Raw genomic sequence first — 144179 nt, forward strand, 5'->3', positions numbered from 1 at the left:
GATTTTCAATTTTGAGAAAAAAGTACAAAGGCGAAAATAACGGAATAGTTGGGGGGGGGGGATGTTTAGAAAATTGGGTAAAATCAAAAAAGAAAAAAAAGGACAAAGTTAGAGTAATAATAGAAAAAAAATTTAGGGAAAATTAGGGTGTGTTGGAGAGAGAGAAAACAAAAATTAGGGACAAGATAGGGAGATATTTAGGGAAATTTTTTAAAAAGAAAATTAGAGAAAAAAATATGAAAATTTAAAAATAAATTGGAAAACTTCAAAAAGAAAGGGGAAAACGAGGAGGGGGTAGGAAAAAGTGGGAAAATTTTAGGGAAAATAAGGGTAACCAAGGAGAAATGGGGAAATTTGTTTTCGAAGGATTAAAAGGTAATTTGTAAGGTCAAAAAGGAAAAAAGGGGGTAGTATGTGTGTGTGAAGTTAGGAGATTAGAAAAAATTAGGAGAAAACTATGAAAATTAAAAAAGGTGCTAGAGTGGGATAAATTGAGAGGTTTAAGGGGAATTTAGAAGAAAGAGAAGGGAGAGAAGGGTAGAGAGAGAGAGTGAGGGAGCAATTCTAGAGAGAGAGAGAAAGAGAGAGAGAGAGAGAGAGAGAGAGGAGGAAGGGGGACAGGTATTTTAAAAGGGTTTTTAAAGGATTATAAAGGAAAGAAAAGTAATTAGTATGGTCAAAAGGGAAAAAGGGATAGTATGTGTGTGTGTGTGTGTGTGTGTTTCCCACTAAACGAATTCCTACAAGTCTGACACACAATCCAAGTCAGGGGAGCAGTCCGCCCATCACAATGGATTGGGTCGGACTGCTGCTCTAGATAGAATCAACTCAGTCTTAGAAAAGACTAACTTACAAGACAAGCCCAAATCCTATTAGCATTGGGATGAATATAAATGGGCCTTGGAAGTAATCTTCTAGTTATTTGTGAATTCTCACAGGTCACGATTGGCAATACCCATTCTACACGATAGTGGATCAGATTTAGTATTAGGAAAGTAAGTAAAAGTACTACTCGTTTCCAAGCAGTCAGTGGCGGCGGACAACAAAATTTCATAATCATGGAAGGTCCCCCTGATCAATTGGTTGGGCAACTCTATAGAAAAATGAAGTGGAAGTACTTCGACCAGTTGGTCATTAAAGAGTAACAATCGAAAATCCTTAGTTATACCTTTAAAAATTAAATTAAATTTAAGACTTTGAGCATATAGACAATTATCTCTGGTACTTGGAGAATTTACATGAAAACTAAGAAGAATTGTAATATTATCCATTATCAATTGGTCTCATGACCATGAGACTTACACATCAACCATCTTACAAGAATACGGATACTCACATACCTTCAGTAGATCTCGGGCATTGTTTACATCCAATAACTTTATGTTGATCGAAGCTAACAAACCAAGCAACCAAGGGGAGGAACTGATCCTATAATCTTGGTGCCAAAATGAGGCCTATAACATATTAAGTATATCCATTAGTCGCAAGGTTTTTGTTATCTTACAATGGGTACAGAAGTGTGTGTTTTGCCTACCAAACTCTAGCCTACTTCCTTATGGACAAACGTCATTTTAGACAAAATGCTTAAGTAAACTAGATGCAACCATGTGCTATTACACATTCACATGCTACTTCGGCAAACAAAAGCGAACCAATTTTGGTAGAAGCACCTCTCGAGCACGAGGTATTCTTGATTTGATACATACCAATGTATGGGATTATGCCCATACCCGTAGCATCAATGGTTCACTTTACTACTTGACTTTCATCGACGAGTACAATAGATATTGTTGGGTCTACTTTCTGAAAGAGAAATCTTAAGTGTTTTCCATATTTCAAGAATTCAAAGCCATGGTAGAAAACCAAACAGGCAGAAAGATCAAAGTCATGAGATCAGACAGAGGAGATGAATACATGTCTTCAGCATTCATGATCTTTTGCAAAAGTCACGACATTCGAAGACAATTCACTTGTGCAGATAATCCTTAGCAGAATGCAAGAGCTGAAAGGAAGAATGGTACTTTAGCAGACAATGCAATGCTTAGTGAGAAGCATCTTTCGAATAGCCACTGCAAACTACTCGCTTAATCGGCTTCCAACCGAACCAATTCAGGGTATGACACCTTATGAAGCATTCATTGGACACAAGTGACACATTGGGCATCTCCACATATTTGGTTGCATAGCATATGCCCATATACATCATGACCATCGCAGAAAATTGGATGCGAAGTCATGCAAATGCATCATGGTTGGCTATAGTGAAGAAACCAAAGCATACAAGTTGTATGATCCCATCAACCGAAAGGTCATTATCTCCAGAGATGTAATCTTTGATGAGAAATCATAATGGAAAACCTCAAATGCACAGGAGATAGAAGCACCGATTTCACAGTCATCTACAGAAAAGGTTGATGAAGAAGAGCAAGAATTGCTAGAAGCATCCCAAGCAAAGCCACAACAACTCAGACGGTCTACTAGGGAAAGAGACCTCCAGCCAAATTGACATATGCTCAGAAAGACAAAGCAATTCAGGTTGAAACCACCAACTATGATCTTATGACTACCATCATGGCTACAGAAGAGCCAGTGTACTTCGAAGATGCAGTAGACAAGCCAGAATGGCAAACTGCTATGAATGATTGTACAAGAATAACACTTGGGAATTATGCGACCTTCCACTAGAAAGAAGGCCATAGCAAACAAATGGGTATACAAAGTGAAGTACAATCCAGATGGAAGCATTCAAAGATACAAAGCCAGACTAGTTTGCAAAAGGATTTGCACAGTAGTACGGTCAAGATTATGAAGAGACTTATGCTCCAGGAGCAAAGATAGATTCCACATGGTTCTTGATATCACTAGCGACACTCAACAGATGGAATGTGTACCAGCTAAATGTTAAGAATGCATTTCTCAATGGTTACCTAGATGAGGAAGTCTACATGCAACAACCAGTAGGTTATGTTGAACTAGGAAAGGAGAATCAAGTTTTCCATCTCAAGAAAAGTCTCTACGGCTTAAAGCAAGCACCTAGAAGTTGGTACAGTAGAATCGACAAGTCTTTTGTTGATCTAGGATACATGAAATCCAATGCAGATCGTACTCTCTACTACAAAGTTCAAGGGGAAGGCATTACTATTGCACTTTTGTACGTAGAGGAACTGATTGTGACCGGAAGCAAGGATAGCTTCATCAAGAAATTGAAACAAGACTTATCTACAGAGTTTGACATGAAAGATCTTGGACTTATGCACTATTGTCTTGGATTTGAGTTATGGAGAGATTCAGATGACACCTTTATGAGTCAGCTCAAATATTTTGACAGTCTCTTGAAGAAGTTTCATATGGCAGAGTGCAAGATTGCAGCCACTTCCATGGAACAGAGTTACAGTCAATGACTAGTACTACAGGCAACTCATCGGATCTCTTATATATCTGACTATCACACGGCCAGATATTTGCTATGCAGTAAGTTCACTTGCACAGTTTATGGCAAATCCAAAACAGTCTCACTGGAATGCAACCAAAAGAGTCTTGAGATATATCAAAAGTACAAGACACTTTGGAATAGAATGCAGAGGAAGTCATCCAAGGTTGCATGGATACTATGAGAGTGACTATGTCGTAGATCATGAGACCAGGAGATCCATACAGGGATATGCATTTTTTCGTGGCCAAGGTGCTATTTCATGGTTGTCAAACAAAAAGCCAACTGTTTCTTTATCTTTGACTGATGCAAAATATAGAGCACTCACTAGAAGTGCATGTGAGGCTATATGGCTCAGAAGACTATTGCTAGAAACTGATTACTTTGATGAATCAAAGCCAACAACAATATACTGTGCTAATCAATCGGCTCAAGCATTGGCCAAGAATCCAGTATATCACTCAAGGACAAAGCACATTAATGTCGAAGAGCACTTCATCATAGAAAGAGTGTTACTTGGTGACATCACACTGCATCATTGTGATAGCAAAGAGAATGTTGTAGACATCTTTACCAAACCACTCAGTAAAGAGCTTTTCGAGAAACATCGACAAGCTCTTGGTTTGATGCAGAGGAAGGACATTCCCATTAAAGGGGTGTGATGGAATGTAATGTTTAGTTCTTCTTCGATTCCCCATAATCATCATCTTGAGGGAAGGCCTACTTCATGATGTTGATCTTGAGGGAAGGTGTTGAGAGACCATGCTCAACATCATGTGATTACATGTGCATAGCACTAACTCATATAGAGTGCTATAAAGGAAAGAGTTAGATGCCCTAAATGGGTTTGTATATATTCTACATTTTCAACTAAATCTAGTGTACAGTTAGTCATTTGTGGTAAGCTCTCTAGCTGTGCTCTCTCTCCTCATCTCCACTCTTCTCCTCTCCCCTCTTCGTATTTTGTCAAAGAAAGTAAGGACAATAAGATATACATAGGTCAACAATTAGATATTGTGATGTGAATGCAATACAAGTGTAAATGAAACCAATGATAGTCTTGATGGATGCAAGACACCATTTTTGCTTGATGCTTGAGCACATGGCAATAAGAATGCCATAAGATGTCTAGTTCTTTGTAAACATTTTGAACATATGGGTTTTTTGTTTCAAATCAAGTCCTCTATGCCATGATCCCCATGATGGCACAAATTGTGAGCACAAACTAGGTGCATGTCTCTCTATGTTAACTAACATTCTCTAAATAATTACCCAAAATCTTTGATTTTTTTGGTGCAACTTAAAGCTTTCTAGGTAGCCATTAAAATTTATCATATCATACATCATGGTACTTATCATGGATGGTTGAAGTAGATGCATGTTTGAAACCAAAACTATGCTAGAAGGATTAGTTGGAAGTAGATTGCTAGCATCACTATCCATCAAAGGTGGAACCTTGGCATCCAGGGAGAGTGGAATTTGAAGTGTACATTGCACAGGAGGGTGGCTTAAAACAAGATGAGACATCCACTTTTTTTAAGGTGTGGCCACATTTTAAAAACTAGTTGGTAGATGCACAAGTGCCCATTGCAACATGTTTTCAAGTGAGATCAACCCATTGACGGATTGGGATGGGTAGATCAAGTAGAAACCATAGTGTGTTAGCTAGAAAGGTGCAAGTGAGATTGATTGGGTGTCCCTTAGTGGTACAACTGTCAAGTACAAAATCAACATGTTGAAAGGCAAGTCAAATCACACTTTCAAGGTTGTACATACATATTTTCTTGTTATTTTGGGGTGAGAAGCCACTTGACGAAGGGGGAATTGAATGAAGGATGTATACATTTTATAAATTGGGCATTGAACATTGAATTCATCACTCATCCATGATATGTTCAATTTGACTGTAATATCTTAATAGATTTTTATCATTAAAACTTTCTGACTATAATATCTTAATAGATTTTGATCATTAAAACTTTCTTAACAATTTTTTAATTTTCTATGATCATTTTCTTTAATGCCAGTGCACAACACATATCTTACTTGACAAAGAACAAGCAACATTTGATTCTAGAAGGTGCTAAAACAAGAAATTTATTTGATCAATAACATTTACATGCCAAAGTGCAGTCTTTCTACAAGATGCTTAAAAGGATAGTCATTCTAATCGAAAAGCATACAGATTGCTATGAAAGTTACATGACCGTGTGTGCCATACATTATGTCCTTTCTTATAACCCAAAACAACGTAGATTTCCACTTTCATTCTTCTTTCCCTTATATGTCCCCTAAGGGTATTCATTAGTTCTTCTTTTTTTTTTTGCTGTTGCCAAAAAATGTTTTTTTAATATTAAGTGGCTGGTCAGGCCAAAATGGACCATATACTTGGGACTACTACAAGTGTAACTAAGTTTGCGATGGAAATTAGGTCAAACCTATACACTACTCTCACCTTTATATGTCCCTTAATGATATTCGATATCTTTCAATGAAATTGCTACAAGTGCTATTAAGGTTCCATGGGACTTATGGCAAACCCATACATCATTAGTGGGAGCAGAGTGCTTATATCAGTACACAAATATGGATGGACCTTTGCTATTTAGGAAGAGAGGACTTTGACGTGTGCATTGCATTAGGGGTGGTTTAAACCAAGAGGAGACAGGTTGCATTTAGGACCTTTGCTATTTAGGAAGAGAGGACTTCGAAATGTGCACTGCATTAGGGGTGGTTTAAAACAAGAGGAGATAGGCACTCTCTTAAAGCTCATTTGTGGCTATTTGGTGCACCCATTCTTGGTGCAACAAGTTGGCACGAGCATGAGTGCTCTTGGCACCATGCTTTGAGGTGGGATCAACCCATAACGAGGGATGGAAATGGAGTGGATGTTTGGAGTAGAAAAGGTGGCATGCGAGCTAGAAAGGTGCAAGTGGGATTGATAGACTTTTGTTGGTGGTACAATTGTCAAGGAAGAAACCAACAGGTTGAAAGTCAAATCAACTCAACCTTTCAACATAGTATTTGAATATTTGAGGGTGGAAAAGCACGTGGGGAAATGGGGGATTAAATGAAGAGTGCAAAGCTTTTATAATGGCCATCGAACATTGATTTTGTTGCCTATCCATCATAGGTTAAATTGGCTTGTAATTAGGTTGTTCTTGGCATCAACCTGTCTAAAAGTATGGCATAATCAGGTATCTAATTGAAGCTTTAATGTCTAATAGCTCTACAAGTATGCCTTTATTTGAATTTTTAAAATTAAAGTAGTACTCATTTGGAAGGCTTCGTTGGAAGTATTAAGTAGGTGACAATGTGACCTCGAAGGATTTTGCGAAGAAAGTAAAGAGGCTATGATATTAAAATATAAAATATAAAATTGGGGTGTAATTTATAGGAGAAGTAAGACTTTGGGAAGTGTTGAAAAGATGATGAAAGGACGGTTTAGTACCTGCATTCAATCCAAATGCTCTAATCAACATAATTCAACATAAATTACATGAACAGTCTTGGTAAGATTTGATAATTAAATATCTTTGAGAAGTTTTTCTTTGTACATTACGTTAGGAGTAGAACATCACACCAAATTTTTCTCGACAAGCTGTAACAATGCTAGCTTCTATAAGGTGCTAATGCAGGAAATTAATTCCAATTGGTTGTAGAACATGTACTTGGCAAGCACAAATGCTAAGCTAGAATAATTCTTTTTGTGGGAAAGGGAATTCTATTAAAGAAAAGAATAAATTATATTAAATAAAAGAAAAGAAGTCAATAGGTCTTCAAAATTATTCCTCATAAAGATGTGATAATTGATGGCTATGAATTTTTTATAACAAGGTGTCTCATACACGTCCTCCCTTTTAATGAGCCAAAAGAAGGTATATGCCCCCTCTCTTCTTTATATGCCCCTTATCGAACTCCTTTATAAGAATCACAAGTAAATGAACCGTCTACGATGGGCTCCTCTCTCTCCTCTCTCTCTCTTCATCATGTGGAGCCCTCCTTTGCCTACAACCTAACTCTCCTCTGAGTGCCACTTGGAACCTTCCCTATTAGAAAATATAAAAGTCAAAACCCCTACATCAAGCATTAGGAGTAGAGCTTCTCTATCACTCTGCATCGAAGTTGGACCCTTGCCATCAAGGAAGACTTGACTGTGAAGCGTGCATTATAAGAGGAGGGTGGTTTAAAACTAGGGACCTTTTTTAGCAATTTATGATTGTTTGGTGTGGCCAAGTTTTGTGCGACCCCTTGGCAACGTGCTGATCGATTGAGGAGGGATGGGGATGGGAAGATCTAGTAGGAAAAGGTAGTGTGAGAGCGAGGAAGGTGAGAGTGGGATTGGTGTGGTGTTCGATGGTGGGACAAGTGTCAAAAAACAACAGGTTGGAAAGGCAAAGTCAAGATCAACCCCTTTCTCAACATTGACACAGATATATATGTGGGGTGTGAAAAGCACGTTGGGATGAAACAAGGGAAAATCTAAAGGTTGAGAAAGACCTGCAAGTAATAGAATGAAGAAAGAATGTGTCATTTTGTTTTAAGAGCTCACTTTCTAGGTAGGCACGTACACCCACGAGACACCTTGATTGTTTTGGGAGCTAGGTTTCTAAGTAGGCAAGTACACCCACCAGACATCTCGTGGAAATTTGATGCCACCTCACGTGTGGACCTTGATTGCTATCAATAGGGAGCGGAGAAGATACAAGGGCCTAAGACTACTTGAGCTACGGAGGAGGCTCAACACATATAACTTTTGACCAATCTGATTTTAAAATTTTATTTGTAGCTACTATTGTTTTACTTGTTTGTCTGTCTCCAATTATTAACCCTTGCTGGTTGCTGTTGCGGCCCTTAGCTTGGAGTCGCCATGTCCTCGGGCTCTCAGTACGCCAAAACTCCATTAACTGGCGAGTGGCTGCAATACTGAGCTGACCCTCGATGCGCGACTTGCCTACGCAGCTCGAGCTACAATATTGAACCGACCCGATGCGGGATTTGCTTGGAGCCCATAGGTGCTCGGTGCAGACTTACTTGGAGCCGCAGGTCGTCAAGCTCACCGCGCGTTAACTGCCATGTGTAGGCGTCGGCATCAGCAGCATCATCATCAGCATCATCAGCATCATCATTATCATCATCAGCATCAGCATCAGCATCAGCATCATCAATGATCACCTTCATCGGTGACTTTCCGTTTTCGTGTCGGTGGATCTTTCGTGTGGAGAGCTTGGTGGCTATGGCGATTAGGGTTTGCTAGCTTCTGGATGCTCTGGCTATGGTGGTGTGCGGGCTTTCCAAATCGTCAGAGCAAGAAGTTACGGCTCCGTCGTGTCGTCCTCCGCACCAGCCACCTGCAGGTTTGTGTTATTTGCCTGCCGTCTCGCACCTGTCATCTCCTCCGTCCCTTCCATCGAATTCATTTTGATTTCACTGTTTTCATCTTCGCTTTCCGTCTAGTTCGATGCCAATCACTGAAGTTTTGCTGCCAATTCCATTTCGCGGATGAAAGTTTATCTTAGCTGGATTTGCTGATTCTACAATTTTCCTTTCTCTCTCTCTCTCTCTCTCTCTCTCTCTCTCTCTCTCCCTCCCCTTATCGAGTTTTGCTCCCCCTCGTCCCCCTCCTCCGCTCGCTTCTGTGTGTGTATATCGGCGCTTCTTCATTTGCAAGATATCTGTTATAATGGAGTCCCCTCTGAAGTCCCTGCTTGGTCATGTTTCCTCTCGTCTGCGTTTCTGCGCAATAGCTACTGCGCTTGTTTTAACGGATCAAGGCAGTGCGATGCCAGTTGGAATCAACTTTTTCCCTGCACTGCCTCCTGCTCCTGAATTCTCTTCCCCTGTCCAACTTGAGTGCCGCCATGTTTTGAATGAGCGGTCGCATTCGGATCTTACGTCAGAGTTGGCTTGTTTGCCAATCACTTTCGGCCGGTGCGTGCAGAAAGACGTGTTACTGGCTAAGAAAACGTTGTTATTATATAATGTTACCAACATTTAGCATAGGCAAAAGAGTTACGCCAACTGACAAGGATTTGTTAAATCAGACGCGTTGAAGACGATTACGGATGCAATCCGGTATAAGTGGAAAGCGGGCATTCTTTTGGAGGATTGAAGTCACAGGAAGCTATCCAACTGGGCGACTGTAATGCTCAGAAAGCGCTTTTTGCTGTCTTCGTCTCTGCTGAAAGTTCAAAGGCTGTTTATACGCTGATCGTGCCGGTGTACGTGCAATCAGTTTTATCAGGAACGTAGACTTCATGGGTTTTCAGACACAACACTCGGGACAGACATATCCTATGGCCTATATGAATGCAGCCAATGGGAACGGTGACACTTCTCTTGCAAGACAAATGTCTATTTATTCCCTTACTTTAGAAGAATTTCAGAACTCTCTAGGGGAGCCGAGTAAGAGCTTTGGGTCCATGAACATGGATGAGCTTCTGAAAAATATATGGACGGCAGATGAAAGCCAGGCCATGGTCGCTGCTATAGGCAATGTAGAGGGCTCTGGAACTGGAATTTCCAAGCAAGAAAGCTTGCCCAGGCAGGGATCCTCCACTCTTCGCAGCAGTTTAAGCCGAAAGACTGTGGATGAAGTGTGGAAAGGCATCTGCCACGCTTACGATAACAATGGAGGATTGAGCTCGTCTGCAAGAAGTGCACAGCAGCGAGAGATGACGTTGGGAGAAATGACTTTGGAGGATTTCTTGGTGAAAGCAGGGGTTGTAAAGGAAGAAGATGCGGAAGTAAACACAGATCAGCCTTTCTTTCCATTTGGAGGAAACATAGGAAGTGATAAAACTGCAGCAGGTCAATTTGGAAGTGGGGACATATTGAGCCCTTCTGTTTTGCCTCTGTCCAGAAATGTACTGCCTGATTTACCTTTTGACAAAGGTATGCACATTGATGCTGGACGGGCAGCTCAGCTGCCTACAAATCTGTTCAACAGCCCTTACCAAAACACAGCATCAGTGCAGCAGCAACGGCACCATGGGCAACTTTTTCAACAGCTGCAAACGCCTGAAGTAAGGGGTGTCTTCCCTAGCTCTGGACAGCAGGATGGCAATGGTACACTGCTTGCAGCTCCTGTTGGTTTGGGAGGCCTTAGTTCCCCTGTTGGAGGAGGAATAGCAGCAAGTCTGAACACTGCAATGAATTATGGTTTTAATAATGGGATGAGCTTAGCTGTTCCTACTTTTAAAACAGAGTCACCTGATAGTCCGTCATCAGATGGTACGGGTCAAAGTGCTGGGAACATGCAACTATCCCCTGTTTTCCAGTCTGGTTTTACTGGGTCTGCTCCACTGAAAAGGTTTGCGGAAGGTCCAGCAGAGAGGGCCGTGGAAAGGCGCCAACGTCGCATGATTAAGAACAGGGAATCAGCAGCCCGTTCTAGAGCACGCAAGCAGGTAGATTTTCAGTATTCCATCGAACTGCTTCTATCTTTATATGAGCAGACTTGATCACGTATGGTTTTTATATAAAACCAATGGCTCACTGCGTTGTGAGAAATCTGCTCATGAGAATTGTGGATACCTCTATTTGTTTGGTAATAAATATTTTTAAACTTGGTGAATGGACTTACAAGCCCATCTTTGCTTAGGAGCTGCTGTAATTGCCTTGACTCGCTAGAAAATCTAGTGAATGCACTAATTCAATAGATTTCCTTGTTTGCAAGTGATCGTCTCATTTTTGGTTCTGTAATTTTCAGAAGAATTAAGTGCTCTCTAGAATGAATGTGCATCCATTTGTAATTTTAATGTATTTGTTGCTTATGAACTTGTGAATTTCCAAGTCTGTGTCAATTTCCCCTCCCAAGACTTGAAAATTTAAACAAATTGGATGTGCTTTGCTTTACTTTAAAATTTTTTCTGAAGGCATCTTTCTTGGCCTATCGTGCGTGGACATAACATGGCATTTACTAGAAAGACAGTGCTGAACTACGGAATTGGAGCACTATCTGAGTCCATTGAAGCTATGGCTTTACAATAGTGTTCTGGAAAATCTAAATGTTTTACATTTGGATCTGCAAGAATGGTTGTTGGCATAATTGTTTGATTAATTGTGTTGGAATCTTTTGTGAAAATCTTTCCATATGTGTCAAACCTTGATTCTTGATTAAAACTTGGAATTTCTTTTTGTTCCATATCTTGTGATGCTATTATTGTTGGCAGTGACATTTCATATGTACTTGGTTTTTTGAATTGGTATATCGTCTATCCATGATTTCCAACTGTTGGTTGGAGTGCTCTTTGCAAGAGGCTTCCTTGACGTGATGGTGATTCTTGTTGAAGTTTTGTCCAAACTGTTGATGATGATGGTGCTCGCACTTGGAGTCATACCCTTTTTGTTACTGAACCTACTTCCTTTTGGAGGCGTACCTTGATTGGTTGTGGTCCTTAGAAGTGGAGGCTTATCCAACCTGATACTTGTAGTTCTCAAACGGAAGAGATTGACTTCTTTAAAGTTGCAGCAGAGTTAGAGGAAAATAAAGAATGTAGGCTGTCTTGGCTACCCTGTCTTTACCCTTGCAGCATACATTACCCTTCTTGGTTTTTACTAGGAAACATAGAATTGTTGAAGAGATTCGGGAATTGAATCTGTGTATTGAGGATAAATCTCAGATGGTGAAGATTGGCCTAGAATTGATCTAGAAATACTTGCCATGAGTCTGACAATTTGAAGAATACCGATGTTTATTCACAGATGGGACTACATTGAGTTGTGAGGTCTCCACCTGAGATTTGCCAGCTTCCCATCCCATTGATACCTGATGCTCAACCTATTTGATAATATAGGTTTTGCATGAATGCGAATTACACTAAATGTGTAAAGGACGAACTTGATCAAATTCTTAGCGCTTGTTTATCTATGCCATTGATAAAAGTGATTGGTTATCGTCAATTGTGCTGGTGCCTAAAAGGAATGGCAAGCTTCGGTTTTGTGTAGATTATAGTTTGAAGCCCAAACATGCCCCGACCCTTTTGCTATCCCTTTCACAGGTGGGATTCTTGATTAAGTTTCTCCGCTTGAGCTGTACTCCTTTATGGATAGGTATAGTGAATATAATTAGACTTCTACAGCTGAAGATCATCAGCAAAAGATAGCTTTTATTATGGAACGGGTGCTTATGCTTGCCCAGTCACGCCCTTTGGTTTGAGGAATGTCCCCTCGGCTTTCCATAGATTCATGGTCTAAACATACCAAGGTTATCTCACCAAGTTTATAGCCAATTATTTGGATGATTTGTTTTTTATACCACGGAAAAAGCTCATCTTAATCACCTTGGTAAAGTTTTTTAGTGATGTCGCGGGAAACAAGCATCTTGTTAAACCTTGCCAAGTTCTCTTTGTGTGTGAAGTCTAGCATACTACTTGGCCATACCATATTTCGCCATGGAATTCTGACCGAGGAAGCTAAGATTGAAACTTTAGAGTACATGCCCTATGGAGAGATTGAAACATATATAGAGAAAAGAGAGAGGTTTAACTTTTTAGCTAGGTCAAACATGAATAATCTTCATGATTTTGGGGAAGGTAACATTAATTGGTCTAACTTTAAGGCTTTATTAGTTAGCACTCATTATACTAATAATAACATAAGAATTCTTAATAAACTAAGACGTCTTAGAAACAAGCATCTCAAGACTTCAATTTCTATTAGTCCTATTCATGCGACGCAAGTAATTTATGTTGTCTATAACATACATAGTAATATGCTTTATGTAGGACAAACCTATAGGACAGCTTTTATTCGTTTTCAAGAACATGTTAAGGAAGCTCGAAAAGTTCATAGGAAGAATTCCTTAATTGAGAATTCAAAACCCTTATATGCGGCAATGGCAAAGTCTGGTTTCGAATCTTTTTGTTGCTTTCCCATTGAGCATATAGAGGGCCATTTTAATAATGCCAAGGATTTTTATAAGGCTGCCCGTCCTTGTGAATTGTTTTGGATGAGAACTTTACACACTTTCTTCCCAAGAGGTTTTAATTTGGAAGGAAAATCAACTCTTCGTAAAAATAAAAGAACCTCTAAAAAGAACCCTTTGATGTGGAGAACTCATATCAAACCCTTTAACATTCCTCTTTACCAACATAGTCATACACCTAACCTCGTATGGAAACCTAAAGTTATGTTATGGGGTTGTCCTAGCTCTCCTGCAATCTCACATGTTCATGAGTTGCCTCCCTCACTTCCTCTTCCTCCACTTCCTCCTCCTTTAGTTCCTTTAACTTCCTCAGTTCTAAGAGTTTTTGCTTCTCGAGACTATAAAAGAAGACTATTCTACCTAGATAGATTAATGCCTCCGGGTCTTTTTTCAATAAAAGTTTTTGAAATATATAATGTCAAAGTTCTTTTTAAACTTCAATACACCCTTGGAAAACTTTTCTTTTGAGGATTTGAATCTAAATAAGCTCCGTTATATACAACCTAAACCTTCGTTGGATCACTTCTAAAAAGTAAAAGCTTCCTTTTCAAAGCAAAGAAGTCTATCTAAATAAGGAACTCTTGATTTGTATTTTTACTTCTCCCTCTCTTGACAAGATAGGCTTAAACTCAATTTTGAAGTCTCCTGAAGTAGTGGATTCTCTCCCTCATTTTGTGAGAAGAATTCGGAAGCATCTTGTATTAGCTTGGAAGTATGTGAAAACTTTAGGACAAAAGGCTTTCAACTATGGAGAGAGAGGTAAAAGGCTTGTACTTTTTGACCAAGGAAGCTAAGATTGAAGCTTTAGAGTACATGCCCTAGTTTCAAAAGAGAGTTTGATTGAGTATGCTTGTGCTTTCTAAGTTAGGAATGTAATTTTGCCTCTTTGTAGGAAGCGATACATAAGTGTAAAGGGTCCATTTAGCTTTTTTTGTTTTAAATGAGAGAAGTAGAAGTAGAAGTAGAAATTATTATCGTCCACGGGGGGACCGAAAACGACCCATGGGACCCGAATGGTGTACAAGAAAAGTCTCCTCCGGTGTGGAGGGGTCAAGAATTTTCAAGTTCTTGACGGTACAAAAAGAGGCGGGTAACAAAAGATCCTAATGCTGCCGGCGAGGCAGTGGAAAGGACTAATGTTAACTGTGTGGAGTCTCCCAGTAACTTCCGGTAGTCCTCCCTAATGTGTGCATAACTGGGACACTGCAGAGCTATATGTGCCTCTGTCTCCACTGTTTGAGAGTCACAAAATCTGCATATTCTGGCATGTCGTGGAAGATTGAACCACGCTCTCTTCTCAATTGCAAGCATGTGAGATCTAGTCCGGAATCTAGCAATATTTCTGCGATAGAGCAAGGGGATGGAAGTGCTGATGTATGCCTGAGCAGGGGCCTCTTTTGTCATATATGTGGACCAACATGTGGGGTTGATGTGATCTTGGTAATACTCCAGCTTCACCCTCTTCTTTGTTGTTAGCCATTGAGTCTGTAGAGTGCTTAGTAGGGACATCTGAAACTCTTGGATATCAATTCTTGCGGGTGGCATAGTCAGGTATGAGTCTACATTCCATCTGCTGAACCACTTCCTTATATCTGTCCCCCATCCTGTGCAAATGATCTTGCTCTTATGGTTCTTTTGAAGTTTCATGCTGGCCATCCATGCCCTGTGAGGTAATCTATCTGTTTGCATTTGTTGTACCTCCACTAAGTATTGCAGTACTCTAACCAAAGCATGGAACTCGATAGGTCTCTTGCCTGTTTCTAATAGTAGCACCGAGTATGGAGTAGTTGCCTTTACACCTAAGTGGCGGCGTAAGAAAGCCTTCTGCATTTTTTCGATCTCATTCCATGTCGATGGGGGAATGCTGCCTCCCCATACTTCCACTCCATAGAGTATTGTTTGAACCACATGCATCAAACAAAATGTTCCGAATCTTCCAATTGCGAGTGTCGGTGTGCCTGCAGTCATTTTCAAAGTGATAGTATTTGCCCCAGCCTATGTGCGAGAGAGAGAGAGAGAGAGAGAGAGAGAGAGCGTGAATTCCAGTTTTTTGGAAGATTTTGTTTCTTGACTTGCTTGTTTATTTTTGCTTAGTCACCTTTTCCTTTCTTCTTTATTTCTTGTTTTTTTTCTCTTTTGTTTATTTGACGTATTTTAGTAAGCACTGGGTTTGCCCAAGAGACTCCGCGGGTCTTTAGAAACCCAGTATAGCTGATTATGCTTGGGCACTGATGGCGACATAAGTGTTGCTTTGCTTTCTAAGTATGTCTTCTTTTTGTTTTTCTTAAAAGATTTTGTTTACCTCTTTTTTCTTCTCTTTCATTTTCTCTTTTATTTTCTGTGTAGATTTTTGGTCTTTAGAACAACAAAAAATCTAAATTTGTATGATTGGACTTATTCTAGTCTTACAAAGGTATATTTCTCTATCACCTTAGCGGACATGTAAATTCTTTGAATTTTCGTCCAAGTGGTGATCAGTTGTTCAACTACATCGATTTATCTTACGGGGGTGCAGAAGCCCCAATAGCTAAAATTCTTCTCAATTATTCTTATTATTATTTTAATTCTTTTCTTTTTGTTTAATAATTTATTATTATATTTTTAAAATTCTCTCTCTCTCTCTCTCTTTTAATTTTTTAATTTATTTCTTTTTTTGTTTACTTTTTTAATTGTCATTTTTATTTTAACCAACAGGGCGATCTCCTAGGATGTCATTTGGCTCCTATGACATTCCGTTGTAGTAGTAAGGGAGGAGTTTGTTGGAAAGGTCACCTCCCCATTTGTAAGCCCCCATATGAGCATGGGGGGGTGAACCTAGGGTTTGAGTGTCTGTCACATGGGCATCTGATTGGATGCCATGTGGGCAAGAATCACAGAGATGGTGGGTACCTGGAGCTAGGATGGATCTGCAGTAGCAAAAGGCGAAGCAGTAGCCAGCACAAGGAACCCGTATGGCGCAGTACACGTGGCTGGGAAGAGGGCCTAGCAGAGGCATAGACATGGCAGGGAGTGCAGGCCCAGATCTGCAGCAAGGAATGTGACTGTCAGTGGGCAGGTGGCAGGCCTTTTATAGGCTGCATATTTGCCTTGAATGGAGGGCCAAAAGCCCTGGAAGTTTGGGCCATAAAAGGCCTGGGTTGTGTGCCTTATAGGGCTGGACCAGCCACAGACTGGTCGGCCAGTCTGTACCAGGCTGGTCGGTTTTTATCAGCCCCCCCTTGGGGCCTATATAAGGAGGCCATTCAGGCCTCATTTCAACATCATCTGGAGCAGCAATTCCACCAGCAGAAGGAGCAGCAGCAGGGCTACCTTTGGGCCTACAGTCAGGAGGAGAAAGAAGTATCTTGTGCTGCAGACTTAGCTTGCAGGAAGCTGCCCACCTAGACTGGTTTCCAGACAGCAAGGTGGAGAAGATCATTCTAGACAGAAAGTTTACTTACGCTCGAGGTGGAGCACGCGGACTCTAGTCTAGAGATAGCCAGCAGATAGGAGAAGGACTTTTGTGGTAAGATCAGAGGACCACACCATTGGTGGGACTCTGGATCTGTCTCTCTTGTATTGTGTCCATACTTGTGGACGGAAATATATTATATGGTGGTTTCTCTATCTGGTTTGGTTCATTGTCTATTGATGAGTCTGCACACCTATTGAATGCACATAAGTAAAGAAGTTTGTGATTCCACACCCACACCGCACACTGTGTGAGCTCCTGGGCATTATTTCCGCTGCGTGTACCCTCTGTTGGGTATTTTCTAACATGGTATCAGAGCCCAAGTAGGAGGCTCACAGGTGTGGGAGCCTGAAGGCAGGGACCTTGCTGAAGGACGACCCTGATTCAGAAGCTCTAGGGAATCGACTTCCACGACTGGAGGATTGTGCCCTTGCGAGAAGGAGGGTGACTCAGGTTCAGTCAAGTGCGTTCAGAGTTCTGGTTTACTGAAATTGAGTTTGGTTGACTTTGCTGAGTGGTATATACAGCAGAGATGTCGACAGCCTCTTCAGCCCCTGCTATCCCTTCCTCCTCCTCCAGTTTTCTCTCTTTCACTATCCCTAACTTTGGTGAGTCTGGGAACCTGGACGGGACTAATTACCCGATCTGGAAAGTGAAGATCCGGAGTCATTTAGTGGCTCGGAAGTTGTGGAAGCTGACCACGGGAGAGGAGTCGAAGCTGGCAGATATGGTGGACAGTAAAGGGAAGGTACTCATGGTAGTAGATAGAGAGGAGCTTGAAGCTTGGGAAGAAAGACATGCCCATGCCCTGGCAATAATCATAGGGACTACGGCGGACTCTGTTCTTCCGCATATCCAGCTGGCCGAGACGTCAGTAGAGGCGTGGGCCACCCTGAAGGATCTGTACGAGACAGATAATACCTCCCAGATCGTGCTTCTTCAGCATCAACTCTACAATCTTGATATGGAAGAAGGCGATACGGTAACATAGCCATCTGACAAAGGTCAAGGTGGTGCGGGATCAGCTGGCAGCAATTGGTCAGAAGACAGACTCATGCCATCTGGCCTTGATGGTACTGAGAAGATTGCCTCGGAGTTTCAAGAGCTTTGTTACAGCTGTGACAGCAGGACAGAGGACCAAACCTCTGACATTTGAGGAGTTGTGTCCCTTACTGCTACAGGAGGAAGCTCGGGAGAAGCTCTACAACGAGGACAAAGATGACAAGGCGATGCTGGTGAAGGATTCCGCAGGTAAGGGAAAGGGCAAGCCTAACGGTGGCAAGTCCAATAAAGACGACTCTGACGACGAGGGGACTTCGAAGAGGAAGCACAAGAAGAAGTGTTTCTATTGTGATACGCCCGGACATTTTGCAAAGAACTGCAGAAAGAAAAAGGCGGATCTGAAAAACAAACAGGAGTCTGACCCAGATTCAGAGGGAAAAGCCAAAGCTAATGTGGTAATCGAAGAATTGCTCCTGGTGACATCACCGAGTGTTACCGAGGTCAGGTATGTTGATCCTGAAATCACAGTAAGGATGTCTGACATAGAGATGTGGGTCGACGAGGAGTTAGATGCCTTTGTGAAGGTGAAGGACAGTATGGAGTGCTTGGTACCTTCTAGGTGTGTAGCTGTTGACACTGACACGAGGATGGATTCCATGGAAAGCCCTGGGGTCTCATGGTCAGATGGATGCTGGACTTCAGAAGGGGACAGTACAGGATTACACAGGATCTTGGCGGGTGCCTCATTGAGGTATAGGGTTTGCTTTCAGAGCGAACATTCAGGCAGTACAATAGTCTGGTATGTATTTGATATTCTGCATTTGAGTCTTTATAGCATGCTGTGGGGAGAGTCTGCTCTTCATTTGTCTCAGGTGATAAGAGATTGGAAGGAATTGGCCTTCTTCGAAGGCAGAAGGGGAAGTATTGGTGCTTCTTCAAATCTCGGACGCAGATTGCTAGAAGGTGGTGGACAAAGAGTACTGAAGCCAGAAGAGTACCTGCTTGAGAACTCAGCGAGAGTTCATGGTCCAGGTTATCTGGAAATATTCATTGGTTGCAGACCTTGCCAAAGGAAGGACGGGTTGAAACAGACCCTCAGAGCATGGTGCCTGGAAGACTCCAGGTTGTTCACTCATTATGAGGGGGACGACTGGAAGATCGTGACGGCTGGGTTGCTCGAGTTCAGAGGCGGGAATGTGACTGAAGGAGGTGGTACCAGGAGGTGCTACCAGGATGGTGTGCGGAAGCAGAACCGGACCTGGTGGAGCAGGAGCCACTGGATGAAAAGTCAAGAAAAGATTTCGACACCAAAAGGTTCCAGAGGACTACGACCAGGGAGTTACTGGAGCATCTTCATCGACGTGTTGGCATTGGGCTGGGATGTGTCGGTGAGAGGGGGTGTTGGAAAGGTCACCTCCCCATCTGTAAGCCCCCATATGAGGAGAGCATGGGGGGGGTGAACCTAGGGTTTGAGTGTCTGTCACATGGGCATCTGATTGGATGCCATGTGGGCAAGAATCACAGAGATGGTGGGTACCTGGAGCTAGGATGGATCTGGAGTAGCAAAAGGCGAAGCAGTAGCCAGCACAAGGAACCCGTATGGCGCAGTACACGTGGCTGGGAAGAGGGCCTGGCAGAGGCACAGACATGGCAGGGAGTGCAGGCCCAGATCTGCAGCAAGGAATGTGACTGTCAGTGGGCAGGTGGCAGGCCTTTTATAGGCTGCATATTTGCCTTGAATGGAGGGCCAAAAGCCCTGGAAGTTTGGGCCATAAAAGGCCTGGGTTGTGTGCCTTATAGGGCTGGACCAGCCATCTGATTGGATGCCATGTGGGCAAGAATCACAGAGATGGTGGGTACCTGGAGCTAGGATGGATCTGGAGTAGCAAAAGGCGAAGCAGTAGCCAGCACAAGGAACCCGTATGGCGCAGTACACGTGGCTGGGAAGAGGGCCTGGCAGAGGCACAGACATGGCAGGGAGTGCAGGCCCAGATCTGCAGCAAGGAATGTGACTGTCAGTGGGCAGGTGGCAGGCCTTTTATAGGCTGCATATTTGCCTTGAATGGAGGGCCAAAAGCCCTGGAAGTTTGGGCCATAAAAGGCCTGGGTTGTGTGCCTTATAGGGCTGGACCAGCCACAGACTGGTCGGCCAGTCTGGTCGGCCAGTCTGTACCAGGCTGGTCGGTTTTTATCAGCCGCCCCTTGGGGCCTATATAAGGAGGCCATTCAGGCCTCATTTCAACATCATCTGGAGCAGCAATTCCACCAGCAGAAGGAGCAGCAGCAGGGCTACCTTTGGGCCTACAGTCAGGAGGAGAAAGAAGTATCTTGTGCTGCAGACTTAGCTTGCAGGAAGCTGCCCACCTAGACTGGTTTCCAGACAGCAAGGTGGAGAAGATCATTCTAGACAGAAAGTTTACTTACGCTCGAGGTGGAGCACGCGGACTCTAGTCTAGAGATAGCCAGCAGATAGGAGAAGGACTTTTGTGGTAAGATCAGAGGACCACACCATTGGTGGGACTCTGGATCTGTCTCTCTTGTATTGTGTCCATACTTGTGGACGGAAATATATTATATGGTGGTTTCTCTATCTGGTTTGGTTCATTGTCTATTGATGAGTCTGCACACCTATTGAATGCACATAAGTAAAGAAGTTTGTGATTCCACACCCACACCGCACACTGTGTGAGCTCCTGGGCATTATTTCCGCTGCGTGTACCCTCTGTTGGGTATTTTCTAACAGAGTTACCTTGGGACGAGTAACGACTGTGCAAGCAAGCCCCCCCTAAATACTAGTCTCGCTCCTACTAGAGTTAGGGGATATAGCAAGGGAGAAATTGCCTAGGGATGGGTAGGGAGAGTGCAAGCAAGTTCCCCAATGTTGGATCGTTTGACCTCACCGAACAACATTGGAAATACTAGTGATGGTCTTCAATCTTGCCTCTTTGGTAGGTGATTTAGTTGGGTCTAGCTCGGTAAATCAAAAGAAAAAAGCTAGAAGAAACATACATAGAGAAAGGTTTAACTTTTTAGCTATGTAAAAACTTTAGGACAAAAGGCTTTCAACTATGGAGAGATAAGTAAAAAGCTTGTACTTTCTGGCCAAGGAAGCTAAGATTGAAGCTTTAGAGTACATGCCCTAGTTTCAAAAGAGAGTTTGATTGAATATGCTTGTGCTTTCTGAGTTAGGAATGTAATTTTGCCTCCTTGTAGGAAGTGATACATAAGTGTAAAGGGTCCATTTAGCTTTTTATGTTTTAAATGAGAGAGAGAGAGAGAGAGAGAGAGAGAGAGAGAGAGAGAGAGAGAGAAAGAAAGAAAGAAAGAAAGTGTATTATTGTCCACTAAAGGCCAAAATGGGCCCATGGGACATCAAGAACTCTGCGTACAAGATAGCACAAAATCAACGTGCCACAAAGAAGAGGCATCGTCGAATATCATCTAAGTGCTACGCAATACAATGCAAGTGAGAGTACATAATGTCAAATCCGAGCCTAAATACAAAGTAAGCTAGATGCAAGGAAACCGCCCCTGGGTGCAAAATGGGGGGATGAGTACAATATGTCAATGCAAAGATACAAGTCCATGTATCACGGAGTCTGAGAACCAAAATAATACTGGAAATCCTGTCCATCGACTCTGCCTCCTGCTATGAGAGTACAAATCTGAGCAAAAGTGAGGTGAGCGGCTGGTGGAGCGAGATCTCCATGAGTAAGTCTCCTCCGAAAAGCTGCCATCATCCTGGATCGTCTGGAGATGAAGCGGCGAGTACGTCCCCTATGTAACAAGATCCTGCGGCGTCTACAAACCATCTCATATGTACATCCACAGGGTGGAGGCATGTGTCCAGTGTGAGCTCTGACCTCCTCGTGCTTGACTTAATTCGAGTTTTTTGGAAGATTTTGTTTCTTGACTTGCTTAGTCACCTTCTTCCTTTCTTCTTTATTTCTTGTTTTCTCTCTTTTGTATATTTGACGTATTTTAGCAAGCACTGGGTTTGCCCAAGAGACTCCGCGGGTCTTTAGAAACGCAGTATAGCTTCTTATGCTTGGGTACTGATGACGACATAAGTGTTGCTTTGCTTGCTAAGTATGTCTTCCTTTTGTTTTTCTTAAAAGTTTTTGTTTACCTCTTTTTTCTTTTCTTTTATTTTTTGTGTAGATTTTTGGTCTTTAGAACAACCAAAAATCTAAATTTATATGATTGGACTTATTCTAGTTTTACAAAGGTTTATTTTTCTATCACCTTAGCGGACATTTGAATGCTTTGAATTTTCGTCCAAGTGGTGTTCAACTTTTTAACTACATCGATTTATCTTACGCGGGTGCAGAAACTCCAACAGCTAAAATTCTTCTCAATTATTCTTATTATTATTTTAATTATTTTCTTTTTGTTTAATAATTTATTTATTAAAAAAATTTCTCTCTTTTAATTTTTTAATTTTTATTGTTAAAATTTTAAATTTATTTCTTTTTTAGTTTACTTTTTTTATTGTCATTTTTATTTTAGTTTTTTATAAAAAGTGTGCTTTTGCGTTTTGTTTTAGTTGCTCTCATTTGTTTATTTCACTGCTCATTTCTCTTTTCTTGTCTTTGGTAATGACCGCTTTATTTTTATTTATCTTTTTAATTAATTTATTTTTAATATTGGTGACTTTCCTTTTCTCTTTCTCTTTCTTTGGTGCTTCTAGGTTGATTAAGCTCTTACAGTGGCCTTGGGGCCTTGGCTAACCCTACCTGTAATCGCCAGTTTGGGAGACGAGTAACGACTGTGCAAGCAAGCCCCCCTTTAAATACTAGAGTTGGGGGATGTAGCAAGGGAGAAATTGCCTTGGGATGGGCAGGGAGAGTGCAAGCAAGTTTCCCAATGTGGGATCATTTGACCTCACCGAAAAACATTGGAAATACTAGTGATGGTCTTGTCTCTTTGGTAGGTGATTTAGTTGGGTCTAGTTCGGTAAATCAAAACAAAAAAGTTAGAAGAAACATATATAGAGAAAGGTTTAACTTTTGAGCTAGGTCAAACATGAATAATCTTCATGATTTTGAGGAAGGTAACATTAATTGGTCTAACTTTAAGGCTTTATTAGTTAGCACTCATTATACTAATAATAACATGAGAATTCTTAATGAACTAAGACGTCTTAGAAACAAGCATCTCAAGGCTTCAATTTCTTTTAGTCCTATTCATGCCACGCAAGTAATTTATGTTGTCTATAACATACATAGTAGTAATATGCTTTATGTAGGACAAACCTATGGGACAGCTTTTATTCGTTTTCAAGAACATGTTAGGGAAGCTCGAAAAGTTCATAGGAAGGATTCCTTAATTGAGAATTCAAACCCTTATATGCGGCAATGGCAAAGTTTGGTTTCGAATCTTTTCGTTGCTTTCCCATTGAGCATATAGAGGGTCATTTTAATAATGCCAAGGATTTTTACAAGACTGCTCGTCCTTGGGAATTGTTTTGGATGAGAACTTTACACACTTTCTTCCAAGAGGTTTTAATTTGGAAGGAAAATCAACTCTTCGTAAAAATAAAAGAACCTGTAAAAAGAACCCTTTGATGTGGAGAACTGATATCAAGCCCTTTAACATTCCTCTTTACCAACATAGTCATACACCTAACCTCGTATGGAAACCTAAAGTTATGTTACGGGGTTGTCCTAGCTCTCCTGCAATCTCACAGTTGTTCGTGAGTTGCCTCCCTCACTTCCTCTTCCTCCACTTCCTCCTCCTTTAGTTCCTTTAACTTCCTCAGTTCCAAGAGTTTTTGCTTCTGGAGACTATAAAAGAAGACTACTCTACCTAGATAGATTAATGTCTCTGGTCTTTTTTCAATAAAAGTTTTTGAAAAATATAATGTCAAAGTTCTTTTTAAACTTCAATACACCTTGGAAAACTTCTCTTTTGAGAATTTGAATCTAAATAAGCTCCGTTATATATAACTTAAAACTTCGTTGGATCGCTTCTTAAAAGTAAAAGCTTCCTTTCAAAGCAAAGAAGTCTATCTAAATCAAGAATTGTTGATTTGTATTTTTACTTCTTGCTCTCTTGACAAGATAGGCTTAAACTCAATTTTGAAGTCTCCTGAAGTTATGGATTCTCTCCCTCATTTTGTGAGAAGAATTTGGACAAATCCTGTAGTAGCTTGGAAGTATGTAAAAACTTTAGGACAAAAGGCTTTCAACTATGGAGAGATAGGTAAAAGGCTTTTAGAGCATTCAAAATCTTCTATCCTTAGAGAACCTTGTTGTTGTAAAATCAGAGATTCCAAAGCTTTATTGATGCTGATTTAGGACATGTAGTCACAACTTATACCTCAATTTTGCTTTCTAGTGACTTAAGAGACCTTTTCATCAAAGGCACGAAATTTTGATTGTACTCTTTTAAAGAGTCTTGCCTTTTAAAAGCAATCGATAAGGGAATCTCAAAGTTTGTTTTGCAATTAGAAGAATGTTTAGGAGTTCAAAATATCTTATCAGAATGGAAAGGGAAGATTTTGAAGAAAGTTTCCTTGAAACCAGAAGAAGTCCCTTCGGGTAATTGCTCAAAGCAAAGTAACCATCTTTCTAAAGAAGATGAAACTCTTCTTCGAAAATTCCATAGGAATTTTGTCATTTCTTATATGGACAAATGTTCCGATAACTTTGTTTTTATTTGCAAAAAGTTTTACTTAGAATGTCTTTTGAGAGAAGTGAACTCGTCTGCCAAAACTTACGCCCTTGCCTTAGTTTCTCAAAAGGATTTGATCTCAAAACACCAGAGTTTTTGCAAGTCTTCTAGGTTTCTTTGCAATCCAAGTATCCCTTTTCTTTGTGCTGCTTGGAAGTTCAACAAAACTCCAAATAAGCCAAGATTTATTGCAGCTGCTTGTGAGACTACTTTGACGGATGTCTCTAAATGGCTAAGCTACTGCTTCAAAGCCATGTTGCCTAGTGTCCATGAACTTTGGAGGGACTTATTAAAGGAGGCAAATGTCCCCTCGCACTCAAGTTGGATTTTAAATGATTATGTAGGAGTGATTCTTGTAGTGATGCAAAGTGCTAAAAGTCGAGAAAACATGGAGAAGGAATCTAAACTCCTGACTCTTGTGAATTGAACTGCACTTCAAGGGGGGATTCTTGTGTTTTCTTAGATCTTAGACTTTCTCAATATACCATAGGATTAGAGGTTGATATTTACGATAAACGTGAACGAACCTGAATATAGTGGTTTACACATTATAAAAATGCCTCACATTGACCCAAACATTTCTGATTTGGCAAAATATGGAGTCATTTCTTCCCAATTCCATAGATTTTCCCACCTTTGTACAACTATGGAGTCTTTTATCACTCAATGTAGTAATTTGATCACTGTACTATGGAAAATAATGAAAAAAGTACACGCAATCTTAGATATGAAGTCTTTTATCTATGGTGTATTGGCCTTAGGTATGCTTAGAATGATTGAACATAAGCTGAAAACAAAAAGTGGGGAGTTGAATAGCGTGTTTTTCTTTTAGTTTCAAAAGAGAGTTTGATTGAGTATGCTTGTGCTTTCTAAGTTAGGAATGTAATTTTGCCTCTTTGTAGGAAGCGATACATAAATTAAATAAGAGAGAGAGGGGAGAGAGAGAGAGAGCATTAATTCCGGTTTTTTGGAAGATTTTGTTTCTTGACTTGCTTGTTTATTTTTGCTTAGTCACCTTCCTTTCTTCTTTATTTTTGTTTCTTTCTCTTTTGTTTATTTGACGTACTTTAGTAAGCACTGGGTTTGCCCAAGAGACTCCGCAGGTCTTTAGAAACCGAGTATAGCTACTTATGCTTGGGCAATGATGACGACATAAGTGTTGCTTTGCTTGCTAAGTATGTCTTCCTTTTGTTTTTCTTAAAACTTTTTGTTTACCTCTTTTTTCTTCTCTTTCATTTTCTCTTTTATTTTTTGTATAGATTTGTGGTCTTTAGAACAACTAAATTTGTATGATTGGACTTATTCTAGTCTTACAAAGGTATATATATATATAGATTTCGTCTTGATAGGTGTTGCCTGACCAGATCCCATGGCAGAGGACCTTGGCATCTTGCTCAGAAGGAGGCCGAGACTCTGTCCCAGCTAAGGGATTGTGTTAATGCCAGGGTAAGGTCATCTATATTTCTTAACTGTACTCCTCATGTGATTAATCACATGAAGCACATGACAGTGGCCAAAAGTATATGAGAGCATTTGGCGTCCATGTATAACCGAACTTCTCCCATGAAGAGGGTCTCACTGGATGTCTAGATGAGGGTGTTGGATGCCAAGAAATCTTCATCGATGCGGAACCACATCAACAAGTTACAGGAACTTCAGCAGGAGATCCTCCAAGCAAGGGAGCAGATTTCATCAGAGGACGTGGCCATTTCTTTACTTTCCCAGTTGTCCTCTTAGTATGGGGCCTTTTATTCATCCTTGATCACCAGTGATAGGGTGAATGAGTTGACTAGGGAGGTTTTGGTCCCCATGGTGCTTCACCAGGAGGAGCGCTTCGATGATCGTACCTACGAGAGTCAGCCTGAGGCTCTGACAGCTGATCAGAAAGGTAGAAAGCAGTTGACAGCTGAGGAACGAGAAGCTCTCAAGGCATCCCGTAGGTGTAACCGATGTGGCCAAAAAGGTCATTATTGGTGTCAGTGTCCCCAATGGAATGCAGAGGGGTCCAGTAACCAGGTGGCCGATAGTGTGACTGCTGTGACCACATATACTCCAGCCTTCTAGTAGCATGAGGCAAGCGTTGCCAGCAGGCTTTCTGGCTCTAGATGGAGGATTGCTTGCTTGTCTACGGCAGTTGGACAACCTACCGATCAGGTGCACCGAGCAGGCAGTTATTCGAGGTAGGCTTTCAGGCACATGGTCTCCATCTGAGACAGCTTCTGGAGCTGCAGGTATCTTTCTATCATTTCTTTGATTCCTGCCCACATGGCAGTCAATACCCTGCCCATGTGTCAGTCTCTCAAACCCTAGGCTCACCCCCCCCATGCTCTCCTCATATGGGGGCTTGGGGAGGCGACCTTTCCAGCAGTGGGGATGTCATAATAGCTAGTCCCTGCTATGCATGATGGAGTTTATGGTTTTCAACTTTATGAGTGACTATCATGAGATTGAAAGTGCGTGCTGTTGTGTTTTTAATGGATGAGTTTGGGCATGTCTCCTCTCGTGAAGACCTCATGCAACTCTTTGTTACTGCTTCTTAATGCAGTTTGGTCACTCAGCTCTTGATGGTGAAGAAGCTCTTGATGCAGTTTGGTCGCTCAGCTACTAGGTCTGACCAGACAGATTAGCAGTAATCACAACCTAGCAACATATCGTGGTGTTTGGAGTCCGTGGGCTGAAACTTGGATCCAATTTGGGCAAACAGGTTCTTGGATCCATGCCTTGAAGGTAGCTGATGGATTCGGACTGCCCACCATTGACTTGTGTATCCCCAGCCTTAAATGAGTGGCCTGGTATTTCCAAGGACTTCATGGTTGTGAACAGTCGTTTGGACCTTGGCCTTTGACTAAACCTCGGGTCTGGACTCTGATGACTGAGCCATGGATCTCGTACTCTTTACATGTAAAGGAAAACCTAGTACTACGTAGCGCTGCCAGATCTCTTCATGGAATGTGGCCATGGGGATTTGGCCTCTGATATTTGAGCCACTGCTCCCAAGCTCGTGACTGAATCTGGACTTTCCTTGATTGCCTTTAACCTATGCCTTGAGTGTGATGGTTGTATTGCCCCGGAGTGGTATTGGAATCCATGCTTGAGCACTGGCTTTGCTGACAGCGGATGTGCCTTGGATCTCGGTTTGATGGAAGCCGATTTGTGGTAACATGACGTGGCTGCAAATCTAGGTGTCCAAGATGCGAGTAACCTTGGACACCTTGGCCTGAGAAGCAGTTGTTAGACCCAAGGTCACCAAGCCATGGTAACATTGAGCCCACCTCGACCTCGACACCCCTTCATTCCTCTAAAGCAGCTTCTTCCCTCGCCGCCACATGATGCCTCTCCCATGGATCCAATGGATTTCGATTGTGGGACATGGTTTCAGTAAGCGGGGGATAGATGTTAAGCATCGGGTATAACTAGAGAGAACCTGGGAGGAGTGGTCCTTGACTCTGAAGCTCACTGACAGCCGAATGGTACCAGTTTGAGTCATCTTGGTGGAGAGAATGATGGGCACTCACCCCATGTGCCATGCGTGAATGAATCTGGTTTTGTAAACTCTCTTGAATCCGCAAAGCCTTCCCTTAAACTCTTTTGAATCTGCAAAGCTTTTCCTAACATCCACGCCCCATGGAGATGCGCTGTGTAATATCAGACAGTGATTTGTAGATTTAGGCACTAGGTTAGAAACACGCACCCCCTGGCCTGCACTACACACCCCAGCAGGAATAGGTATAAATAAGGCTGTACTTTGAGTCATGTAAGTAGTCAATGGTGAATCTGCAAGCTAACGGTACCCAGGTATCTTGTTCTAGTTTGCATCATAATTGAGTCTTTTTTGAAGGTAGGGAGATTCATTTACTCACGCTGTCTACTAAATGCAAGACCTTTACATTCTGCAGGCATACACCGTAGAACTGGAGAATGAGCTGACACAGTTGAGGGAAGAAAACTTGAAGCTAAAAAGGAAGCAGGTGATTGCATGTCCTTGTGCTTTCCCGTTTCATTCTGTGTAATGATCATGATTTCTGAATTCAAAGTGGATGCTTGTATCAGAACCAACCTTGGAAATATTGCAATAACTAAGGGCTACTTGTTTTTGTTTTAAAAAATGTCGATATCCAATAAAGCTTTGCTCTTGCTAAGTCTGCCCTTTTTCTGTAAAGAATTGTGACAAAGCTTAAGCATGTGACGTGTTTCAAGTGTGACTTGCACCTATGGTTGCTGAGGACACCATTAAGGATGTTCTCCATTTCCTGCACGTCAAGGTCTATGCTCTGAAGATTTTAATTAGACTTAGTCCAGACCATATGCTTATTGTTTACTCGTAAGCCTGGCAATAATCCTAAGCTTTTCTCAAATTAATCCTAACTTCTAAGCCTCCAATGAATGGATAGAACCGAAGTATGTGCTCCAGTAGAGCGCTCGTTGCCTCACCTGTAAGTCCCCATATGAGGAGTGCAAAGGGATATGGTACCTGTGTAGGATGGGTGGCCATGAGAGACAGCCATGTGGGTATGCATGCTACATGCGGAGATCAGCATGGATCTAGCCCAACTCATGTTAGGCTAGCACATGAGCAGCCACATGGGCTGACTGTAGTAGCAAGAAGAGCTGCCACGTGGTCAGCATAGGCTGCAGCATAAAAGAGAAGAAGATAGCCTGTCACACAAGCAGCGAGATCTGAAACATGAGCCACATGGAGAGGCTTGCAGATGTGTTGGGATAAGTATGATCAAGGGCTTGCTCTATGGTGCATGTGTGCATCTAGGGGAGTCACATGTGTGTTTGTGTGTGTTGTAAAGGCACATCAAGTGCTATGATGTGTCTAGTGCGTGACCTAAGTGATGATGTAAGCCAAAGGCCCCCACATGGGAGGTTCCTTTGATTTAGGCCAGTCCCACTGACGTAGGGACTGATTCCCACTGATGTAGGGGCTGATTGCCACTTATGTAGGGAAGGTATTACCTTCTCCCCCTTTCTATAAGAGAGAGTCCTCTCTCTCACAATCCATGATAGAGAACTACCATTTTGTTTCATTGTGCTCTCACTCCTCTTCCAAGATGCATCTGTTCTATCCTACGGGATTCTACACTTGGTATCAAAGCTTTCGGTTCTAGATCTAGCCTAGCCTAGCATTAGATGCTTTCTCTAGCATAAACTACTAGTTTTCTCAAAGCTTCTTCATCTTCTCCATTTTCCTCCTTCTTCCCCAAATCTGTGAGAGCCCAGTTCTCTACCTACAAGCGACCATTGCTCAAACCCTTTGAGCTGTAGACTCCTCATGTACGGGCGACCTTCCAGCTGCAAGCAATTAGAAAGTTCTCCTCTGTACGCGCAACACCAACACGAAGACTGCTCACCGATAAATCGCGCAATGCCGCCTCTGTGCTAACCTATCTGCAAATCCCTCTGAGCCCGAGCTGCATGACACTACAGGCAAGCTGCTGTTGAAATTTGAGCTCGTTTGGTCAAGAATTGGAGGAGAAATTGCGAAAAAACCAGTCGACTTTCTCAAGCATCTACATGGCGACCTGGTGCAACGTTGTGCCTCTTCTTGCTGGTGGCCCTGGTCTGGTATACTAGTGTTCTTTCTGCATAAAAATCCCCTTGAATAGAGCTATGAGCTATGGGAATTGCACCCTCCAATCTACTCTGATCTCTGTTGACAGAATTCTGCATATTTTGGTCAAAGAGTGTTGAGTAATCACCATAAGTTTGGGGCTTCCATTATTTACTGCAAACTTTCATTGTTTTGCTTGTACTTGAGTAGTAGAACTCAGTCATGGAGCTCATAAGTGTCCTTATACTTTGCATTTAGAATGATGACTATGTCATTCTCTTTGATGAGTACTTGAACTATAAACATGACTAAACCCTAGCAAATAGAAAAGTTTGATGGAACTAGTTTCCATACTTGGCAAACAAAAGCTGAGTTTATGCTTATGAAAAAGAAGATATGGTATGTTGTGAATGGAAAGAATTCTACAAAAGAAAAAGCTAATTGGTTGATCAAAGACAAGAAGGCTCTTGCTATCATTGCTATGGGATTAAGTGGCTCATACATTCACCACATTGATGGCTTTGAAACTTCACATGAAGCTTGGGATCATCATCTCACAGTATTTGGTGCACAAGGAAAATGCTTCAAATATATCTTGTTCCTTTACCTACAATTGGAAAAGGGAACGTGTTCTTCCATGAAGAACAACAAAGAGAATCAAGCATTTCTTATGAAGAAGGACTACTTCAACAACAAAGCAAATCTGCCTGAAGGAAGAACTCCATCAGCAAATGAAGACAATAAAGACTATGCTTTTTAAGCATTTTGTCTTTTGAATTTTTGTTTATTATCACTTGGTCAAATTTTGAGGTTCTTTGCCTGGAGTAGTACTCCAAAAAGAATATCATATGTTATGTCTTTTGTAAATCACCTCTGGTCACCATATGATGTAGACCATGTGATATGTGTTTTGACTATCCCATTTCTGTGAACCTCACATCCTTGGGAACCCTTGCTAGCATGAGATCCTAGCCATAGATTTATCCTTGACCACCATGAGATGGCATGAGAAACTATGAGACTAGATGTATCCTTGACACTGCAAGAGGCAACCCTTTGAGGGGGGGTATGTTGGGATAAGTATGATCAAGGGCTTGCTCTATGGTGCATGTGTGCATCTAGGGGAGTCACATGTGTCTTTGTGTGTGTTGTAAAGGCACATCAAGTGCTATGATGTGTCTAGTGTGTGACCTAAGTGATGATGTAAGCCAAAGGCCCCCACATGGGAGGTTCCTTTGATTTAGGCCAGTCCCACTGATGTAGGGACTGATTCCCACTGATGTAGGGGCTGATTGCAACTTATGTAGGGAAGGTATTACCTTCTCCCCCTTTCTATAAGAGAGAGTCCTCTCTCTCACAATCTATAATAGAGAACTACCATTTTGTTTCATTGTGCTCTCACTCCTCTTCCAAGATGCATCTATTCTATCCTACGGGATTCTACAAGTTGTGCAGATGGAGGCAGAGGATCAACCATGTAGTTTGAGCTTGGGAGCCAGCATAGCTGGCAAAATTGGGGCCCAGAATACAGCGCAGCTCAGGGGCTATATATGGTGGCCGTCCGTAACAAATCGGGCAGTCTGAGAGTTGGTAGACCCTTGACAGACAGCCGACTGCTGCCTGTTCCCTCCTTCTGATCCTAGTCGGATCATTTTAGGCTTGCTCGTTCATTTATAAAAGCTTGCTTTTCCGCCTCATGGCCGGGCATTGTCCAACATACTGCGCGTATGGCAGTCCGAAGACAGCCCATTGAGGGCAGCCATGTGGCAGTCCCACGTGGACTGCACACTAAAACGGGTGGCTGCGTGCAATGCTTAATGGCAAGTCCACAATGAAAACCTCAACAAGGACTCTATAGGTAAAGCCTTGTTGCACTCATTTGGGGCCTCAGAGAGGGTGTTGATACATGTATTTGACACCCCTCGCACAAGTCCCTTGTGGCATTGAACCTTTTGAACATGGGACATCAGCCACCAGCAGAATAACTACCTTGGCATTTACAAATTCATCTGAGCCTGGCAATAGCATGCAAATGATGACGTTGCCTTGACTTTGTCAAAGATGAAGTGATTGTTTGGACTCTGATGTCTCTCTCTGAGCCTCGGGATGGCCTTTGAGAAACGTGATTTGACCATGTGGAATTGTAGTCTCTGAGCCAGTCAGGATCATGGTACACACCAGTTGTGGTACTGCTAAGTGCTAGCCTTTGTCATGGCTGAGTCTGCCCTTCACCTTCGGAGTGCTGATAGAAACACAGTAGAGAGACTTTGTATAAAATGGATTGTTACGCTCAAATTGAGGCAACATGACCTCGGAAGTGTTAGTAGACATTTTCTGTTATAAAGGATCAATGTTTGTATTATATTTATTTGGGCTTCATGTAAATGGTCAAAGGGGTTAATGTCAAGGTCTTTGATGAGGGTGACAAGGCACTAACTAGATTGGTCTAAGGCTATGGGTCTTAAATGCATTAAGTGTGGAAATGTGCCTAGGGGCAAGTGAATAAATTGATATCCCAAGAGAGGGGTAGTAAAGATGCATTTAAGAGGTACCCTAGAATGAAGACATGTGGCATACTAGATCCATCTAGGGAATTGGGGCTTGGTGAAATATGCAAGCAGGAGCTTTCACGAGTGATTGTATTATGATGAGTTTGCTACCACCGAGAATTGGCTGGGAGGAAAATCTGAGTGCCTGCCGTGTGATTGATCATTGAATTGGCAATATGAAGCAGGTTCTAGCATAGTGATCGTAATATTTGGTATCGGAACTAAGTATCGAAATAGGGAGATAAGTTGTGGAAGAACGATGCACTACGCATCGGGCTATGCTGAATTCTGGCAGACAAGGTTGACGATAATTCAAGCAGAGATTTTATAGTATGTAGGTGTACCTCCGTCGTTGACATGCAATCTCAACGGAAGTACGAACTGACGCGTCTAGTAGACGCTCAGCGTCATCAAGATCGAGGGAGCATGGGTGTGGAGAAGAAAAGGGCAAATGGGCGTCGCGTGGTTTGATTGACGGCGCATGGGTGAATCTATAGCCTGGAAAGTTTGGTGACGGTGAATTGCTCTAGTGGCGTTGGTTGATCGCAGTGCTTCAAGACTGTGAATGGTCATGAGCCCAATCGTTGTGGGGTTTTTGGCTCATGCAAACGTAAGGAATGTACATAGCTGCAAGAGTGTCCACTTGTTGATCGACAAAAGGATGTTTGGAGGTGGAGCCTCTGTTATTACGATAGAAAGGGGTGATTGATTCGTCTCTTGGTCTGCTTACGCTTGCACGCTTGGGTGGTCCATCCACTTACGTGGATTCAAGATTGGTTCTATGCTATGTTAAGGATAACGTCATACGTTCATAGTAAACGACAAGGCACTGAGCTTAGGATACTCATTTCATCGTTCAATCATCAGAACAGGAGGTCGTGAAGAGGAGACTACGCAGATACACAAAGGTGTAGAGTGACGTCAGTGCATAGGTAGTGGCAGTTTTGACCAGGGAGCTTTCCATCCTTTCTTGTTAAAAGGAAAAAAAAATCAAATTTGTTTGGATGTACCTTTTGCAGTTATTTGGTAACTACGGTTAGTTTAAATTGCAGGAATTTCCCTACGAATCCTTAGCATAGGGAAGTGAACCGACAATTTGTAGTTTACAGTTTTATAGTTTGCTATATGCTTGTATAGCAGGGGTTTGGAAAGTTATTATATATAGTTGTAAATATTATTTCTGAGTTTGTATCATTTGGATAGTGGGTGAAAAAAAAAACACCCATTGATCTAAATGGAAGTCGAAGAAGAAGCTTCTAGGGTGGATCCCATAGAGTTGGGAGTCTGGTCGACCCCGCAGGTATCGCGCTCAGCAGGCCATACACTGTCTAGTAGAATTGCATTATTGGAGGATGCCTTGCAATAGATTTTAGCTCAATAATTGCAAGCAAATGTAGGGCAATCCGAGCTCAGAAAAATGGTTCATAGTATGTCTGCTAGACCATCTCGTGAAGAGAAGGGTAAAGCTCCGATGGAGCCTGAGACCAGTGTTCATATGGTCGAGCCTAGGAGGGCTAAGGTGCCTAATATTGCCAATTATAGGCCAGAAAAGTATTCTGGTCAGATGTCTGATTGTAGTTCCGATATCAGAGAGACCTGGTTACACAAATGGGACGAGGCCTTCGCCATTTGTGAAATCAGGAATGATATGAAGAAAATCCGCGAGGCCACCCATATGTTTAATGAGGCAGTGGATAGGTGGTGGATAAAACAACAGAAAGATGGAGTAGCATCCACTTCTTGGGAGGGGTTAAAAAAATAATTTAGAAAACCCTTCTTGCCTCCTGACGAAGCATCCCGAGCTTGGGATCAGTATCGAAACCTTTGTAGGAGAAATTTATCAGTGGCTGAATACATTGATAAGTTCAGAGAGAGTGTAATGAAAATTTATGAATCTCTACCTTAGTCGATGCAGGTAAAAGATTTTATCTTTGGACTGAATGATTGGATCAAGATGGAATTTTGAGCTAAGTATGCGAACATGCTAGATGAAGCAATTATCATAGCCCTGAACTATGAGGATGCCAAAGGGAACATACCAAGTGGGTTTGTGCAGGTTGGGACTCGGTATGAGTACCTGAAGAAAACAGGGTGTAAGAAGAAATGGATTAGCAAAGGGAGTGTCTCACAGCCTAGTGGTCAAGCCAAGCAGGCGAAGCCAGTTGAGACTCCTAAACCAAGTACCACCATTGGAGTGAAAAGAAAAGTAACACCAATGGCAGCCCGGGCTTGTTCGAAATCTTCTTTGAACCCAGAGCAAAGGGAAAAAGCGAGGAGAGAAGGCTTGTGTTTTAAATGCCTTCAGCCTCATTAGTGGAAAGATTGTCCACGAAACAAGGATCGTCGGATGGCTGAAATGGTGATCTCAGAATTCGACGTGGAAATGGAGGAGAGTCCCAGAGTAGAACAGATGCAGATTCAGCTAGCGGGATCTTCTCAAAGGTCAGTACCTGTTTTGTTATGTGTGTCTGTTGCTAAGCTAGTAAACAGTGCACTTGATAATATCCTATTAAAGCCCGCAGCAACGGGGTATACAGCCTTTAACGATACGGAGTTAATTAAGATGAAAGGGCAAATAGCCAATCATGACGTCATTGTGTTGTTTGACTTAGCGTCAACGCACAATGTAATTAACTCCAAGCTTGTAAAGATGCTGAAATTAAAGACTAGCCCATTTGACTATGCATATACAGTCAGAATGGCAGACGGAAGTTCAACTAAAGTATGGGACCAAAGGGTTACCCAATTGGAACTTCAAATTCAGGACTATACAGAGAAGCTTGATAAAGCTTGCTCACGCAGATATAGCCCTAGGTGACATTCTAGGAAGAATCCAGCCATAGATTGGAAAAAACATATTTATTAATTCAAGATGAATGATGTGCAGTATGTCTTGCGAGGTGAAAAAGATATAGCTCAAGGACCGTTGGTTTTTGTAATGGAAGTTTGAAAAGCTCAAGAAGAGTTTTTGTTTCTTTGTACATCATTGGTAGAGCCGATTGATGGTCCTTTGGCTAGCATTGATGTTATTCAAAATGGAGAGATGGCCAAGTTGGCTGATCAAATAGCAGAGGAGTTCTCTGATTGTTTCAGGGATGAGTAACCTTATGGGTTACCTGCAGAGCGGAATGTTCAGCATAAGATTCAACTAATCCCGGGGGCAGAACCTGCAAATAGACCTCCCTATAGGTTAACTTTTACCGAAGAAGCGGAGGTGCGAAGACAATTGGAAGAATACCTCAAGCTGGAGCAGATTCAACCGAGTTTCTCACCTTTTTCTTCGCCAGTGATATTGAAGAAAAAGAAAGATGATACTTTTCGCCTCTGTATAGATTAGAGAGCACTGAATAATATCACTGTTAAGCACAGGTATCCGATGGCTCGAATTGATGATTTGCTAGATGCATTGCTTGGGGCCATAATTTTCAGCAAGATTGATGTTAAGTGTAGCTACCATGAGATCCATATTAGAGCCAAGGATGTGCATAGAATTGCTTTTAGAAGCAGGTTTGGACATTATGAGTTTTTGGTAATGCTGTTTGGACTTACCAATGCTCCTGCTACATTCGTCATGCTTATGAACGATTTACTACGGCCGTATATCGGGAAGTTTGTAGTAGATTTTATTGACGACATTCTTGTGTTTAGCATAAGTATTGCTGAGCATCACGAACACTTAAGAAAAGTGTTCAATACTTTGAGGAAAGCCAGTCTTTATGTAAATAAAATTAAAACTGTACTATGTATGGTAAGACTTGAATATTTAGGATTCATTATTACTCTTGATAGGGTAGAAATGGAAAGTGGCTACGATATTGACTTGGCCTATTCCTCAGAGTTTGACTGCTTTGCAATCATTCTTGGGATTTGTCCAATTTTATCGAAGGCATTTCAAAGGATATTCCGAGATAGTGTCGCCATTGATTGATCTGACCTCAGATAAAGTACCTTTTATATGGGGACAGTTTTAACACCATAAAACAAGCTGTGGTCTCTGGACCGATGTTAAAAATAGTTAATCCCCAAAAACCGTTTTTTCTTGAAACCGATGCAAGTGGCATTGCGGTAGGAGCAGTTCTCCTCCAAGAGGGAAGGCCAGTAGCCTTTGAAAGCAAGAAGATTTCTCCCTCTCAATGAAATTGGCCAACTCATGAATTAGAGTTGTATGTTGTTATCCATGCTCTGAAAACATGGAGACATTATTTATATGGATCAAAGTTTTATGTTGATGTTGATCATGATACTGTGAAACATTTTTGTAAACAACTTGACTTGAGAGGCCGCCAAGCTAGGTGGGCAGAACTCATGCAGGAGTTTAACTTGAAGATTCGGTACCGAAGAGGGAAGGATAATAAAGTTGCTGATGCGTTGTCACGCATTATGCATATTATGAGTTTCACAGTATTAGAGAGTGCTTTAATGACCGAGATTAGAGAAATTCAAAAGGTGGACGAGTTCGTCCAGAGCCTTTGGCCTAAGACTCATGTATTTAAACTCGATGAAAAGGGTGATATGGCATCCAAAAAAGGCCAAACTTATGCAAGATATACCATAAGAGATGGTATGCGAAAAAGAAATGGAGTAGTACTTAATCAGAATGATCTCAGGCAAAGGGTCATTCGACAATGCCATAATAGCCCATGTGTGGGACATCCAGGGGTCGAGAAAACGTATGATCTCGTGAAGCGAGATTTCTTTTGGCCAAAAATGAAAAAACATATGTGACACGTTGTTTTTCGTGTCAAGTAAGGAAGGCAGACTAGGTGAAGCCACTCGGACTTTTACAGCCTTTGGAAATACTACTAGTGACACGTCCCAGCACTCCTGAAACCCCTGAACTGCAAGATAACCACACACAACATCAGAACTGAGCAGGCTGCTCACCACCCAACCGTGACATCTACGGGATGAGATCCCGAATCAGAAGATGTCTCCCCGAGCCACGGGCTGAGCTACCGGCACGAGCTCCCAATCAGATCCAAACCAGCCTGGTGTCCCATACCACCAGGTGGCGCTGTGAAGCCCTGGATCTGTCACTGGGCCTTGGGCTACGCTAAGATGCAGGCGCGCGTCCGCGACACAATCCAGGATCAGACCTAGCACCTGGGAACGAGACTTGCTCCCAACTGCACACTGAGAACTGAACCCCCTGGGCCTCTTTTATAGACTCGGGCCCCGGCGCCAAAAATAGCGAAGACCTATAAATAGTTCGTACCCTTGTCACTCAACCCGAGAATCAAGCCTGCCTAGCTCTAAGCCTCCCCAGGCTAACCTGAGCTAGTTCTGTGTACCTAGTACACGTCAGATACCGATCCGTGCACATGACATACTCCCCCTCCTCTAAGAACTCACTCCTGAGTTCGGTAAAAAACCCGGAAATGTTCTTTGGAGGTTTTGTAATGTCTCCCATGTTGCATCCTCCTCAACACGATCCTTCCACTTAATCTTGTATTCTGTGATAGTACGATTTCGAATTTGTCTTTCACGGAATGCAAGAATAGATTCAGGTTCGTGAGGAATAAAAGTTAAATCTGTAACTTCTATAATCTCATGAGGAGAAACAATTTGATCATCTGCACCCAATACTTCTTTCAGTCTACTGACATGAAAGACTGGATGTACTTTAACATCAGGAGGCAATTCTAGTCGATATGCAACTGGTCCAATTCTTTTAATGACCTTGAATGGGCCAGAGTATCTGGGGGATAATTTCGGAACCAAACCAGTACTTAGGCTCTTGGATTCCTTAGGAATTCTCAAATATACCATCGTTCGTTCAGAGAACTCTCTAGGTGAACGATGTCTATTAGCATAAAATCTGTCCCGATCTTGGGCACTTCTAATAGACTCCTTGGCAAAGTGCAACATTTCCTGCATGTCTTGCAAGAAGTTCTTAGCAGCATCATTTTGAATCCTGTCATCGTAACCTGGTTGGCTCCCTTGGCTGCGGTACGTGGACCCGCCTGGAGCTTCGGTCCTAGCACCAACTTTTGGTTCTTCCGCTTAGGACACTCATTCTTTGTGTGGCCCCGCTCCTCGCAATAAAAACACCGGCCCTCTTTCTTGAGCCTGAGAGTGCGAAGGAAACGGGCCTTACCATTCTTCGCAGGAGTTAAGCTTTTCCTGGAGGCGTTGTCCGTAGACTTCGTCTCCCCAATACCAGTCGCATGCTGAAAGAACTTGCGTTTGTTCTTTCCGCTCGTCTCGGTAACTGTGGTTGCCTTGATTCCGGCCATGGTATCATCATATATGCGCGCATATGTCATGGCCTCCTGCAATGTTGTGCACTTGTTGTTCTTAATCTGTAACTTATAGGAGTCTGGCAAACCATCCACGAAAAAACCTAACAAGGTTACAGGATCCATTTTGGTGGCCCTGGTTTGCAGATCCCTAAATCTTTGAAGATAAACTTCAAAAGCTAAATTCAATTTGGACATATCGAGGGCTTTGAGCTTGCCGACGATATCATAATCATCTTCCTTCTTCAGGAACTCCTTCTTGAAGATACCCTCAAATTCTGTCCAAGTGTCAGGCTTAGGCTGAAGTTCTTTCCACCAAAGCAAGGCTTTACCTGACATAAACCCTGCTGCAAGCTGAATCTTTTTCTCGTCTGGATAGGGGTGAAATTGGAAGTGTACTTGCCACTTGTGTAACCAAGTGTCAACCACCTCCTTTGTTCTTGATTTTTGGTCACCTGGAAAGGGATCCGGAGTGATATTCGGGCCTAGCACGGAAGCCATGGCATCCACATGCGTGAGTGCCTGAACCGTGCTAGCCAGAAGAGTCAAAGTGGCTTGTATCCCTTGGAGTTGCTGTGTCAACCCCGTTTGATTAGCGTTGACCTGCTCAAATTTACCATCCAGAGCAGTCGTGAACTCACTGAAGGCTTTCTTAGTGATCAGGTCATCATAAAGACCCTGATCATCCTCTCCCACTGGAGTGTAATCTAATTCCTGCTCCCCCATAGTGAACTCGGGATTCGGAGCATCAGACATGGCTGAATACTGACTCGATTACAGGCTGAGGGAAATAGCTGGGAGAATCGAAACTGGAAGGAGAAGAGTAGAGGAAAAAAACCGTCCCTCCAAGATATGGCGAAATCAGAGAAGCTGGCTGGAACAAGAAGATGTCGTGCACCAACGACCAGCGCGCGTAGGGGATGGAGTCCTTCTGCAGGTCCGCTGCAGGCCGTACAGTACGGAATAGCTGCTACTGTTGCAGCCGTTTCGTGGAGGCGGATCTCAGGCAGAGGCAGGTCGCAGAGCTGCTGCTATTGCAGCAGTAACTAGATGGCGGAATTCTGGTAGGGGCAGGCTGTTCTTGCGCTGTCAGGCTTGAGGCTATGGCTGGACTTGAGGTCTCGCCAGTCTTTATAGAAGATAGCCCAGCTATTCTGGAGGCTGGGCTTCCTAGAAAAGCCTAGCCACGCTTTCCAGGAAAGCTGGCCTCCCAAAATTGGGGCTTGGGGCTAAAATTAGCATGCACACCCTCCAATCTTGGAGGGTCGATGCTTTTTCCTGCGCCACCTTCCAAGCTTGGAAGGTGGTGCTTTTTCGCACCTCAGCCACCCCTAGATGCCATCGACCGCACCCTGATCAGCTTGACGCACCCCCTGCCTGGGCCGCTTTCTGCACCATCAGATGGCGCAACTCCTCAGCCTCTCCTACCAGCGGCACTTACCTCTGTGCAGCCCTGACCAGCATCTCGATTCCATCGCCTACTTATCAGCCCTGTTTCGCCTCTCTTCCACACTCTCCTAGCTAGAATTTCACTCCCTCTCTCACGTAGACTCTTCAGTAATTTCGTAATCAGGTCTCTCCTTCTTCCTGCCTTTTCCAGATATCTCTTCACCCCTCCTTCTCCAGGTAGACAGCAAAACACGCAGCAGGAAATCTCGAATTTCAGGGCATACCTGGAAGAGAAATCCGTCAAATTTCTCGTATCAGAAGTTCCTACCTCAGGAGTTGGCTCTGATACCAACTGACACGTCCCAGCACTCCTGAAACCCCTGAACTGCAAGATAACCACACACAACATCAGAACTGAGCAGGCTGCTCACCACCCAACCGTGACATCTACGGGATGAGATCCCGAATCAGAAGATGTCCCCCCGAGCCACGGGCTGAGCTACCGGCACGAGCTCCCAATCAGATCCAAACCAGCCTGGTGTCCCATACCACCAGGTGGCGCTGTGAAGCCCTGGATCTGTCACTGGGCCTTGGGCTACGCTAAGATGCAGGCGCGCGTCCGCGACACAATCCAGGATCAGACCTAGCACCTGGGAACGAGACTTGCTCCCAACTGCACACTGAGAACTGAACCCCCTGGGCCTCTTTTATAGACTCGGGCCCCGGCGCCAAAAATAGCGAAGACCTATAAATAGTTCGTACCCTTGCCACTCAACCCGAGAATCAAGCCTGCCTAGCTCTAAGCCTCCCCAGGCTAACCTGAGCTAGTTCTGTGTACCTAGTACACGTCAGATACCGATCCGTGCACATGACAACTAGGTAGGTGGGAGAGCATTTCCATGGACTTTATTGTAGGTCTGCCTACGACACAAGGTGGTTATGATTCTATCCTTGTGGTAGTTGATCGTCGTACCAAGATGGCTCACTTCATTCCAACTAGAGAGTCTGTTAGTGCCCCGTAAGTGGCGGATTTGTTTATTAAACATATATTTCATTTGCATGGATTACCCAAATCCATAGTGTCAGACAGGGATGTCAAATTTACCAGTCATTTTTGGAATGTAGTGTTTGAGACACTAAGGATTGAGCTGGGAATGAGTAGTGGGGGTCATCCAGAAACAGATGGTCAGACGGAAAGAATCAACCAAATTTTAGAGGATATGCTTAGAGCATATGTATCATTGAGGCAACATACATGGGACAAGTGGTTGCCACTATTAGAATTTGCCTACAATGATAGGAAACATTCCTCTACAGGGTTCAGTCTGTTTGAGCTGAACTATGGTTATAGACGAGGAAATCCAACTACAGTTGGAGTACCTCAGAAAGTGTCTAGTGCCGCGAACTTTGTGGTTCAGATGCGGGAGATGCTAGCACTTGCGAGAGTTAACATCCACCAAGCTATGGATAGAGCTAAGGCGTATGCGGATGAAAACAGATCCATTAGAGAATTTAAGGAAGGAGAAAAAGTTTTTCTCAGAGTTTCTTTATACTCTAAGTCTTTGACTGCAGGAGAGTGTGCCAAGTTATCACCCCGATATTGTGGTCCGTGGTTAATTCTAAAAAGAATAGGCAAGGTGGCCTATAAATTGGAATTACCACAGAGGGAAGGAATGTTACGCTCAAATTGAGGCAACATGACGTCGGAAGGGTCAGTTGACATTTTCCTTCATATAGGATCAATGTTTGTATTATATTTATTTGGGCTTCATGTAAATGGTCAAAGGGGTTAATGTCAAGGTCCTTCATGAGGGTGACAAGGCATTGACTAGATGGGTCTAAGGCTATGGGTCTTACATGCATTAAGTGTGGAAATGTGCCTAGGGGCAAGTGAATAAATTGATATCCCAAGAGAGGGGTAGTAAAGATGCATCTACGAGGTACCTTAGAATGAAGACATGTGGCATACTAGATCCATCTAGGGAATTGGGGCTTGGTAGAATATGCAAGCAGGAGCTTTCACGAGTGATTGTATTATGATGAGTTTGCTACCACCAAGAATTGGATGGGAGGAAAATCTGAGTGCCTGCCGTGTGATTGATCGTTGAATTGACAATATGAAGAAGGTTCTAGTATAGTGATCGTAATATGGATGCTCAAGTATGTGTGGGTGTGTGGATTTGTATGTGTGAGAGCATATGGTCTACACCCACTGTTGGGCACTGATGACGTCAGTGGGGAAGTCATAGTAGCTAGTCCCTGCTATGCATGATGAAGTTTATGGTTTTTAACCTTATGAGTGAGTATCATGAGATTGAAAGTGCACTATATTGTGTTTTTAGATGATAAGTTTGGGCATGTTCCTGGACGCATCTAGGTATATGTACTTGTTGAGTCTCTGAGATGCATAAGTAGTATCAGCTATCAATCTAGTGGGTCACCAAGGCATGATCTCCATCGATGCTCAAGCCGTCCTTGAACAAGTTAGACTGTGTTTTTAGAGGATGAGTTTGGGCATGTTCCTAGACTCATCTAGGTATATGTACTTGTTGAGTCTTTGAGATGCATGAGCAGCGTCAGCTATCAATCTAGTGGGTCACCAAGGCATGATCTCCATTGATGCTCAAGCCATCCTTGAACAAGTTAGACTCTGCCGACTGTATCTAAAATATTCAAGCTCGTGTAGAGCTAATCTAAGGAATGCCCTAAGTCCTCCATAATCAACATAGCACCATCATTCTTTAGTTGGTTAACCACAAGAATCTCCAATCTCATGCTCCCAGGAACCACCAGGGTGGCGTCTTGAACAGTTCTTATGGACAGCAAGTTGCAACTCCGTCAGGGTACTCCATAACCTTCTTCTAGTGGGCAGTGAAAGTGTAACACCCCCGCGTCGCGTCCTCCATGGTCACCATTGCACCATCAGTCTTTAGTTGGTTAACCACAAGAATCTCCAAGCTCATGCTCCCAGGAACCACCAGGGTGGCCCATCGAACAGTTCTTATTGACACCAAGTTGCAACTTAGTCTCCTCGAGATCCTCGTCAGGGTACCCCATAACTTTATTTTTGTGGGCAGCGAAAGTGTAGCACAAGTGTGACCCTGCCACAATAGCCCACTACTAGAAGCTGCTAGATGTGCTAATGCCACCCCTAAGCCTTGTTTTTACTTACTATGTGTAGTCCACTTACCATTTAGGACACTAGGACCTAGTACTAGCTGTCCTAGCTGTAACTAGGCATTACTAGACTTCGTCCGTACTAACTAGTGACTATTGTCTAACTCCCTAATTTCCTAATCTAAGGGACACCCCTTAACATCATATCATTATTGATAACATTTCCTCCCCCTTAAGAAGAGTTGACATCCTCAGCAACAATATTCCGGATGGCTTGAAACCCAGATGACAACTTATGTTTGGGTATTAATGAGACACAAGCTTAGCTTTGCTTACTAAGTTATTTTTATTTTTATTTTTCTTATTTACTCAAATTTCGTTTTAAGTCGCTTACAAACTCTATTCTTTCCTTTGTTCTTTATTTAAAAAAATAATTTGTAAGATGGGGATATTTTCTATTCATATGAAGGTGTATATAATATTTCCTAATCTAAGGCACACCAACATCATATCATTATTGATTTAACATTTCCTCCCCTTAAGAAGAGTTGACATATTCCGGATGGCGGGATCTTTCGAAACCAAGATGACAACTTATGCTTGGGTATTGATGAGACATAAGCTTAGCTTTGCTTACTAAGTTATTATTATTATTTTTTCTCATTTACTCAAATTTCATTTTAAGTCGCTTACAAACTCTCTTCTTTCCTTTGTTCTTTATAAAAAAATTTAATTTGTAAGATTGGGATATATTCTATTCATATGAAGGTGTATATAATTGCTTTTTGATTCCCATGTAGCATTTTCTTATGAACCATCTTTCCACTTTACTAAGTATTCTTGAATAACTATATTGTGCATACGTCTTTCTTTATATCAAGAAATCTTTTCTGGCTTATCTGGAACTATTGAAGGTTCAATCAAGTCAACAAGAAGCTCCTCTTTTACCTTACGATGACCTTCAAGCTGTCGTTCTTCAAACGATGAAGAACGACGCAGGCGACTGCAGGAGCAGCATTAAATAGGCCTAGGACTGGTTGGCCCAGTCTATGAGCAGTCGGCTGACTGACAGACTAGATGAGGAAAGGCAACAAATAAGTTTAAACAGTAGGGTTAGTAAAATAATTTATTGGTCCTATGTAGATACCATTATTGTCTTTGAGGGTAAAGGTTGTGGCCCGGCTGAAACAATCTGTAACAGGTTTGGGGGCTGCGAAGCCTATAAAAGGGCCCCATTGTGGGGCGGTCCAGTATTCAGCAGTCCCAGTGTGCATATCATTCTTCAGGGTGAAGAGCAGAGTGAGATTGAGGATCACACCATCAGGTCTTGCAGGGCAGAAGTCCAGACATCCACAGCACACCCTGGTGCAGACCTACACACTGTAGGAGAGCGTAAGGTGGTGCAACAGAGGGAGCTTCGTCTGCAGAGAACTTGTGAGCAGATTTTGCAGGAATGCTCAACCTAGAGCAGCCATGAAATCTGAGAGGGGACATGTGGTGATCTAGGAGTCGTCTACAATAGAGGCATCAGCAAACAGAGCCCGTTCTTGGTGGGTACCTTAGTGTATGTTTGATGATGGTGTTGTCACAGTTTTGGTAATATTATCTACTTGGACATCACCTCCATCTATGAGCTTTGTTTGGGTGAATATGTGTGTATCGTCTCCACATCTGAAGTGTTCTCTCTTTATACATACATGTATGGAGTGAGTTAGCATTCAAAACTTTTGTTGTGAGATCTCAAGTCTTTCTTTATTCCGCTGCATAAGGTTGGCTGTAGCAAGCAGTCCTTTTCTCAAATAGATTTTACTATGCATGCAATGCACTTCAGCGGAAGCAAGCTTTAAGTCAGCGGGCTTTAACCAACAATAGTTCACATGAGAGTGAGCTAGAAGAGAATGTAGATCAGGTATACATGCCCAAACAGGCTAAAACTGAAACTCCACCACGGGTACAATTTCTGGAAACAATGCTCTTCTCTAAGGGACGCAAGTATACTTCCTTGCACAACTTTTGGGACAGGAGGTGAAGGAACAAGGTGCCTCACTGCAAATTGCCTGATCACTCTTGCATTTGTCCAGGGATGAAGAGTCAGTTGTGTATTGTGTGGGACTGGAGGTGCAATCCCCACTTATATAGCCCATGATAGGGCTAGGCCTAGCCGATCAGCCCATCATCTAGGCTTACTAGGTGGCCCTTCACCTCCGGAGTGCTGACAGAAACTCAATACGAAGACTTTGTATAAATGGATGCTCAAGTATGTGTGGGGGTGTGAATTTGTATGTGTGAGAGCATATTTTTATACTATGGTCTACACCCACTGTTGGGCGCTGATGACGTTAGTGAGGATGTCATAGTAGCTAGTCCCTGCTATGATGGAGTTTATGGTTTTCAATCTTATGAGTGACTATCGTGAGATTGAAATTGCACTATGTTGTGTTTTTAGAGGATGAGTTTGGAAAGTTCCTGGATTCATCTAAGGTGGCCGGCCAAGCTGACTCGGAGACGACCAGTGAGCCGACCTGAAGAGATGAAGAGTCACTTGTGTATTGTGTGTGGAGTGGAGGTGCAACCCCTAATTATGTAGCCTGTGCTGGTAGCCGATCAGCCCATTCTCTAGGCTTACCAGGTGGCTGGCCAAGCTGACTTGGAGCTGGTCAGACAGTTGCCACCTCATATGCCGACTTTGCCATGTGGCTGTGCCGTTACACATTGCTTTTGAGGTTCCCTACCTGAGATGGGTTCTTCATGAAACATAGGCATTGATTTCTTCTTCTCACCAGTTTGGTCTCTCGACCAGATGAAATCCCTTGTTCATGCTAATGAAAGAGTCTGAAGTTGGAGATCCAATTCGTGATTAGGGACCCTGATGTTATCATCTAATTTCCTGAGACCCTTGATTATAGCTCCAAATGATCTTTATTGATTGTTTTGTGAAAAGTTTTGTAGGTTAACTAAGATACATTCTCTTTTAAACACAGTGACAGCTTCAGCCAAGTCAGTCCCTCCTGCAAGCACAGGCAATCCATCAGCTTGAGCTCTACCCCCACTGTTACTGTTTTACATGGTGTTCATGAATGTTGCCATTGCGATATGTTCAACAGAAAAAGAATAATCAACCATGTATACTTCCATCTCTTTCTGAATCCTGTCTTGAATCTGCTTATATCTCTTCCACATGGCAGAATGCACAAACAGGAAGTTGAACAAAAACTCTGCCCAAATCTTGGTGAAAACTCAGTAAAACACAAGTAAGGTTTTCTGAATTGGTGGCAGGCAGCTGACCAGGAAGTTTCACCAGAAGCCCTAACTTCAAACTTTGGAGATTTCACCCCTTTTTCTGATTCCTGTGTCAAATCTCAGTCAATTCCAGAACCCAAGAATGATTGAGTTTTTGCTGATGTGGCACCTGTGATAGGCAAAAAGGGTTTTTGCAGAGAAACCAGGTTCAAACTCTATCAGAAAGTAATGTAAATTATTGCACATAGTTGTAAACTACTCGGTGCTTTCTATCAATTCAGACAATGGATTTTGTAGAGGCGTTTGAATGAAATGATTGCGAGTTGCCAAACACATATACTTGAACTTAAGAGTTTGCAATTAAGCTGGAATTAAGACTTATACAGCTTAAACACAAAGTGACATCATTGGAAAATTGCAATAGGATTGAGGGGCCAAAAGACGCCCCCCCCCCCCCCCCCCCCCCCCTTATCCAGGCTCACTTTATTCTTGAAAATGGAGATACAAGACCAAGGTGCAATGCACCTTCCAAACTGATGAACTCAGTGAAAACCTAGGACCTAGATACAAGACTCAAGAGCATATGTGCAAGGTAGACAACAAAAAGGAGGACTTCAAGCTCAGGTTTCAACTCTTGGCTTGCCCAATCCACAAGGAAGAAGCCTGTAACAATCACCACTTACATCCAACATTAGAGGCAAGCACTAGTTTCTAGAAAGATAGTAGAAACAACATGAAATAGTGCTGTAAATGAGATAAACTTGACAATACAGGCTCCCTTCGTGACTTGACCCTTTTGTAGATGAAGTCCTTGATGCCTCTGAAGCTACCTTGGGTGAGGAGAGTGTGGAAATGGGGTTGGAATGAGAACAGCTTAGAAAAACAGCCTGTAGGCTAGAGAGAGAAAGCCTCTATGGAGTGATAGTTGTAGAGAGAGAGTGCCAATGCTGAGCCCAAGGGAGGGGATGTAAGAGAGGAGCTGGTGCTGTTCTAGAGGTGCACAGAAAGGCAGATTTCTGCAAGGGGAATGGGCTGGAACAGTAGAGAGAGAAATTCTGCAGTAGAGAGAGAAAGATTGCAGCAGGAGAGAGAAAGGGGCTGTGTCTGCTCCAGGCTAGGAGAAGGAGAGAGGATGATGCTGCTGTTCCAGAAGAGCTGAGAGGGGACATATTTCTAGAGAGGAGGGGTTGGAACTGTAGAGAGGGAATGTGCTGTTGTAGAGAGAGAAAGTGCTGCTGAGGTGAGAGAATGGCCTGGGGAGAAGCTGGCTGCATCCAAGGAGCTGGAGAGGTTCTGCTGCATCATCCAAAAGGAGGGAGAAGAAAAGTGACGAATTTTTCATGTGAGGAATGAAGGGGAGAGGTCTTCTTTTATAGGCTCAACCCCCCCCCCCCCCCCCAAGGCCTAGAGTGGAAGGTGGACACTTGTCCCAGATTTTTGGTGGGCTACAGTCCCAAAGAGGGCAACCCACAACCTGCCCCAAATCTGGTAGATTTGGGGCTAGACACTTGGCCTGCATGCCCTGCCACTTGCCATGCATGCTGCCACATGTGGCCAGCTCAGATTCCATGTGGCAGTCTGCCACGTGTCAGCTGCCACGTGTCACTCCCAAAACCCTAAAGTTTCAAAGTTCTCAGAATTCAATTCTGATCGCACCCACGGGTTCCTAATAGCTTGGACTATCTATTGACGTACTCTAAGGTCATAATTGAGCCATATTGAGCTCATTTGTTTGTTGTCTTATCTTGTATCTCCATCACTCTTGGCATGCTGCCAGGCCCACACCCAAAGCTCAGGGAACATTCTCTTCAATGGTTCCTAGGTCGGTATGCAATCTGTGCATTTGATTGGTCCCATGTTTGGGTACTCAGGTGGGGTGTGGTTTCCAGATGTCCCTCTCAAAGAGAGGCCATCACTCTTGTGGGTCACCAATGCCCATAACCCCAAGCAAGGGGGTCCCCCCTCAAATGCTAGAACTAGTCCCCATTGACCGTAACTGAACAGTAGGAAAACATTTCATTTCTTAATAAGCATACTAATGAAAAACAAAAAGAAATAGTACCAAGCAAGTGGATACATGTTGAAGCAGGATGACAATAGTAGGCTTTATTGCTGCCAGCTTGCCATCCTTGGAGAGAGGCTTTTAATGCCCAGGATTTTGAATATTGGAGTGATCAGCAGAGTTCCAAAACCACGGAATCAAGATGAATCCGATTGGAACATTTCTTATAGGTTAGTACATGTTGGAATTGTAAGGTCACCTCCCCACCTGTGAGCCCCCCAAATGAGGATTGCACCCGGGGGGTGTACTAGGGTTTGAGAGATTGCCACATTGGTATTGTGGCTGCCATGTGGGCAGTAGTCAGACAAAGCAAAAGGACAAGGGGGTACCTGGCAGAGAGGGCACCTCCTGAGAGCAGAGCAGAGGCAAGATTGCTACGTGGCTGTCCACGGGTAGAGAGGTCCATGCTCGCTCACATGGAAGATGCACTCCACTATTGATGTTAACATTTGCTGAAGCCATGCGAGCAAAGAAGAGACTCTTCCCATTGTTTGTACCTGCTCACATGTACATGCTGCCATTCTCTCCACTTAAGCTATGAAGGCTCTTCCTCTCCCCTCTCCCCTCTCCCCTCATGGAGTCTGTCCTTTCCCACCATCTCCCTGTCCGTCTTTCACTATTCTTTCCCAATGTTATGATTCTCTAATCGCCTCCACCTTTGGTTATGCCTTGACGATGTGCTTATGCTGATTGTTGCTAGTGGGTTTATGGTGTGGCTTGAAACGTTCTCTTAGTCTTTGTGTGGCTGTGTAGATGATGCGGGAGTAGGGTTGATGGACAGAGCATCGAGAAGCTATGTGGTCCACAACATGCAAAGACAAATATTTTTTGAAGTATAAATTGTGGAATTATGAAAATAGGTGATGTTGTTGTGGCCACATGGACTATAGAAAGCTTGATACGTGGCTTGAAAACAATTTGCCATGTGGCACAAAAAGAAGGAAAATATGCTTCTGCGTTGGACACTCCGTGAGGAAACGCAATGCCCAATCCTTTGCATGTTATACCCTCCTTACAACATGAAGTCATATCAACTTCATTAGGTTTTAGGATGATTAAATGTTTTCGTTTACCTCACATTTATGGCCAAAATTTAAGAGGCTATAACTTTGCAAGCATTTGGAATTTCAGAAGGCTTCCAATGTAAAGTCACGCCCTTCAAGTATGTGGGATCAAATCCTGCAATTGAGTAAGCTTTTAAAAGCACTACCAGTCGGAAAGTGCTCGTCGATAACCTTTTAAGGGATCTACTTGAATCTTTAAAAATTCATATCTTTTGTTGGGAGCATCGGATTTTAGAGGAAAAATGATAAGTTTACTTTTCCAAGTTTTGTCCGATGAATATCTTGAGTCAAATGATCAATGGAGGTGGTAATGAGTTCTTGATGAAGTTGAAGTGGAAGATGCCCACTACTATGGAACATGCTAAGGTTATTGCTTGACAAAATCTTTGAAGTTTGGCATTTAGGCATCTTCCTTCTGCCCCCTATGTATTGGAAGCCAGGACTGTATGGGGTGGAGTTGCCATGGCTTAGCCTCTTTCCTCCCAGTTTATTTGATCTAAGTATGTCTCTGTTCCCCTTGCGCTTTATACTTTGGTTCCAGGTCTTGGAAAGGTCATTAGTGAGCTTTGACTAGAGTTGATGGCTAAGGTTACTAGGGATCCATACGATTAATCCAAAGACAATCTATCATTACCACTCATTGTGCCCTAATCTTCTACATGTGCAACTCTTGGAATAATCTAACAATGGGACAAAAGAGTCAGAAGTTGAGATGATGTATTTTAAAGACTCCTCACTTATAGAAGTTCCTTTTTCTAGAATAAAAAAGACTGCTTACTTAGAAGAGGTAGAAGAAGAAATATCAAGAGGCATGGTCTTCTTCTTCTGTGTGACCCAACGTAGGCCATTCTATGGGCTATCCATAGGTGCCACTCATTCCTTGGTATGTGCCTTGTAGGCCTAGTTACAGTTAGTTAGGTCAGTTGGTACAGTTAGTACATGTACCACTTAGGACACTTAGTCTAGTTAGGGAACTTAGCCCTAGGGTTTTGTTATATTGGCTTTCTCTTGAGCTTCCACTCAGTTTTGCAGCAATTTGTTACAGCAGCTCGTTTTTTGTCTTCTCCCCTTCATTCTTGAGCTTTCATTGCTTGCCCTAGCCTAGATTGGTATCAGAGCAGGTCGGGGATTCATTCCTAGAGCCATTGGCAGCTTGTTCAAGCTGTTTGGCAGCCTTTGGGCCTCTCATTTCTGATGGTTTGCTGATTTTCTGCACACCTGTGAGTGTTTGAGGCCTCTCCAAGCACTTCTGTTGCGAAAAACCTTTTTTTGACGCGTGAAGACCACATTTTGGAGTAGCTACTGCAAAGGGAGACACTTTTCGGACCATTTCAAGCCAGCCTGTTCGGGTTCGCATGTGTGGCTGTTCTCTGCTGTATGGATTTCAGACAATCTCTGCTGCATTTATTGCGCTGTACAGGCCTTTACGGATATCTGTGCCATCATTTATTGCTGTGCAGAGGCTGTACGGATCTGCAGACCAGCATTTAATGCTGTATGGGATGCATTTATTACTGGTACGGCATTGTACGGACATGACAGCTGCTGTGCGGACCTGCTGCACACGCATTTACTGCCGTGAGGCCTGCATCGGGGTTCGTGCCAGCTGATTTGAATCTTTTCAGCTTTTTGGAGCTGTTTCGTGCTGCATGCTGGTGTTTGGAGAATTTCTGAGCTTGTTGTAGTGATTCAAAGGCCTCTCCTTGAGCCCATTCATTCTCATTTGGCAACCCCTTGCCTCGGGCTGCGAGTTCCCCTCCATTGGATCACCTTCCTCTCTTTTTGAAGTGTTCTCCTTCTCGTGGGACTTGCTGTAAATCTCATTTCCAGCCCTCTCTTGGCATCCCTAATTGCCATTTGCTATCTTTTTCATCTCTCAAGGGTGAAACTCTCTACTCAGATCCGGAGCCTTTTCCCCTCTATATTTTCGAGCTACACCTTTGTTGCATTTGTTCTTTCCAATTTTTGCTTCATTTGCATTTTGAAAAGGCCCCGTGTTGCGTTGGAAGGCCTCGTGCTGCCTTTTGGGGAATTTTGGCAACAAGTACACTTTGAGACAGTAGACTCTTTTGCATTGAAAAGCTTTGAAGCTTAAGCAGCTTTTGGATATGTTATTTCATGATTCACTCCTTACTTTTAGAAAGCTATTTTTGAATAACAATTTGAACATTAGAATTGAATAAAGCAACAATCCTATAAAAGTTAGTCTCAACAATATTTGTGTGTTTCCATTAGCTTTCTGGTACACCTAAGTACACGTATGCAAATGGTACAAATAGAATCGAGTATGAGTCTTTTGCACGACTGTTTATTTGCTAATGCATGTTGGTATAAAACTAGCGATTGACAGGTTATTTGTGGTTTGTAACAGGAGGAGGCAGAGAGAAGGAAGAAACAGGTGATTTCCTTGAAAATAAACTTTAACTTGTATTAAAATATTTTTTTGACTGTGTGATTAACTGTGTGATTAACTTTAATTTCTTTATCAAAGTGCCATCAAAGTTTAAATATTTTACTGTGTGATTAACTTAATATTTGTCTTCAGCTAAGAGTGTTTTATTTCCATCTCAAGGTAGAATAAGGATGGAATAGCAAAATTGGACCACTGAATGAATATATCAGTTTCTGAGTTCCAGCTCTTAGCCTATTTCAGATAGCATAGGTTTTGTACTTGCGACTTGCTGGTATTGCGATAATTCTTTCTATCTTAAATGGTGCGTTGCCCTATCAGCTAGATTTAGATGCTCGTTTGGGAGATTAAAATGAAATCGTTTAGACTTCACAAGCAATTGTAGCTTGAATGAAGAGATATTGGACTACTTTTTGATTAGCCTTCTCCTTTAGTGCTAGCCTTCATCATGGCTAAGTCTGTCCTTCACCTCTGGAGCGCCTTCAGAAACTTAGTACAAAGACTTTGTATAAATGGATGCTCAAATATTTGTGAGTGTGTGGATTTGTATGTGTGAGAGCATATTTTTATACTATGGTCTACACCCAGTGTTGGGCGCTGATGACATCAGTGGGGATGTCATAGTAGCTAGTCCTTGCTATGCGTGTTGGAGTTTAGGGTTTTCAATCTTATGAGTGACTATCGTAAGATTGAAACTGCACTATGTTGTGCTTTTAGAGGACGAGTTTGGGAATGTTCTTGGATTCATCTAGGTATATGTTTTGTACTTGATTTTGCTCGAACTATTGAGCTCTTTATTTCAGCATAGTACTCAGCAAGGGTCTTAGCACGCCCATTTCTCCAGCCCATTGAGGCTTGTATGAGTTTTTCCTTTTGGTGTACTTTGCACTTTTGTCCCATAGGCCCGTGAGGCCTCTCGAGTATGCTAATACATCTTTCTTTCTTTCTTTCTTTCTTTAAATTTTGAGTAGTCAATACTGAAGTAGGCTTGATAACAATTCTCAATTATGAATGGCATATGCATCAATAGTTTCCAAGTGGCTTTTGGGATGCACATGAGGCGATTTTCATAGCAAAGATACCTCTAATAGCCTCCCTCTATAATAATTGATGAGGAATAATTGTTACCCTCGTAGAACAATCCCATATCCGTTGGGTAAAAATATATTATTTTTTCCTTTTGTACTTTGCACTTTTGTCCCATAGGTCCGCGAGGCCTCCCGCGGACGTTTATACATCTTTCTTTCGTTCTTTCTTTAAATTTTGAGTAGTCAAGACCGAAGTAGGCTAGATAACAATATGCATCAACAATTTCCAAGTGGCTTTTGGGATGCACAAGAGGCAATTTTCATAGCAAAGATACATCTAATAGCCTCCTTCTATAACAATGATGAGGAATAATTGTTACCCTCACAAAACAATCCCGATTCATCGTGAAAAATGATATTATTTTGTCAATGCATTGCGGTAAAAAGCGTGTCAATGCATTGCGGTAAAAAGCGTCTCTTTCATATGTTAGTATATGAGGTCCGTTGGTACCACTTATAAACTCCTAGGCTTCTCTAGTGGCAAGGAATCATTTTCTAATTGATCCTTTGTAGAATACTCTCAGGCACAAGTCTCATGCTATTCTTGCTCCTACTTCCGCTGGTGGAGCCAACTTCTCCCTCACCATGAAAGGGGAACATTGCTCAGGGTAGAAAGACAACAATGAAGAAAGACAGAACAAAGGAAGAGAAAGCGAACAAAACTTAAACGAACTAGCAGCAATAGACCATTTTTTGTTAGGCTTCTCAACTCTTTGGCTGGTTGTTCCAACACGGTTTTCAGAGTGTTCCTGCTGTACCTATATTTTTTCTCTAATGTGTGCATAGGCTCGGCATTTTTAGGAGCACGTGCTGCTCATTTTCTAACTCCCCTGTTGGGCCACTTTTGCAGATTCTTGCTTCTCTTGGTTCAGGATCTATGGGACTGGTGACTGCTGTTAACTAATAATGAAATTTTTACATCCAGTGAAATAAATCTTTTACAAAGCTAGCTGTGTTGTGAATACTTGCTTAGCTAACTTGTGATTTAGCTTGAGGACTTTGCTGCGGTGTTCCAAGACTTCCTTTAGGTAGCTTCCCAACTCTTTGGCTGGTTGTTCCAACAGTGTTTTCAGAGTGTTCCTGCTGTCCCTATGTTTTTTCTCTAATGTGTGCATATGCTTGACATTTAAGGAGCACGTGCTGCTCATTTTCTACCTTCCCTGTTGGGCAGATTTTGCAGTTTCTTGCTTCTCTTGGGATCTTGGGTCCTGCTCTCCGAAGACTTTAATAAACTTTCTTTCTCCTCCACCACCTCTCCTCCTCCCTTCAAGCTTACTCCCCTTTTATCCCCGGCCCCCTAATGTTTTAGAGGTAGTTTCCCTTCCCTCCTCCTTGGTATAGATCTCTCAGCACTTCTCTCCCCTCATCTCCCTTCGTACTGCCATCAGCGATTTTTCACAGATCTCTCATTACTTCTCTCCCCTCAGATCCGTTCCTACTCCATTGACCATCCTCACCCACTAGAAATCACTGTTGTCAACTCTTTGGCTGGCAAATAGAGGACAACCTGATATTATTGGAATTTGGGGATATGAACGGATTTACGAGTTTCCTTATGCTTTTCTGGGGAAGCGCATTTGCAACCATCACTTTTGAATGAGAATTGTGAGGGCTCATGTCACATCATCTTGGGAGTTGGCTTGGCCTGATAGGTTTGAGTGGTCGTGGTCATCTAGTGGCGTTTTGACCTCAGCCCTGATGAGACATTGCAAACATAGGTGGAGGTGACTTGATTATTATAAGAAGTAGCCATTATTGGGCCCTATATATGTGGCCGATAACTTTGTTTGCCAAACAATTTGGTGCAGTAAACTGAGCTCCTAGTTGCTTGGGTGCGACATGTTCAACATACTAGGAGTGGATTGTCAATCATTCCTTTTTTAAATCGATACACTGACATAAATTACTGCCCTTCCAAGCCTCCCTCAAAATGCTGACAAATAGTCTCTTCTTCGCAATCCTTCGGTTCTCGAAGGGCCATGTTTGCAGGCTCTTAATAATGTCATTGAATATCATAAAATAAATGCCTGTGGTTTAATTTAGTTCTGATGCACATCGACTTGCTTGTTATTCTGCAAAAGAGATTTGCTTGAGTTTTCAGAGGGCTGCTATAGGTAGCCTGCACCTTGGCAATGGGCTCCATTTGTATTAGAGGGTGTGTATATTGGGAGGGCCAGCCTCGGCCACTGAGGCTTGGGAGCTGAATGTTGGCAGAGCAGTCTGGGTCAAATTCAGGCTAGAGATTTGAGGTCTTCAATGTATATATGGCCTTTTTCCACTGGCAGAGCTGGGGCAAGGCAGTTGATGAGGGATTTGTCGGATGTAGATTCGTGGATTGTTTTTGTTTTTGTTTTTTTCAAGAAAAGTACTTCATTAGGTATGAATAAAAACCATAGAGCAAGCTCAATTGTGGGAGTACATCATGTCAAGCATGAGATAAAACAGCTTAGAATGAGCAAACAAAAATCTCGGGTGGCGACTGAAAATGCCACCTCATCCTTGAAGGAGAGTCAGAGAAGAAAGAACAATCCTTCCAAACTCTGAGAAAAGCAACCCTCCTAGTAGTAGCAGTCCTGGAGGTTCCCTGTATGTTCGCCCAAATGGCCATCAAAGTGTGTATAGTATCTGCCCAAATACTGGCCATAGTCTGAGAAGGGTGAACCTGGGATTGTTAAAGGGGTCTCTTAACAACCTAGAGCTTGCAAACGATAAGTGGGGAGATGCACTGGTTTTCATAGATTCTTTTGTCATAGGAGGCAGTTGGGAGCTGTTCATACCCTCTGTGGGAGGTATGGTGGGAATCATAGCCCATGAGAACTCGAGGGACAGACTGTTTTACATTGGAGATTGGACCATACAAACAGGGGCTGGGACATTGTGGTAGGCATACCTATGTCAGGTGACACTATTCATATCACTCAAGGAATAATAAGCTCCATTAAATAGTTGCGGTGTTCATTAGCCTCGTACTCCAGCAGATTGAAAAGACCCTTGAAAGAGATTGTTTTGCAGGAGCACATCCGTGCTGTGTTAATTGAAATGCCTGTATTTCTACAAGAACTAGAAAGACTTGTGAATCTATGCAAACAAGCATATACCATAATGTAAATTGTTAAGTGTAGGATTTAACAGGGAGAAGTCAAGAACAAGTTTCTAGACTTAGTTTGCGAGGATGTTATTTTTCTTTAGGAGGAGCAATTTTCTGTTACCCTTTAATGATGGAGACCTTCCTCACTGTTTGTAATATTTGATGCATGAAACCTTGAGGACAAATGCCAGTGCGCTTGTGTTATAGGACACGTGGGCATCTACAACTACTGATTCTAAATTGGTGTGGGGAGGGGTGCCCCTTGAGTCGACACCCTCAAGTATGGATGTCCAAAGGGACGATGCCTAGGGCACTAGTGTATTAGCGGACATGCAAATTTCACCTTGTGAAGTTTTCGTCCATGTTGCGGCCTGCTGGTCTATGATAATTCTTTCTGAGTGGTGTGGTGCCCTATCAGCTAGATTCAAATGCTCGTCTGGGAGAGACTAAAATGAAATCGTTTAGTCTTCACAAGCAAGTGTAGCTTGAATGAAGAGATTTTGGACTCCTTTTGATTAGCCTTCTAGTGCTAGCCTTCGTCATGGATGAGTCTGCCCTTCACCTCCGGAGTGCTGACAGAAACTCAATACGAAGACTTTGTATAAATGGATATTCAAGTATGCGTAGGTGTGTGGGTTTGTATGTGTGAGAGCATATGTTTATACTATGGTCTACACCCATTGTTGGCGCTGATGATGTCAATGGGGATGGCATAGTAGCTAGTCCCTGCTATGCGTGGTGGAGTTTATGGTTTTCAACCTTATGAGTGACTATCATGAGATTAAAACTGCACTATGTTGTGTTTTTAGAGGATGAGTTTTGGCATGTGCCTAGACTCATCTAGGTATACACTAGTGTATATGAATAGATGTGAAGTGTGCAATTGCCCAAATTTCCATGAAGACTTCAAGGGGGAAGAAGAGTTTGGGGCAATAGGGGTGGAATGATGTGTTGGCTCAAGCCTCAGACGCCGGTTGATGAAAGAGAGACGTGTTGTATTTCTTCATTTATGATTAGGTGTCTTCCATATGAATCTTGCATTTTGAAATTGTAGTGTGGTCTATGAGGCTTGTAGGGGGAGATCCAGTTACAGACCAAGCATTATGTCGTGGCCAGAGTACTTTTTGAGCAAGCAACTTTCTCCTTGTGCCGAGCAATGGTGACGAATTGATCATTAGAGCGCATAAGCTATCAAGCAAACACAGATTGGATTGAGCTTTTTAGGCGCTATGTAACAAGCCATTGAAACCGACTACTTTTTGATTAGCCTTCTCCTTTAGTGGCTGCCCTTCACCTCCAGAGTGCGACAATAACTCAGTACAAAGACCTTTGTATAAATGGATGCTCAAGTATGTGTGGGTGTGTGGATTTGTATGTGTGAGAGCATATGCTTTTACTATGGTCTACACTCGCCATTGGGTGTTTATGATGTGGGTGGGATGCCATAGTAGCGTTCGTGCTATGTGTGGAGTTTATGGTTTTCAACCTTATGAGTGACTATCATGAGATTGAAACTGCACTAGGAGGTGTGTTTTTTAGAGGATGAGTTTTGTGCATGTTCCTTTTTCATCTACATATATATAAAAACCCTCATTGCTATGCGTGATGGAGTTTATGGTTTTCAACCTTATGAGCAACTATCATGAGATTGAAACTGCAGTAGGTGTTGTGTTTTTAGAGGATGAGTTTGTGCATGTTCTTTTTTCATCTACACATATATAAAAACCCTCGTTGTTATGCCTTGAAGAGATTACTGGAAGCACCCACCTGACTTGCTTGAAGGTATTATTGGCCTTCCCTTTAGGCAGACCTTTGTGTTGAATAGCTTATTAGTCGGATTCAATGGTCACCTTGCCTCTAGGCAGGCCGTTGTGTTCAAAGAGATCAATAGTCAGTTGATACCTGATTCAATTACTATATAAATAGTTTTTCTTAACCAAATATCGGAAGGCCAGTAATGCAAGTTTCACTTGTTTTGACTTTTTCTATCAAGGACTTCTTGCCTTATGGAATGTAATTTGTAAGTTTTTCTTTGTATGAAGACCGTTTTATTTGCTTGCTCAGTGTTGGAGATTACGATAAAGACAAACTCACTATGTGGATCAGTAAATGGTGTGTGGGGCTTGGCACTAAATTGTTTTCTTTGTAGGTTATGGACATGATTCCTGTAGTGTCTCAGCAAGCTGAAAATGAGAAGAGACTTTTGAGGAGGACTCAAACAGGTCCATGGTAAAGCTTCTTTCAATACACATCTCGTATCATATTCACTCACATGTTTAAGACTGGGCTCTAGAGGATATAGTTTAGTAGGAGGTGAAGGTACAATGTGAAGCTCCACTGATTTGAGATCGGTTTTTGGAGTTTGAAATCGGCTTGGGTCTTGGTGTATTGTGGATATAGAGCAGTCCTGCTATATGGCCAGGGATGTCTCCTTTGTAAAGTAGCCATGCCGAAAGGGTGGTAACGCTTGGGTTGCTGCTGATGGCATCCTTGACGTTATATTTGTTTGTTTGTTTTTTTAAAAATTGAATGTCATCACTCTTGTAATGTTGTTGGCAAAAGCCAAAATTGCTGTGCTTTTGAATGTGCTTGTACATTAGTACAATAATGACATGATGGACAATTCCAGGAGGAAGGAAAGAGAGGAATTTGTTGCCATGCTTTTGAATGTGCTTGTACATCAGTACATCCTATAGTGTGACATGAACAACAATTCCATGAGGAAGGATTTATACAATTTGAGTTGTTTCTGAATAGGGGCTATCATGGGAATAATTCTCAGTTTGGATTGACTATGGAAGAGAATTCTCATTTCTTGTGCTTGGCTTCTGCTGCAATGTAGTAACTAACCTCAATAGTCATCTTAAATAGTCAACCATTAGGGTCTAAATGGTTCGTATAGGTTGGAATTCGCAGTCTCTGCAAATGACTAAGGAATTGTTGTCATTTTTGGAGTTCAAATGATTCAAGTGGCCTCCTTTGTTGCTCCTCAAAAGCACAGAAATCACATATTGCGAATTACTCTTAGGAGGAGCATGCTGTGTGATCATATTGCAGTGTGGTACATGGGATAGCTGAACTTTGGAATTTTCTCATGGTGGTCAGGGAAGCAACTGCAAGCTAGTCTAGAGTTTATAAGCAGGTTCCTTGGTTCTTTTAGGGATTCTCTCTCTCTCTCTCTCTCTCTCTCTCTCTCTCTCTCATCGAGTGACATTGACCGTCCAGTCTCTAGCCGCGGACGTGACAGAGACCTTGACCCAACGATCGCCTCACGACACACGAGACATCGAGGAGACACACAAATCACTATGGGAGACCTCCCGTCATTGTTTAGACCCAGGATACGTCCCACGGGAGTCACGGTGGCTCTAGTCTTGCGTCGAGCCTCGTCCAAGAGATCGAGACGCACGGCACTTATTGACAGGCACCATCGTCCCATCATCGACTATTTTTCAGCAAGGGCGACATGACATACGGAGGATTTCGCTCCGCTCCAGTCCTTTTCTTTTCAGACTTAGGATTCAGCATGGGTGATGATGCTCGTTGTAGTAGCTCCACCCTTACTGTGATTTGTATCAGGTTTCCTTTCAGTCTCATAGACCCATTGGTCTTCCGAAGACTCTAATAAAATTTCTTTCTTTCTTTCTCTCTCTCTCTCTCTCTCTCTCTCTCTCTCTCTTAGAGCCCTCTTGTCTCCCCTACATCCCCTTGCTCTCCCACGCATGGTGGTTGATATTCGCTTCCCCTTTCCTCTTGGAGTTCTGTTGCACTCATTTTGTGTTGGTGCGTAGCTCTTCCAGCCTTGACCCACTAAGGCTCTTCTAGGCCCGATAGGTGCACCTGCCTAGTGCACTTTGTATGTCTTTTGATACTTGTGCACGTTTGCTCCTGGCTCTTCCAATGTGCTATCCAAGGTCTTTAAGACTCATGTGTCCTCTTCATAGGGTAGATGCGACCTATCACTCTGACAGATCCCTCCTTGATGTAGACACCTCATTGTTGATTGAGTTCCTTGCCTTGACACAAACTAGTCATAGAGCTTTAAGCTTTGTAACAAATCCACTGCTTTCAGCCTTTAATCCTAGTACTCAATTTCTAAGCTGAAAAGCCCCACATTTTGAGACAGTCCCATTTCATATGTAAACGAGCTTAATTTTTTTGGTGAGACAGCGAGAAAATTTTGAGACACAAAGCTCCAACTTTGAGATGTTATAAAGCCCCAATGTTGAGACAAAAAGCTCCAATTTCTATGATGAAAGTCCAATTTTAGATATTGAGAGTGTGAGATGAAAATGCCATGAGTTTATGTCATTAAAGGTTTCAAGATGTTGATAGAAACCTTAAAATTTTGATAGGAAATTTTTAGTTTGGTTGAGCTGAAATTATTTGAGGTGTTTCGTGAAAATAGGCTATAGCAATTGAAACTGGTTTCTTGGCAATAATGTATAGGCTTTGAATGCACACATATGCTTTCCATGCTTTCACTTTCAATATTATCAAAATTTATTTGCAAGTATGTTTGAGATTGTTTTCTAAAAAAGCATTTATTCTTTTGAAAAAGATTCTTATGGTTGATTGTATTCATCTAGTATAATGACAAACCCAATTTGGGTTCTCAAACCCTTTTTTGGGACCTTTAATTACCATGATGTATTGCAACCACTCATCAACCTTAGGTTTTGATTATCATTGTTGTGGTTACCTTCAATTGGAGTAGCTATTTTGAAATATGGATAGGGTTGTTTTGCATTTCGACCTTTGACTAGAGTCATATGTTATAAAGGAGATAAATTAGCTACTTATTGGAAGGGTGGAGTTTTTGGGCTTGGGTTGGGAAAATGGGGAATTGGTCAAATTTGACTAGTTAGTGGAATCCCTAGGGTTGGTCTAGGGTTAGTTGGGTGGTTAGTGGTGTTTTCAATATAGGAGTTTTTCCTAAACTTTCCTACCAAGGAACTTTCTCGTAGGAAATTTCTTACATAACCTTTCCTTTGAACTCCTTAAAGACACAATTGTTGTAGTAAGAAGAACAACAAAGGAAGTGGCTTTGCCACTATGGAGATGCTTGCAAGGAGGGACTTACACAATGGTTTTGCCAACCCACAATGTACGAATGGGCTTGGAAGCCTTTGAGAAGATGAAAGAGGAAGGGCTAGAGATCAGCTTAGGTCTTAGTTTCCATTGATTTGGGTCTGTGTCGTTAGGGTTTTCGTTCGTCATTGGATCCCTTGATCTCTATCAACCTTATTGCTCCGTTCATTTCGATTCCTCAGTTGTTTGTTTGCTTGTTTTGCAATTTGTGTGGAGTTGCATTGTAGCGCCTTAGTGGGATCCCCACCTTGTTATTATTTTGGTATTTGAGGAAGGTAGCCCCAACATCAAAAGGTGACGCCTTATCTTTAGGTTGTGTAGACTAGGAGAAGGGCAAGCATGCACAAAATAACATGTTGGCACATTCATTTATATTCCATATATAGTATTTATCCCATTTAGCCTTATATTTCTTAAATATTAAGGAGGAGAATTATATTTTCAAAGCAAATCTTCAAGCTCTTGGGCTTCTCAATAGAAGCCCTAAAACATAAAAAACATGGGAGGGTTTAAAACATGCAACGATTATTTTTGGGGTCAAAAAATAAATGCACTTGTAAAAACATGTATCAATTGTTTTTTGGAGGGAAGGGGCAAGACAAAGGGTTGTATACAGAGATGGAAGAGTCATTTTTAAGGTTTGAAGGGCCTTCCCTCATTAGTCCTCATTTGGTACTTTCGAGAATGAAAATAGGATGATATATTAGATACTTTGTGAGGGTGAGCCTAGATGTCTAAACAGGCTTGAGTAGAAGAAGATTTTCGAACTTACAAGGAGCAATGCTAGTTATAACAAAATATTTTGAAGTGTTGCAAGGGCCTGTGTGTGTGTGTGTGTGCACGCGCGTGTGCGCCTCTCTCTCTCTCTACTTACATACATGTTTGTGTTTGTATAACTATCTATCTCTACACACACACACACACACACACACTTTCGTCTCTTACTTTCTGCATTTACTTTTCTCCAATTTTTCCTTATTTTGCCCCTCCCCCCATCTCCCAACCCCTCCCTTCCCCCCCATCCCTAATCCTTATTTCCCTTATCTAAAATTTCCTATTTACCCTTATTTTTCCTAAAATTGTCTCCTTATACACCCCTTTTTTCCTATCTTTTCTAATATTTTTTCCTTATATATATCCTTACATTTTTTTTATTTTTAAATATTTTTTCGTATTTTGTCAATAGTTTTTTTAAATATTCTCCTACTTTTTCCCATTCTCTTCCCCTACTTTTCTCTAATTTACCCCCTCCCCCCCTTCTCTTTTTTTTCCAACCCCCCTACTTTCTCCTCCTTTTTGTTCCCTAATTTCCCTAATTGTCCATTGATTTTTTCCTTATTTCCCCCTTAATTTTCCCTTTATTTTTCTTGAAAAATTTGCCTTATTTTCCATCTCCCCCCTATTTCCCCCCCTTTCCCCCTTGATCTTCTCTTGGTTTCCCCCCCTTATGTATCCTAACCCCCCCTAACTACACCTCTCCTTCCCTAGTCTACTCTCCCCAGCCCGACTTACCTCCCCTCAACTCCATTACCTGACTTACTTCCCCTTGACTCCCCTGAAACTCCTTGACTTTGCGCCTTTTGTCTTCCCGGATGACTCCTGATTTGATCGCATTTTACTATTCATTTCCATTTCACCCCCCCTCCCCCAACTATTCATTTCCACTTCCTGTGACTACTAATCGCCACGACTCCTGACCACCATCTTTTGCCCGATTGCACATTCCACCTACAATTAAAAAACCCCTTGAGCCTTGCTGCCATATATTCCTCTTATCTTCGCCTCAACTCACTGTGACTCGTGTCTGTCCATCGTGATACATAGCTTTCTCCATAGCGATGGCTTCGCATATCACTCTCTACACCCGAATGCTTGCCACGGCTTCTCCACACGCTGGCTGTCTTGCTACTACTTTGCATAAAACACAACTGCTTTGCATAGCACTCAGCTTCTCACCACGGCTTCTCCATACCCTAGATGTCCTATTGCTGGCGCAACCCTCAAATCATCACAATTTTTGTATTCCCACCACCTAGCATCTCGTTGCCTGATTTATGAAACTTAATCGCATCTGTCTACTTTGGATCTATCTCAACTTTTAGCTATTTCACTTTTGGCCATTTTGCTTCCATAAATTACAGGTCTCTTATGTATAAAGGTCCCTAATATTTAATTCTCTCCCCACCCCCCCTTTTTCATTTATGCTAGTTCCCCCCCTCCCCTCTAAGCTAATCTTTCCAAATATGCCTTTTTGCCAATGTTTTAGTATTATGACCTCCCCCCCTCCCCCCTTTTACACTTAATGATATAAATGATTAATTTAAGCTCCTTTTTCTTTTAAATTTTTCTTCCCTTATGCTCTAAGTCTTAATGTTACATTTTATTGCTTAAATATTAAGTTCTCCCCTTTTGCTTCTTCTTTTACGTTTTCATACCTAATACATTAATTTTCCCCTCCTTACATAAGCATTTATTCACTTTTCCTTCAACTCATCCCAATTAATTTTACACTTAAAACGTAGTATCAAAATTTAGTTTTATAAGTCTGTAGCATGAGCAACTATTTTTATTGCAGTCCTGATAACAAAGGAGGGGTGTTTATGACACCTGTCTTCCCAACTAAGTTAAAATATGGTTCTTATCATTTTTCTTTTAGATGGTGGCATGTATGCAGATTCTCCTCTTTAATAAAAGTGATGCTTGCCACGACTTATCTAAGCAAAACTTATTTGTATAGGCATGCATTTTACATTTGAGTGAATTTTGTTAAATAATAGTAGTTTACTCTTTTGTGTCCATTACCAAAATTGTTTTCATTTCACTAATGAAACGAGGTTATCCCCTCCTGCTCTCCTTTTATGTTCTCATATCTAATACATTGATTTTTGCCTCCTTACGTAACCATATATTCACTTTTTCTTCAACTCACCCCAATTCATTTTACACGTGAAACATAGTATTAAAATTTAGCTTTATAAGTCTATAGCATGAGCAACTATTTTTATTCTGATCCCGATAACAAGGGAGGGGTGTTTATGACACCTGTCTTCCCAACTGAGTTAAAAAATGGTTCTTATCGTTTTTCTTTTGGATGGTGGCAGGTATGCAGACTCTCCTCTTTAATAAAATTAATGCTTGCCCTGACTTATCTAAGCAAAACTTGTTTGTACAATCATGCATTCTACAGTTGAGTGACTTTTTTTAATTACATCTTTTGTGTCCATTACCAAAATTTTTTCCGTGTCACTAATGAAACAGGGTTTTGTCAAGTCTTGACACTCTCACGCATGCACGCACACGTCTACAAGATTAGCATGCAAAAAATGAAGTGCGGATTGGAACGCCTTGAATTTTGAAGACTTTGAATTCTTTATCCCTCATCTTCACTTAAGTCTCATGCATGTTCCGACTCCAACTTCGTAGCTTGGTTGAAGAAATCATTCAAATTTTTTTTCTTTTCATCTTCCATGATTAAATGGAAGAGAAAGTAGAAGCGGTTACTTGAATGCTATCCTTCATCACATCTAGTATCTTGTCCTCAGTCACTCTTGAAAAAGATGTTTTTTAAAAGAACCACATACTACCAGTTCTCATCTTGGTTGGAAGGCAACGTGGAAGCAATTACTTGCATGCTAGCTTCCATCATATCTAGCATCTCGTCCTCAATATTTGTCTCCTCAAAGTCCTGCTTTTGTTGAGGTGCAATTTGGACTGTATTCTGTCAGTTGTCATCTAGTCGTCTGCAAGATGTGGAATACTTTCAACACTATTTACTGCCTACATTTCTCCTTGATGTCCCATATGCAGTACCTTGAACAATTTGACATAAAAATTGAACTAAATGCTAAATAATTCAATTGTAGAGTTTCTTCCACTCATAGTCTCACTCACCCCGAATGAGGTTTCCATCCTAGTAGTAGCGCAAAGTTTGCCACTATGTCAAAATTAAAGTTTTTTGCTTCACAATGACCTTATCTACCCAAAGTGATGACCAAATTGGCCATATTGCATCAAGTAAGATAAAGTGAAGGAATCCAATTTTGATAGGGGTCCAATTTATGCAATTATATATATCCTATGCCTTGAAAATTACAAAAGAAATGATTTACCTTCATTTATATATATATCCTATGCCTTGAAAAATACAAAAGAAATGATTTACCTAATTAGGAATCATTCATATATATGACGACCTAATGTGCCTATACTAGGGAGTGCTAAAAAGGCACAACGGGATAAGGGGAAGGAAACCTTAGCCCTATCCCTACTCCTTGGATCTATCCAAAACTAGGGTTTGTTTTCTCCTATGCTTCGAAGCATACTTTTTCATGCAAATAGTGTGAGTATAGTCATTGCTTTTAATCTATTCTACTTGCATCCAGGGGATTCCAAAAGAAGGATTGTGAAATCATTGCACTACTCGTAGAATTCCAAAGGACACTGCTAGGAGTTGGAAGTATATCACATGCAAATGAATGGACAAGGCAGCTAGCTCACACAACATATCCACATTGAGTCCCAAGCTAGAATGCTTGGAGGTCCATTCTAGATACAGTCTATTAAGCATGATTGTCCACATTAAGTTGCAAAAGGGGGGTCACCTTGAAATCTATAGTTTTAGTGATGCACCCATGATGCATGTGAATAATCAAAATTTAGCTTGAATCACGTTTGTTCCCTCCCACTTCTTAGACTACTTGCACATTGAAGAGAGTAGAAAATAGGTTGTTTATTCTCAAAAACCATATTTCGTTTATTCTCAGACAGTACATTTCTTTTCCAAGATTGTGCTAGCTTGTTTTCCAGTTACTAAAGACCATAATGAAGGGATGTTGTGCGCAAAGGATCAAGGCATTTTTGGGGTATTAAGCTCAAGGGTGATCTTGTTCAACCAAGAGTCATCAAATGTTTGCATAGAAGGAGGAATGAGGGAGGATTGGACTGGGAGATGAGAACATAAGGAGGAGGTGAGGGAGGGAGGATGGGAGGACAAGGGAGGGGAAGAAAAGGATGAGTTGAGAGAGGGGAGGATGGGGGGAGGAGGAGGAGAGGAGGAGGAGGGACGGTTGATGCGAGAGGGGAGGGAAGGATTTGAGGGAGGTGAGGCAAGACATGGAGGAGGAGGTGCAAGTACAGATGTTGGAAGGATGAGGGAGGGGAGGATAATTGGAGGAGATGGGGTTGTCAAGTTGGAGAGGGTAGGACCCAAAGGGGTAAGTATAAGAGAGGGGGAACATGAAGGGGTAAGTAGGAGAGAGCCCAAAAATTCTATTGTGGTAGACTATTAAGCTTAACTATAAAAGCATGATCTAATCCTATCCTTAGAAAGTGAGATCCTAAAATACTAGCTTTAAAAAATGCAAGCCAAAAAAAAGGGACACCAAAATATCCAAGAATGTGGCAAAGGAAAAAGGCATACCATGTGGCAAGCTGCCATGCAGCCTTTTGTAGCCCAAAGGCCAAGTGGAAAATTTGCCACATGTTATTCTAGCCTTCTTTTCCATGTGTGAGTGTAGTGTGTCCACGTGTTAGCTAGTCTTGCATCCACATGTCAATTGTCTCTAATCCATGTATCTACCCATATTACATCCATGTGTCAGTCCTCAGCCAAGTCCATGTGTCATTCATGCCTCCATTTTGATGTGTCAACTTATCCTACATCCATGTGTTTATCAAGAAGACATGTGGCAAGTTCATGTCATCATTTTGACTACCAAAACAATCATGTGGCACTTACCACGTTGCGCTTTCCTCTTGAACTGACATGTCGACATGGCATATGTTGATACCACATGGCAATTTGCACATGTCCTTTCGATGATTGAAATGCCACACGGCAAGACCATGTGGCATTTCAGCCATCAAAAGGCCATGTGTAATTTCTAAGTGATCTTTTGACCATCAAAATACCATGTGTCATTCTTGCCTGCATTGCCACTTGTTGACTAGATTTGTGCCTCCTTTGCCACATGCAATTCCCACGTCCATTACAATGCAATGTGAGAATTACCACGTGTTATTCCTCCCTCCATTGCCACGTGTCAACCTAGATTCGTGTGCTTGGATTGCTACCTCCTTCTAGCATATACATCCATTACCCAATAGCCCCTGCTCATACCCCCTCATTACCTCCTTCTAGCAAAAACCTAGACATCCATTACCCCATAGCCTTTGCTCATACCCCCCCCCAACATACATGTTCCCACTCCCCTCCCCCCTCCTTCCAAGTCATGCATAACACCCACTCCCTTGAATGCCCCCAACCCTTGCATGTAACAATCCGACTTGAAGCACCACTAAATCCTATAACCACTTAATTCAATAGGATAACAACCTTAATGTTATGAAAAATGATATAATCTTAAAATTAGAAAGAGTATTAGTATTGATATCAATTAATATACTTTGTGTGTATGGGTGCCTTTGGTGACAATAAGTAGCAAGGCCAAGAAATCCTCAATTCACACCCTTGGAGAAAAGACCCACATTCATTGGACATGTTAATGGAGCCAACCACTCTTGATAGCCGAGAACATGGTCCAATGAAGAGCTCAAAGAGGATCCTAATAAATTTTGTTGGGCACTGAGCAATTGATTACTTTAACAAGGCTCTTGTAGTAACCACACTCGATAAGCGGCAGAACTTCCAAGAATGTGCAAGACTCATAATCTTTGAGTATCCACCAACCAATTGGAAAGAGCAACACAACTCTAATGGGATTCATTTTTTTGACTCTATAAGGTCCTTGACTTAGAAATTGGAGCTTGCCCTTATGGACTTTGGTATTGTACAACAAAACCAGGTCACCTTCCTTGATGTCTTTGTCTTTGAGGTTTCTATCAAACCATGCCTTCTTCGTTTTTTTGTTGTCATGGCATGGTAGGCAACCAATATGGTCTCTGTATGCTTCTCTAATTGGTAGAGTCTTTCTTTCAGCAATGCATGATCTCCCATATGTTCTTGTACTGCTATGTGTAGACTGGGCATTACAAATTCCAGTGGGACCACAACTTTAAGGCCATACACCAATTGAAAAGGTGTATTTCTTGTACTGACCTTGAGTGTAGTTCGGTATGCCCATAATGCTGCATTTAGTTTCTCTACCCAATTAGAACACTTTGGTTCTACTACCTTGGTGAGGACAATGCATAAAATTTTGTTGGTGGATTCGACTTGTCCATTCCCTTGGGGGTAGTAAGGTGTGCTCTTTTTATGGATTACCGTAAAGCCAGAAAACAGTTCTTGGATGGCCTCATTGACAAAATGTGTGTCTCTATCTGACACAATTTCAATGGGACATCCAAATCGGGTGATCACATTTTGGTACAAGAACCTTGCTATGCTTTTGGCATCTGCCTTTTTGACGGCTTTAGCTTCAGCCCATTTGGTAAAGTAATCAGTGGCCACAATGATGTAGCATGCCTGTGTTCTTTTGCTGCCGGATGGATGGAACCCACAAAATCAATCCCCCATTTTTCAAAGGATTTTTGTGCAATGACTGTTGTTAGGGGATTTAAGTCTTTGTGTTGTGGTTTGGTGGTTCGTTGGCATACATCATAGCTTTTGACATATTCATAGACATTTGACCAAAGTGTTGGCCACTGGTATCCTGTGAGAAGGACTTTTCTTGCTGTTGCTTCCCCTTGGAAATGTCCACTTGCAATGCCTTCATGTGCTTCACTGAGGATTGGCATGATCTCATGTGGCATCACACACCTCCTTAAAACCTAGTCCTTGCGCATCTTGTATAGAGTTGATAGGGTGCAGCTTTTACAATTAGTTTCCTAGCATCCACTGCTTTCATTTTAGGAGGTGGTCTTCCTGCCATTAAGTACCCAATGATGTCTGCAGACCAATTAGGCATAGCGTCTATTTGAAATAATGTGGTATCTGGTAGGTCATCTTCTATTTCTTCGGGCTCTTCTCCTGTCCTCAATCGTGACATGTGATCGGCAATGAAATGTTGAGCTCCTTTTCTCACAATGATTTTGAAATTGAATTCTTGTAGCAGCAGAAGCCATTGAGTGATCCGGCCTGTGGTACATGGCCAATTCACAAGATATAATAAGGTTGGGTGATCTGTGTAGAAGATAAAGTCAGTAGCCAATAGATAGTGTCAAAATTTCTTCACATTGTATATCATTGCCAAGGCTTCTCTTTTTGTTGTGGTGTAATTCACCTCTGCATCATTTAGCTGTCTACTTTGCAAAGTATGCTAAGTAGCCTTTGTTGTGTTTGTCAGATTGACATAACACACTCCCTACTGCATAATTGGAACCGTTAGTATGTACATGAAACTCTATGTCCCAATTTAGTGCCATTAGAGCAGGGGCTGTGATCAATCTCTACTTGAGGGTTTCAAATGCTTGTTCGCATTTGTCTGTCCAGATGAAGTTGACTAGGAGCTTATATAGGGGCCTTGCAACTATGGCATACCTCAGTATGAATCTTCTATAGTATCTGGTACGTCCCATGAAGACTTGGATTCCCTTGGCATTTAGTGGGGGGGGAAGCTCCATGATGATCTTTATTTTGTCCATATCAATTGCAATCCCATGTCGAGAGACTATGTGTCCTAAGACTACTCCGTGTGTGACCAAGAATTGGCATTTTAGAGGATTCAAAGAGATTCCATACTCCCTGCAATTTTTAAGAACTTCTTCAAGGCATTTCAAGTGATCCTTTTTTTCTAAGTGTACGCACAAGTCGTCGAGGAAGACTTGTAGGAACTTGTTGAGAAATTCCTTGAAGGCGGTGTACATTACCCTTTGAAAAGTAGATGGAGCATTGCATAAGCCAAATGGCATGACTCTGTATGCAAAAATGCCCCATTTTGTGGCAAACGCTGTCTTTGCCTGATCTTGAGGTGCAATTTGTACTTGGTTGTACCTGCTAAACCCATCCAAGAAGCTATACACTTCAGATCCCGCTACCCTTTCTAACACTGTTTCAACCAATGGTAGGGGATAATGATCTTTGATTGTTGCTACATTGAAGTTCTTGAGATTTACACATATTATGAGCTTCTTGCTTTTCTTAGGAACAATCAGAATTGGTGACACCTAATTGGTATGCTTGATCTCATAAATGAAACCAACATCCAGTAATTTTTTTAGTTCTTCATAGACACGGGTGCCATACTTGGGATTTGTCCTATAAGGTCCACATACCTTTGGTTTGGATCCTTCCTTTATTGGTATGGTATGTACTGCAACTTCATGGGAAATCCCTTTCATTTCTTTGTAGGACCAAGCCATGCAATCTCTATATTCCATTAGCAATGCTTTCAATTCTTTTTCTTCTACTAGAGTGAGCTATTCACCGATGTATACAGGCTTTTCTTCTTCTCCGTCCAAGGTAAGATTTAGTTTCCTTGTCTTGGCTGGTCCTTCATAAACTAGGGTATCCTCAATATTATCTGTTTTTGTGAGCCCTGATTCCCTGATTGGCCTAGGCATTGCTATTGTGGCTTCTCCCCTAGTGTAGTTTTTGAAGTAATCAGGAACTTCCCTTAGGCCTTCATGGCACTTTGAAGTTACTAGCTCCACTGGAAGATATTTGGTCCAATTCACTTGCGTCCCCTTGTTCTTCTTTTTTGTTACTATTCACCATTTCACTCTTCATTCTCACATTAGGTTTGAACTTTCTAAGCTTTTTGCTTTGTGAGACCAGTGATGGATTTTCAATAGGAGTCGCATTCCCAAGGAGTGATTCTTCGGCCATACAAACACCTTCAAGCCCTTTAGGATCCCATTTGAAATTTGGGGACTTAGGTGCTTTTGTGGGCTTAGTTAAGTACAATTCTACCACTTTGGTCTACATTTTTTTGAATTGGTTGAAGTGCTCTATCTTGGCCTTTTGGCGCTGTACACACTCCTTTTTTTTCCTGGACCGATTGCTATTGGATAGTGCTGGACGGTCGATCTTGGGGTATCCTATGGCCATGAGTGCCTGTAGGATTGCCAAGTCATTGTCAAATACTTGGCCTTCCAAGGTTGCATTATCAGCTTCTGTTTCCATATCCCAATCTATGTCAGCACCATAGCCTTCTATTATGGACTCTTCACGGTCACTATCCCATTCGATGCCTGTCATGATGAAGTCAAAGTGAGTGTATTTGTGTGTGGACTCTTAGAGGCCTACAAACTCTGTACAAAAACTCAAAATTATGGAAACCATCAAACTATTGTCAACAAACTGTGTGGAATAGGCATTGCATTATCATAACATGGCATCACGTAGCATGAGCATTAATGCGATGTCATGTCACATTATCACATAGCATTAGCATTAACGTGGCATCACATTGCATTATAACACAATGCCACGTTGCATTAACTCACCTAATTCTGATAGATTTCACGAATTGCTAGCTAGCATTTAGTGATGTTAGTCACCTACCCACGCTGTAATAAAAAGTCAACCCATGTTGCATCATTTTTAATGTAGCATCGGTTTTAATGTAGCATCGGTGTGTTAGTGTAACGTGATGATCTAAGAATTATTGTTAACGTGGCATCAAGGCATTCACGTAATGCTACATCTATAAAGATAATCATAAACATGACCTTTAGGGTGATAATCTTAATGAAACACTACCCGTTGCATTAACCTTAATGCAACACCCATTGCATTATAACACAATGTCGATGCATTATCTACAACGCAATGTCCAGGGGTGATAATCTTAATGCGGTGCCCATAGCAATATTACTAATGCAATGGCGGTGCATTATTCATAATATAACGTCAAAAGCATTATTCATACCGCAATGCCATTGCATTAGTTGAAATAGCCCCAAAGATTGATAGTTATCAAGCCGCAAATTTTGACAAAAATGATGAAATTTGCATGCAAGTTGCATTGAAATAGATCCCATTTTCTCAAAAAATTTCTACGGCATTGTCCCCCCACCCTGCTAAGAGGCAATCCTTGGACTTTGCCACCCCTTGACCTCGCGTCGAAGTGAAATCAACCTTGAATTGTGGCGTCAACTCTGCTAAACAACACATGCACCTGAGGTCAGGAAGATTCTTAAGAGCTAACTTTGGGCCTAAGGATAGTGCCTTAAATATCCTCTTATCAACTTGTACACCTACCTCTACACCCTTAGATTCAGAAAGCTCGAAAGCTACTTCTTATATCATGCATGAACCACCACAAGGTGACTTTTATAGCTCAGAAGCATCCATGAGCCTAAATAGAGACATGGGAGAACCCTCTAATGTTAGAGTCTCAATGGCTCCAAGCAATAGATTTAATGATCGGCGAGTTTCCTACCCATTCTACATTAGTTAGATAAGGGGAAACCTTTTCCAACATGATGGGTAGACTTGGTCTAACTGAATAGATAGATATGTTAAACCCATTTGCTAGGCAGAATAGGATGCCAATGGAACCTCAGGTGTTAAACCACCATTGGTCAACTTGGGAAGCAATATTTAGGGAACCAAGTTCCATTGTATCTACTGGCTATCAACTGCCACCATATCCATCCTTTGATGAAAGCTAAGTCATATAGTGGTGAATTTGTCCCCAGAATCCCTTGAGTTTCGAATGCCAGAATGTAATGGGACAAAGGAGTAATTTAAAAGGATCACAACTAAGATCCCCCACATTTGAAGTTCCATCGTTTCCTACTTGTCCATAGAACAGGGGAGGTATGCCAGCCCAATGACTGCCCCTTATAGGGTCAATGAGGCCTAACTGACCCCAAGTCATAATGCAAATGCCTAGTGGGTTAGGTCCCCAAATCATACATTTGTATAGCCATCAAATACATGGAACCCTTCACTGAGACGACCAATGTATAGAGTAGGGTCACTATATCCTCAAGTTCTTCCTACTTTGAAAATGGTACTTATTGAAGATGGGACGATGAGGATCATAGTCCATGCATTAGGAAGGGGGGCCTGGGCCTTGTGACAATCACCAAGTTAATCATCGTGTTCTTAGTAGAAGGAGACCGAGTCTCCCATGTAGAGAGTTACAGATCTATGAGACATTTGGTGATACCAAGGATCTAGACAAGGTCAATGATTTTGGCCTAAGCCTTGATGGCAAGGCAAGAAAATAGTTTAGAGCACTGAACCTGGAGGAGAAAATCAATTGGAATACACTATGTGAGTCATTTATAGCGGGATTTACCCCTAGTGGACCCAAGTCAAGCCCCATCCACTAGCTATACATCGAGGTGAAACTAAAAGGAATATAATCCCTCCATGATTACATTCCTAGGATTATCTACCAAATGGCACCAATTTCTCAAAAAATGTGAGACATCAACAACCCGACCAAGACATCATCCATTCAAAGCTATAAGTGTCAAGGACCTCATTATTCAAAGGGCTGCCTTTACAAAGACAACCAACCCGTGCTAGGTGCACTGACATCTAATGCACCAACACCATTGTGCTTTGAGTGTGGAGTGGACCGTATTTTTAAGGATTACCTGATGTGAAGGTCATCTAAGTCAAAATTCCTTAGCCTATTTACCATTGAGAGAGGCCAAGTGTCCTCCGTACTGTTGAACATAATCACGAGGTTGCAAGCCAAATCCCTTAATAAAGAGCTTTGCAAACAAGCCAAATGACATAAAACTAGCACGTCACATTCTCAGGAGGCAACTAAATTGACACAAGTAAGTACAAGGGTACTATGAAGATTGGGAAGGGACACAATAAGATCATCCTCTAGGATGGGTCAGATGAAGATACGACCACCCTAGCCACCTCATCTTCCTCTAGTGGAATCCCTTTTGTTGGTAGCCCAAGAAATCAATTTCGTGAGACATGTGGCAGAATGGTAAAGGCCCAAGTCCAAGGCAGAGAAGCAAGACTAAATGGCATTCACAACTCCGGACATCCAAACATGGCATGTCAAAGACATAGTCTGAATAGAATCCCATAAAAGTCCCAGTCCAAGAAAATATGGGACTTAAGGAGGAGCATGATAGTACACTGTACTTACTCTTCTAATGCTAACACGAATAGGATCTTACATCAACCCCTACTAACACCTTCTTCCTACTAACTTACACCTTAGATTTTTCTTTTTTCTTTCTGTTCTTCCTTCTTTGAAAGATCACAAGTACTCAGCTTGGATCACTCCATCCAATGTCTAGCCACTGCAATCACCCATGCCATGAGGTGCTAGCTACAGTGGAAATGCTTATCAATACTTCTAGCAATAATTCCAAAACAATGGATCCGTTGAAGACCTATGAAGCAATGCAAACAAGGAAGGTTCTACAAGGGCACAAAAGGAATGATCTTCAATGACAACCCTCCAACAACCATGACCTTTGCATGATCCATGGGATTGGATCGAGAATAGGAAGGGGGGCATGCTAACCACATTGGTTAGCAATGTCATTTGATGGATGATGGCAAGTACGTAGAGCTAGGAATATGCCTTGGAACTAGATGGGCCCAAGATGAGTAAAAGAATGAGGAAAGAGAGTGGTAGAGAGCGTAGGGTTGTCCCTCCCTTCAAAAGATGGCATGTATAAAAGGCCAAGTAGTTGACAATGGCACATCCAAGAGATATTAGAAGAAGGCTTGTGAAATGGCACATCCAAGAGATATTAGAAGAAGGCTTGTGAAATCACTAACTCATAGAGTTCCAAAGGACATTACTACGAGTTGGAACTATAACACTTATGAATGAATGGACAAGGTAGTTGCCTAAATCTTAAGTTAGAATGCTTGGAGATCCATGCTTGATACATTCTATCAAGCATGATCGTCTATGTTGAGTTGAAGATCCATGCTAGATACATTCTATCAAGCATGATCGCCTACCCTAACCTTTAAAAAGTGAGATCCTAAAATACTAGGAAAAAAAGCAAGTAAAACAAATATGGACACCTATATCCAAAAATTGGGCTAAAATCTCCAAGAATATGGTAATGGGAGTCAAGGTACCACGTGGCGAATTGCCAGGAGGACTTTTGACAGCCAAAAGTCCATGTGAAATTTGCCACATGTTATTCTTGCTTGCATTGCCATCTGTTCCCATATGCTAGCTTGTCTTGCATCCACATGTCATATCATCTCACATCCGTGTATCTACCCATACTACATCCATGGTGCAAGTCCTCAGCCATGTCCATGTTTAATTCTTGCCTCCATCTCCATGTGTCAACTTGTCCTACATGCATGTGTTAATCGGGGAGGAAATGTGGCAAGTTCATGTCATTGATTTGACTACTGAAATGATCATGTGGCACTTGCCACGTTGCGCTTTCCTCTTGAACTGATATGCGGACGTGAGATAGGTTGATACCACATGGCAATTCGCACATGCGGCCTTTCAATGATTGAAATGCCACATGGTAAGATACCATCATGGATGATTTTTTCAAGTTAGTTTCATTAAGAAGCTAAGGTTTTATATTGGTGTCGAAAGTTTTTCTATCCTTATTAAAAAAAATGTTTGAAAGATTCCACAGGATTTGAAACTTTTATGCAAAAAAATAATATTAGCTAGGATATATGTCTTTTGCTTCAAAATTGAACAATAAATAAATAAAAGTGTACTACATCTATCAATATTTTGAAACCAAAAAATAAAGCTCGATAAACTTTTGCCAAGATTTTATATTAATATATAAGCATAGCTTCGATAAAAGCATCCATGGATACCATGTGACATTTTGCGATCAAAAGGCCATGTGTGCAAATTTCCAAGTGGTCCTTTGACGCTTGAAATGCCATGTGTCATTCTTGCCTCCATTGTCACTTGTTGAGAAGATTTGTGCCTCCATTGCCACATGCCATTCCCATAACCATTAGAATGTGTGCAAATTGCCACGTGTTATTCCCCCCTCCATTGCCATGTGTTGATCTAGATTTGTGCGCTTAGATTCCTACCTCCCGTATCACACACACAAACATCCACTACCCATAGCCTTAGCTTATACCCTCCGGGCCCCCACAAATATACATGTCTCCCTTCCCCTCCCTACTCCTTCCAAGTCATGCATACCGCCTACTCCAATGCAACAACAACACTTGAAGTAATCCACTAAATCATATAACCACTTAATTTATTAGTATAAAAACTGTAAAGTTATAAAAAACAATATAAATATCAATTAGGAATACTATGAGTATTAACATCAATTTAGTATATTTTGTTGTTGTGTGTGTATGCGTGCCTTTGGTAGCCAATAAGGAGCAAGGCCAAGAAATCCTCATTTCACACCCCTTGAGAAAAGGCCTACATTCATTGAGCACGCTAATGGAGCCAATCAATCTTGATAGCCCTAAACATGGTTCAATGAAGAGCTCATAAAGGATCTTGATAATTTTTTGCTAGGCATCGAGCATTTAGTACTTTAACAAGGCTCTTGCAATAACCATACCTGATAACTGGTGGAACTTCCAAGAATGTACACAAGAGACATCATCTTTGAGTTTCCACCAACCATTGGAAAGATGAACCCGATGGATGCCATAGAGCACAAGTACGATGACCATCTCTGGACAAAAGAACACCTAAGTCCAGTAAAATTCCTAGGGGTTACATGCATAAGCTACTATGTGGGTGTTCTTGACAGGAAAAGGTTGATGTGCCCATATTAGAATGCATCAAGAAGGCATGATTAGACATGATTGAAGGGGACCATGAACCACGTGCCAGCTACTAACACCGAAGGAACAATTGCTTCCCATTACTCTACAAGGCCAAGGATATGCATATGTGTGGTTGTATGATATATTTTATCATGTCATGTGAAATGGATATTGTACATCTCATGATTCATGTCAATGACTACAAATACTCTATGCAATACCTAATCAATTAGTTGTCAACCATGAAAAGGCCACCGTTGCATGATAAAGTATAAGTGAGAATCATGAGGGACATACTAATGTCCAACCTAGTAAAGCTAGGTTAGGACGACTTAGAGAACATACAAGAGCAAGAACATCCTAGAGAAGCTCCCTCCCTTGCTAGAGAGAGTAGAATGTGAGACCACTTTGTAAGGCATATTGGTTATAGGATTGATTATGGAATTTTTTTCTTATCCATTTCTTAGACTACAAGCTTCAAAGAACCTGGCTCAAATGAGAGTAGATGAAAGCACACAAGGATACAAAAACCAGGACTCCACGTATAATTTTTAAATGGCAACAAGGTTTCCAATCTAGGGGTTCCCGGCGGATGATTGCTTTGTCATGAAGATGTCCACAAATGGGGCCTACATCTGGAGTAGACCTTTTGAATAGGATGTAATGGAATGATAATGGGATGTTCGCGAGACGAGCTTCGGTCCAACCATTCGATCACACAAGATGATCGAGAGAGTGGGTTACCATGGGCTGCCACTTGTATGATCCTTGCAAGGTAAGTAGCCTCCATTTTCAACATTCCATGATCTTCATGTCTTCTTGTAGTGGGGTCTAGGCTCATCATCAAGTTGACCACATCTAGCTTGCAAGATCTTCTTACCCTCATGACATGTGGAATGAAGGAGGAGGATACGCGATCTCACAAGCGCTACTTTGGCAGATGTCAAATGAAATAGGACGTGGTTTTTTGATAGGTGCTAAACAAAGTCATGACTCGAGCCAGGTATGATGTAGTCCATTTCTTTGGATTTATGGCAGACAAGGCATAAGAAAATTGGAGTGGAAGGCACCAGTGTTATTCTCCAGAAGCTCACATGGACTATAATGACACCAATGCCAATATCACTGATGTCCCCAATGCCAAGCTCATCATGAAATACGTGGGGCAAACAAACCAATAGGATCACAAAGAGATTTGTGAGAGGGGTGAATAGCGACAACAAATGAAGATTCATGATTAAACAATGGGGGATGGTAGGTCCAATGTGTGAAGTGACATCCCTACAAAGGATTAATGGTTAAGCTACCAAGAAATGTGGATACGAAATTGGGGAAACAACATGATAGTTTATAATTGTGCATAGTCTCTTAGAGTACTAGCAATGCAACGTAAGGGATTGGGTTGGCCATACTAGTAGTACATAGGGTGTGGATTGGGTGTGTCTAACAAAGGGATGGCTACAAATGACATGATCTACATATTTTCTTTTCATGCCATGTTCTCCATTTGCTTTCTTGGTGCCTGGTAGTGGATATGAAAAAGTTCACAAGCCTCCCCCAAAGTTGGGCATTTTGCTCTTTCAATGTCTTCCATTTGTCAATTTTGTCACACTTGAAGTTCTCTTCTAAAGGACCCATTCTAATGAACTTGCGTGTACTATTATTATTATTTGGTTTTGAAAGTTTAAAAATTCATGCTTGCTTGTCTCTTATTGTCACCATCATTGAAACATATGTACCTTAGAAAATAATTTTTAAAAGTAATAATAATGTGCTATTGTAATACCTAAAAACTGGGATTTGGTCGTTGCTGTTGCACACTAGCTATTGGCATGAAGCTCGCTCTCTTATTGGAAAATAATGTTCAATATAAGCATCATAGGTGATTATCTTTAGGTTGCTTGATAAATGAGATCAAGTGAATGACGACAACAAATCACTTCTAATGGAATTTATTTATTCTTGTGTGTTATGTTAAAAAGTTAATAAAATCCATGCATGAGACCTTGACACAATAGTACACATCAAATGGACATACCAAATGGATTCAAGATTTAGAACATATTGGCAGATGTAGTCACACTAAAGAGATGTATATACATGGCACCCATATAATTTCAAGTAGTTCATAGATTGTGTGGGTTCTTAATCTAAAAGCAAATAATAGTAGCCTTTTTGTTATAATACCTAGCATCGATAAGATTGAATGTACTCACAAAAATCCACTCCATCACTTTTAGTGATTTAAATAGTAGCCTTTATCCCCAATACAACAATTTATCAACATAAGAATCGAAAAAGGTTTACAAAAACCTTGTCTCATTGAATATTGGTGATTCTTGGATGTTTATTAAAGCTATGGATTTTTTCTAGGCCATGTATCTAGTTTATTTTTACTTAGTAGCTCTCATGTTGTATTATTTATTTACATTGGCCACTTTTTGAACAACAATGTTTTGGTTAATTGATTTTTAGAACAATGGTTGTGTGATCTAGCCTTAGCTTGATAGGAAGGACAAGGATACCATTTTTTGAAATCAATCCTATCCTTTTTTAAAGGAAAAAATGATCTACTTGTTTTCTTAAGTATTCATGTCTCCTAATTTCAAGAAACTTTGATTGGTATAATACGGTAGCAATAAAGATTTGTCAATAAGCATAAGTACACATTATAAACCTTCACACACCAAAGTAATGAGAGATACCCTTTAAGGAAAATGGTAAGATGGCAAATTAAAGAATAACGTCATCAAACCTTCACTCGATGAAATGCCCTCTCTAAGGTAACAAATTTAAGGATAAGAAATAGTAATCTAATCATTTCATAACATGCCCAATTATGTGCAAAAAGTAGATTCACATATTTGAGAACCCCAAGTGATTGATTTGGCACTTTGGTTGGGCTCAATTTTGTGCAAACAAATTTCAAACGGGGATTCTCAACTCTAAAGAGTTTTGGAGGCTTTTAAAATGGTGTGCTCTCCTTTGTATAAAAATTGTTGCATACAAAACTTTTTGTCCAACCCATGTGCATTTGAATCAATTCCATTGAGAACATCCATTTAATCTATGCCTATCACAACCTTCATCCACAAATGGTTGCTTAAGTTAATATCCATGTACTGGCAACAAGGTTGTCCATCCTTGCTAGCTTGAATTGATTAAAATTGCAATGCCTTCATGTTTTATACATATCTTCTTGCCCCTCATTCAATTATCCATTAGTGAAATTGGCTTGATTTATTACAAGCCACCAAAACACTCTAATCACCTTCATGATGAATGACCTTAACTTCACCCACTAAAGTGCAATTCATGAGGGAAAAAAAGCAAAAGAACTTTCACACTAGATATCCATGCTCACTTCACTACCGACGCACCAATTTCCCTTTTGTGGCTCCTTTGATTTTAACCGTAAAATCTAGGTCGGTAGGCTCCGCTTTTATACATAATCTTCTGATTCTAGTTTTGACAATACCACCCATCTTCAGAATGTGAAGGCGAGGTAGGCACACATGATGCAGACTTACCCACACTTACCTATGTGCATTTAACAATAACTACTATGGTGTATATAGCAATAATACATGTGTTGTGTGTGCTTCCTTAGCAAGTATGTGTACAGAGATAAAATATACAAAGGTATCTTTACCCTCCATCCCACACTAGACTCACCAATGTGCATCAAACAATAGCTTCAGTCAGTGGCACTTCTTATTCTATTTCTTGGCTTAACCTCCAAAGCTAGAAGTCTGTGCGAATTACTTTCACCCTCTTTTTTCCTTACACTTCATAAAACCATCAATTCTCTCCCAGATATTTTGTGCTAATGTAATAGCCATTCTTCAATGTTGCTATGGCATACTGCATATAGATGAGATGATTATATCTATGCATTGAGTGTGGATATATCTACATCCACATGGGTGCATGCATGCTGACCCATCAGGGTGAAGAGCTGCCTGCAACTGCACAGATTTAAAAAAATAGAGATCCTCTTGTTTCCCTTAAGGGGATCTTAGAATCAAGAAACTTTCGAACTGACATGCTTCACATTTAAGATTCATAAAGGCACAGTTTTGAAGTGAAAGCCATTCCTGATGTTCCAGACAGCTGCAAGAACAGGGCAAGGGCACAGGCGCTACATAATCGATACGACCCCCCAGCACATCTTGCAAATGGATCTTGCCACACACATCCACCTTGGCTTTCTTTTAAACCTGAAACAGCAGTCGCCAGACACAAAACAAATAGCATGTTTGGTGTCAATGTCAAGCTATCTGATGATTGACATTTTGAAACTTGCACCAGGATTGAGGATAGCAACAACCAAAAAGTAGAGGCATCTGAACTCAGAATACAGACCTCCACATGATCCGACTGTTCAAAAAAGATCGTATAAAATCAATAACAAAATTCTTACCTGAAACCAGCTCATCTATAAATATATTGCTTGACTTAGAGCTTTGACATCGTGTAATCCATAACCTCTATCAGAAAATCTGCGAAAGGCAGCAAATATATGTTTTTAATTAAGCAAGCTGTAGCCAACCCTGATATCAGATTATCCTATCTGCCACAAACTAACATCCTAGGAGAACAAGTTTAAGTCTTACTACAAAGCGATTCATAAATTACAAGTTTGAAATACCTGCGTCTTCCATAGTGAAACACATGGGAGGCTTGATTCTGAAGACATTTCCATAAAAGCCACCCTTCCCTACCAGTACTCCAAGATCTGTTTGGAATGCATCACCCACAACAAAACGTGTCATTTGCAATCTCCTAAATACAATGAAAGTCTATAATCTGCCAGGTCGATTGCCACTACACTTGGCAGCATACCTTTCATCTTTTCATAAAGGTCAGCAGTTTCCTCCCTTGCTGGTTCCTTTGATTGTCTGTCTCGCACTAACTCTACTCCAATCATTAATCCTCTTCCTCTGACATCACCTATGACTGAGGATATAAGGTTTATGGTGTCAGAACTCAAAAACTTGTATGCTAATAAGTTCTAATTGAAGGCCATAGCCATTTACATTCCCAATAATACTGTTCTTGTCAATATCAGTCTGAAGAAGTGTTCCTCTTCCATATAAGAGTAATTCAAATTAGGCAATGAAAGAACATACTGTCATGCTTCTGTTGCAGACTACACAATCGCTGGAGTAGGTAGCCACCCACTTCAGCACAATGTTGCTGGCGTTTTTCCTTTTCCAATACTCTTAAAACAGCATGTCCTCCTGCAGAGCAGACTGGATTTCCTCCAAAAGTATTGAAGTGCAGACTGCGCGCCATAACACTAGCAATCTCTGGGGTTGTGACAACTGCACCGACAGGAAGACCATTCCCTAAACCCTGCAACCAGAATAAGCTTAGTTTCCCAGACTCTACTATTTTCAACATGATGACTTGGCTAACAAATATCCAGACCCGCCTACCAAGTTTGGGATGGAAAAAATTACAATAACTTACCAAGTCGTCTGTACTCCACAAATTTAAGAGTACTCAATACAAGCCTCTTGACAGAAGACAATGGCTTAACAAATGCCTACCGAAGAGTAAGAACCACCTAAGTACAAGAGTAGCTTAACAAAGCCTTCTGAGTATGAACAAGAGAAAAACAGCCACCTTAGCCAACGTTACAATATCTGGTACAACACCCTGGGTCTCAAATCCCCAGTAATGGCTCCCAGTGCGACCAAAGCCGGTTTGCACCTCATCAGCAATGCAAATGCCTCCAGCTTTCCTGACTATATCATAGACAGCAGGAAGATAGCCCGGTGCAAGCTCGACAGCTCCACCTACCCCCTGAAATACAAAAGGAACCCATTAAGTAAAAAAGTAAAACAGCTCAGAAACAACTGTGCTCACCGAGCTTCAGATCATCATACTTGAAAAGTTTCTGCAAAGAAGCCAGCAACACGACCAGATGTGGCTGACTCGATCAGATCCGCAACATCGGCTGCGTACTTTGCCCCATCAGCACCATGGCGACCTCTGTAGGGATTTGGGTTCACTGCATGGTGGACTCCAAAACCCTGCAGGGACTCTGATTTAGCGAACCACTATGCAATTGAAGCATTTAATAGACTGTGATTCAAAATTATCTGCTTGGTTTACAGACCTGTGGAACATTGTACTTCCAAATACGTTGGCCTGAGAGACCCATGGTGGCTGCACTCAGGCCATGGTAGGAATTTCTGAGGGAAATGACGTCATAATTGCCAGTGTAGAGGCGAGCCATCATCAACGCCATGTCGTTGGCTTCTCCACCTGAATTTACGAAGTACACAACCTGCATAATCCTATTTCACTGTCATTTTTTATCCCCCTCCCACACACAAGCATATGCAGAATTGGCATAATCCAGCAACGATATAAGATGTAGCTGCACAAGTGAACAGACTAATTACAAATTTGAGACCATGTTATCCCAGGAAAGATCAAGCAGAAGGACAATCAAACAGCCACCATCTCATGGAGAAGATCATAAACATGCAGAAATCAAAGCAAAATCAAGCAGAAGGAGAATCAAACAACCACCATCTCATGGAGAAGATCATTAGCATGCAGAAAACAATGCACGATCAAACAACGACCATGTCGCGACGAAGATCAATTAACATGAACAAAGCACCAAAACTCGAAAGGTTTCTGTTTGAAAGGACAAGAAACTGACAGAAACAATGTCCCAGTAAAGATGAGCTATGAGTTGCAGACTAGATCGGATTCCTATACCTTGAGATTGCCGGGCATCTTCTGAGCGAGAGCCTCGGCAAAATCAGCCACGGCGTGGTTGAGGTAGATTGTGGTGGTGTGCTGAAGCAGCTTGGTTTGTTTCACGATTGCATCCACGACGTCCGGATGGCAATGCCCACAAGAAACAGTGACGATGCCTGCAAAAGCATCCAAGTAGCGTCTCCCTGTTTCATCGTAGAGGTACTGCATCTTGCCCTGCACGATGTTGATCTGGAGGAGCACAGAATCAGAGAACGTTTGGGAAAAAATGAGATGCTGCAACTAGTTTGCGATGATTGGAAAGAATGATGCAGCTGGTTCAAATACAGCGAAACCGATCAAACAACAATCAAACAACCGATCAAACAACAATCAAACAAAAATGATTGATCTGGAGGAGGACAGAATCAGAAAAGGTTTGGCAAAAAATGAGATGATGCTGCAGCGAGGATGGGATGAATGGGAAGAATCATTGAGCTGGATCAAATGAGCGAAACCGATCAAAACAACAACGGAATGAAATCCATCCGATGGAGGAAAAGCAACGAACGAAATGAATGGGCACATTAAGAAAAGAGGAGGAGACGAACGGGATTCTTGTAGTAGAGGATGATGCCGGGATTCATGTAAAGACGGCGTTTTTCGAGGATTTGGAGGGCGGGAGGGCCGGTGTAAGGATCGGGGGAGTGATCGAAAGGGGGGAGGACGGGAGGGGAAAGCTTAGCAGCAGCAGCTGCCATGGAGGAGAAGCTATGGCTATGGCGATTCGCGAGCTTGGCGAGACGATGCATGGCTTCTTTTTTCGTTCGCAATCTCTCTCGATCCTCGCTAGCTCTTCTCTCCCTCTCTCGATCCTCGCCAGCTCTCCCTCTCAATCTCTCCCGAGTCCCGATCCTGATCCTCGCAAGCTTTCCCCCTCACAATCCCTCGTCGCGAGCTCTCTCTCTCGTCTCAAACTCCCGCGACCTATTCAGCTCTCCCTCCGTCACTCCCTCCCCCCCCCCCCCCCCCTCTCTCTCTCTCTCTGCGCAACTCCCGCGAGATATTGAGCTCTCCCTCCCTTCCTCTCTCCCTCTCTCTCTCTCTCTTTTCTCTATTTTCTTGCGCAACCTCTCCCTCTTTCCCCAATTTGCACCCCCCACTCCCGTTGCTTTCCTCCGCAATTCCTTCGTTTCTCTTCCCCTCCCTCTCTCTTGAGCTTTTTAGTATCCGCCCAAGTTCGTACTTACTTTCCTCCGCAATTCCCTCGCGTTCGCTCAATCGAACCCGCCTCCTCGCTCCTCTCGCTGTCCGTTTAAATCGCACCCCGCACGTCTTCTACGACCGCTTCGATATCCCTTGTCAACCCGCACACCACAATGCCCCCCTCTCTACCGCTCTGTAATTTCTCAGCACTCCAGCTAGCGCAAACACTTCCACCGCTTCGATCTTTTTCAGCCCACAATCGAATCGCGCTACAGTACCAGCTCACAAAATCCGAGCTCTCTCTACCCCAGCACTCCAGCTCGCGCAAACGCACTCCTCGCAGACTTGTCTCTTTTCCTGGATTCCAGTACAATTTCCACTCTCGTGACTCTCTGCGAGCGCAGTCCACGCGGAAAGTTAAAGAAACATGTCTATGTTGGAATGTCTATTCCCCACGTCCCGCCTTGAGCATCACTCTCTCTCGGAGTCTACGGGACCTCGAAGGGCTCCACCTAACCGTTTGCTCACCACGTGCCTTGTTAATGCTTCTCTTTCTGCTCCAACAGCCTCAGTGCCTCACATCGATCCCATGAACCACAGATCGAGGAGGCATGCCAGGCTTTACGCTCTGAGACAGGGCGAATTTCGTATAGAGGTATTCAGTTGTGCTCTCAAATCTCACAGCGCAATGGTTTCAAGTGCGATGCTTTTTGCGGCCAAGGCCTCAGACAGCGGACTGTACTATGTAGCCTTCACGTCCGCTTTAGTAAGGTTCCAAATTTCACCAAACTCGTCCGTATGCACGTGAATAGTAGGAACTCGCTTGCTTGTTTCGAGTGCTTGGCGTTTCTCGCGCGACTCGATCGAGGCTAAGCACTGTCCCCAATCGTCGATATCGGGGCAAGTTGAAGACCGCTCGCTGGGCGGAAGGGCATAGGGAGTGACGAAAGAGGCCAAGAAAGACGCCAAGGCAACTGATCGCGATTTGCAATTGAAGAAGATGCCGATGCAGATGAAGAAGAAGGACTGTGGAGCAAAAACTGCAAAGCAATTGTGTTGCGTTTTCAATGATCAGATGAGATGACCTGACGAGCATCAAACTTTGAATCTTCTCTGTATCATTCCAATTTTATCATATGATTCTCTCTTCAATTTTATCAGATGATTCAATTTTGATATGATTCAAGTCTCTTCAATTTTTTAGATGATTCAATTTTGATCAGATGATTCAAGTTCGGAGACATCTGATCAAACTTGAATCCTCTTCTATAAAACCCAACACAAACCTAAGAATATCGGTTTCAAGTTCCTTTTTGAACATCTCACCATCATCAACAACGAGTTAGCTATCCTCCCCTGCAACACCTCACTAACCCTCTGTTCCAACTTACCATGCTTGCTATCCCTGGTGCTGCTAGTTAGTCGCCCAGCTCACGGCACATACCTTGTGTTTCGACTTGCCACGTATGCTATGCCTCATGGTAGTCGTCGTTCGCCCGCATCAACTCCCACAACTCATCTCTCCAAGCCTCCTCACAATAATTTGGATGCAATTTAGATAATTACTTGTGATCCCTTTTCCTGAAACTAGACCCCGCCCCGCAATGCCCGAGTGGATGCTCGAGTGGAGAGCAAGAAATTTCTTCTCCAATGCAGCACCCGTGATGCCACAAGGTGTCAGCCAAAATTTTGGGCCTCGAAGAGAGAACACAACAAACCGTGGGATATTTTGTGGGAATTGCCTCTTAAGTTGCATGCAACCGGCTGTGAGGCGGACCACATGCATCGATGAGGTAGGGTTGAGACACATCCCTTCATCCAACAATGTGTTCCACTTGCCCATAAAACACAACACCCACCAACACATGCCAAGCACCACAAAACACAGATCCAAGAGCACATGAATGTCACATCAGGCACCTTTCATGTTGCCTTGCCTATCACCCACCAACACATGCCAAGCACCGCAAAACACGGATCCAACATCACATGATTGTCACATCAAGCACCGTTGCCTTGCCTATCTCTGAGGCTAAGGTTGGTAAGGGCGAGGCGCAAGAGGGTCTAGGCATGGTGCTGTGTGGGAGGGAGCTTTTTTTAAATAATTTTCGCAGTCGGGGGACAAAGATCAATCTAGTCATTCTATACACCTCATTTTTGGGGTGTTTGGGAGCACATCCCTGCAATGCAACGAATGAAATTGTTGCCTGTTAGTTAAGAATCAAGTTTTGCTATGGAAACATCTCTGCATCTTTGGCATGGCAACTTCCCAAGTCTTAGTCTCGCTCTGCAAGCATCAAAATTGAAGCAAAAGACCGGCTCCAATCTCTCGAAAATTCTATCCCTCGCTATTTTCGCGCCTGACTTCACCCAAATCCCTGATGCTAATAACAGGAGCTTTCCACAACTTATGAAGAAGGTAGAATTCTTGGAGAATGCCTATTCTTTGCCACATATTTAGCACATATGACTCCCTTATGTGGGAATGCCCTCTAAGGGTATGAGTTGCACTAAGGTTGTTGAAATGGATTGCACCCATGAAGGCGAACTATCATTAGTTATGTCCATTGAGTTTCAAGAAACATGGATGCAACACTAATGATGTCACATCACCCAACAAGTGATATGGTTGGCATTTCACATAGGTGGTTGAGAGCTAGCATAAACATCTATTGTGTCTAACTGCAATTATTCTTTCACATCCTGAAAAATCTCAATTTGTATCTAACTCCACTTGAATCTTTAACACCTCGATCATTCTTTTTTAAATAGGTATTTATGTCTCTAAAGGGAATGACCTTTTAATGGGAAAAGCAAGTCTTGGAGCATTAAGTTACTCTTTCCACTACAAAAGGTGTAGATGTGAGTTATGGATCATGAAACAAGTTCCACCTTAGCTACTACCCATAAAGTTAATAACACCCATTTACAATATTAGATGCCCTAAAGGATTTTTTTGCAATCATTGTTTATGGTGCATACCAATGTAGCATACAAAGTACATTGTCTTTACAATCATTGTTTATGGTGCACACCAATGTAACATACAAAGTACTTGATTAGTTGGAGCTAGGAGTACAACAATGTACCTTGCATTCTTTGATATGAGTTATAGCTTAATATTACGTCCTCTATGTCATGCAAAAATGCAAACTCCTATTAATTATTTTGGGAGGGAAAGAGGAGCTAAAAGGGAGCAATCAGTCTAATGTGAGAGGCAATTAACTTAAAGGGGGGAGGAGGGATCCATGAGAGGGGGGTGGGGGGGAGAATATGTCACTTCTGGGAGTGAGAGGAGTGACATTAATAAGAGGGAAAATGGCGGAAGGAAAAGTGGGGGACCATTGGAGGACATTCCCCTTTTAATTAATGGCACCTTTTTAAAAAAAATTAATAGACATAGGCCCATATATAAGGTTGCCATAATGCTCTTTATGCGAGTGGTAAGGATCAATTGAGAGTAAAGCTGGTGAGTGTAAATCTTTGTCTTTATCCTTCGAAGATTAATCCGCACCTCCTATCTCAGGTTCTCAACCATAACTTGAAAGGGTTAATGTGGATCTAATACAGTATTGTGAATTTCCAAAGGAAAAATAGATGGCTCTTCACCATACTTTAAAGGATTGTTCTATAGTTTGAAAAAAGTAACCCTTATAAAAGCATAGGATAATTGTAGGCCAAAAGTAATGGATGAATTAGGTGTTTACGTAGTTTGATGGGAAGTGGAAAATAGAAAATGTCCCTTTTAAAAAACATTCCAAAGTTATATTGGGGGAGTATAAGATACCTTTAGTTGAAGAAAAACATGGCATGGAAATACCAAAAAGGTTCCAAAGTCCGAGCTAAAGTACAACCCTTTAAACATGCTCCTTTCATTTGTATGCACTAACAAATTCTTCATATCAATTCGTAATCAATGGCCTTATGTTATAGCTGCCATTCCCATTAGGAAATTCCCCAAACATTTAGCTTTCCATTTATCGATGGTCACTACTCAAGGGGCCGCTTACTTGAGTGGCTTTATTTTACAACATATTCTAGTTGTTGAACATACTAGAATGATTGAGCTTCCACCAATTGCGCCCACACTTATTTGCTTTGAAGTTCCTAGGAAGGATTGGCTACAAGTGGAATTTTGATGGAAGGAGAATAAATATAGAGAGTCAAAAGGAATCCAACATGAAATCCGCAGGTTTGCATGCCCAAAAAAGTTGCTTATTTATTTGCATACTAACTTTAACTGACGATAAACAAGTAAATCACAATTTCCAAGGTGGAGCAAAACCAAAAGAAGAGACAAAGAAGGATATGAAAGACATTTTTTTAATAAAAACGATGCTATCATTGATTAGCTCCAGACACCTTATAAAATAATAGAAACTAATGGACAAAAAATCTTTAAGTTTTTGAATATGGTACAACAAACTAAACTTTTGAGCATATGGGGTCGCCATTCACAACCCCATGGATGTTCCTTGTGTCTCGTAGAGGATGGGGTGGCATAGATGTTGGTTGTATTAACCTTGCTCGGATGAGGATAGAGCCATAATGTAGCCTATATTTTGAAAATGTGCCTTGCCTTTTGGTAGTGGGTTGATGTCAAAACATGTTGGTGTTAGACTCGAGCCCCAAGGTATGTGATGCTTGTGGGCTACTATCCAACCATTTTAGTGTGCTGGTGTCCAACCATGTTAGGCTAAAGCCCAAGGTTATGTGATGATAGTCGCATCCAACTATGTTAGTGGATTGATGTCCAACCATGTTAGTGTTAGACTCAAGCCCAAGCTTATGTGATGTCCAAGAAAATAGTGATCTTATGCCATGGAGCCACATTAAATTTAGGCTCACTTAGTACATTGAACTTAGGAACCTCCACTCCATTCAATCATTTGTTCAAGGAGTGTGGATGGACTCTAAAGTACAGTTAGGTTCAAAATCAAAGATAGGATTGTGACCTTATGCTATGGAGCCAAATTAAATTTGGGCTCACTTAGTACATCAAACTTTGGAACCTCCAATTCATTCAATCATTTGTTCAAGGGTTGTGGATCAACTCTAAAGTATGGTTAGGTTCAAGTTTTTTTTTTTTTTTGAGAGAGAGAGAGAGATGTCACACACACACACACAGAGGGTTACTTTTTTCAAACTACCGAATAATCTTTCAAAGTATGGTGAAGAGCCATTTATTTTTGCTTTGGAAATTCACAAAAATTTATTGCCATGGGGAGAGCCACAATAGCCCTTTTAGCTTATGGTTGAGAACCTTTAATTTTTTATCTCTCTTGGGGAGAGAGGGTGTAGATTAATCTTCAAAGGATAAAGATGAAAATTTATAGTTACTCTCAAGTGAGCCTTACCACTAGCATAAATAGCATTGTGGAAATCTTATATATGGGCCTATGTCTATCATATTTTTTCAAAAGGATGCCATTAGAGGGGAGTGTCCTCCAATAGTACCACACTTTTTGTTCCCCTCACAATAGCCTTCACCCTCTCTTTATTAATCTCGACCCTCACTTCCATGCCCTTCTAAGTGGATCCCTCCTTCCTCCCTTTAAGTTAATTGCCTCTCAGATTAGATCCCTTTTACCTCCTCTTGCCCTCCCAAAATAATTAATAGCAATTTGCATTTTTGCATGACATAGAGGGCTTAATATTACGCTATAACTATTTGGCACATGGAAAGTATCATATCAAGTCATGCAACGTACATTTTTGTACTCCTAGCTCCAACTACTTAAGTACTTTGTATGTTATATTGGTATGCACCATAAAGAATGAATGCAAAAACAATGTACTTTGTATGCTACATTGGTATGCACATAAACAATGATCACAAAAGTTTCATTGGGGCATCGAATATTATAAATGGGTGTATTAACTTTATAGGTCACTATCATTAAAAATCTCACATCACCCAACAAGTGACATGGTTGGCACTTCATAAAGGTAGTTGAGGGCTAGCATAAATGTCTATTGTGTCTAAGTGCAATGAATCATTCACATCCTGGACATCTTAATTTGTATCTAACACCACTTGAATCTTTAACATCTCGATCATTGTTTTTTAAATAGGTATTTATGTCTATAACAGGAATGACATTTTTATGGTCAAAGCAAGTCTTTTTCAATATCCACAATACTAATGGAGCATTAAGTTATTTTACTATAGAAACTCCTTCCACTACAAAAATTGTGAGATGTGAGTTATGGATCACGAAAACAAGTTCCACCTTAGCTACTAGTAAGAGAATCATCTCTTACATGAGGACTCCATTATTGTCTTTTTGCCTTGCTCCCCATCTCCACCTCCACTTGGTCCGCCCTTACATGAGGACTCCATTCTTGTCCCTTTTGCCATACCCCCCACCTCCACCTCCATCTCACATTACCCAACAAGTGACATGGTTGGCACTTCATATAGGTAGTTGAGGGCTAGCATAAATGTCTATTGTGTCTAAGTGCAATGAATCATTCACATACTGGACATCTCAATTTGTATCTAACACCACTTGAATCTTTAACATCTCGATCATTATTTTTTAAATAGGTATTTATGTCTATAACAGAAATGACATTTTTATGGTCAAAGCAAGTCTTTTTTCAATATCCACAATACTAATGGAGCATTAAGTTATTTTACTATAGAAACTCCTTCCACTACAAAAATTGTAAGATGTGAGTTATGGATCATGAAAACAAGTTCCACCTTAGCTACTAGTAAGAGAATCATCTCTTACATGAGGACTCCATTATTGTCCCTTACTCCCCATCTCCACCTCCACGCCCTTACATGAGGACTCCATTCTCGTCCCTTTTGCCATACCCCCCACCTCCACCTCCACCGCCACCTCCTCCTCCAATGTAGTCCCTTTTGCCTTACCCCCCACCGCCACCTCCACTTGGTCCCATACCTCTTTTCCTTTTGATAGATTCTCTACATATGCTCTTCCTTTAAATGGATACAAGCTGCGTCACCCATCTACGATGGGCTAGAGACCTACTCGGTCTCAAGGTGGATCTTAAAATGTCAAGAAACAAAAATTCAGGTTTCATAACCCTTTTGCTCTATGATCAACTTACTCAACAAACACAATTAAATTTATTAGGGGAGCTCTATGTAGATATATTGTATCTTTTTGAATTTGTTGTCTTTGCTCTATACTCAACAAACACAATTCAACTTATTAGGGGATCTCTATGTGGATCTATTGTATCTTTTTGTACATGAATTTGGAGGCTTTAAGAATTTGTTTTGTATTATTGTGTTCTTTTGGACATCATTGTGATGACTCTCTCTCTCTCTCTATATATATGTGTGTGTGTGTGTGTGTGTGTGTGTGTGTGTGTGTGTGTGTGTGTATGTATGTATGTATGTATGTATATGTATATGTATATGTATGCATGTATGTGTATATATATACATATCCATTTCTCTCATAGCATACATACACATGAGCATGTGTGCACGTGTGATACACAAATATGCATATGTATATATGTATGCATGTGTGTTTGTGTGTGTGCATGTGTGTGTGTGTGTGTGTGTCTCTCTCTCTCTCTCTCTCTCTCTCTCTACACACACACATACACACACACACACACACACACACACTTCCCCTTGGGGTCCCTTGTGATTTTTGAGTATGCATACTCATCCCCCTGGGGGACCTGTGTAAAGTCTATGCGTAAGAACACTTTAGAGGAAGAATTTGGGGTACATTATAGGCATCGTCCCCCACAAAAAGAACTTGGACTTGTGATTGGGGGTTTAATCATGTTGGAAAAGGTTTAGACTAGTACTTGGAGCAACCATGCATGCTCATGGTCATGGGAAGATCCTTATGAGAAACCATGTTGCTCATGGTCATGGGGAGATCCTTATGAATGTCAATGACATAAGTGAGGTTATAAACATTTTCATTGGAATATATTGTGGTATTAAAGGAGTAATGTGCATGGGATATTTATTGGACCTTGGATACCAAAATATCCACTGGACAATCACTTGGATCCATGATATCCCTTGGACCATTATTGGAGAGGACTAAGTACACTTAATTGAAGTATGTTGGGACCATTGAGAGAATTCATGGCGGGTTAAGCAAGAACTCAGCAAAAGTAAATCACATGGCCTTATTGGTGGAGGATGGTGGTCCAAAATATTATGATAGTTTCTGTCAATAAGAAATTAAAAGCTTTGAAAGGTATAAGGCTTACCCTCCATCCAAACATAGTGTCTTCAAAGAGGCACATGGGAGCTTTGGAGCATGGAATACCAGCAATTCTAAACACGCTTTGAAGCTCGACATTAGAGCTTGAGCACTCCTTTACGATTGGACCTTCGACTGAAGGGGCGCGCTACACTGAAGCTATCCAAGTATGTTTTTTAGCACCCGAGAGTGCAATAGCTCTACACAAGAGCACGCTATGCCCAGTCTATTATCTGTGGCCTCGTTTGTGGATAGATGTTGGCTGGTTCGCGCCCCTAGGGTGCCAACTCCCTTTAATAAGAAAACCTATCAAAATTTTGAGTATGAGATGAATTTAACAATATGCCGTGAGCAGAAATTATTCAAATTAACATGGTTGTGTTCTACACTAAAAGAGCTTCAAATATGTCTTCACACCTTGAACTTTGGGTAACACATGAAAAAGTTACATTAATTTGAAAGGAGATGGGTTTTCATATTTTAGTGTATTTTTTGTTTTACCCCCCATCCAAAAGACCCCCCCCCCTTGGGCCTCACATTTTATGAAAATATGTACAAATCTTAAAATCTTGCATATTTTTCAACGTATATACCTTACATTTTGTGGGACGGGGGAGATGAGCTTTGCATATTTTTCCCTTGCATATTTGGATTTTTAAAAGGAAATCCTTGCATATTATATATGGACCTTGTCCCCCCATACCCTGGATTTTGGACGATGGTAGTAACATATTACATATTGAGTTGGCCCCAGGTTCACGCCTTCCCCACTTTTATCAACAAAATTTCTATCCTCTCATAATTCAAATCCTTCATGGATTCTCTTCACACTCGGTGCCCATGTAATAGGTGAAAGATAGGATAGAACGTATAACCTTGGAATGGTGGCAATGAGCGAGGGGATTTATCATGCATAGCCGAAGGGATTTTGCATGCAGGAAGAAATGAGCTGGAACAGCAGGCTTTGATTAGCGCTTAACTACTTCTACTTACATAGCAATTGCTATGTATCATAAAAACCTTTGCGACATTACCGTGATGATACTCTGCCTCCACTGCAGTTAGGTTGCCTAGAGCATTTCATAGCTCATAAAGAGCTAAGCATGAGTTACGAGTATTTTTCATATAATGATCTCTCTTTATTTTTCCTATTCCATGACCATTTTGGTAAGCTAATGGGGAATATATAATCAGGTTTACGTACTCAGACTTCGATCAAAAGTTGGATGCAAAACCGATGAGCGCCGTTTCACTTGGCTCTCCTAGTCGAAAGCACTTAGACCTCCCTGGAATTCGTTGTGTGGAAGATATTTCAGAGCTGAGAGCCCAGAGCCTAGTTGTGGTGCCCATAAGAGAAGCAGTATGCTCTAAAACCCGTCCGACACTTTGCATTCCCTTAGACTGAGTCTAGTATGTGCTTCTCCATCTTTTAGTCTGCTCAATAGTAGCTTGGCACTCGACTTATACACTCACTTTACTGCCTCTCAAACCTCCATACTTCACAATGACTTACAGCCTGTTACCTCAAAGACCATGACTTCACAACGACCACCGAAAGTTGTAAGCTCCTATATTTTATTGGCCTTACGCTCATGAAGCATATACTTCTGAATGTTTGACAGTATGAGATCTTGGAGCACCCCTACTACGGTCTAAATTTATGCCTTGATTGTAGGCTAGCTACTACCAGTTGCAGGTTCATTGCGATAGAATCACTCACAATGATTATTGCAAAAGAATTACTCACAAGGATTACTGCTGCTTGTGTAGATTGAGTGGATTGCTCTTTCTTTGCTTGCTTTTATGACACTGGCATTGCCAATGAGTGGATCGTCCACTTTGATAGTCGGTCATATGACTCAATCTACAGAGCCTATGGAATAGAGATAAGTTACAACATGGTTTGTCATCTTTGCCTTTTCTTTCTTGCAGCTCGTTCGCTTGCCTAAATTCACTCATCTCACAAAAGCCAAGTGAAAGAAAAGCTGAATGCATATCGTGAGCGTAGGGATGAATATGCCAGCTATCCTACGTATATGTATTACATTACAGCCTTGGGCTTTTGTTAAGCTATGCACGCTGGCCATTTTACGTCTACTTGAGTTTATTATATTGAAATTTCAATGCATGGACCCCAGGTTCATGGGACTTCAAGGGCATAGTAGAACCATTTACTATCCACGAGGAGCTAGCAGAACTAGGATGGGTTGCGACCCTCAGACTCCCTCTTAAGCTCTAAATTTTTATGAGAAATTTCTTTGATGTTGGATACTTGACTTTTGGATTTCTTAACAAGGATGGTCCCTTTATGAGTTTTTCCCTTAACTTTGGTTTAGTAAGTCACAAGTCATAGAATCCAATCACAAGTCATAACAGGGAATTGGACCATGGGATTGTACTTTGACTTGGGATTTTATGCGATTCCATTAAACATTTTTTACCTTATGGAATTTCCATTGGATTTGGAATTGGACCATGGGATTGTACTTTGAATTGGGATTTTATGTGATTCCATTGAACATTTTTTACCTTATGGGATTTCCATTGAGATTTTATCAATAGAAATCAAGAATATAGCATGATTTTAAGTGTGAAATGATGAAAAGACCATGTAGCATGGAGTCTGTCCTTCAATTTTGACATTATCAAGGACCTTATTGCACTTTGATGTCTGCATGGATTTAATTGGAAAATGCCAATAGGAGATCGAGGAAAGGTATAAGTATATTGAGGTTATATTTGGATTTCTTGACCTTGGGAATTCCCTTAGACTTGGTTGGAACACCCAAATTTATGGTTTACTTGAGATTCCCACTTATTACTTGGATTTCACTAACATTTTATATGTATTTCTTCATACCTTTAATTGCCCACTTTTGATTACTATTGACTAGTAAAATGCCAAGATTTGATTATGCTAATCTAGATCGAGTGACACGGATAACAATTGTGTGCTGGCATTGAAGCCTAGCTTCCATAGCCTAAATGAATTGTCCTAACTTTCATTTGGTTGTGATGGTGCCAGGTGAGTCGCCATACCTCTCCATCATATTTGAATTAGAAAATCAAAGGCATGAAGAGATGATGTTGGCAACTTCGAGGAGCACTCTACAAATATTCTCCAAGTACTATGAAATAAGATTGAACTCTCTATTGGAGACTAGTCATCAGTATCGTTGTACTTTTTGCAATGTACTGACATAAATGTGAGTATAATAATTGACTCCCACTTTGACACCTTATTAAGAGGATGGTATGACATGGATTATTCTCACTTAAGTAGTATTGAGAGGTTGGTTATTAATGGACTACTCTCACTAGGTGTTTGCAATAGTAGATGTTTGCAATTGGTTTACTTTGACATTGAAAACTAATCCAATAGTAAAGTAGGATAGATGTGCGATAGGACGAACACACACATACACCTATCTACTTGGTTTCAAGAAAAGGTATAGACACACACACTCGTACACTACACGGTTACACCTTTTAGCACTTGATTATTGGATATAATGTTAACATCACTTTAGTACTCATATTTGTTGGGTTGGATCTACTTGTTGAATATTGCAAGGCACTACTTCCTTGTTGGAAGGATGATATATGGAATGCATCTGGCTCTTAGAGTTCGTCTTACGACTGACACTATCTCTGGGATGGGGAAATGGATGGACTTTGTGCTACATGCTATTAGAGGATGTTGTACTAGGGTCATTGAGATACTTATGTTTATGGATTTTGTTGTGAGTTTGGATTTACATACGTTTAGTAAGGAACCTATAACTTTCACTATAGTTGTGTTAATATTTGACAATCTTCTCATCATCTTTGGTGATGGCTATATGATAGCTCATACCTTATGGGTTTTTGAAGTATCCTAGGTGTGATGAAATAATTAAGCATGATAGCAAGGTCACTTGAAGCGCCATGCAACTGTATTTACATGTGGGTTCAGCATGCTCACCATAAATGATGTCCCTTTTTTCTTTTTATCCAACATATTCATGCTCAGGTTCGAGATGCCCAAGCTCGTGGTACTTCATATATAGTAAATTGTCCTTTCTATCAATTCTACTAGTGCAACATTGGGTTGGTTTAGGTGACTCCTTAAGGATATTCAATGCTAGTGTTGGGAGTCATCCAACCATTCTCTGGTGACCTCCTTGTTGACACATTGATTTAATATAATATTGCAAAGATGAGATTAAAAGTAATAGACCTGGAGCAATTGTTTGGTGGATAATATGGTGGTTAATATGGTGGTTACCATTATGAATGATTGCCATATCTCCTGTGGTAAGCAGCGCTGGAATATTTCTTGTTTTGGTTGTTTCTTGGATGGGAGGAATACAGCCGCCTGGAATCTCTCAGTGAATTTCTTACTTGCGCTCTATACTGAGACCAGCAAATTCACCTTTAGCTTTTCTTTACTGCTCCCTTGGACGTAACGGGTTGGTTCCTTGCTATGGTAGAGGTCCACTAGCTCCAATACTTACACACAAGCTGCAGGTGGTGAACATCTTGTTATGGTAGCCTCACAGGTTTGTGGATTTTCCATTTTTGTCGCTAAGTTTGATCTCTTGCTCCGATTAGTTGCTGCGATGGATATTAGTACAATAATGGACACTACCAAAACCTACATGGTTACTGGTGCATCTCACTGCTCATTGTTTTCAATACCAATTGCTTAAGAACCTCCTCCATAACCAGATTGAAGGTGCACATCGTTTGTAGCTTCATATTGGAAGCTCTTGCTAGAACTGCCCGTGAATTCTTCCTACTAAATTCCCTTGTATTGCTGCCCACTCTCCTTTCGGGTGCATGCTCAGCAGCGAGGACCCTTAGTATCATTGCTGGAGTGTGGCTTCTCTGTCTCATTTGTCCCTTATGTTCAACCTAGACATAAAACTAATGTCTCAACCCTTCATGTATTCATGTTTAGGTGTTTTGCTCCAAATGTTGTTTAATCCCATCTTATTGGCTCGTCTTTGCTGTCTTACAAACACTATTGGGTATGCATGCCTTTAGAAGCATTCGTCTGAGAGCTATTACTTCTCTGCTCTATTCGGTCTATTCATCCCCTGGCACTTGCTTCTAATTATGCGTACCTAGAATAGCTAATGGCAATGGTCAAATGACCTTATAGAGACTTGGAGTTTTGCTTGTGGTAATGTACATGAACATATACTCACTTGGCATGGCTACTAGGTGATAGATCGGTTGCGCTTCTAGTCCACTTTGCATGGCTGCTAGGTGGTAGATCGATTGCACTTGTAGTCCATGGCATAGCCAACTTGGAAACCTCTATTGTGCAAAGCTTGCTTGGTATTTTGTATGTCGTTTCCCTACAAGGTTGTCCTATGATTCTAAGTCTGATAATGTCGTTTCACAACGTAAGTATTTTGGTCGGCTCTGGTGACCTTGTCTTTGTACTCTTCTTCCCTAGTGTTGCATTCAGTGCAGACCTTCCTTAGCCTATGCTAAGCCATTGCTCATAGCCAGTGGATCATTAGTAGTCATTGGACTGATATTGCTCAACTTAAAATTTTACGATGCCCTACAGTGGATCGCTAGTTGCAATCCGTTCTCTGTAATAGTTCGAGTTCGTACTTGCACACCCAGATACAAGAGTTTGTTGTTATCTACATAAGTTGTCTTTCGTGTGCTCCCAAAACCTCTCTGGAAAGAGATCGGATACCTTCGATCCTGGGTTACCTTGGATTTCCTACAGGAACGGATGCCCACTGCTTACCAGTCCTAAAGCAAGCTCATGGGTCTCATCCCTACAGAGAAAGACGGGAAAGAGGCTTGCAGCAACTAATTGCTTTGTCACCTTTATGCTCTTACGTTCTTCCACTACTTCTATATGGTGCCTTTGCCACCATTCTTCCTCAAAGATCGAGTGCCGTGTTCCTTTTAGTCATTTTTTGTGCCTCCTATTGGTCTCAGACCTTGTGATTTTTTGGCTCACAAAAACCTGCTTCAAGGCGATTCATGAGCCTACATTGGTGACTCCTTTAGACCTTGTTCCTGGTTGTTCTTCTCAATAGCTAGCCTTCATAGCTTTTACTCGTATTGTTTTCTTGCTTGGAGAAGGCGTTCACCGTATCATATACACCCTTAGGGATGTTGCCTAACCAAGGTGGCTGCTATCAATGCCATACATTATGAGACTGCCAACCATGCCATACATTATCGGACCTTTTACACTTTAGAGTTCTTTATAGATATTCATAGGATAAAGCTTATATGGTTTAATTGCTTTTAGTATATATATAAATATATAAATACATATAAATATAAATATAAATATAAATATAAATATTATTTATAGTTTTGCTAGTACTTTATTCAATGAAAATTATTCATTCAATTTATTCAATTCTTTTTTTGTTTTTAGCTTATGCATTTCCTACAATTTATCAAATTAATTGCATGGTTTGATGTAATAAAATTTCTCCCCTTTTCTCTTTATATAGAAGGCTCTTTATATAAAGCTCTCTCTCTTTTTCTATTTATTTACCTTTATATATAGCTTACCTGTGTATTCTCTTATGCACTTGGTTAGGGATTTTTTAATGTATTCGTTATTATTATTTTTCTCTTGGTTCAATGTTCTTTAGTTCTCGCTATGCTCTTCTTCACCTTTCCTTAACCCTGCTTACCTTCTAATTATCTTTTTTGTGAATTTGTACCTTTACTTTGTGGTTACCTTTAATTAATTTGGTTAGGTATGGATTCTTTTTAGTTTAATATAGTTAATGTGACTTCCTAAGTTATTTTCTTAGCCATTATTTTCTCTTTTAATGGTATTTATAGATTGTCATGGATTCTTTTTGGTTTATGATATTATCTCTATCCACTTCAAGATTTGGGTTAGCATTTAATTAGTGAATTTTATTTCTTCATCGAAATTTCTTGCATTCATATAATGCATTTCTTCTATGTGAGTGTACCTAATGATAAAATGTCATCTTTTAGCTCATGATAATATTGGAATCTTTCTTTCTTCCCATAGTTCTATTATTGTCTATATGATGTCATTTATACATGTTTAAAAAATTTAAGTTAATGGCAGGCTTGGGTTGGCATATGGTTGCTAAAACATTTAATCATGAAGGGATTACCCTCCCATGGTTAAGCTTTCACAAGTATGGTAATCCTTAAACAAACTCGGCAAATTCATATGCACTTCACCTTCAACTTTTGAATCTAAAAGCGATAACAAGCCGGGGTAAACATGCATTACCTGTCTACCCAATTGAAACTATGATGTTCTAACACGTGGTTTCTCTTAGATGGTGGCAGGTAAGTTGACCCCGACCTTGGATCTCGAATTACCAAAAGGATTCAGCGTTTAAACTTTGTATTCCAAATTTGGTCATGATGAACTAGTTTGTTATCCCTCATCTAAGGTTTTGCATGAAATAATTCCTTGGTTGTATGCTATTTCCGTCGAATCTATGTTTGTAAATTTCTATCTTCTATTTCATTGTTTTTTGGTTCTATTTTTGTCTTCTGTAGAAATATTTTTTCCAAATTCTAGTTCACTTCATCCTAATGATGGGATTAACTATATGGTTCTATTTTGATGGGAGTATTAAATTTGAACACACACACACACACACACATTAATTTTGCTTAATAATTAACTCATTTTCACACACACACACACACACACACACACACACACACACACACACACACACATATAAACACACACACACACACATACACATACACATACACATACACACACACATACACACACACATACACACAAACACACACACTTCCTTTTTATACATTTTTACTTTGATGCCAACCACCCCCCGACTGTTTCCCCCCCAACCCCCCAATTTATTCGTCTATAATTCCCCCATTCCTTCTTGTCTTGGTTCCTCTATATAACCAGCCCACCCCCTTTGTTTATGTATTGACCTTTTCCCTTTTTATAAAAATAATGGTTTTTAGGATAAATTAATTGGCCCCCTTTTGTCTTTGTAGTTAAAATTTAAATATTTTTATGTATTTAGGTGTAATTTGTTTATTTAAATTTTCAAGTTCCTTACTCATTTTTTCCTTTCTTTTTTTGGTCTTATTCTTTTCTCCTAAAGCAAGAAATTTTTCCTATAGCATTTCCTTATAAATTTCTTATTTAATTATAAATTTAGTTGACTTTAAAATTGAACCATTTTTTCTTAAATTCCTTATAATTCTCTTGTTTAACCTTAATATTTTTTTAAAAAGCAATATATATATATAGCTAAGTACATGCAGAGATCCTTGTTATTACGGACACTCTCTCTCTCATACATAAACAAATTCTTTGTTGAAACTATTCCCCTCACACACACTGTGACACACACACATGCATGCATACATACACTCACAAACACTCAAACTCAGGAGACATGGTAGCTCATGTGAGCCCTCGCTTGTTTTATATAACTACCTCTTGCTATAACTACCTTTTGCTATAATGTTAACTCCCGTGAGCCCTCGCTCGTTTGCTATAACTACCTTTCCATTCATTTGCTATAACTACCTTTTGCTACAATGTTAGCGCATGTGAGCCCTGCTATAATTACCTTTCCATTCGTTTGATATGATACCTCTTGCTATAGCTATCTTTTTCTATAATGTTAGTTCGTGTGAGCCCTCGCTCTCCAAATTTTTCTTCTCTTTAGAAGAGTGAATTACACACTTCATGACGCCGTGACAAAAAAACAAATCCTAGAGCACTGCTTACCACCAATCGCTATATCTATCATGGGAAATCATTTGCAAAAGCAACACTGGCAAGAACTTCCTCCATTAACTCTACGTCAATATTGTTCAATTTCTCAATCTACAAGATCTTCCTCCTATATAAAGCAATGTATAAATTGAAAAAAATTTGATGTGAGTAAAGTTCATATACAAATGAAGATAAAATATCTAGTAACGTCGCCAAGGTTGGGCGTACGTGTAACTCTCTATGTGCTTGATTAGCTCATGGTACTCTCTCTCTATATATATGGAAAACTCCCTCCTGCCTTATTGCCTTGTTGCCCACCTCTCTCTCTCTCTCTCTTTACACACACACACACACACACACACACACACACACACACACACACACACACACACATACACACACACACATGGTGTGTGTTTAGATTTAATAATCCCATCAATAAATGAACCATACAATTAATTCAATCATTTGGATGATTATTAAAAGATGCATATGAGAAATGGATTGAAATTCTTTAAGAAAACTAAATTGAAATAACTTTTGACTAATTTGTAGTAATGTTTCTAATAAAACTATGGTGGTTAGTAGTCTCATTTATGCACATCCAGTTGCATAGTTTTGACCAAGCAGTTTTTAATTCCTTAATGGCTTGATATGGGTTAATGGGAACCTGAGGAATGTGGTTCAGACCTTTTCTCATAAAATCTTATAGGCGAGGATGTCTACACAAGGTAGGGTCAGTTGATAAAATGTGGGTGCCAAAACCTTCAAATTCCCTAGTAAAAGGTTTAAATCTATTTGAAGTGGAGCATATGCAACCAAGGGGTTTGGAATCAAAATTAGCAAATGTGTCAAAAGGTTTATAAAGTGAACAAGCTAAATTTTTAGAATATTTCCAACTAAAGCCAATATTAAATGCAAAAAAAGTTTTATTAATGTTAAATCTCTCCAAGACTTCTAAAAACACTTTTTCAGGTGAAATGAAGTCAAAAGAAATTTTAACGAAAAGAAGATGAATAAATCTTTTAGTTCTAGTCTTCTTTTTACTGAGCATAAGTAAGCCATTAGATTTTTTTGTAAGAATTCTTACCTGATCATCTTCGGTATTGAAGTCAAGTGCTTTAGTCGTATCACTGAACTCTTCAGATCCATGAAACATTTGTGGCTTCTTTGATGTGGACGCCATAGAACTGGAAGTAATGGAGAGTCTCTTAGAATTTGTTGGGACATCTCAAGGTGTATGCCTCAGGCACACCTTATGTTTCTATGTGTGAGTGCTAGAGGCACAGTTAGGTGCCCACAAGCACAGTTAGGTGGTGGTTTCCTTTCAGTTTCTCCAACATGGTATCAGAGCACTTTGATCCCCCTTGAGCCCATTTCTGCCACATCATCTTCTTCTTCTTCATCTTCTTCTTCACCATCTCTCCCTCTTCTTCCCAAAATTTGCTTAAGCCTGTTCTCCTCCGGTTCTCAACCATTTCCCACGCCCTTCCTACTGGAGATCCACCTTGAAGGGGCGAACTTCTGGCTGAGAGGAATTGAAGAAAGGCGCGCCCGTTTCGTCGCCATTACATGCAGTTCGTCGACCTTTGTTCCTACGTTTTCTCTCAGCACACTCCATACTTCTCTAATTCCTTTCAGGAGGAGCTGGTCCATACCTAGAGCTATCCTGTGCTGAAATCTGAGCAGCAATGGCTGCATATTCAAGGAGAAATCAGAGAAAAACCAGTCGACTTTGAAGAAGCAAGATATGGCGACCTGACGCGTTTTTGCGCCTCTTCTTCCCAGAGGACCTTCTATGGTATATCAGCTCTCTTTTGCCTTAGAAACCCCCTTTTCCTTTGCTTTGAAGAGTGAGCTACAAGCCCTCCAAGTTCAGCCTTTTAGTTTTGACAGTTTTGGACAAGATTTTGAAGATGATGCTACATAAAATGCTACTCTAGCATTTCTGAGTTTTTGAAGTTTTCAATAGCATCAGTACAAGTGTGGCTTCAGTTTTTTTTGAATTATTAGACTTGGTTCTGATTGGAAAGTTCTCATTTTAAGCCACCTCTGTGAAGCATGTAAGAAGAAGCATCATTGTTTGAATATTGGTCACTAGTCTTTGCTACATCAAGTGCTCATATTTTGGAAGTCTTTCAGTTATTTTTTTGCCTTGTAAGAGAGATAGACACTGCCCAATATCTGGGTTAGACCCTCTCATGGCTACCCTATTGAATCTAGAGAAGTTCAATGGAAAGGGCTTCCACACATGGCAAATGAAGGTGAAATTTGCATTGATGAGGGAGAACTTATGGGAACTTGTCAAACCTACTCCTACCGCTTCTTCTACGGCCTCCAATGCTGGAGAATCCTCAACTCCGACACGACCAGCAAGGGATCCAGCTAGAGAAGAAAAAGCATATGGTATCATTGCTCTTGCTTTAGGAGATGATTATATTCACCATATCTCTGACTTGGAGTCTCCTTCAGAAGCTTGGCAGAAGCTTGACATGATTTTTGGTGCTAGCTCTCACATCTCTAAATTATCACTTAAAATCTCTTTCTTTGAATTGAAGATGGCTAGTGGTACTACTTTAGCAGCTCATGTCAACTATATGCGGAGTCTTATGACTCAATTAGCTTCTATCAACTCTCCTATTACTCCAGATGATGCTATGGCAATGTTACTTAAGAGTATGCCTGAAGAATATGATCACATAGTTACCACTTTGAAAAATCTTCCTAATCCTAATCTTGAAGGTATTATCTCTGCTCTCCAAGAAGAAGAAAGGCATATGGAGCTCAGGAAAGGCAATGACTCTGCTTATGCTGTAAAATTCCAGAAGGGCAAGTATACTCCTTGCAATCACTGTGGAAAGACAAATCACCTTTCAAAGGACTGCTTCAAAATTAATCCATGCAAGCACTGTGGCAAGAACAACCATAATGAGAAGTTTTGTAGAGACAAAGCAAAGACAGAAAATGCAAATCTACTTTCAGTTAATGAGCCTCCACAAGATGAGGCATCCCATGAAGATTATGCATTTTAAAACATCTCTATGTATGCTCCAGATCTCTCTTTTTATGTCAAGGTACTCAGCCTGGATAGTCCTCCAAAATGAATGAAATAAACTATTGTGTTTTTTGTGTGTTTTGTAAACACCTCTGGTCACCTTATGATGTAGGCCATGTGTATGTTTTGCTCCATGGTACCTCTTGTAGACATTGTGTGCATGTACATGCAGGGGAGATAACCATTGGAAGGTCTTTTTGTATCCCTTTTTGTTTACCTTACACCCATGGGAACCCTTGCTAGCATGAGAACCTAGCCATAGATTTATCCTTGACCACCATGAGATGGCATGAGAAACTATGAGACTAGATGTATCCTTGACATAGCCTGAGGCATTTCCTTGAGGGGGGGTTTGTTGGGACATCTCAAGGTGTATGCCTCAGGCACACCTTATGTTTCTATGTGTGAGTGCTAGAGGCACAGTTAGGTGCCCACAAGCACAGTTAGGTGGTGGAGAGCCACATAGGATGATTGAGAGAATCTAGGAGCAGATTGAGGAGATGATTGTGGAGCTCTGAAGTCATCAGTGATGTCAGTGAGCATGTATGAGGTGCCTACTTAAGGACCTCACTCTTCTTCATTCTACAACCAAGTAATGCAAGTATTCTGAGTTTGTGTCCACTCTTTGCTTTCCTTTCAGTTTCTCCAACAGAATCCTTGCCCTTGGTTGGTTTGACTCAATTGTGTTGGAGATAGGGGGTGTTGAGTAGCTGAGGAAGCAGGGGTAAGTTGGGGGTATATAGAGCTAAGTTGTGAGCTACCTCTAACATATACTCATGGAACCAGAAGTAAACCAAGAGAGCTATTCGAATTTTAGAAGGGAAAGAGGCAACCCAACCAATAAAAGCATAAACAAGAACAGGTCCGGAAGAGAAAGAAAAAAAGTGGGGAAGGTTTTGAAAGACGTACCATAGAAGATGATCAACCCAGATGATAGAGGTCAAGCAGGAGGAATTTGGGTTAGATTTTTTGCATTGACACTTGAGGAAAGGTCTAACAGTGTTCCAACAATTTTTGAGTAATTTTTTGGGTTCTCGAATTTTATCTTGATTTACAGGTCCTTTTGTTCTAGCAATGAGTGTCGAACTAGAGCATTTTGAAGGGTCTATGTCTGAGAGTTTAATTTGGCTAAGCTCAAAGCAAAAGTCATTGGAAAGAAGATGTTTAGCCTGGATTGCAGTAGATTTACAATAGTCTACAAAATTGGAGGGGAAGCTGCAAGTAAGCGCAAGGGAAGTAACAGAAAAAGGGGCTCTATGGTTTATGACCTTGAAATCCCATAATTTATGTTCTAAATGAATAGAATCCAATCAAGTTGTCGAGGAGGGAGGAGAGGAATGGCTCCTGAAAAGGCTTGGGAAATACCTTTTTGTAATGAAGTGGTTGGGAAGTCAAAGATGAAAGGGGCCTCTTTTTCTTCATTATCCAAGAGGTCAAAATGAACCAGAGGATTAACAATATTAGGTACACTTTTTCTTTCTATAGGGATAGGAGGAATGCCATTAAGTTGAAAAAGTTTGTTCACAATGGAAGGAAGAGTAGAGAAATAAGAATTGAGGTCACATACATCTTGGCAGTCAACAATAGGAAGAGAAGAAAGTAGCTTGTTGAAAGCTTCTAGAAAATCAAACTGGTCTCTTTTTGATGCAACCAATAAAGCAATCCAATCATTGACAGAAGCAATGGTAATCTTTTCCAGAGAGGCTCTTTTTTCAAAGTCTAATAATTTTTTGTGGAAATCTGGTCCTTTAAAATAGGAAAGGATGCATTGAGTACCAATAGGTAGAATAGGTAAACTGCCATTAGTTGCAGAGTATCCCAACTTAACCAGGGAAGGGATCCAAATAGTCTGCACATGAAGAGAGGGTTAGTATGATTAAAAAAAGGGGGGGAAGGGAAACAAGATTAGGGAGGAAAATTTAATAATTAACTAATAGTAATAATTACTTGGTCTACTTGGAAAAATTATGTGTGTGTAAATAGTTCAGTATCCCATCATATATATGAACCATATATTTATTTTCAAGTACTATTACCAATAATTAAAATAGGAATTTAAATTAGAAAAGATACATATACTCCAAACATTAGATTCATACTTGCTGAAGTGTAAATCTTTTTTTAATTGATTTTTTATGAAATCCAAAAGAGATAACAATGTATCTTCAAAGGGTAGCCAAGGCAATCATGTACTTGATAACAATTATTCGAGGACGGAAGTTCTATACCTGCCAACCAACCAAACAATAACCAAAGTTAGAACTTTACAGATTATTGAATGGGTGACAGGTATATCCAAGCATCCTTCCCCCACTTGTTATTGTGCTGTCATGAATAATACTTATAACAAACAACAAGTACCCAGGCTTATATTAGAAAAAAAGGGGGGGTCAGAACATATACAAACAAAAGGAGTCAAAAATATATTAATTTCCTAGCCTTCCATAAAGGAGGCATGATAAAAGTAAGTGAAAAAAAGCCTACCATATACAAGGCACAGTAAATTAAAGGTTAGTGTACTAATTTCCTAGCCTTCCATAAAGGAGGCATGATAAAAGTAAGTGAAAAAAAGGAGCCTACCATATAGGAGGCATAGTAAATTAAAGGTTAGGGTATTAATTTCCTAGCCTGCCATAAAGGAGGCATAAAAGATTAAGAAACCTAATGTAGTGCTACACCTTCCATAGAGGAGGTATAATACTTGTTAGAGAGAGTTAGAGAAAATAATTAACAAGCCTTCTGTTAAGGAGGCACAATAAATATTGAAAGTTATGGATACGTAGTCCCCTTATTTCGGAGGGAATGACATGTTAATAAGATGCAGGGGTATGAAACTAAATAGGTGCAATTCAAATGCTAATACTGAATTGTGTGCATGAAACAGGAAAATAGTTAAAGTAAGAGTTACATGGGTGACAGGCAGGGTAGCATGGCCCCATGTCTATTATTGTACAATTATTCAAATGAAAACTCATAGAGCAGAGCTAATAACTGCAATTCCACCATTATTTTAATTGTGTCTTGGCATTTCTAGCTAGGTACGGTCTAGTTCTAATAATTCCACCACATCTCTCAAATTCTTTTCGGGCTTCCTCCATCTTTTGATTGATGAAGGCAATTTTGGCAGGGTCTTAATTAGCAGACATTCTAGTAGTCTTCTTATATATCGGGGTGTTTGGTCCCAACTTTGTCTGGAAATAATCATCAAGGGTTATAGGAATAATTTTTATTTTCTAAAAGAAGAAAAAGAAATTTAATCACAACTATAAAACAAGCTTTGAATAAGTATACTTCATAGCTTAGGAGATTGCAACTAGTATTACAAGAACCGCCTACATTGGAGCAGAAAGGACTAAGAAGAAAAATAAAAAATAACTTAGCATTTTCTTTAAAAGAAGAGATAGATGTATATTTATCAGTGTGTATGGACAAGCACGCATACTCATATAAAAAATGATAAAAAAGAATTTAAAGGATCAAAAAGAATTTAAGAGATACAAAAGAGGGGGTAATTAATAAGTGATGTAAAGGGCAGGTTAGTAATAACGACCGAAGGTTAGCTTATGGTTAATAGGCATATGAGGTAAGGTTATACTTATAGTGCCATGCATACAGGATACGTGGCATAGGGACATGAAGCCAAGAGGCAAGTAGAGAAAGTGGAAGGACCTAGTGTGGGAGAGGAGACACCAAAATGTGGTGGAGCAAAAGCTACTCCAGTTTATTCCTCTATCATATATATATGAGTATACATGGGCACTGTACAAGTGGGTGGGCACACTGCCCTTTACCCCAACAACCTCCCACTTAAAGGCAGTGTGTCTTTAAGGGAGTATAGTACACATATAATACAATCAGCCATAGGCTGAAAAACAAGATGACCAGACCGTCATCCTATGCCCATCGGCACTTTACAATGTGCAAAGTGCATAGAGGATAAGCTGCTAGTAGACATCAGGTTTGCAGGATAGAAAATGACAAGCTGTAGATGCCTGTTAACCAAGATCTCATGCCAGATCTCACTGGGAGAGTGAACTCTCACCACCACATGCTCCTGTGCTAAGTCCATAGCACCCGAACTATCACTGTGCAAAGAAAATGTCTCTCTAGTACCTGTGACCATAAGCACATGCCCTACAATAGACCTCTGCTGGTCTACCCAACCTGCATCACCTGCATGCTGCTCCTGGAAGCATAAGGACTTGATGTCCACAATCGCTTCCCTACTGCCAAAATCTGCCATAATCATGCTACCAACTCCCACTGCAACAGAAGCAAGAACCGAAAGTGTAGCCCCAATGGCAAACATGTGAGAACCAAGTCTCAACATAGTCATGGATGCATGAAGTACTATGGCTGCCATATCAACCATAACTTGCTGCTCAACTGATCTGTGATCGTCAAACCTACTGTGTTTCAAGTATGGAGCCAATACAAGCAATGGAGTACTCAATAACTTCCCCCTCTCCATACTGAAACAACCAAGTATCTGACAAACATCATCAAGACCATGCAGCTCTCATTGCAAAGCATCCTCGTCCATAAGGAACCATATGGCAAGTAACCTCAGAAGGATAGCAACCTCCTGAATACTGAGACCATAACCTGTCTCACTGCGCATCACATCTTGAGCTCTCATAATGGTATCAAACCTATGAAGCCAAGCTCGAGGGGATTGCTTCTGGCCATGGAGGCACTTACAAAGCAAACATATCAATGATTCCTGCCCGTGCGCAATATGACCTGAGTCAATAACTGCAGAAACCACATCTATCTTGGCATAACCAGCCAATGGATCATACCGGGTATCATTAGCCAAGGTATCCTCCTCACCAAGCATAGCCTCATCCTCATCTGCAAGAGGCACTCCGCATCCTGGGAGTAAATTGTAATTGTCCATAGAAGATGCATCAACAATCTCCATAGGAGTATAAACCTATGGAATACTAGAGACATCTGACCATCTCTGACCAAAATCAGGAAGTAATCATGGCTGTCCCAACTTTATAACCTGCTCACCGTGGGAAAAACCTCGCACTCCAAGGGATATGGGCTGTCTCTGCATAGAATTTGGAGGTATAAGTGCACTTACACCCTCCTGGAACACCACTCTCCTACTATCCATACTCCTGGGCTGTCTAAACATAGCATCCTCTTTGAAATAGACATTATGGCTGCATATCAACTCTCTAGTTAAAGAATCCCATAACCTGTAGTCCCTACTAGACTCATTGTATCCAAGGAGAATAAGCCTCGCAGCCAAACACACGTAAATGCTCATAACATGGTGCCCTGCCTGTCAAGAAGTCAAATGGCACTCTACCATTCAGAGATCTCCTGGGTGACCTGTTAAGCAAGTATGCAGCTATCTTACATGCCTCAGCCCAATAGCATTCGGTAAGACCTGCATATCGTAGCATGCTACCAATCCTATCCAATAGAATCCAATTTATGCCTTCTGCCAAGGCATCGTGAGCAGAAAGATGAGGAGTGGTCAACACCCTCTTGATACCAACTGTATCACATAGATGCTGAAATCTAGAAGAGGTAAACTCTGCATCACCATCAGTCATCAAGCTTAATAGCTTCTTTCCTGACTGATTTTCAGCATTACCCAAGAAGCGCTGAAATGTATCATATACATCATGCTTCTGCCGAATCGGATATACCCATATGTACTTTGTAGCAGCATCAATAAATGTCACAAAGTAAGAGGCGCCACCCAGTGAAACGGTAGGCATAGGCCCACAAACTACACTATGAACCAACTGCAATGGCTCAACATACCTCTCACTGACTATCTTCCTCACAAAAGAGGATCCTGAGTGCTGACCATCATCACAATCATGACACAAAATTTGAGAGACATCTATAACAGGAATGTATCTTAATGTTGTAAGGGCTTCCATACCTGCAGAGTAGACATATGTCCAAGTCTGGCATACCATAGACTAATTGATGGCTGCTTACTAATCATAAGCATCTTATCCTGGACACCTGATACATGCAATGCATAAGAGAATCCAACCCGTGATCCCCTAGCCATAACCAGATTGCCTCTAGCAATCTTCCATGCATGATCACCCAGCATGATCACCCAAAGAGACATGATAACGTGCCTCAACCAACTGTCCAATACTGATCTTGCTTGTAGCAAGTCCTGTAGCAAGTCCTAGTATATGTCTAACCCTCTGTAGAACAAGAATAGAACCACTAGGCATAACAACGTGGATATCCCCATAACCATAGACATCCATAGAATGATCAATGCCCATCAAACCACTCTCCACAATGCATTCCTGATATGCACTGAACCATGACCTATGAGGGGTCATATGACATGAAGCACATGGATCTAACATCCAATCACTGAGAATGGGTACATCAGTGGCCAAGAAGGAGGTGCCAGACATAGACAAAAGAATGCCTTCATCACTGCTACTATCAGTGGAAACCCTGGCATCCACGCCTTGAAGCTCAGCATGCTTCTTCTCCTTCTTCCTGTCATTCTTATCCTTGCTCTTCTTCTTGCATTTTCTTAGCCATTTCCAGCAATACTTTTTCATGTGGCCATACTTTCCATAATAGAAACATCTAACATAAGTCCGAGAGCTAGACTTGCTCTTGGAATTCCCCCTTGAACATGACCTGTTTCTACCAATAGATCTACCTCTGGAGTGCATATCAAGGCTGTATTTCAGCCCATCATGCTGTTGCATAACACTATCATGGTCATACATCTGGCATATACAAGTATAGAACTCATATGCATGGTAGTCTACACCCTGTACACCATCCTGTACCAGCAAGTAGACCGACTTCGAGAGTGATGATTGAATGATAGAGCATGCTTGCTCATCCATGTCATCCCAATCACTCTGTTTAATGCTATTAGGCTTGATACCTTTGCATTGAATGGGCTTATGTTGCCTCTTCTGCACTAACACATCATAAATCTGCTCTTTCCAATACTGAAAGTTTGATCCATCCAACCTCTCAATATCAAAGAGGGCACTACCAGCTATAGATGCCATATTTGTGGCACAATAGCTCACAACCAAAGAGCAATATAGTGCAATAGGAAACCCAAAAGACCAAAAAATATAGTGTTCTCCAGACCAATCAGGTCTCCAAATAAACTGGCTGATCCAATGCTCAAAATCACTCAGCCATAAAGAGGCATAAACAAGTATGCAGCCTAGTAACCTACCACCAATGCCTGGCAATCCAAGTAAGAAATGCACTGAACCAAATGAGCAATGCCTGCTCAACCAATGGCAATAGGAGCCCAGCTCAACTATCCATAAACATCAATGCGGCATCCACCAATGCAAATCCATAATGCATCGAAATAGCATTTACTGCATCACCAATGCATCACCTGAAGTGTGCAATCCTTTGGCAACAAAATCAAGCATTCACCACTTGCCAAATGTGCCAAAGTGACTTGCCAAAATGCCAATAATGCCCTTGGACTGAAGTGAGATCCCAATCACTTTCTGTAATTTACTGTGAGTTCCCAATTCACTGTTGTGCAAGAGAAATTCCTACAACAATACCTCACAGCCACTTTGGGCAAAATAACACACTGTCCCTGTCTTTGAATAGCAATATCTTTTCACTGAAAGACTGAATGCCAAAGCTGTAAACAGCAACATTGTAGCTGGTAGAAAGATCTACAACTTGTCAGCTGACTTAAAGAGCCAAATCCTTGTGGATTCTCAGATATTCTCACCTGAAAAACAGCTTCTTGCACATTGGTCACAAATAGACAGTAGATTGCAACTTTTGGTGGTCTTGCAGAGGCTGTAACTCCCTCAGCTTATACCGGATAAAATTGCTTCCAAAAGCAAAGTTGTAGTATGTTTTGTGAACTACAACTTTCCAGTTCAGCATAAAGTGCAATTCCACACTAGGAAAGAGATATTCAGTCCTAAATATGACTGTTTTGTCATAAAAAACAGCAATAGCAGCTTCCTTGAATGTTTGCTGCCCTTTACAGCACTCATCTGCTCTGGCAAAAAACAGCCCCAAAAATGGTCAAAATAAATCAGCCCCGAGAATGCTCACAGATCAGCAATAAAATAGCCCAAAAGCACTAGCAAAATAGCCTCGAAATGTGCTCCAACCAATTGTAATGTCCTGACCAATGGCAAACACAATGCCATAAAATCAGCCTCGAATACGGTAACAAATCAGCCCCAAAATGCTGACAAACCAGCCATAAAATAGCTCCAAACAATGCTAATCTGACAGGATCTCAATATATCACCATACCACCGTATGTATTTAACATAGGCAAATAACCATGCATCCAACGAACTGTCAATGCATCTCAACCAGGCATGTACAACTGTCAAAGCATGTGTCACCAGTCGACAAAAGTATCTACAATGGCCTCTGACAAGAGAACTCCTAACCTGAGTCTCTATTAGCCTACTGTCACTCGGGGAGACCTACACCTATCCCCGAGCCAAGCCAAGACCAACTGAAAGAAACTGACGCTGTCTAATGCCCAGCACGGACAAGATGCAGCAAATTATGTCCAACAGGACCCAAATGCATGGGAAAACACGAGCTAACAAAGCTCAATTGCAAGCGAAAGAAGGTACATAGTGCACAAGCACATATCCCACACAATGTCCACAAGGCGTACTTTTGCAAAATGTCCTGCAAAGAGACCAAAATCAGCCAATGCTTAGCTCAAAGACCTCAAATGCAACACCGGCTATCTCCCAAGCATACAACTGCATCAAACATGCAATCCACAAGCTCCCCAACAGCTCATCTTCTCCAAAGTGGATGTTGTTGCTATCACTGGGCTGCTCTTCCTTTGCTCACGGGATGGAGTTGCTGCTAGTGCTAGGATGCTCTTGTTCTCTTGTTGAGAGTGTGAGAAAGTTTTGCCGAAAAAACAGTGCTAATTATATTACTTCGAGAACAAGATACAAAAGGTCAGCTTGTAGCTGACGGGCTGCGTTCACAAATCGGACACAGCCCTAAGAGGTAACAAAATAAATCATACTCTCACGGAGGGATAAGGCGAGTGTGAATGAACAGCCAACGGGGTGGTGAGTAGTGCCACCGAAGGCCCTGCGAAGTCTGCTCGAAGAAGAGGCCCTGTGTGTCCCAAGCCCGGAGGAAGCGTCTCCGCTTCTCCTGACCGGCCCGGGAATCTCCCTGAATCTGGTCCCACTGGCCTCTGAGGGTATGAATAATCTCGCTCCAAATCTCCGTCATGATCTGGGTAGTCGATAAGGAGGTGCCACCGAGGATCTGCGCGCAGCGCGAGGTCCAGATGTGCCACCCTGCAATGCTGCTAATAATCTCCCAGACAGGCTGCCTCTCCCGAACTCCTGTATCAGCCTCTGCTAGGTGCTGCGGGATACCCTCGAGCGGCCCCCACGTCCCCTGTGTGATAAGGAAAGTGGGGTCCCGCTGGCATGCCTCGAATAAGTGATGAAGACTAGGTGCGGTACTGCACCAACAAAACGCGCCCCAAGTGATCAATCCTAGCTCTGGTGCTGCGCGAGTAAGAATCCCGAAAGTCCACCTCCACACTTCCTGGGCGCGAGTGCAGCTCCACAGGCAATGTTTTGGTGACTCCTCATCCTCATGGCAAATCTGACAGCATCCGTCCTGGCCTATCTGCCGCAACCAGCTCCCCACTGGAAGACCTTTGTGGGCAAGAAGCCACAGGAAGTATGAGATCTTCCGCGGCCGCCAGCTCTCCCACAAGGCCTTCCAGAATGCCTGCAAAAAGAACCTGAAAATACCCTGTGCATACCAGCTGGGCCGCTGGGTGGGGGGGCGGCTCTGCATCCTCCCAAGAACTCGCCTGCCCAGAGTCGTGCTGTAGGCGAAGAAGGAGGTCGACCCCTGTCCTGTCACAATCTCTGGCCACCGCCACTCTCCTGGGTTGTCCCAATCAAGCTCTGACAAGGCCCGCCCCTCCCAGAGCCAGAGACGCCAAAGTTGCATCTGGTCCTGCTCGATGCTAGGATCAGTACGCCAGACCTTCCCCAAAAGGCCTACGACCCGAACCCTCTGCCATGGGAGTAGGGGGTCGATGAGCGCATCCTCTCTCTTGAGTCGCCCATCCCCAAAAACCGCGAAGAAGGAGATAGAGGAGTCATCCATACGTCCTGCGATCACCAGTGGGATGCCACGGGGGGTGAACTGTCCCAGCCAGCGGGCATCACCAGGCATGAGGACCTGAGGCTCAGGTGGAACCAACCAATCAGCTGGGATCGCGCTGTCGATCTCCGTGCGTCTCGCCTGGGCTCCACGTGCACCTCCAGCTGCGTCTGCAAGATCAGCCGTCTCCAGATGTCTGTACGTATCCCTCCAAACTCGAAGGGACCGGGCTGGCCCCCTCATCCAGCCATCCCACCTGATATGTGATCTCTCCCCCAACTGAAGGCCCTCGACATCTCTGACCTGACCGTTCCAGATAAGCGGCTGGCGAGCGATCTCCTCCTGACAGCTAGGAGGGGACTGAATGAGACTGAGGCGGAGCCGCCTCCAAACCATGAGGAGGCTACGAATGAGTGGGGAACGGGGCTGAGTGAGCGGGGCAGAAGTGAAGATCCACCTGAGGGACGGTAGCCACTCTCCACCTCGGTGCGGGACACAAGAACCGACTCCCTGCTGAAGTAACATCTTCCACGTCTGCCCCCCCGGGGTCAAACCGCGGATGACAAGCTTGCCTAACAAGGCCTGACTCTGAAGCTCTGGATCGATGACCCCCAGGCCACCCTCAGCCTGCGGAAGAATGACTGTCTGCCAAGCAACCCTGGCTCTGGTATCTCTGAGACCATCCTCCCCGGACCAAAGGAAGTTCCGAACCAGCCTCCTGAGCTGTGCCATGCTGGATCTCGAGAAACACCAGCAGGAAGCCACATACCAAGCCGTGGCTAGGAGGACCTGGTTAACTACCAGGGCACGACCTGCAAGGGAAAGCTTAGCAGTGCTCCAGAAAGCCACAGCTTCCGTCGGATGGAGTCTAGCACTGGGAGAAACTGCTGAGCTGGCGTGATGTCTAGGCCAACCTGAAAACCAAGGTATCTAGCTGTCTGTCCCCGTGGGATCCATCTGAAACCCAAAAACCTCCCCCATTGAGAACACGCCCCGGGGTCTGTGAGAAAACCAACTGATTTGTTCCAGTTGATTTTCGCACCAGCGGCCGAGCAGAAGACCTCCACGGCCATCCGCACCCTCTCTAGCATCCCCTCGTCGTCTTGGACATACAGGGCTGTATCATCTGCGTACTCCGAGTCCAAAAGCTCCGTGTCCTCCCGGAGTGGAAGGCGAACACCCTTGATCCCTGTAGACCTCGCCCAAAGGTAGTAAGTCATAGCCTCGGTGAAGAAGAGAAACAGGTAAGGAGCAAGGGGGCAGCCCTGACGAACTGATCTCTCCAAGCTAAAGCGCTCACCCATTCTGCCAATGATGACCTTGCTAGACGCTGTCCTGTACAAAGCTGAGATACCCTGAATCCAACCTGCTGGGAAACCTAGCCGCTCCAAAGTCCCCTCCAAAAAGGACCAGTCCACTCGATCGTAGGCCTTCTCAAAGTCAAGAAGTAGAATGGCAAGGTGTGATCCGCTGTGCTGAGCCCACTTCGCCGCCTCTGAAAAGGTGAAGACATTATCCAAGATACTGCGATCTTGGACAAAGCCTGTCTGAGTGTCATGGATGAGGTCTGGGAGTAGAGGCCGAACTCTGGCGCTGATCATCTTGGCGAGGATTTTGTAGGCAGTGGTAAGGAGAGTGATCGGGCGCCACTGACGGATCTCCTGTCTATCTCCTCCCTTCGGGATGAGGCAAATCAGTCCCGAGGAAAGGCTCTCTGGCATCTGACCGCTGCTGAAAATCCTCTGCAGAGCTGCAAGGAGGGGCTGATGGATCTGGTCCCAGAAGGAGGTGAAGAATGCCCGGGATAGCCCATCCTCACCTGGGCATTTCTGTCCGTCAATGGCCATCAAGGCCTCCAACATCTCATCCATGGTGAACGGTGCCAACAGCGTCGCCTGCATGCTAGGTTGGACCAGTGATGGAGTGTGCCTCCACACCTCCTCACGGGCACGTCGAGTACGAGGGGCAAGCGGCTCCTGCTGGAAGAGGGTCCTGTAGAAGTCAGTGGCCAACCCCAAGACCTCCCCCGGATCCGTAACGATGTGACCATCCGCTGTCCTGAGACTCCGAAGCTGATCACCTGCAGCTCTCTGGCCATGCGTCCTGAAGAACTCCCTGCACATCCGGTCACCCTTCCGGGCCCAGAAGGAGAGAGAGGCGTGATAGGAAAACTCTGAGCGACGCTGGAGTGTCTCCTCCAAAAGGGCTCTGGCTTGAAGGGCCTGGATCCGAAGCTCCTCCGAGCCCGGGGAAGCCTGCTGGAGTCGCTGAATGGAGGCGAGGTCCCTCCGAAGAGCTCTCTCTCTGCCCCACCACTCCTGTCGAACCTGTAGGGCTGCGAGCTGGCAGATTTGGCTGGAGTCCTGCAAAGCCTGCGCCACCGAGCCAACCAGATCCACGCACTCGCCCCAGTCTCTGTCCCAAAGACTGCAAATACTGCTGCGCACATCCTCCCTCGAGAAAATGGAGTCAGGAATCCGGCATGAGCGGGGGGGAAGGGACTGAGCTACCAAATCTAATGATAAGAACATAGGCGCATGGTCGGACAGTGTCGTCCCTGGAACTATACCCGCCTGACCGCCTCTGCCGATGGCCCAATCACTAACATAAAATCTATCCAGCCTCTCCAGGAGTCTACCTCCTGCCCTGCGGAAGCCCCACGAAAAGTCCAAGCTCCCGTGCCAGCGTCGGAAGGACGGGTCTCGCCAACTGTCCCTTCCTCCTGTCGCAAAGATAAAAGAGTCCCAAGCTGACTGCTCTGCCTGAGACATACCTGTAAACTCCGGTCCTCTGCCCTGCTGGTCCTCCAAGGTCTCCAGATTGTTGAAATCACCTCCAACAATCCAAGAATCCATGTCTGGGAGAATCCCTGTAAGTGTCCTCCAGACGGAGATCTGTGGGAGCATAAATGTTGAGGACTCCAACTCTGGATCCCTCCAGTTCCAGGCCTACCCAAAGGGCACGGCCTGGTATCAGCGTGCCATGACTGAAAACTCCCTGGGCTAGCTGCTCGCCCACGGAGGTACAAACACCACCACTCCTCCCTAGTGCGCCGATCGAGGGCTCCCAATAAGTGTGAGAACGTCCAGGGAGAATCTCCCCGCATCTGCGGGAGTGAGCTGCAGAAAGCTTGTGCTCCTGGAGCAGAAGTACATCCAAACGACCTATCACTGCTGGCTGAAGTTCCTTTCTCAAAATGAGCTTCCTAGGACCACGGGTTCCAGAAGAGTGAAACCCGTTCACATTCCAAGAAACGAGGTGTAGGCTCATGGTGAGGACTGGGAGGCTGCGAACAGTTGTCTGCTCGCGGTCGAAGTCGAAGAAGAAGCTGACATCTCGGAGTGGAGGCGCTGACGCTTATGGGAAGGTTTGGAGGGGGAGGCGGGGTCATCCTGCCCGTCCTTCAACACCTTCAGCAAAGGCGAGAGACCTTTGGTACCATGAACGAAAGCTTTCTCGAGCCAGCTCGAGATCTCTGAGGTGGTCATGCCGTAAAAAGCGCGGAGTTTCTGAGGGGTCCAGGCTCTGACATCTTGGGGGAGGGGCCAAGACAAGGGGGGCCTGAGGATCACAATCAGTCTGAAGCGTTTGGCGGCGCAACGCCACCGTAGGCGCACGTCGCCCTCGGACCACTGAGTCTCGAGAAGCTGCCCACCGGACGGGCCTATCCAGGAGCAAACCTGAGCATGTGTCTGCTCCCTGAGAGCCTCCCAAACCGAGTCGTCTGTCCAGGTCTCGGTGCCGTCGCTAAGGAACGTGAAACCAAAGCTAGGGCCATCCCTGGGGGCCAAGGCGGCTAGCTTCCCATCCGCCCCTTTGTGAAGCAGGAAGATACTGATGTCGAGGCAAGCAGGGAAGGTCCCGAGGTCGGCCACATCCAAGTAGTCCCAAGGGCCAGATCTGAAAAAGTCGCGGGGGAGCGCTCTCTCCTGAAGCTGAGGCCCGCCGTCAGAGTCTGCCACTGAGGGGCTAGCGGACGGAGAGGCCTGCACCGGTGATGGTGTAGACTCAGGGTGTCCTGCCAGCGGAGGGGGAGGGGGAGGAGGCTGGGGAATAGGCAACTCAGACTCCTCGGGGGGGACCAGCAGGGGAGGAGGAGGAGGGGGAGCGAGGGCTGCCCTCGGCTGAGGAGCCGTCTGTGCATCTAGCTCTGCGGGAGGGCTAAAAGAAACGGGGGGGGAGAGGGATGGGGATGCTGAGAAGGAGGAGGAGAAGACTTAGGAGGACGAGGATGGGGCTGAAGCTGCGGGTCGGGAGATATGGGGGGCAGATGGGGGGTGGACTGGGGCTGAACGAGAAGAGGCTGGGGAGAGGAGGAGAGGGGGACCTGAGGCTGTAGAGGGCGGACTACCGTCGAAGAAGAAGCTCTCCCAGATCCCTGGGGCGACTGCCTGTCGGGTCTCTGAGGTGTAGCTGTAGGTTGGGTAGCCTCGGCCTCTTTGCCTTTATCAGAAATCTTCTTGTTCTTTCCTCTTTTCCTTCTAACCTCAGTCCAGCCGCCAGCTAGCTCTGGTCCAAGCGGCTGCCTCTGCTCCTCCTGGCATGGCTACCCGGAGGGGGGGGAAGGGGGCGGAGAGGAGGGGGGCGGGGGAGGCCGAGAAGAGCTGGCGAAGCGTGGACACACATCCGCCAGGTGCCCAAAGCCGTGACACCTCAGACACTGTCCTGGCTGTCCGGTGACCACCATGCTCTGGGTGACGCTGCCGGCGTCTGTCACGATCTCGATCACTGCTGGGAGAGTCGCTGGATCCGCCACTGCCACACGGACTCGGGGGGCACCTGCCGTAGTCACCGCATCAGCGAAAGTATCGTGCATAACCCAACCAAAGTGGGAGCCTAGGTCCCTGACAATCGGCCGCAGCTCAGCAGCAAGACCTGGAAAAACAAGCGTCACTGGATAACGAGGTATATGAAATCGAGCATCAAAATCTGCTGCGCTGAATCCACGGTACCACGGGACTATCATGATAATCTTTTCGTCCACTGACGTGGGGAAGCCAGCAATCAGGTTGCTCGCCGCTTTCGCAGTGGAGAGTTTGAGCCAGAAGATGCCCCTACCCATAAGGGCCACCTCCTCAATATGGCCGTCCTCTAGCCTGAGAGTGGACTGGAGCCAGTCACTGGAGCCAGTCCCTGATGGCTGCTCTGGAGGGGGAATGTCCAATGACTCTGCCATACACAGAGGTAAGGGCAAAGTCATTGGCAACCTCCTGAACTCGAGATGATTGTCGCTCTGTCAGGATGACGCGGTAGGCATCTGGAGAGGGAGGGTCCGTCTGGGCCTCCGGTTCCGGGCAGGGAGCCGCCATACCGCCAAGACAAACTGCGAGGCTTCCGGTGGGGAAGAGGCTGCCACCCAAAAGAGGGGGGGATAGAAGCGGAAGGGTGGAGCCTGGGTGTGGCGGGAAGGATGGAGGGCGGAGGCGGAGGAAGCGGGAAGGGAGGGCAGGAAGCGGAGGTGGCGCGGGGTGAAGAAATGTGGGCGGGGAGCGGGCGAGGCGGAACGAAAGCGGGGGCGGGGGGAAGTCGGAGTGGGACGAGAGGGTTTTTTTTTTTTTTTTTTTGGAGCGATGGGGCGGGGGGGGGGCGGAAGCGGAGGGGGGAGGCGGGGGTGGAGCGGAAGGGCGGAGAGGCGAGAGGGGCGGGGGTGGAAGGCAAGGGGTGAGGGGACAGGAGGCGGGGGTGAGCGAGGTGGTAGCGGGGTGGGTGGAGCGAGCGGGGTGGGTGGAGCGGAAGGCAACCGGGGGGGGGTATGGAGCGGGGAAGGGAGGGGGTGAGCGTAGCGAGGGGGGGGCGGATCGAGGAGGGGGTGAGCGTAGCGAGGGGGCGGGGAGGGGGGGTGAGGCGGGGTAGCGGGGTGGGTGAGCGGAGGTGCGAGAGGGGGGGGTGTGAGGTCGGAGGGGGGTGGAGCGGCGGTGAGGCGGGGATGGCGAGGGAGGGCGCGGGTAGCGGTGGGTGAGGGGGTCGGTGAGGGCGGAGAGGGCGAGGGGGGCGGTGAGGACGGAGGGGAAGGCTAGGGGGAGGTAGGAGTACGACGGGGGGAGGGGAAGCTCGCAGGAGCTCTAGTCTAGTGTGAGAAAGTTTTGAGTGATTATTGAGAGAGAAAAAAGAGAGACTTCTCTCCTTGAGAGTTTCAAGAGAGACATTTCTGAATTTTGAGAGTAAGAATCCTCTCCTATTAAGCAACTCATAGCCCACGGCAGTTAGAGCAATTTGTCAGATCATCCAACAATAGGGCCTTTGTAGAGGTATTCGTCTGTCCTTCTTCGAAGAAACTTCCATTATCATTGTTCGATAAACATTCGAAGGCATCCTCAGAGCAGAGAAGGTTAGCAGCGTGGTCATCACCCACGACGCCCAACTCCTCCATCAATGACTCTTATGTCAAATAGTCACCATCGAAGCAGACCTTTGAGCTTCTTCATACATGTCTACAGTCCCTTCTCCACAATGCCCAATACAATTGCATATCCCAGGTGCCAGTTGACTAAGCACCAAGTCGAGCTACCTCCATCTTCATGCAATAGGCAACGCATACAATGCCTCACCCATCTCCAAGCTCCCGGTAGATCTCTCGAAGCAGTGCCCATTCTCCTCTCACCGAGCTCCTTGCAGATCAAATGCCATGGGCTTTGATACCAGTTGTGGGAGAGGAGAGCACACACAAAGGGGTAAGGAGACACCAAAATGTGGTGGAGCAAAAGCTACTCCAGCTTATTCCTCTATCATATATATATGAGTATACATGGGCACTGTACAAGTGGATAGGCACACTACTCTTTACCCCAACACCTAGACTAATGACGGTGTCTCAAACGCTAAAGCATGTTGGGGTAAACGGCAGTGTGCCCACCCACTTGTACAGTGCCCATGTATACTCATATATATATGATAAAGGAATAAGCTGGAGTAGCTTTTGCTCCACCACTTTTGGTGTCTCCTTATCCCTTTGTGTGTGCTCTCCTCTCCCACAACTGGTATCAGAGCAGGAGTGGTTTGCGGAGGTCTTCTCTTTGTGGAACAGGAATGGTTCTTGGAGGGATCAGCAGGCATTTGTTTGAGCAAGGCTATGGCGGACTTCTGCATAGCTATGGCGCTGTTGCAATCATTCATGGGCGATGGTGCCTGCCACCTCTGCTACAAGTTGAGTATCACACTACTCGAGAAAAGCTTGAATGGCAGTGGTGGCTGAGGTAGCGTGAGCTACAAAAAGATCCACAGAGAAAGATACGTGAGATGGGCTCATTCCACTTGTCTCGAAATGCGAACTACACGGGTTGTTTTCTTTCGTTTTGACCAACCTAGCTCTCTCAAAGGAGGAGCTTTTGCAATTGACCAAAACAAGATCAGCGAAGAAGGCTTGAGAATTTAGTTCATTGCCTGGAAATCGAGTCTCGATCCATTAGCTCGAGCAATGCGTTGTACTAAGCATCTTCTATTCAGGAAGAGGAGGCAATGTAAGATGACAGTTGCATAGAGAAGGCGGCAGTCTATCCTCATTTGGAAACTTGAGGTGGAACTCAAGCATATAGTTGATGTTGTGGTATTGCTTAGTAGCGGTCTATTGTGCACAATTTCTATTGTCATTATATGGTCGACCTTACTTGTCGTTCTACTCCAGACTGACCATTTAAAAGTCCCAAAGTGCGACAAATGATGGGAGCCAGATTTGCCTGTCCAGGATATCCTCTAAAGGGCTCCTAGGGGGCCACTTGAAAGGAAAACCATTGATGGTGTCTGGATGCCTGAGTTTTGGAGGGGAAATAGGAGGTTGAGCGACAATGCAATATAGTACACAGTTTGCATACTAGTGCTGGTACTGCTGGAGCTATGCCTGCCATGGGGTAGCAGATACGTCTTGTGCAACAGATGCTTTGACAACCATGTCTAAGTATCTCGACCGTTTGGAGTAGGCACAGGATGAAGCCATTGCTTATGTCTTCTAGCTATTTGGAAAAATGTGGCACGAAGGCATAATGCTAGATAGGTTCACATTGCTACGGGGTCTCATTCCCTTGTCATAGAGCTCGGCTCTCTCTTTCTAGTCAGTGGGTTGCATATCTTTCTTGCAGGTACATCACTTTGGCAGTGGCAATGACACATGCTTTGACAGTGGTACATGTCTAGTTGAGATGCATTGACAGTTCGTTGGATGCATGGTTATTTGCCTATGTTGGATACATACGGTGGTACAGTGATGTATTGAGATCCTGTCATATTAGCATTGTTTGGAGCTGTTTTAGGGCTGGTTTGTCAGCATTTTGGGGCTGATTTGTTACCGTATTCAGGGCTGATTTTATGGCATTGTGTTTGCTATTTGTCAGGACATTACAATTGCTGCTATTGCTGTTTTATGACAAAACAATCATTTTCAGGACTGAATATCTCTTTCCTGGTACGGAATTGCACTTTGTGCCGAACTGGAAAGTTGTAGTTCACAGAAATACTACAACTTTTCTTTTGGAAGCAAGTTGATCCGGTATAAGCTACAGGAGTTACAGCCTCTGCAAAACCATAAAAAGTTGCAGTCTACTGTCTATTTGTGACTAATGTGCAGGAAGCTGTATTCAGGTGAGAGTATCTGAGAATCCACAAAGATTTGGCTCTTGAGGTCAACTGACAAGTTGTAGATATTTCTACAAGCTACAACGTTGCTGTTTACAGCTTTGGCATCCGGTCTTTTGGTGAAAAGATATCACTATTTAAAAACAAGGACAATGTGTTATCTTGCCCAAAGTGGATGTGATTTCTCTTGCACAATAGTAAATTACAAAAAGTGATTGGGATCTCACTTCAGTCCAAGGGCATTATTGGCATTTTGGCAAGTCACTTTGGCACATTTGGTAAGTGGTGAATGCTTGATTTTGTTGCCAAAGGATTGCACACTTGAGGTGATGCATTGGTGATGCAGTAAATGCCCTTTCGATGCATTATGGATTTGCATTGGTGGATGCCACACTGATGTTTATGGATAGTTGAGTTGGGCTCCTATTGCCATTGGTTGAGCAGGCATTGCTCATTTGGTTCAGTGCATTTCTTACTTGGATTGCCAGGCTTAGCAGGTTACTGGGTTGCATATATTCTTGTTTATGCCTCTTTATGGCTGAGTGCTTTTGAGCATTGGATCAGCCAGTTTATTTGGAGACCCAATTAGTCTGGACAACACTATATTTTTTGGTCATTTGGGTTGCCTATTGCACTATATTGCTCTTTGGTTGTGAGCTATTGTGCCACAGATATGGCATCTACAGCTGGTAGTGCCCTCTTTGATATTGAGAGGTTGGATGGATCAAACTTTCAGTATTGGAAAGAGCAGATTGATGATGTGTTAGTGCAGAAGAGGTAGCATAAGCCCATTCAATGCAAAGGTGTCAAGCCTAATAGCATTAAACAGAGTGATTGGGATGACATGGATGAGCAAGCATGCTCTATCATTTAGTCATCACTCTCAAAGTCAGTCTACTTGCAAGAACAGGATCGTGTACAGGGTGTAGACTGCCATGCATATGAGTTCTATACTCATATATGTCGGATGTATGACCATGATAGTGTTATGTTACAGCATGATGGGTTGAAATGCCCTAATGTGCTGAAATATAGCCTTGATATGCACTCCAGAGGTAGATCAATTGGTAGAAACAGGTCATGTTCAAGGGGGAATTCCAAGAGCAAGTCTAGCTCTCGAACTTGTATTAGATGTTTCTATTGTGAAAAGTATGGCCACATGAAAAAGTGTTGCTGGAAATGGCTAAGAAAATGCAAGAAGAAGAGCAAGGTTAAGAATGACAGGAAGAAGGAGAAGAAGCATGTTGAGCTTCAAGGCATGGATGCTAGGGTTTCCACTAACAGTAGCAGTGATGAAGGCATTTTTTAATCTATGTCTGACACCTCCTTCTTGGCCACTGACGTACCCATTCTTAGTGATTGGATGTTAGATCCATGTGCTTCATGTCATATGACCCCTCATTGGTCATGGTTCAGTGCATATCAAGAATGCATTATGGAGAGTGGTTTGATGGGCATTGATCATTCTATGGATGTCTATGGTTATGGGGATATCCACCTTGTTATGCCTAGTGGCTCTATTCTTGTGGAAACAATATCTAAGAAAATGGAAATAAGGGAGAGCCACTAGGCTCTCACTTGATACTCACACTCTTATCAAACATAGAGAAAGGAAACACAAATGCCAAATAAAAGATATCAATTTTTGGCATCACAACATTCATATATAATTACTACATCTTGTTGGATTTGTAGGATGCCTAATTGTATTAAGAGACAAAACACACTTCTCTCATCCCTAACCATCTATCAGCATAGATGGAGGAGAGTTTTTCCTCCCGCTAGACTATTTGATTGAGATTGGGTAATGCATGTAAAATTTTGAGCTACAAGTGTGTTTATTGAATCCAAGCTCTTCCTTTAAGATGATCGCCTTGTTTTAAGACTACGACAAGATCTTGGTATAATGATGTGGTGTTTTGTAGCAATAGATCTTGTACTAGCTCCTCTAGATTGTCATTGCTTTGATTTAGTAATTGACTTCTTAATTATGAAATTATAGCCTTTTGATGTTGTAGCTCTATGCATTTCTTCCTGTGCTTACCATAAGTGGAGGTATAGGTAGTCAAAGACTCATACTATTGAGATGCTTTGGTTTGTGCTAGCTGCATTAACACCTTCAAGGGCCACAAGTCCTATACAGTTCATCACATTGTTCATCCAATACTTGTAATACTGCTAGCTTTTTTTAAAACCCATTTTGTTGCCCGTTTAGACAAGGAAATGCTAGTGTTTATATGTGAGCACACATGCCTACTTTTCTATTAAAAAAAAGTTTTCAACCTTTTTTAACTTCCACAAAACCATTACTTGTAAGAAAGGCTCCAATATCTAGAGGTAAGTCACTAGAACAGAGATAAAAATTGTCTGAGGCTCCAATATCTAGAGGTAAGTCACCATAATAAAGATCAAAACTATCTGAGAGGTAAATCACTAGAACAGAGATAAAAATTGTGCTCCTTTCTAGAGATAAACGGTGGTCAATATGCCCTTGCCCCTACATGGGACCCCTCAAGGGACATTAATAAAAGTTTGTCTCTAGAAAATATTCTAGAGATAAATTTGTTTGTTAATATGGCCCTTGAGGGGTCCCCTTTAGGGGCAAGGGCCATATTGACAAGGGTATGGATATTGCTCCCTCAAGGCAAGTGTTCAACTGCTAGATACTATTAATTAGGACCCTGTTAACATGTAATACTAATCTATAGTTGTGGAGATCTGCTTTGTGGTCATTAAGATATTGTTAAAGAAAATTAACATAAAAGAATCATTTAAGTCTATTAGCACTATTAACAAGCACATGCAACATTGCTAACTAGCATACATCAAACAGTATCAGACTATTAACTAGCACATCCAAGACTCTCATACACTAGGATTTAAGTTTGATAACACTCTAAACTAGCACACATCAAATATTGTCACATATTGTTAACTAGATTATTTTTGAGACTATCATACACTGTTAGCTTTAACACTATCATACAGATCACTAGCATATTATTGCAGAAGATTAACATAAAAGATACATTGTTAACTAGCACCTTGATAAGTAGGTAACTCACAAAAAAGGCATCAAAAGTAGTTTTAACACTAACAAGGTTCATATCAAATCCCAAAGGGCATGCTATTATAGATTGCTTCATAACTTTATGGGGTGATTGTGTACATTTTCCTTCTTTTGGGCATACACTCCATGGGTATCTTGATGCAACGTACAAGATTTGAAAGTATGTGGAAAAGGGGCTTCTTGTTATCTAGCTTGAAGCAGTAGGAATCCAGTTATTGATGAATGGAAGAATGTGATCGATAAAGGTTCCTATGTTTTTAAAGGTTGTACTACAAGATCCTTTGCTGCAATGCACTTGATAAGATAAAAATCTGCATCCTTTGCATTCGTTGTTACATTTGAATTTACTGCAAAAGTGTCACCAACACACAAAGCACCACTTAACACATCATAGTGGCCTTCATATGTGACACTGTCATATCCATTCACCTCATCTACATTGACCTCAGCATCATTAGGTAGTGGTACCATATCATGATAAGCTTAGGGCTGCACATGGGCCTTGTTAATGCAATGGTTCCATTGTGAACGCATCCATGCTTCACATAAGCATCCCAATATCTTGCTGCTAGGGCAGTTGGATCAGTTGGGCTATGACCACAAATGCATGCAAGGAGCAAGACTCTGAAATACTCTCATAATTCCACTTGACCTCTCTATTTACATATCCCAGTTTAATCTCCCAAAACACACGTCTGCATTCCCTTTCTTTTGAAGGATATGCTATGTTTCTCTCTGAGAAGAAATCTTGTAGAAAAGTAACCACATTAGCTACACACTTCAAGATGGGACCACTCGGATCATGTGCCATTGTTCTTTTTACCACAGCTCCATCACCATCATGCTCTCCCTTGCCATGCCCTAATCCAAAAAAGAACTAGCTCATCTCCATCCCTATCAATCTGACATATCTTGCAACAAAATAGAATGGCCTAACAACCTTAAATTGTGAGGCCACACCATCTAACCAAACCCAATGGCTTTTCGGAGCAATACCTTATTTTTGTAGCCAATCAAAATGCAACATAAAGCAATGCTAAGTGTCATGCACCCTGTCATCTGATATGAAGAAATGGATTGTTTTGATTACTTCCCCTATTGGGCGATAGTATGTTATGTATACAAAAATTGTTATCTGACTTGAATGCTAGTGCATGGGCTGGATCTCATTTTGCTCTTTGAATGCATAATTATCTACAAAATCTACAACTAAAACAACCACACTTTTGTTCTACTTGCCATCAGGCTACGTAGTTATGCGTGATGAAGACCTTGAGCTTGGTCTTCAAGAGCTAAAGAAACTCCAAGCACAGCATGTCTTTGTCCAAAAGATCTTTTGTCTTTTTCTTATTTCCATGCTTATCTATTGACTGCACATATCAAATACCTTGACAGGCAAGGCACATATTAAAATACCTTTATAGACAAGGTCTTGCCCCCCTTTTCCATCTCCAAGAAACATGTTTTCAACTTCTTCAAACTGCATTTTCTGCACTCCCATGAAACACTTTCTATTATTAAAATCTGCATCATCTCCATTGGGCAAAGCATTGACTCCCATAGATGTGTGCTATCTTTGAAAGTGTGATATGAAGCCAAGCACCCAATGCTTGTGCCATCACCTGTGGCACAAATGCCGCATGTGCATTTGCATCCTACTCCATGGAGCCCAAATGTAAGAGACCACATGTGGTTCAATGCATCCTTTAGAAATGTCATTTGCACATGGTACTCACAACAACATGTGTATCCTCCTCCGTACAAAAAAGGGCTTCATTATCTCAAACAATCTCAGACCAATGTTGCAGTCATGCTTGTTATTATAAGACGTGATAGTTAGCATAATCTAGGTTCAACCCTACTTGTTATAAGGCCATACTAATTAGCATAAGCCATGCTCATTATTAGACCATGATTAATGTGTGACCATACTACTTAGCAACATCTACTTAGAAGGATCAAATGTTAGTTATCAGACCTTGGTAGTTAGCATAATGTACTTAATGGGTCATGCTAGTTAGCATAATATAGTTAATGGGTCATTCTAGTTATCAGACGATGCAGTTAACTAGCTTCTACTTGGAAGCATGACATGCTAGTTGTCAGACCCAGCTAGTTAGTGTTAGAAGATGGGCAAACTCAAGATAGGGCAAAGCTTAGTTGAGGCAAGGGAGTTGGTAGATCAACTCCACATGGAACTGCATGGCAAAATGCATGGAGGAATCCAAGTGAGGTCTTGCTGTGATCTCGGCTCCCTCTGATGGCACGCTAGCAATTAGCTACTGTAGTTACTCCATGATACGGATCGTGATGAGCTTGGTGATGTCTACCTTCAATCCTTCTCTATATGATATGGCTCGGGGTCAAGTAGAGTGTGTTGTGTTTTGCAGTGTGTAGAGGATAGCTTTGATGTAATACTCCAACAAGCTCCATAGAGATGGGGAGGTTGTCATGTTGCAGTTTGAATAAAAGTCTTTCATGCTTTCTAGTTCATTTCCCATTCTCTCATTTTGATAATGCTCTAATAACTATTGTCTTATGTGCATGCAATAGTTGTGTATGATCCTAGGGCTATCAGTGGTATCAAAGTGAAGGTTGAGAAGATGGAGAGAAATTTTAAACATGCGATGAAGTTGGTTACATACAACGATATCAATTTTCCCATATGGCAGCTCTTTTTGCAATAAGCATGTTTTCCTTTGAATTGAGCATCATGGACAATGTTGTAATCTTGAAGAACAATGCCTCTTTAAAATCTAGTTGCTTGACAAGAGCTAATGTGTTGTGCACATTGGAAATGATAGCAATTTGAATAGCAGCCTCCTCCACTATACGTTGTGCCTGGATTTCTCGCACGAGAGGGTGTTGATTAACTAGAGACGTCTCTCTTCTATGAAGTACTGTTAGTCCTTTCCTTGAAAACTTTGACAAAACTAAAGCGGAGATTTTCAAATTTTCTTCATCGTTAAGAGCCCGCACTCCACCATCACACTTCATATGCTTCTCCTCCCCTTGTTTCCTCTTCCTGTCTCTCCATACTGCCTATTGATGGTAAGATCATATGGGTCTTGTGAGTTAGAATCGATCTTTTTTGAAGAAATATGCTCTAAATCATGAGAGATGACCGAAGTGTGCCTCAAAAGGAGAAAATATTCATGAAGGCCCTATTCATAAATGGTGCATGCAACAAAAAATATCTTGGCTCGCATGTTGAAATATGCCCCCCAATAGGCTTTTAATGCACATAAAGCCCAAATGCAAAGGGGTAACTACCACTAGCATCTTGATAAAGCCCAAGCCTCACTAGAAAAAGGAAAAGTAGATAGAAAAGTCATCGAAGCCATGGGTTTGAAGGCCATCAAAGATGCAAAAGAGCTCTACAAAAAGCTACAGGAAACCGAGGTGGCACTGGCCACAAAGAGATCTAGGGTAGAGGCCATAATAGTAGAATATGAAGCATTCCAATGCATGAACACACACACACACATACACCTATTAGCTACCCCTAGCAAACATACTCACATGCTAGCACCCTTCATGTTTTGAAAAACTAATACATTTCCTTGTTTGAATGCAACTCACCTAGAATTCATTGTATTGACAATGGTCTCTCCGCAAATACTGATGCAAAGGGCAACTTTTTCATTTACTCGAGTCTATTGGTACCCTCTATTATCTGGAAGATTACTATTTATTGATGCTATGCATTAGCCACTAGACCCCCCTTCTTTTCTCCTCAATAAATTGATATTTTTACAGGCATACCTTGATAATGATGCAAATAGCATTTTGGGACACGTAATTAGTCATTTTTTATAACTATTGATTCTTCAAATATCTGATATAATTGTTGTAAATTCATTACTTCTTTGTTATTCCCCATGTTTCTATTTGAATTTAATGCATAGTAACTATACTTAAATTGCTAAACATGTTTAGTTTTTGTTACGAGAATTAGCACTAGTGTACCTACTCTTAGAGGTGCCTTCAATTGTTTGGTGGCACTTTGCTTATTTAGCACTCCCATATTTGCTACCTAGCCCCCACTACATAAGCTGCCTCCTACTCAGTAGCTACCTCTGCTGCGACTACTACCGCTTAGCTCCACATCTATGCCCTCTCCTCCTAAGCTTTGCCTTTTCTCTACCCCCTCTAAACCTTACGAATACGGTGCTTCCCCTCTCTACAAGCATGTCTACTTCTCAGGTGCATAGCCCCTCTCTCTCTCTTTTGTCATCCTCAATATTCCCCTCCCTCTCTGTTCTACACTGAAATGCACATCCTCTACTCGCTTGGCTGTGATCCCCTTCGTAGTCTCCTTTGTATCCCTCAGTAAAAGCATGTCTGTAGTACACTGAAGCGGCATTTTCCTTAGTATTCCCCTTTGTCTACCTATTATTGGCCCCGTTGGTAATCGACTGTGCTGTAGGTGGTACCTTAGTCTCTGTAACAATGCCTTTCGAGTTGGCTTACTATTGTGTTTTATGTACTCACATAATGGAGCATTGATTCGGAGCTGCAGTTATCGTTCGCCGCTACTCCATTGTGGTGCTTAGCTCCCTTCTCTGAGTCTATCCGCTACCTCTTAGTAGAATAGGAACCTTTGGTCCCATCTTCACGTATGTACGTAGACGCTTGTAGCTGTTAGAACTTACCATTTCATTATCACGGCTTGATGTTCTGTTGCGCGGTGACGACGTATGCTTTGTGGGAGAGGAGACCACACACAAAGGGATAAGGAGACACCAAAAGTGGTGGAGCAAAAGCTACTCTAGCTTATTCCTCTATCATATATATATGAGTATACATGGGCACTGTACAAGTGGGTGGGCAAACTGCCCTTTACCCCAACAACCTCCCACTTAAAGGCAGTGTGCCTTTAAGGGAGTATAGTACACATATAATACAATAAGCCATAGGCTGAAAAACAAGATGACCAGACCGTCATCCTATGTTCATCTGCACTTTACAATGTGCAAAAAACATAGAGGATAAGCCGCTAGCAGACATCAGGTTTGCAGGATAGAAAATGACAGAATGAGTGGAATGGATCATGGTAAATACCATGTGTATGAATGGTAAATACCATGTGTATGAATGGTAAATACCTTGGCATGAGGTGACAGTTATTTGTGTATGGGATATTATGTGGTTTTTTAGAAAATAGGAAGAGTGAGTCATATAAAGAGTGGGTCTAATATCCATGTGTTCCAATAATGTAAGAGGGATCACATGCCAAGTGCGTGGAAGGTATATGGGGGAGTGTAGAATTACTATGTGGAATAAGGAGGATGTGGACATTTGGAAAAGAGAGGTTCCCTATAGGATCCATGTGGGAAGACCCTTGACTCTCTCAATATTTTAAGGGTCTTGAGCATCTTTTGATGGGGCACATGTCAAGAGTAGCCAAAAAGGACATGGATGGTGACATACGGGCTTATGTGATTGATGGGGAAAGGAATCTACAGGCATCAATTGTAAATGGGTGAAGGAGGGTGACAAATCTCTATAAAGGGAGCCCTCCTCTCCCTTGTTCATCATCTCTTCCCCTATTGAGCCTCATGCTGTTGTAGCTCTAGTCCCCCTAATCCTGTTCTAGGAGCCTTCTTTCTCTCTCTTGCAGATATCCTCTTATGAAGACTTTTGAGTCCATATCTCTCTAGTTCATTCTCTTTCTATGAGTAGTCTTGGAGCTCCCACTCCCTTGTGTATGTATGAAACCTCTTCTTCTCCCTTGTGTTTGTAGTATTTTGAGTTGAATTTGACTAGAGTCTCTCTATTGGTAATGAAGGTCACTTCAAGTTCTCTCTCTTGAGTGTCTCTCCTCTTTTTCCATTTCTCTCTCTTCCAAAGTGTTCAAAAGTGGTGTCTATTCGGCCGCTCATTGCACATACATGGTTATCCATTTTCGGACCCATGAAGGGAGCTCTTCCTTCTCTCCTAGGCAACTTCTATGGGACTTGGATCATTGATGAAGTCTGAGCTTGGAGGGAGTATTCTCCCAAGCCGGCATCAGTAGAAGGAAGAGGTGTTTTTCATGATTGTTTGACCCCCTGTTAGTATTGGGCTCATAACTTTTTACTCAATGCTCCAATTTTGAAGAAACTTATATCAGCATGAAGCTCTATTTAAGAATCATAATAATATATTTTTAGTTTCTGTATCAGATGTAATATAAAAAATCTACGACTCTCTATGTGTGACTATTTTTTTTGGAGACAATTTCTACCCCCTTCCAGTAAAATGCCCATAACTTTTCAACCGCTTCTTTGTTTCTTACGAAACTTATATCAGAGAAAATCCCATTTCAAGATGCATCTCTAGGTGTGTTTGAATCTTTGACATCATGTCTTTGCTAGAAGCTATAATCCTTTGTGTCTAATGGTAGTTTGTAGAGTGTTTTGAGCTACTTGTAGAGATATCTATGAAGGAGGTGCAATGTTTCCTCAGAACCTACCCATCCAACCCAATCAGCCCCTTCAAACTCCTTGATATATATCATTTCATGTCATACTGACCTGCAATATCTTCTTTCAACAATGCATCAATCTTCTCTTTTGTGCAGACCAGCTTGGGGAGATTTTGGTCTCTGCCCCCGCTAATTCTTTCCTTCTCCCTATGCTAGAGTACAAAATCACTTGGGATGTTACCATCTTGGCATGAAAGCTTCTATTTAATTTCTGTTTGCCAGTGAATAAAAATCTCTGTCACTAAGTTTGAAAGTAGTAGGAAGCTAAAAGGTGCATGAAGTTTTATTAACCCCAACCCTAGGGGATTCACTCTTCATTAAAGGGGACATCACCTGCATGCATGAACTTTAAAAAAAACCCCTATTTGAGATCCACATAGGAACACCCGTATGTAAGCTTATAAGATACCACCAAAATTCTATTTTGTCCCTACCTATCCTTAAATCTACATTCTTTCTCAAGCATTTAGATTACACAATAAGCAAATTTAGACTACTTTCTCTATGACTATTTAAAACCATACACAAAAATAAACTTGTTCAGACTAGTTACCGAAGGTAGCCTATAGTATGTCCCCCCTCTTAAATTCGATGTTAGAAAAAAATAAAAAGTGTCCCCACCCCTAATGTATAAGCTCATGCCTCATTTTAAAAAAAAACCCTATTGTACACTCACGTGATATCATAAGTTTCCCCCTGGGACCCCAACTTCATGTCACATCTTTTATTGGAGATGCCGGATATGTTTGGTATTGGATTCATCCCACCTTACTAAACGGTCTTGGGTGTAGTGGATTCCATGTTATGCCTAGTATAGGCATGTTTTTTCTTATGTGATATAGAGGATGCCTGGAAGAACTCCGTTAGAAGAGATTGCAACCCATTTAAGAGAACTAGAAGATTGTGAAGGTGATGCTGAAGCTATTCGCACGGTCATCATGATCATATCCTTTATGTTTGCACTCTAAATAGGTTGTTGAATCAACAATGCCATCAAGCACAATGATAGATTGGGGATTGATTCATGCACTGGTAGCATGGTGTGAAGAAGACTTGAGTCTTTGGGTAGTTTTTGACCATAATAGTGGAGTGGTGATTCTCAATGCTTTCAACTTCTTTTTCTATGCAAATGATGAAGAGTACAATATCTTAAAGCTATTATGTGCACTTCCAATTGTAAGAAGGGTGATTCTTGAATATAATTAAGCAGATATTCGGGGTAGTGGAGTCACCAAATGCTTTGATGTTGCAGTTGGACCGGTTCTTACAAGGAGAGGGTGAGATGGTCACTACGTTGGCAATCCGATATGAAGCTTTATGGACAAAATATGAAAGGACAGCTTTGCGAGCTATGGCATCTACATCATCCCCCGTGTGTTAGGGTCATTGTCTCTGACCCTAACATCTCGGATGACCACATTATGCTTCAGCGTCCAAATGGCTCCTTCTTCTCAAAAATAATGAGTAAAGATCCAACAACATATGTGGAGGCACTTCACATTGCGATCAAGAAATAAGCTTCTCTACAGATTGAATCCTCTTTTGTGTCTTCACTAGCTTCAACTTCTAAGGTGGAGGTAATGGGAATACCTCAGATACCAAAGTGCTCTAAGTTAGATCATAATATCTCCCAATTGATGGTAGAGTTTATTGATTTGAAATTGCATTTGGTTAATACACGACAACCTAGAGCACCCAAGAGTGAGGATAGGCCTTGAAAAAGGTCACTTTCTATGAATGTAATGAAAAAGGCCACTCTCGCCCTGAGTGTCCTAGATTGAGAAAGAAAGAAGAGTGAGGTCACTTGCTATGAATGTAATGAAAAAGGTCACTATCGCCCTAAGTGTCCTACATTGAGAAAGAAAGAAGAAAAACAAGTATCCTTGATAGAAGCTTCTTTAGGCGATGAGGAAAGAGAGGCAATGATGTCTAAACAAGGGCACGGTAAAACAAAAGAAGAAGAAGAAAGTAAGAAAGAAGTAAGAACTTCAGGAAGAGGAATGCTGTAGTAAGAAAAATAAGGCATCTAGACGGAGAATCAGCCAATCAGACTTTCCTTTAGGACAAGGCATTGGAAGCTATGACTTGTTGTCCGACCTTGAAAAGAAAGCTGATATCAGCTTTGGTTAGTTACTTGCTTTGTCTCCAAAACTACAGAAAGAATGGGGAAAGGTAGCAAGCAAAAGGGTGTCAAAGAAGAAAAAGAAGAAATGTGCCAACCCTAATGTCCAAAAGGTAGATATAGATGTTGGGGATGATGTGCCTGTGGTTGATGTGATCATTGATGGTCAAGTGATTTCTAATGTTTACATTGATGGAGGTGCATCAATTTATGTCATGAGTGATAAGCCATGATAGATGTTGATTTAAAATACTCTAGTACTACCTCTCATTATCACATCAAATTGGCTGACAACACTAGGGTAAAGACCTTGGGAGTTATGAAGAATCTAGAAGTGGATGTATGTGGAATTTCTGTGCTGACTACTTTTCAGGTGATCCCTACCAAGGCAGATGCACGTGCCTATCCATTGATTTTGGGAAGGCCTTGGCTCTGCAACGTGAAAGTTGTTCAAAAGTGGGATATTAGGGAATTGATTTTGTAGGGAAATGATAGAAAGGTGTGGTAAAACATCTCAGAAGCCACAACAAGGAAATTGTCAAGGAGGAGTCTTCAACATCAGAGAGTTCGAGTTTTGACTTAACCGATGAAGAAGAAGAGACATGGTATAGCTCCGCCGAGGAGTCCAACTCAGAGGGTGAGGTGGAAGGAGTGGCCTTTCATCTTTGTCTTGGTGCTGACTGAGAGGATTCAGGAGGAAACAAGGTGGTGGTACAAGAAGATCTTTCAGAGATACTTCATGTGGAGGATGTGGACTACACTAACTAGCGCCAATGCAATGAAAAGCTTCTTGGAGATTCTCTATCAGGTAGTGAGAAGCTCAAGTACTAGGATATGTTAGATGATTTCCCATATCTCTTTGCAACATGCTATTCACAGGTTTGACCAGTCTTTCTTGTGGAGCACAAGATTGAGTCAAAGCCAAAAAGCAAGTCAATTGTGCAATGGTTAAGGGATTAGGGGTGATCCAAGTTGAGGCACTAAAGAAAGAGATAACACAACTACTTGAGGCTGGATTCATCTTTCTTGTTGATGATTTAGAATGGATATCTCTTGTAGTTGTCACATTAAAGAAAGGAAAAAAGTGGCGGGTTTGTGTGTACTCGTCCTTTGAATGCATGCACTAAGAGGGATCATTTTTCTTTGCCATTCCAAGATGAAGTACTAGACCAAGTAGTAGGGCATGAGATGTATTCTGTATGTGATGGGTATTCTAGTTACTTTCAAATTTGCATTCGAGAGGAAGATCAAAAGAAGACGTTATTTCTCACAGCTTGGGGAGTATTTAGTTATAGAGTGATGCCTTTTGGGTTGACCAACGCACCAACTACATTTCAAAGGTTCATGAATCAAGTGTTCAAGCCTTACTTGGGAAAGTCCATAAGGGTGTATTTGGATGATTTCTACATTTATTCTCGCTGCATAGATCATATGGAGAAGTTAAAGATGGCCTTAGCCAGGATTGATGAAGAAAAAGGGTGTCTAAATCCTAGCAAGTGTCATTTGCCTCAAACAAAAGTAGTTTCATTGGGGCATATTATGTCTAAATAAGGCTTGCAAATGGATCCTGATAAGGTTCAAGCAATCATGGCATTACCAAGTCTTGATAGTGTGACTAGTGTTCACATAATTCTAGGAAAGAGCAACTATTATCAACACTTTTGTGATGATTTCACAGACATAGTGCATCCAATGAACTTGTTGATCACAATGGGGTGTGGAGCAACAAGAGTCTTTTTAGCAATTTAAGGAGGCCACGAGTAAGGGCCCAATATTAAAGCCCCGTGATTGGTCCCAAGAATTTTATGTATATCCAAGTGTATCTTTGCATTCAATTGGTGCTGTATTGCTACCAAAAGGAGAGGTAGGTAGAATGCAACCCATCCATTATGCTAGCTGATAGCTTACAGAGATGGAAACAAGGTATGAAGAAATGGAGCAACAAGCTCTCTCTTTGGTGTTTTCGGTCAGAAAGTTTCGCTCCTTTTTATTGCCTTAACCTTTTTATTCCTTACCTCTCAGTATGTATTAGCATTCTAGTTCATAAGCCTAACCCTAGGGGGAGATTTGCAAAATGGTTGTCAAAGCTTCAAGATTTCTCTTTCTCTTTTGTCACTAAAAATACCACTAGGTCGACTATAGCAGATTTGCTCACTGGATGGGAGGATCTCAGAGAAGAGAAGAAATGTAAGGAGGACATTGAGGATGAAAGGGAGACACCACCAACAACTTTTGTCTTGTATTTTGAAGGGGCTTTTAGTCCTTCATGCCAACAAGGAGCTGGGGGGATGGTCTTGATAAATTCTGAAGGTCAAGAGGTATGGGCAAGAGGACAAGAGCTTCCAGGTATCACAACTAATAATGCAAATGAGTATAATGCTTTGATTCTTGGTTTGAAGGGTTGTCTTCAAATTCAAGTTAAAGAATTGAAAGTAAGAGGAGATTCTTAGCTTATTATAAAACAATGCAAGGGCATTACAAGACAAGAAGTCCTCATTTGAAGGAGCTTAATTAGAAGGCTATGGCACTATGTGGTCAGTTTGCTTTTTACAAGTTTGTTCATATAAATGGAAAAGAAAAGAAAAGGGCAGATGAGTTAGCTACTCAAGCCATTAGAGTACAACGTGGGTGGTGGTTTCTCTGGAAGACACTGGATGGCCAAAACTGCAAGATGTTTAGCAATATGTGGAAGAAGGCATGTTTCCTCAAGGGTTAGCTTCACAAAAAAAGAAGAGATTGGTAAGGAAGGCTTGCCCCTACACTATTGTTGGTGACATCCTTTATAAATTGGGAAAAGATAAGGTGCTCCATCGGGTGGTCCATCCCATGGAAACTAAGAGAATCCTAGAAATGTGTCATGAATTCTCGGGTCATTTTGATTCAACGAGAAGAGCTAGGAGAATTCTTAATGTAGGTTACTTTTGGCTACACGTCATAAGGATGTATATGAATGGTGTTAAAGTTGTACAGTATGCCAAAAGTTAAGAAGGTGACAACTGTGATCCCTGGGCCCTTGAAGCCTATTCTAACATATGGACCTTTTGAGTGGTGGGGGTTGGACTTTGTGGGTCCACTCCCTCGCTCATCTCAGGGCAAGTATAATTGGCCACAGATTATGCAACGCGATGGGAAGAGGCCAAGGCCAAAGTTACTATCAAGGCAAGCACACTTGCAAAATTTCTCTTTGACCAAATTTGTTCATGCTTTGGTTGTCCTTTAGGAAATCTCACTAATGGAGGAACATCTTTTAGAAATGAACTAATTGAAGACGTGGTGAATAATCTAAAGATAAATCATAGCATGTCCATGCCATACTATCCCCAATGTAATGGCTTGGCTGAGAAAACAAATGGATTGTTATGCAATTCAATGGGAAAGCTTGTAGACACCAAGAAAAGGCATTGGGATAGACACTTGATAAAAGTTTTTTGCTTATAGAACCACATAGAAGCTAAATTTTGGGTTTACACCATTCCAACTCGTGTATGGGATATAAGCCATTTTGCCCATTGAATTAGAGATACACAGTCTTCGCACTACTGTTGCAAGAATAGAAGGACAGGAAGATGCCTATACTCAATGCTTGGTACAACTAGAAGCCTTGAATGAATGTAGATTATAGGATTTACAAAACATGGAAGCTTCTCAAAAGAGGCGCAAGGCCTGTTTTGACACCAAATTATGCAAGAAGAAGGACATTGCAGAAAGAGATTTGGTCATGAGATTTGATAGCCGTTTGGACAAGAGGCTAGACATAAAGTTTATCGGCCGATGGGAGGGACCCTATCAAGTCAAGAAGAAGTTCACAAATGGAACCTATTAGCTTGAGAATGTTGACAGCATGGTGATACCCGGATGCACCAATGAGTATCACCTTAAATTCTTCTATGCTCGACCACCTTGAGGGTTAGCAGACCCTCTCTGTTATACGAAAGGATCTGCAATGGGGGGGGGGGGGGGGGGGAAGATGTGATGCCAAAAATTGATATCTTTTATTTGGCATTTGTGTTTCCTTTCTCTATGTTTGATAAGAGTGTGAGTATCAAGTAATAGCTTAGTGGCTCTCCCTTATTTCCATTTGTGTTTCCTTTCTCTATGTTTGATAAGAGTGTGAGTATCAAGTGATAGCCTAGTGGCTCTCCCTTATTTCCATTTTCTAAGATATTGTATGGGATTGAGAGAATGAGTGGAATGTATCATTGTAAATACCATGTGCATGAATGATAAATACCTTGGTATGAGGTGAGAGTTATCTGTGTATGGGATATTTTGGGGTTTTTTAGAAAATCGAAAGAGTGAGTCATATAAAGAGTGGGCCTAATATCCATGTGTTCTAATAGTGTAAAAGGGATCACATGCCAAGCACATGGAAGGCATGTGCGGGAGTGTGGAGTCAAGAGGAATCCTTCTAGAATTCCTATGTGGAATAAGGAGGATGTGGAAATTTGGAAAAGAGAGGGTCCCTATGGACTCCATGTGGGAAGACCCTTTTTTCTCTCAATATTTTAAGGGTTTTGAGCATCTTCTGATGGAACACATGTCAAGAGTAGCCAAAAAGGACATGGATGGTGACACTCAGGCTTATGTGATTGATGGGGAAAAGAATCTGCAGGCAACGATTGTAAATGGGTGAAGGAGGGTGACAAAATCTCTATAAAGGGAACCCTCCTCTCCCTTGTTCATCATCTCTTCTCCCATTAAGCCTCATGCTGCTATAGCTCTAGTTCTCTTAAGCCTCTTCTAGGATCCTTCTCTCTCTCTTGTAGATATCCTCTTATGTAGACTCTTGAGTCCATATCTCTCTAGTTCATTCTCTTTCTATGAGTAGTCTTGGAGCTCCCGCTCCCTATCTCTCTAGTTCATTCTCTTTCTATGAGTAGTCTTGGAGCTCCCACTCCCTCTTGCATGTATGAAGCCTCGTCTTTTCCTTGATTTACATGGCCTTACAGTATTGGCCTTTATTGCTCTTTTGTCCCAAATGTGCATGCTAATTGGAGGTCCGTTTTTAACATTTCCCACTGTGGTGCAGTGGACTGATTGTCCAAATGGGTGATCTGTTAGTTGGAGTGCACGTATGTGGAGTTCTCTAGAGACTATATAAGGTGTCGTTCAATAGGCTTTCGTTTTCATAGCATTGCCGTGAGATCGACAGTGATTTTCATTCATATTCCAGCTTGTAAATGTCTACGGGAGCCGTTGAATCGATGGGCATCAGAAGCAGCACGTTTGGGCGAGGTATTTGTGCTGGTTGAAGCATTTACTTCTTCGCAGTTTGTCGCTAAATTGCCCGTTTATTTCTTGTATATGCTGCTTCAACCTCCTGGAACGCGTGAATGCTCTTGGACCTACACTTCACCTCCATGTCTTCTTACTTGCTATATTTCTGCAAGTCCACCCCCAGGCCCTACGCTTCTGTTATATTTCACCCAATGGTAACGTGGATTCTCCTGAAGCAAGCTGCAATTATAGTATAAGGTCCCCGTTGTTGTTTTGCTTTCAATCTTTGTTAGGGCATGACATGGGCAGTAGAACTAAGAGCTTTAGAAACTGGAAGAAGCTTGACCACAAGGAATGACAATCATATATGTGCTTTGGAAGAACGAAACCATCGTCATCATTTTCTTGGGGACAAAAATTGTAGACGCTTTGCAATCGTTTCCTTTTCATTCTCAAATACTTTTATGGGTTTCTGTTGCGATAACATCGTTTAAAGAAGCCAACTACGCAGGCAACCCCCAACGCAGGTCTCTCTGTAGTTCTGATTCATAAGCCATTTTAGCGGACTTCAATGCTATTGCCGAGTTGATTATGGGTATAGTAATGATCGAAATTGATCGGAGAAGAACACCGGAGACCTTCCTTCTCTGCTCTGTCCCTTTGCCGCATGCTCGAACAAACACCCACTGAGCCCAATTCGCATTCACCGTGCATTCCAAATTTCAATTCCCCTCTACCCCTCTCTCTCTCTCTCTCTCTCTCTCTCTCTCTTTTGTGCTGTGTGTCATGCCCATGCCCACATCAAGAACTGCGTGCATGCTTTTGGACGCGTACTTCACCTCCATTTCTTCTACTTTCGAATTTGGAATTCAAATTTATATCATTCGCTTGACTTTTATTCGGATGTGTAGAGCTTAAGAAATACGAAGCCAACGGAGCGCCCTCCTGCACTGATGACGCTGATTCAACGGACATCCAGAAGGGGATCGGTTAGATACAGGTCACTACCTTTTTTTTGCCCATTGGTATAGTAGTGTTCTCTGTTCAATTCCCTGTTGCTAAGGTAGGTCGTCGTGAAGCAGGGGTCCCAGTGAGTTGCTCTGCGACATGCATGATAACGTCATCTCTCCCATGCACCACGATAGACGTTCTAGTCGACTTGCTTGACATGAAACTTGCATCCGAGAAAGATGGTTCCTTCACTAAGTTGGTTGGCGTGAAGAAGAAGAAGAAGTCCTCCCTCAGAAGAGGTTTCGAGGCTGTAGCAGATCACGCATATACCGAGGGTAAGATCAATCATTCTTACTAGTGTTATCATAGTAGCAGATTCGACTTAAGTGTGCAAAGTTTTATTTTGCAGGTGGGAAGCTCCTTAAGGATGACCATGTTAAACGTACCATGAAGTGCGCGATGAACATTTACGTTAGGCGTTTGAACAAGAAACCTCCCTCAATGATCTCGGGCTCCAGCATCATCCTTTACAGAGTGGAACAGGGCTTCAACTGTGGAGAGGCGAAGCTTCACATGTCCAAATGTGTCTACTGCATATTTTTTAAGAGTTCACTACCCCAATTGGTAAATCCCATTAACTCTGTGCCAAACTTTTCCCAAAGATCATCCTATGAGCTTCTTCGTTAGTATGTTTTGCCTCTTTCAATTCTTCCACTGCTTTCCATTTATCCCAATCTTTGGATACATCTTGCATATTCACATCTCGTTTCCCCTTAGTTCTAGTTTTTGCATCAGGGCTCGGAATCTCCTTTAGCATTACCGAAGATCTCTTGCTAAACTCAAACAGAGCTGTGATAAACGGACGGACTTTTGAGTGCTATTTATACCTATCAAGTTTTCTTACCCACTTCAGCCATCAACCTGTTGTAAATTGTGTGTGCCCATGAAATCTTGTACCCATTCTCAGCCGCTCTCAACAACACACAGTAGCTGTCTCTCAACATGGTATTGGTCTTAATAAGAAGTTGAACCCCCTCCAAGTACCACTCCAGCTGCTGCCTCCTAACAGAGTCTTGAAAATTGTACATAAGAAAATAGTTTTTGCTATCGTTGTGGCTACCCAAATTCCTAGAGCATGTCTGATTCTACATCCTTGTCATAAGACATTTCTTCCTCAATCAATGGTACATTAAACACATGAGAGATAATGCCAGAGTTTACCAACATACCTAGAGCCAAAATCCCACCTGTTCTTTGGAAATTTTCATATTATGTGATTGCTTCAGGCTGTGCTTTCTAGGTACTCCAAGGTATAATGGCATAATCCATTAAGCCAAATTTATGTGGCCACTTCTCATGTCACTTCAAATCCAGTGAGATCCAAAAATTCTTGATTGAGCTTTGTCCGTATGGCTTCTTTGTTGGTGTAGAAGTAGTCTCCTCAACAAAATTGTCCTCCTCTTCAATTGTCAACATAACCTTTGGCTCTGGTTCGATAAAATCTTTGATTCGCAGAATCTTTCACGTTGACTTCTACACTCATTTCTTCCCCATGCTCTCTTCTCACTCAGCAACCTCGCTTAGCAATTGGATATTAGTAAGAGGTAAACTTGCACGTGAAAAGGGAATTAAGCTATTGCCCATTAAGTCGACAAAGCTCACAGAATGACTGGTGACTATGAGCTCTTGAACACAAACAAGTTAAGTGAACTCAAAAATTGTCCACACATGAGTTTCAGCATGCATGCCCCGTTGTGCTATATTGACATCCCCTAGTCAGTGATCATCTCTTGCAATGAGTGTGTCACATTGTCAGCTCCTTAATCCATGAGAATCATCGTCTCTAGATAAGTTTACCGTATCTCCACCTCCTTCGCTCGCACCACACATCATCTTTGCCTATAGCCAACGATTCGCGATATGCTATTGCTTTGACTATGATTCTAGGCAACTTGGTCGAAAACATGTCGGACTGCCTTCGAAGTTGGATCCAAGTCAAAATCCAATCAGACCAGTTGTAGGCCAGAATCAAGTCGGATCAACTTTGAGTCAGACCAAAGTCTAGATCATCTGGTTATTGGAAGTTACTCAGAACTCAAACAGGTCGGGACAAAGTCAGACTTCCACCAAGTCAAATCGTATTGGGATTGCACCAACATGCATATAGCCTTCAATCATTTGCTGAATTCTCCAATAACACTACCACATCATCCATATACATGAATAAAGTAAGATTGAGATTCCTCCATAATGATGACAAACAAGTAAGTCACATCAGAAGCTTGCCAAAACTGCACCATCTGCATCACATCCAATTGTAGTCTGATCTTCATCATTCCTCTATTTTCCACTTGACAGATGCAAATCATTACTGCACCCATGCTTGTGTTTTCACATACTCTTGCTCCAATCATCTTCTGCCTTGGTTGAGTCGGATCATTTCCAAAATATGGTTTGAGCCTAAAACCATTGACTGGCTTAGGGATAATATTACCATGCAAATCACTCACTAGAAATGTTCCCTAACTAAGCACTTCCACAATTCTATAAGGTCCATTAGATCTCAATTTCAATTTTCTTGGATGAGGTCCAAGCTTGGAATCTGACATCAGCACCAAATCACCTCTTTCGAACAGTATAAATTTGACATTCCTATTAGTCCAAGCTTGTGTTCTCTGAATGATCTCAAAAATACCTGAACAGATAATCTGATCCTCATCCAACTTCAACAATTGTTGAATTCTAAAATATATG

The 144179-nt window shown here is 42.2% G+C and overlaps 2 protein-coding genes and 1 pseudogene across 4 annotated transcripts; 1 reads left to right on the forward strand and 2 right to left on the reverse strand.

The window, feature by feature from the left end:
- The first annotated feature begins 8620 nt into the window (after positions 1 to 8620).
- On the forward strand, positions 8621 to 59044 carry LOC147904791 (ABSCISIC ACID-INSENSITIVE 5-like protein 4). 2 transcript variants are annotated; one of them, XM_087388401.1, is made up of 5 exons: positions 8621 to 8787; positions 9475 to 10839; positions 28383 to 28454; positions 52075 to 52101; positions 58439 to 59044. In XM_087388401.1, exons 2-5 carry the CDS (start codon positions 9688 to 9690, stop codon positions 58520 to 58522), a joined length of 1335 nt encoding a protein of 444 aa, XP_087244527.1. In that variant the 5' UTR covers positions 8621 to 8787; positions 9475 to 9687; the 3' UTR covers positions 58523 to 59044. The 2 variants fall into 2 exon arrangements, with proteins under 2 accessions (XP_087244527.1, XP_087244536.1); XM_087388410.1 differs by having other exon boundaries at positions 8677 to 8787; positions 9486 to 10839.
- Positions 59045 to 80359: 21315 nt separating this feature from the next.
- On the reverse strand, positions 80360 to 84591 carry LOC147904792 (alanine--glyoxylate aminotransferase 2 homolog 1, mitochondrial-like). Of its 2 annotated transcripts, XM_087388422.1 has the most exons (10): positions 84292 to 84591; positions 83702 to 83932; positions 83088 to 83258; positions 82855 to 83001; positions 82592 to 82771; positions 82093 to 82318; positions 81806 to 81919; positions 81612 to 81698; positions 81384 to 81462; positions 80360 to 81180 (listed from the first exon to the last, which is right to left on the reverse strand). In XM_087388422.1, exons 1-9 carry the CDS (start codon positions 84490 to 84492, stop codon positions 81419 to 81421), a joined length of 1401 nt encoding a protein of 466 aa, XP_087244548.1. In that variant the 5' UTR covers positions 84493 to 84591; the 3' UTR covers positions 80360 to 81180; positions 81384 to 81418. The 2 variants fall into 2 exon arrangements, with proteins under 2 accessions (XP_087244548.1, XP_087244557.1); XM_087388431.1 differs by lacking the exon at positions 83702 to 83932.
- Positions 84592 to 126704: 42113 nt separating this feature from the next.
- LOC147904793 (uncharacterized) lies at positions 126705 to 127200 on the reverse strand (annotated as a pseudogene).
- Positions 127201 to 144179: the final 16979 nt, after the last annotated feature.

This window comes from Dipteris shenzhenensis, chromosome 2 (genome assembly GCF_047967505.1).
Source record: "Dipteris shenzhenensis isolate YYH24624 ecotype China chromosome 2, Dip_SZ_1.0, whole genome shotgun sequence".
In the NCBI taxonomy this organism is placed as follows: Eukaryota; Viridiplantae; Streptophyta; class Polypodiopsida; order Gleicheniales; family Dipteridaceae; genus Dipteris; species Dipteris shenzhenensis.

Coding starts and splice junctions, on each gene's coding strand:
- LOC147904791 (XM_087388401.1), top strand. CDS start 9,688: ATGGGTTTTCAGACACAACACTCGGGACAGACATATCCTATGGCCTAT. Junction 10,840..28,382: donor GTTCTAGAGCACGCAAGCAG/GTAGATTTTCAG, acceptor TACATTCTGCAG/GCATACACCGTAGAACTGGA. Junction 28,455..52,074: donor TGAAGCTAAAAAGGAAGCAG/GTGATTGCATGT, acceptor GGTTTGTAACAG/GAGGAGGCAGAGAGAAGGAA.
- LOC147904792 (XM_087388422.1), bottom strand. CDS start 84,492: ATGCATCGTCTCGCCAAGCTCGCGAATCGCCATAGCCATAGCTTCTCC. Junction 83,259..83,701: donor AGATGCCCGGCAATCTCAAG/GTATAGGAATCC, acceptor AGGATTATGCAG/GTTGTGTACTTCGTAAATTC. Junction 81,699..81,805: donor CCTTTATGAAAAGATGAAAG/GTATGCTGCCAA, acceptor CATTCCAAACAG/ATCTTGGAGTACTGGTAGGG.